This window comes from Petromyzon marinus, chromosome 5 (genome assembly GCF_048934315.1).
Source record: "Petromyzon marinus isolate PM22_M1 ecotype Great Lakes invasive population chromosome 5, UKy_Petmar_22M1.pri1.0, whole genome shotgun sequence".
NCBI lineage: Eukaryota > Metazoa > Chordata > Hyperoartia > Petromyzontiformes > Petromyzontidae > Petromyzon > Petromyzon marinus.
In genome coordinates, this window is record NC_133671.1 from 16,385,861 (window position 1) to 16,530,039 (window position 144,179).

The 144,179-nt window shown below is 41.8% G+C and overlaps 1 protein-coding gene and 1 long non-coding RNA gene across 3 annotated transcripts; one reads left to right on the forward strand and one right to left on the reverse strand.

Annotated features, from left to right (window-relative positions):
* Positions 1-19,538: 19,538 nt before the first annotated feature.
* LOC142917816 (uncharacterized) lies at positions 19,539-31,558 on the reverse strand. Its single transcript, XR_012937225.1, has 4 exons — positions 31,450-31,558; positions 23,232-23,298; positions 22,345-22,425; positions 19,539-19,674 (listed from the first exon to the last, which is right to left on the reverse strand). It is a non-coding gene; the product is annotated as an uncharacterized LOC142917816 (long non-coding RNA).
* LOC116939133 (transmembrane protein 132E-like) lies at positions 31,555-93,813 on the forward strand. Of its 2 annotated transcripts, XM_032947156.2 has the most exons (9): positions 31,555-31,965; positions 36,392-37,310; positions 52,742-52,891; positions 53,418-53,604; positions 65,888-66,031; positions 76,654-76,850; positions 82,694-82,946; positions 85,184-85,375; positions 87,234-93,813. In XM_032947156.2, the coding sequence occupies exons 1-9, from the start codon at positions 31,893-31,895 to the stop codon at positions 88,251-88,253; spliced, it is 3,135 nt and encodes a 1,044-aa protein (XP_032803047.1). In that variant the 5' UTR covers positions 31,555-31,892; the 3' UTR covers positions 88,254-93,813. The 2 variants fall into 2 exon arrangements, with proteins under 2 accessions (XP_032803047.1, XP_032803049.1); XM_032947158.2 differs by lacking the exon at positions 36,392-37,310 and having other exon boundaries at positions 31,872-31,965.
* Positions 93,814-144,179: the final 50,366 nt, after the last annotated feature.

The window sequence follows — 144,179 nt, forward strand, 5'->3', positions numbered from 1 at the left end:
AAAACTTGTTAATACATTTTCACTTTGCTTGTATTCATGTTTAACTCAAATTTGCAGCCTTTTGTGTTAAGTTCTTCATTTATTTCCTGGGGTTAATTTCCATTTGTGGTAATAATAGCCATGCCATTGGCAAAGCTGAGACGATTAATCCAGTGGGACAAGCTGTTGCATCGAGTAGCAGAACCTGTTTTATATTACACTTTTACACAGAAATGAAAAATGTCGAAAATATTACTATGCCCTAACTATTTTTCTATGTGAAAAAAGGAAGATTAAACTGATTTGAAGAATGGCAGATCCATTCGCCTCATCACGTGATGATAAATTGGTCGCAAAGATCACAGCAAACTAAATAATAGACAATTTATAGCCCAATCAAATACATGAGCAAAGCTGTATTTAGAAAAGATTGCTCTTCCATTGACAAAATGCTATCAATCATATTTTTCAAATTACATCAATATCACACACTACTATGTATGGCTTCATCGACTATTAAAAAAGGCATTTGATTCAGTACAAACTTTTTCAGTCATCCAAGCTCTGACAAACCAAGGCTTCAATAAAATAAAATAAAAATTATCAAAACCATTGTAAAGGTTAGCTGCACAGCTACACTGATATTTCAACAAGAGAATAAAATTTAAATCAGAGAAGGAGGTATGCGCTCCACAAGACTTTGTCAGTGACTTAAGAAGATATTTTGCAAACATTTGAAAGAAGTAATATTGGCATGCACATACATGGATATAATCTTAACCCTACAAAGGGTGCTCTTCGCATACAAATTAAATAAATGTTTTTTATTCTGAGAGCTGCAATCGCCTCCATTAGCTGATACACCAAATGTCATGTGTTGAGTTTTTTCCACAGTGTAGTCAGTCACAGCATGCCAAATATCTTCATATTTACCGAAGCTGAAATTTCATTGAACTGGCATTCACAACTCAAGGAAAAGTGCAACATTTTCTAAGTACATTACGAAACATATGAGACATCTACGTATGTACAGTATGTTTATGAATGTATGTTTATTTTATAAAATATTTTATCAGACGCAATGTTTTATGACAGTAACATGAATTATCATTTCCTCACCCCAAAAGTAATGCGCAGGTGAAATGATTGTTACTCTGGACTTGGAATTCCAGAGGTGTCAACGTTATTGAACTCCCAGTGAGGCATTTTAAACAATGGACAAGTTTATTAAATCCCCCTGCATCCATCCACCCAGCAAAATAATTAGAATTGGTTCACCAGTTAGTTCATCATCACGTTGCATGTGGTATGGTCAAGTCTGGGTACTCTTCCTAAACGTCTGTACAGAGTGATAGAGTAAGACCAAAATATCCCACTCGAGGGGATCTCCGGAGCTACCTCGAGTGGGGGGGCCTTTCCGCAAGCAATAACATGAGCAAGCTCTTGAAGGGACGTACCACTAACTTTGTACTTTTACAACAACAACAAAAATATTTTTTTGGTGTTAGTAAATAACTTGTGCTGTACACCATGCTGCATGTTCGGCTCAGTTTAAAGTGCTTCCGTGTTTATTTTTGGCACAACCTCGTGCAATATTGTAAAGCCAACATAAATCAAAGCAATCATGAGCGGTGCAGTATCTTTTGTTGGAACTGATTTATGGGTCGGAGTGAGGATGATTAATTGTTCTGTCCATACTGATAACAGCTGCATTTTGTTTTTGCTCCATCCATTATGAAACACTTTGTGACTTCTAGGACAGGGAATAACTTATGTATTAAAACGAGCTAAAAAATAGAGGCATGCTTTCCATAATCACTGCGTTGAATATATTTTTACGTGTAAAACCTCCCCCAAAGTTGAAAGTAAAAATATTTTCTGAATCGGAAATGTATGCTACACCGCATAGATGTTTGCAGTTGTGCTGTCAAGCGGTCCGATGAGTTTGTAGCTTGTACCGTGTGCTGTTGCGCACAATGTCTGACGTTTCGCTCCATGTGCTGTGGGCAGCATCCTCTTCTAGGTACTTAATTCAGGGACACTTCAGGAAGTTAAATTCCTAAAGAAGTTCCCAGTATGTTGAGTGAAACATTGGACATCATGCCGAGCAATACGCAGTACAACCATACAATGCATCGGAGAGCTATTGAAATGTATATATTTGTTATAAATATAATCATAAACTATTAATTATTATATCGATTAAAATAACAAATGGGATACGTCATCAAATATATGTTAACTCCCAATAAAGTGAAGACAGTATTTGTGCAAATTGTTGATGACAAAAATATGTAGCTGTCCGTGCTTAACGTTTATAGGGGGGAGTGATGGTGCTAACATCCATGCTTTGTTGTTCAAAGTAATTTCAAAGTTTAGTCTTAAAAGGGTTAAGTAAGGCACTTCACATGATAATGATTAATTCACAATCAATCAGCCTCCTTCGCATTTAAGGGCATTTAGTTTTTACCGGCAACACTAACACAATGGGCCGGAAGAAGTCAAGTCAACAGTTATGGCTGTGTCGGGTGGTGGAGGGTTACGACACATTTATACTTACGCGATCTAACCCAAAAACCTTTATTATTAATAATATTGGTCGCGAAAACCTACGTGTTAAATTGTCAATACTGAACAGTCATATAGCAATGTAGACCAGATATTACGTTTCACCATCCTCACTCACCCTGGTCTCCATAATTATCTCCCTGTTTGTCAGTAGATGCTTCATTTTCAAGAATTGTATTTTTCAATAGCTATCCTGATCTCTATGTCTCCATCACATCATGCGTCGCTGGACACTTTACTTCCAGGATATATGAGCACAGTCACTTACACCACATTTTGTCCGTGCATTTTGATTATATATTTCTGGGTAAGCTTTGCCCTGCTTACAGCTATCGTTTTTTATTGTTACGTATCAAGCCTATCTTCTCACTATTGCTTGACAATATTCAACAGTCTATGCAATTTATCTTCGGATTGTGTGAGCGGCAAATCTGATATAGTTGCACCTGCTTCAGACTGGATTACTGTAATGGCCACTTCCCCATGCATTCCAAACATTGCAGGAGAAAGAATGCACCCTTGTATGACCCCTCGACCAACACTGACCCACTCAATAGGCCGACAAACGAAAATCTATCTACATACGGAGACAGAAAAGAGTAACACAATGCTCTGCAGAAATATAATTAGTTTGTATGCAAGATTATTTTTAGAATTGTACAGGACCACGTAGTTTAGATTGGAGTGCTCATGCTTATAACATCCGGAAACCTCAAAACAGTTATGTGACCAGTCTGACTGTTGATTAGACTTAGAAGGTTTAAATCAGTCCAGAGTTTGCTTGCTTAGATCAAATACTGCCGAATAATATCAGTCTGGAAATTCCATAGGCTGATTGACTAAAACATACCTTTAATTATGTATGGAAGGAGACATTTGGTTTTGACAACTGTTTTAGATAGGGATTTTATATTGTACCATTAGAAGTATTATTGGAGTTATCCTGTCACTGGTAAATTTGGGAATTCAATTATGAAAATAATAATATAACTGAAATGTAAATACTCTTTGGTTCTTTCGGTAAAGTCATGTAGATAGAAAATTAATAGATCACGACGTTTCGATCGCAAAACAAGCAACCATCATCAGGTGAAACCAACACAGCAGGAGAACTACTGACATAGGAGCTGCTGCAACAAGAGGTTATATAGGCTTTTGGTGGGCCCAACCCAAGGGTATGTGGGCAGAGCTAGAGAAGGAATTTGTATGTAAATGTAAATGTAAGGATGGCAAGTTACTATTCCTCGATGTTTTGATCGAGAAGAGACCTGATGGCTTGTTGGGATATTCCGTCTACAAGAAAGCCACCCACACAGATGCCTATTTAAAGCCTGACTCCCACCACCATCCAGACCAGAATAATTCCCTCATCAAAACACTACACCTTAGGGCCCATTGCATCTCCAACCAGCACCACCTAGCCAGTGAGTTGGAGCACGTACACCAAGCCCTCAGGATGAATGGATATTCTGACCGTACAATCCGCAAAGCTGTCAACCATCTGAGGACCCAAGCAGAACCATCACCTTGCCATACATAGCAGGGGTTACCAAAAATATTTCCAAAATCTTAAACAAACACAAGATCCAGGTTTGTTTCAACACAGTAGTTAAAATCCATGATTTGATCCCATTTGTAAAGGATGTGATTCCTGACATGCAATTCCCTGGTGTCTACAAACTAAGTTGTGGATGCGGCAGCAATTACAGTACATTGGGGAAACGAAACGACATGTCTCGGACCATGTTCGCGAACACAAGGCATATCTGAAACAAGGTAGGGCCAATACCTCTGCCATTGCTGATCATTCTTTTAATGCCGTGGGCTCACACGAAAAATATTTTTCCAAGACAAAGGTACTCTGCAAACCCACCGGCTATCATCAGAGATTTGTTCATGAAGCCATCCAGATATATAAACACAGACACAACTTCAACTGAGAAGATGGATACAAACTGAGCAATCATTGGAAGGACGTTATTAACCAAGTAAAGTCGTAACTGACTGTGATGTTTCCATCCTACCTGCCCATTTCAGCTGTTATTTCCAACTCTCTGAGTACATCACCAGGTTAAATGAATCGATTCGCGGTGACCCGGGTCACCATCGTGACCCAGGGATGCCAAAACCGCCAAAACCTCCATAACTCCGAAACCAGAAGGCCTATGAAGACGGGAGATGTCACCGAGCCCGATACGCACGCCAAATATGGAAATAAAAAACACGCAAAACACCCATAAAAAAGGGGGGCTGCTGGGGATTTGTGCGTGGCAACAGCTGTTTATTGCTTGTTTTGAAAGTACATCAGGCTACTGGTCTGGTCATTCCCCAGCACGTTCTGCTTCTTACGGGGGCGGCCACCCTTGTCTTTGGGAGCGAGACCACTTGGAGGCAATGGCGCACCAGGCGCTGTCTTGGTACGGCCGGCGGTCATGGTCGTGCTGGCGGGATCAACATCGTCGTGATCATCGCTCCCAGCGTCGCCCTCCGGCAGGAAAGGGTAGTACCAGCGATGCTCCCAGAAAAAAACCTTAAACTATGCCCGGCCCACCAATATTTTGCAGTGACCCGGGCTACCGCCAATCGATTCAAATGTCCTTACATTAACGGTCTCACTAACACAGCTACCCTTGCCCCTTTCCCTCGATGTGGCAGGAGCTCTCGTTTTCTTAGCAGACTAAAACTGGCTGTGATGTTTCTGTGTATGTCTCTGTGTTTGTGTCTCTCTGTTTGTCTCTCTATGTGTATGTATATATCTCTCTCTGTATGTGTCTCTATGTGTGTATCTCTCTGTGTCTCTCTGCATGTGTGTGTCTCTCTCTGTGTGGGGGTTGTCTCCCTATGTGTGTCTCTCTCTCTCCGTGTGTCTCTCTGTGTTGTGTCTCTGTGTGTGTCTCTCTCTCTGTGTGTCTCTCTGGGGGTATGTCTGTGTGTGTGTGTCTCAATGTGCTTGTGTCTCTCTATGTGTGTCTCTCTGTGTGTGTCTCTCTGTCTGTGGTTGTCTCTGTGTGTGTCTCTCAATGTGTTTGTCTCTCTCTCTGTGGTTGTCTGTGTGTGTGTGCCTCTCTCTCTCTCTCTGTGTGTGTCTCTCTGTGTGTAGGTGTCTCTCTCTCTGTGTGGGGGTTGTTTCTCTGTGTGTGTCTCTCTCTCTCTCTCTGTGTTTCTGTGTTGTGTCTCTGTGTATCTCCGTATGTGTGTCTCTTTCTGTCTGGGTCTCTCTCTACGTGTCTCTCTCTTTCTCTGTGTGTCTCTGTGTGTGTCTCACTATGTGTGTGTGTCTCTTTATGTGTCTCTCTATGGTTGTCTCTCTGTGTGTGTCTCTGTGTGTGTCTTTGTGCGTCTCTCTTTATGTGGATGTCCCTCTGTGTGTGTCTCTCTCTCTGTGTGTCTCTCTCTCCATGTGTATCTCTTGCTCTTGCGGGTTTTTTGTTCCTATTGCCCGGCTCTCTGATATTGACATGCTAATCTTCTCATTGGCACAACCCCCGGTTGCTGGAGCCGTCTCACATTGACATGCTAATCTCTTACATTTACATTTACCTATAAATTCCTTCTCTAGCTCCGCCCACTTACCCTTGGGTTGGGCCCACCAAAAGCCTATACAGTATAACCTTTTGTTGCAGCAGCTCTTTCTCCTACGTCAACAGTTCTCCTGCTGTGTTTGTTTTACCTGATGACAGTTGCTTGTATTGCGATCGAAACGTCGTGATCTATTAATTTTCTATCTACGTGACTTTACCGAAAGAACCAAAGAGTGGATTCCTGCAGTCACGAAAGCTTCAAATCAAGATTTAAATGTAATATTAAATTTTACCTAAAATCGGGTTCACAGTAAATATATAGGTATATTAGAGACGTTTAATAAATGCTATTCTACTCAATAGACAGATAAGTCAATACGTAAATATGAAAAAGCTATTTCACATGTAAGAGCTGCAAATTTTTTACGTATATTCCTTTCAAATGTACGTACATTCTTTTCAAATTACAAAAGTAAATATACTTCGCTCAGACAATTGGGGCACATTTTTTTTGTCTTGATTAATATGCTTCGAGAGATTTGTAAATATCAATGTAGCACTCACATTTACATGTAAAGCTTTGAAATCTATAATGTTGACTTTAAAAGTGTGTGCCAATATTACCATGATTATTACTACCTTTCTTTGTATAAATTGTCCTTAAACCAATGGCATCCCATGCTATTGCCATAAGGTTAACAAAATCAATGACAAAACAGCATTGCTTACAAGGTCAAGGCATCCACTCACAAGAGTGACACACGATGGCAGGACATAATGGATTAGGCTTTGATTGTCTTCAAGGAGAATCCAGGCTTTCTTCACTCAAGGCGTACATGCACGACAGCTCATCACGGACAAGGGGACACGTTGATCCACTTTCTGCTGATATTTATAGAGTATACTTAAGCAGTGGTATTGCCGCAGAGTGTAATTGGTCACAAAACCTTGATCAATACCGTGCCTTGTTTAGACACAAAACTGGTAACTCCAGTTCGAGATGTAACCTTGCGATTAAAGGGCAAAGGACGCGGGTATTCATGGTAAAATGGCCACGATTAATGTAATTATGGTCAGGATATGTGAAGTAGCATCAAACTCTGAATTGATATTGATCAGACGCCACAATGTGCAGACAAAGAACGAGTTTCAAATACCCAAAAGTGTCCTGCCAATGAAATAAAAAATCTGTGGCCTTGAAGGTGGTCCTAGCAATACAGCTGGAGAAAAGAAGAGGATGCACGATCAATCCAATAAATAACCGTTGTTGTGGAATGGTGGGGCAGTGGTTAGAGCCCCCGGCGATATATAAACCCCAGTAAACCTGAGTTCTATTCCAGGCCACGGTTAACATTGGTGGTGAATGATATCTGAACCGGTCCTTGGGGCCCCCTTAACCCACCCCCTGCACTGAGCAGCGTGGTAAAATATGGTCAATCAGCTCTCTGACTGACACAGCATGGGGAGTAGATTGACAGAAGGGGTCAAACTTATAATGATTTCAATCCAATAATTATGGAATCAATGGCTTTTGACATTGTTTATGAAAAAAAAAACATTACTGTATGTCACCACTGATGATTGCATGTCAGTGTGCAGCAGTTGCCATTTGTTTTTTGGTGATCTAGTAAAAAAGAGTTTTGGTAGGTGGGGGGGTGGAATCCATATAATGAAAGTCAAATGATAATGAAATTGTTTGGTCATTGGATTGAATGTCAAAGCCACTGCATTTGGGTCAAGAAAGGAACACCTGAGATTATGTAATTATTTGGTAATGCTGTACTGCATTGGCAGTGATGTACAAGCGCAAATAATAAACTCAACACGGTCATCAATAGCAGCGCTTTAAAATTAAAAATATATAATCGGAGATGCTTTGGAAAATAGCCCATGTGCTACGACAAACAGAAATTGCCTGAAACGTCCCATATTATGTGTATGTGTTTTTTTCTTCAAAGCAGCGTTATTGATGAATGTGTTGAGTTTTTCTTGCTAAATCAGTATATAAGTTGTGCAATTATTAGCAAGAAGCCTTGTGCTTAAATTTTACTGGGGTCACAGCCTGATATGAATTCCTTTACAATTATCATTACTAGCCTATAGCCCGTCCAAGGACGAGTGCATTGCAGTAAATCTGAAACTTGCAAGCGAAAAGCAGACCGCGACGTGATACTCATTGCATCCATTTGTACAATTTGTAAGGCCGCGGTGACACAGACTTATTTAATTTAAAGGTTATAATCCCTTGTTCATCATGACGTCCTTTTTACTTTGATGTCTCAACAGCGTCCCGGAGATCACGTGATGTGAGGGTTCTGCTTTTGTAGTGAGGGTTGTGAGTTGACGCTGAGGAGGGGGGAGGAGGTGCCTCGCCCTCCCCCCATGTGGAGTGACGTCACCAACTCATGATGATTAATGAGGGGGTGTCCATTTGGAGGACGTCACCTGTTCATGATTATTAATGAGACGGGGGTGCTCCATGTGAAGTGACATCACCCATTCATGATTATTAATGACGGGGGTCCATGTGGAGGACCCCACCTGTTCATGATTATAAATGAGGGGGGCTGGTTGATGTGGAGTGACGTCACGCGCACTACACACATACATTCTTGGCTCATTATATTAGTGATTATATCCAGCCCATTTGTATACGCCAACGTGAAGAAAGAGCTATTTAAATTTAATATTTGTAATATAAAATAAGTATAAATTGTTGAATCCTGCAACAGGTCTGTTTATTTCTGTGTTGCAGATAGCACTGCGTCAGTCATGGGGGGGGGGGGGATTATTTGACCATACTTCACTAATTTGGTACTTTAGCATTTTGGTGAGTGTCGGTTGGTAAGTGGTGGAGGCTGGAGGCCTGGACTGGTTCAGGTCTTAACTGTGGATGGGAATCTAACTTTGGACCACAGGCTTTGGTTAGATCTGAGCGATAAGATAGAGGTGATGAGAATGGTATCACCATATCTGTTATTTTGTCCAGGAAAGCCCCACTGATAGAATCTCACCGGAAACAAAACGATAAAATACAGGGGCGGGCCCGAAGCAGGGTGGAGAACTTTTGGACTGCTGAAACTTGATAATGAAAAGTAAACATAGCAATGTGGCCTCCAGAAGCAAGTGTTTAATCAGTGAATGCTACCTGTTATGGACAAATGATTCACAAACATAGACATTAGCAAAATATAGAATTAAAAAGTTAAATTGTGCCAAGAAGCACAGAGGCATTCTTGACATTACATTGTCAGAAAGATTCATACAGATGTTGCGCCGTAATAAGGTGCTGTGGGCAGCTGACCTGCCACCATGCTTATGGGCCGACAGGGGTGGGGGCTGAGGGGGACCCCCCCCCACCACTTCCTAAGACACCTTAAGATAAGAGCCTCCCCCCCCCCCCCCGTGACCAGAGGTTGACACCCCTGGGGGTTGAGGGAGACCCCCCCACCACTTCCTAAGATCCCTTAATATTAGACCTTCCAGAAGGTTCTAGGGGAGCGGTCATTAGGGGAGGGGTGACCCCGACCTGGGATAAAAGGGCAGCCCTCGGGACAATCGAGGCAGTATCCACCAACTCAAGCTTGAAGACATCTAAAGATCTGGAGACTGGACCAAGCGACCCGGGGACCCTCAACCGTGGCTCTCGTGCAACACGGGTTGTAACGGAGCCGAGGTCGCTCAGACCCCCTGGGACCCTCGCCGCGCTCTTGCTAAGCCGGGGTTGAAGCGGTCCAGGGCGAGTCCCGGACCCTGGGTGGGTCGGTCGGTCCAGCCTTCCGCCGTCGCAAGGGACCGGGGTGTGCGTAGCCCGGAGTGGGTAGGGTACGCGAGGCGGGATGCTGTCTCTCCCTTAAACTATCAAGTGGAAGGGGTCGTACCTCTCCGTGTTAACAGAGTAGTGTTTAGCAAGGTATAAACAATTGTTATAATAAACGTGTTGTCTCCAGCCGACGTCTCCGTGTGGTTAGGTATAGGACACAACACATATGTAGTGTAACAGCGCTGGCTGGTGGACAGCAGCGGCAGCTGTGGCGGACAGACAGTACACACGCCGGTGAGCGTGACCACGGGTATGTTGGCAGAGTGGAGGAACTAGGGTAAGGGTCACAGAGGACCCCATCTGGAGGCCCCTGGAGCATGCTAGCGGGTTCGAGAAGGAAGGCGCGGTCGGGGTGGAGCCAGGCCCCGCTGGTAGCATAAAAGGAGCCGACAGCGGGGGCTCAAGGCTGCCGGTTCTGGGAGTGGACTTGTCTCGTCGTTGCTGTCGCCTCGTCACCATCGTCGCTGCCGTCTCCGCTAGATGTTACGCTGCTGGAAGTTGTTGGCTATCTCAGTCAGCGCCGTCAGTGTTTGATGGGTAGGGTTGTGTACAGGCTCGGCTAAGTAACTGCGGAGAGTGTGTGGACGAGACCGTGGAAGTTGTTAATAAAGAAGGTGCCTTCTAGAAACTATGTCTCTGAATCGTTGACACTACACATCGATTGTATGTATGTATGTAGAACTTCTTTTGCACTAAAACATAGCCAACCACGTGCACTGGAGGTATGGGGGCACAAAAAACTAAACACAAAAAGCAGTTCTGAGTGTCAAGACCAAAAAAATAAAAGGGGATATTGCTCAAAGGTCCTCACAGATAGGTTTTTGAACAAACTTTCAGTTTTTGCCATGTCCTTTCAATGTTAAATTGAATTGGTGCAGGTTAGTTCTTTACATCATTCCATATTCACTAATGGTATGCACTACTGTACCTCTGATTAGCACGGTTGGCTGCATATGGTGCGAAAGAAGTTCAACATACATACATAGAACTCAGAAGTGCAGAACTACGTACACTACTTACACGATGGTCATGACAATATTTGGGGCTCATGTTCTTGTATTCATGTTTGGGAAACTATTTGGTGGAATTTCTGCAAAATGTCAAATGTTCTACTAACACCAGGCTTCTTTGTTTTCCTAATGGGTACGTTTTGTTTACATACAAGGGAAACCAGGAATGTGTATCCAACTGGCAATGCGTCAGATGAAATGAGAAATATCATTACTTCATTGAAACTAAAAAAAATGATGTTATTTAAATTAATCAATGATCAAATCTGGCAGGGATTTACTGCAGTTGTATTGGGAAAACTACTTTGTAGATAGGGAATTGATGAAGATTTTTTTAAATAATCAAATAAATTCCAGGCCATTATAACCTATGGAGCCTTAACCAAATAACCTGATATGTGTCCAATCTTGTGAGATCTGGAAAGCTTAGCAGGGCTGAGCCTGAAAAGTGCATGGATGGGTGACCACCATGCATTAAACAGGTGTTGCAGGCTGCTGCAGGGCTACATCGTCAGCAGAGAGCAGTGTGGACAAAAATAAACTATTGTCCTGTAACCTCTATGCTCAAACATCTATGCTCTCCACCTTTATCAACCCGCACAGACCCAACGTTGATGGATTACAGTCAAAATAAGTTTCATGACCCCCACCCGGCTGTAGAGAAACCCTCGTTCAGCAAGGGATTGATGGACAAAAGCGCTGTAACATGTACGTGGACTGTGCAAGACTGACCAATTTAAATACATCACGGTCCATATAAGCGTGTTAGAGAAGCGTACCGGCAGTCAGGACATTTAATAGAAGGGATTTAACGAGGATTTAATTTTTTGGGGGGAAGGGGACAATATGCTCACATTGGGCAGCAGGAATGCGGGAGAGGCAGGAGGAGGATTAACAGAGTGAGGGGAACAAAAGCAAAGAGAAATGTTAGCAGGAGCCAGAGAGATGAGTGTTTAAAAAAGATTACCAGTAGGATGAGGATTAATCACAGAGCGTGCTGATTTGTAATGTAGAAGAGGGGGCACATATTGAGAACGAAGAGAAAATCCGCACTGGCTTGGCTGAGCTGAATGGAAAATGTGCTTTGTGAATGAGAGAAGGCGATAACGTGTGTGCGTGCGCAGAAATAAGAGGCCCTGCACAGATTCCATCTTGTGTATGGGTGCACATATAAGTTGGAGATGTAAGTCAGCAGCCTTTATCATTAAAACAATATTATTTGTGTATCTTTGTTATACTCTTTGGTTCTTTGGGTAAAGTCACTTTTTCACTTTCTTTAAAGCACATAACTCAAAATTCCAGTCGAGGTTTCACCCCAACAATTTTTAAAATTTTACCAGGTAAGGCCCACTCAGCTATATAGCTTTTTTCAGAAGCGACCTGGTCACAAATGATAGCTCAATGAAGTGGCTTATCACGTGGACATTTGAAGCAATTGGCGGGACCCCGGGGTCCCATCACTGCCCCAGGGTGGAAAAAACCACGTAGCGACACGAGTCTTGCCTTACCGACAACAAAACTAGTGTCAATCGATTGGCCTCGTCGAGAGCTACTCGGGGCACTTAGTTTCGTAAAAAGTTGAAAAATTACATAAACACATTCAATTCACTGCGGGGGTGGGCTCGCCTTGGCAAAGAAGCCGAGGATCGACGGCTGACCGGAGGGCGTTGTCACCGCGCGCGACTGCGGCCGACACCCGGGCTTGCGTTTGGCCGGTGGGGTGGCGCCCATCGTGTTGATCGCCGCCTGCTGGCGCTTGTTGGCGCGAGTCTGAGCGGGCGGCGCGTTGCTCTCGGGATCACGAGTGGGCGGACTGAAAAATAATAATTATTGACCTGATTTTTGCGGGACCCCGGGGTCCTGCCAAATGATTCATTTATAGTAGCCAAATACTCTAAACACATTATTCTAAATGTGGAGGGAGAACGTGCAAACTCCAAATATACAGGCGCCAGGGTCGGGATCTAACCCACGACCTTCTGTATACCAGGCGAGGTATTTCACATCTCACCACTACTTTATCAGAAGTCAGCAGTAATTGTCGATTTGAGAAACTAGCACCCACCATGGGAACGTGGACAATCCGTCACTGACTTAGGGTTGCCAATGACAATGATCGCTAATTGAAAGGGATACATTTTGACTTTGATTCTTGTACAAAAAAGGAATAATCTCAATCCCAAACATTCCCCCATCACTTTGTTAATCCACTTCTAGATGAAGCCCTCCCAATGCCAAGTCGGTCATTGGAGATTGTTCGATCATACTCCATCATGCTAGTGAGCGTGGGTTGGTTCAGATGTCACTCACCACTAATATTCGGCCAGGACTGGAAATTAAACTTGGGAAGCAGGTTCATAGCGCAAGAATTCCATCCCAAATCAAATCAATGAACATTTCTTCAACACACGAAACAATATAATAACCGAGTGCTATACCTGAGCTATGGCGTGGATGTTTGGAGTTTTGAAAGCTATCACAAGCTTCAGTGTTGAAAGGTTTTAATGAAATTCGGCACTCGTGAATTATCGTACTCATTGATTTGCTTCCAAGTTTTAATTAATCTGCTTTAAATTTGGAATAGTTGAGGTAATTGTGATTAGATTGTGAAATATGTTTGGCTGACTTATACGCTATTAATTCGCATTTTATGTGCATAGCCGTATTCTTTTCCTGTTACATGTTACGTGTAATAAAACAATATTTATAGTGCTGATTTGTTGCCTCATATTCTGTTGAGATGCTTATATGTAGAGGACAAGTCGTGTTATTGATATAGTCTATATTATCAACTTTAATACAACAACATTCGCCTCTGACCATAGATAATAGTAGAGCTAAACGTTCTGAGGGAAAGTTACAACAGATATCTTAACATATTTTATCATTTCGATTTAAAGCTTTCGTGACTACAGGGATTCATCTTCTTGGTTCCCACCACCATCCATCCCAGAAGAACTCCCTCATCAAGACTCTATACCATAGAGCCCAATGCATTTCCGACCAGGAACACATTGCCAGTGAACTCAAGCATGTACACCAAGCTCTCAAGGCTAATGGTTACTCCGACTACACAATCCGCAAAGCCATCACCCCAGTCATGAAGAAGGATCCTCTTGAGGAGCCATTCAAAACCATCACCTTACCCTACATTGCGGGGGACACAAAAAAGATCTCCAAAATCCTGAACAAACACAAGATCCAGGTCCGATTCAACACAGTATATAAAATCCGTGATCTGGTTCCGTCTGTAAAAGATGTGGTTCCAGACATACAGTACCCGGGTGTTTACAAACTAAGTTGCCTCTGTGGTAGCAGCTACATTGGAGAAATCAAACTACATATGTCAGACCGCATCCATGAACATAAAGCAGACTTGAAACACGGTAGGACTAACTCCTCATCCGTGGCAGATCACTGTTATAATTCAGTGGGCTCACATGACATTGACTTCTCCAAGACGGAGGTTCTCTGCAAGCCATCCGGCTACCATGAGAGATTCGTTCATGAGGCCATCCACATATACAAACACAGAGACAATTTCAACCGAGAAGATGGATTCTGGCTTAGTAACCATTGGAAAGATGTTATAAACCATTTCGGTTCTTAATTGATTGTATTTTACGGTGACCTTCAGACCGCAGTCCATTAGCTGGCACCTTCTCTTAATACCTTTCAATGTCGGTCAATGGTATGGTTTATAGCATGTGGTATAATAGTATAACATTGCAATGTTTAACATAATTCATAAGGCAATATATAGTATCGTAATTGTATAGTGAATATACAGCAGTGTGGTATATAGTAAGGTTGATAGCATAAGACAGTGTAATGTTACAAGTCTAATACTTTATAGTCTAAGGTATAGGGTAGTGTATAGTAACGCATTGTATAATTCAAAGGTGGAATTTTGTCTATGGATATATTATACCATGTAGTTTAGATTGGAAGCTATAATATTGTACTGTACAGTAGTCCAGTTTATAGCAGAGTTACAACGCAACACAGGACAGAGCAGCGCACCTTGGCTGCTCTTTTACCTTCCTTTTCTGTCTGCCCAGCCGCCACCCTCCTCCGATCCGGTGGTGGTGCTGGGCGACATGCTAATTCATATGTTAATTCCGCCCACACAGCTTAAAAGATGCGATCCATGCTTAGCAATGTTCACTCAAGCGCTGTCTTCTGGACAGTCCTGTTCATTCACCTGAAGAAGGCTACTTGTGTTGTGGCCGAAACGTCGTGAGAATCTTATTTTATTATGTTTAATTATTATTTTATTTCCATTCTACGTGACTTTACCGAAAGAACCAAGAAGATATGTTATCTTGTTTAGTAAAATATTTGTTTAGTAACATATATCTGAAAATGAGCAACCAATATTAAAGTAATACATATCTGCAGTTTCATCAGTGGCAAGGCAAGTAGACATTTGAACTACTTATCCATGTTTATCTTTTCAAGAACAAATATCAAGTGGCAAGCCACACACATATTTTGCTATGCCTGCTGAAATATTACTTTACATTTTTAAAGGTTTAGTAAAATTACGATTAAAAAATATAAATGTAATGGCATAGGATGGCATATTTTTTTTATCTTTCTTGCTTTAATTATATGTAACAAATCGGGGTCAATAACATTTCAATATTGCTCAAAATTAGCAGCGAATATTGCTTTTGGTATGTCATGTATTTGTTACATATTAGTACCCTGTTTAATATTCTTGTCGTGTTGCCTCAAAATATTTAACAAAAAAATAAATATTGTATTTTATCATTACATTTTCCAAAGGAGTTTTTTTTCAGTGTAGCATTAATATATATTTAATTACAAGCATCACTAAAACAATTCAGGATTTAGTATTCATGAAATTTCAGAGTGCAGTCACGCTTTTATCTGAGTATATTTAAGAAGTCACTCACTTTCCAGACTTAAGCATAATTATATTTTAACATGTTTTAGTAAGGAACACAAATAGCCCATTTATTTAAAAAATGTCATGCTTTTGCAATGTTCTTGTGGATTTTGATTAATCACAAATTAATAATTGTCATTTAATATATTTTGCTTATCTAACTGTACATACCAATTATAATAACATAGTGAGGCAGCTTTTTTATATGAATTAACTGGGTTTCGAAGAATGTGCTGAACAATTTTGAGAAAAAATTGGTACAGGGTTGTAATCCAAAAGCATATATAATTTACAGCCCTTTGTCCAATCCACGACTGGAACAAAGCCTCCCCAATCAATGGCAGTCGTAGGCTACACTTGACCACACTGGTCAGTGTGGGATGCTACATTACGGGCCCAGAAACAGTTTGCGAATCGCTTACCACTGGTGTTATCCATGGCCAGCAATATATCTCGGTTTTGCTGGGTTCATAGCATAGCGCGTGAACCATGCCTACGCCGGTCTACCCCAGACTTCTCAAATACCATTGCCTAACAGGCATTGGGCTATGCCGCACAGAGCAGACCAGAAAGCCGGTCTAAGTTGTTTATGCCACTGTTCCTGCAGAAATGCACAGACAGCTGAGATGAGCTTGCCCCCGCAGTTAGGCAGTATGAGTGTACAAAAAACTCAACACGTTAGTAGTCAATAGCGCGTTATGTGCTATGAAGAAGAGCCATTTACCAAAACGTTGCCTATTATAAATGTTACCATTGAAGGCGACAGTGTTATTGGCAAAGGTATTGGGTTTTTTTTTATTTGTGCTTGTGTGCCGTAGCAACGCAGTATCACAAAATTATGCATTTAATATGGCCAATATGTTTTGTTTATATGTTTAACACAAACATTTTCTGTGCAATGGTGTTCATAATCATCATCAGCCATAATCAATTCACTGCTGGTGAAGGCATCCCCATCCATCACCATTTCTCATGGTGATGGCTTGGGGTGCCACGGTGGCGATATGTTAACTATCTCGCCAGGTATGCAGGAGGTCGTGGGTTCGACCCGGCCCTGTCACCTGTATGTTTGGAGTTGGCGTGTTCTCCTTGTGGTCGCGTGGATTTTTCTCTGGGTCCTCCGATTTAGAAACATGTGTTTCGAGTATTTGGCTGCTATAAATGTCCACACGATAAGCCACTTCGTTGAGCTATCATGTGTGGCCAGACCTTACCTGGTAAGATAAAAAAATGTTTAGTTTTAATTTAGTTTCATGATCCTGCAATGTTATCATCCACATAAATACCTGCACACGAGCTGATTTAATTGCTCCATCTGCTCAGTCGATGCCCTTTCTAAAAAGTTGTATTTCTTGTCTCTGTATTTTTGATCTGAAAATATGTTTCTCCATGTCCTGTCTCACATGTGACAGTTCAGCAGGCAACTCCACAAAGCAAAGTCACACTATCACAACCTCATAAAATCATCCTAAGGAAGAGGTGTGATATATGTAATCTTACTTGGCCATACATCCTCACAGACACAATTTCAACGAGAGGATGGTTATGAACTCAGCAATCATTGGAAAGATGTCATCAGCCACTTTGGGTCATGACTTCATTTGTGTTTTCTTGTCAACCTCCACCATCAGCAGTGTGGGTGTGTGGAGCGAGGTGTAATGATTGCCTGGAGGCCCTTTTGGTGGAGACCCACTGCCGGCTTAGTTTTCTCCGACATTAACATTAGCTGCCCCGCCCATGCTGCTGACACACTTGGGCTACGCTCATCTCTAAACCTTTATAAACAGTTTGCCTTTAGAGGCTAACCCCCTTTACCTGATGACGACCGCTGGTGTTGCGATCGAAACGTCGTGGTTTTTGTTTTTATTTTATTTTTATTCACTTTATTTTCTTATCAATTTTCTATCTATGTGACTTTACTGAAAGAACCAAAGAATATGAATTCCTGCAGTCACGAAAGTTTTAAATCAAAATTTACATCCTCAAAGGTTAACAGGTAAATCTTGACTTAAAGCTTTCGTGACTGCAGGAATTTATATTCCATAACTACGACCTTGCAATCGAAACGTCGTAGTTATTTTCTTTGAACCTATCTACGTGACTTTACTGAAAGACCCAAGAATATGTTAACAGGTAACACAAGGAATGACAGCTCTCCTGGCCTTCGCATATAGGAAAATTATTGATAAAGAGAATTGTGATTCAATAAAAAAATGCTGTGCATGAGCTCCCAAGCTTAAAATTTGTATTTAATAACACATTTTGTTGAAAGAGAACTGACTTTCAGAAAGAATCCGAGAAACAAATACCCTAAAGCTTCATGCGCTGTGTGGAAACAGTTAACGCCTCATGTCATAAATTCACGTCATGGTTGCTAAGAGCATTAGTTAGTTGAATGGAAACATTATCAAAAGAGAGAATATGGATGTGTGATGCATTAAACCATAATCAAATGCAAGTAGTTAATTAATCCTGTTATAATATGATTTATTGTTGGGATGCCACAGGGACAATATTATTAACAATTGAAATTGCAAAGCAGTATATATTACACTCTAACAATCGTAGAATGTGGTCTTAAAATAATCCCACGGCTCACTATATGAGCCGAGCACCGCTACTAAAGAAGATAATGCATGGTTTCAATTGCATGCAAATGAACGTTGTGTCGTGCATGCTTCTCGTTTTAAATTTAAGAAATTTTAATTAAATATTGAAATTAACACTCCTATAAAAGCACCTGGTGGTTATACAGCGGGTTTTTTTTTTTTTCTAAAAGTAATATTTCAGGATAAGTGCTCATGAGGGAAGGTGCATGGCCTAGTTTGTTATGTACCCTGTCACTTCTTTATTAAAATAAAGCAAACCACTATTAATTTCCCAGTCATGGAGTCAAATAATTAGTAATACTTAATTGGAGCTTCCATGTCTTGCTAATTTATGTTCAGCACTTCAATTCCCATCGCAGGCAGTGAAAGGGTCTGCATGCAATCTCCTTTCCCCCAATAGTTAACCCTTCCTGCTCTACTCTTTGGTTCTTTCGGTAAAGTCACGTAGTTGGAAATACTTTACCACTTACCACTACGAGCTGCGGTGTAGAGTACGTTAACCGCAATTGCAGTTCGGATTTATATATAGCGTCTGAATACGACCACATCTCAATATGCTGTGAAGAAATGGTGGGTATATAATGTGTGGAGAGAGAGCAAGAGGCAGTCAGGCATGTGCAAAATAAAAAAAACGAAGAACTTAAATGGGAACAGTTGGAGTGCACAACATTGAAAGCCGGGCAAGGGAGTTCCAGGCTGTGGGGAATTTAGAGCCTGCTGGACAGCTCGATACACCGACATTCGAAGTGCACAACACATATAGCTGGGCAAGAGAGATCCAGATTGTGGGGAATTCATAGCCTGCTGGACAGCTTGATGTCTGTTGCTTCACTCTTACATTTTGCGATGCTGTTAGTGCTGATTGTTGCTGGCCACTGGACGTTTTGAGCCGTTGGGTCTTTGCTCAGCACAATCTTTTGATTTATCTACTGACTTGGTGGTTTTTGTTTTTGTTCTATATACATATACTATATATAAACAGGGATGGCAAAACAGAGCACGGAACTACAAAAAAATAATTTTCTGGAATGTCTAAAATTTGTGTAATTGAATATGACATGGAAAGGCAAAATAAATTAGGCTGTAACAAAATAGAGACGAGAAAACTGGAAATTGTTTCAAAGCGTTCCAAAGACATGTTATTGTGGCAATTGGGAACATTCCAAATATAATAATAAAAATGTACACGTCTTAATTTTAAATTTTTGCATCACCAAGGCACTTTTCTTCAATCATCATTTTGAAGATTCTACAAAAACAAGATGAAACAAGAAAGAAGGTTGTAATTCCCCCAAAATCTTATTATGCTCAGCACACCGTACTTGACATGTTTGGTTGATAATAATAAAAGTAGATTCAAAATAAGGAAACATTAAAAATATATACGATAGATGCAGAATCTTAAAATGTGTGGAGGAATTGTATGCAGTTCCCTATAACAAAAGTGTACAAATTCCCAGAAATCGAAATGCTTTTTTTACATGACAGAGAGGCAGTTCTAGATGTCAAGAGCCCTTTGCAGCATTAAAACATGGGAAACTGCTGGACTAGTCTAACTATAGATGTCATCAAAGCCGTGGGAACAATTAATGGAACAAAACTATTAGGCTTATTCCCTAAATCTTGATTTGAAGCTTTCGTGACTGCAGGGATCCATACTCTATGGTTCTTTCAGTAAAGTCACGTAGGTATAAAATAAAATAAATCACGTTTCGGGCGCAACACAAGCGTCCATCATCAGGTGGGAAAGCAACACAAGCGTTCCCCGCCTGCTTGCCCTTCACCACATATACAGTGAGGGAAAAAAGTATTTGATCCCCTGCTGATTTTGTACGTTTGCCCACTGACAAAGAAATGATCAGTCTATAATTTTAATGGTAGGTTTATTTGAACAGTGAGAGACAGAATAACAACAACAAAATTCAGAAAAACGCATGTCAAAAATGTTATAAATTGATTGGCATTTTTATGAGGGAAATCATATTTTGACCCCCTCTCAATCAGAGAGATTTCTGGCTCCCAGGTGTCTTTTATACAGGTAACGAGCTGAGGTTAGGAGCACACTCTTAAAGGGAGTGCTCCTAATATCAGCTTGCTACCTGTATAAAAGACACCTGTCCACAGAAGCAATCAATCAATCAGATTCCAAACTCTCCACCATGGCCAAGACCAAAGACCTCTCCAAGGATGTCAAGACCATTGCCAAGCAGCTTGGTGAGAAGGTGACAACAGTTGGTGCGATTATTCGCAAATGGAAGAAACACAAAAGAACTGTCAATCTCCCTCGGCCTGGGGCTCCATGCAAGATCTCACCTCGTGGAGTTGCAATGATCATGACAACGGTGAGGTATCAGCCCAGAACTACACGGGAGGATCTTGTCAATGATCTCAAGGCAGCTGGGACCATAGTCACCAAGAAAACAATTGGTAACACACTACGCCGTGAAGGACTGAAATCATTTGCCAATGAACATCTGAATGATTCAGAGGACAACTGGGTGAAAGTTTTGTAGTAGATGAGACCAAAATGGAGCTCTTTGGCATCAACTCAACTCGCCGTGTTTGGAGGAGGAGGAATGCTGCCTATGACCCCAAGAACACCATCCCCACCGTCAAACATGGAGGTGGAAACATGCTTTGGAGGTGTTTTTCTGCTAAGGGGACAGGACAACTTCACCGCATCAAAGGGACGATGGACGGGGCCATGTACCGTCAAATCTTGGGTGATAACCTCCTTCCCTCAGCCAGGGCATTGAAAATGGGTCGTGAATGGGTATTCCAGCATGACAATGACCCAAAACACACGGCCAAGGCAACAAAGGAGTGGCTCAAGAAGAAGCACATTAAGGTCCTGGAGTGGTCTAGCCAGTCTCCAGACCTTAATCCCATAGAAAATCTGTGGAGGGAGCTGAAGGTTCGAGTTGCCAAACGTCAGCCTCGAAACCTTAATGTCTTGGAGAAGATCTGCAAAGAGGAGTGGGACAAAATCCCTCCTGAGATGTGTGCAAACCTGGTGGCCAACTACAAGAAACGTCTGACCTCTGTGATTGCCAACAAGGGTTTTGCCACCAAGTACTAAGTCATGTTTTGCAGAGGGGGTCAATACTTATTTCCCTCATTAAAATGCAAATCAATTTATAATATTTTTTACATGCGTTTTTCTGGATTTTTTTGTTGTTATTCTGTCTCTCACTGTTCAAATAAACCTACCATTAAAATTATAGACTGATCATTTCTTTGTCAGTGGGCAAACGTACAAAATCAGCAGGGGATCAAATACTTTTTTTCCCTCACTGTATAAGGTCTTGTTGTAACAGCTCTCTCGCTGTGTTTCTTCCCGGTTCAGCAGTTCCACTGCTGGATTATTTTTTCTGCCTGAGGACGACCGCTTGTGTTGCGATCGAAAGGTCGTGATATATATTTTTATTTTATTTTTCTACCTACGTGGCTTTACCGAAAGAAGCAAAGAGTAAGCCTCAGTCCACACGGCGGAATGAGTGGGACGACACAATCGCAACATTGTCGTAACCATTCTGCAATTCAGTTTTTGTACCTTGCAAAATTAGTAGTAAACTAACAACCTAAGGGTATATCTCAGCTCAAAGTCTGCATCGAAGCTTTCAGATAGAGCAGTGTGAGTCGGCATTTATAGCCGAGTTAGCTTCTGAAGCAGTCTCGCCCAGAGCTTTGCAGGAGCAAAAAACAATGACTACACTTTTTACGATCAATGTATGCACGGAGCCTGCCTGATGGCAAGAGAATGAGTTGTTCTGTGTTCTGTGTTGAAACTTAAATCGGATTTCTCGACTTGACCCCTCAGAATCTTAAATTGTTTATTTATCCTTCAATCTATCCTGGTTCCAAAACCATGCATTTATGGTAATTTACTTCCTCAATGAATACACATTCAGAAGCTTACCTGATGGTGAACCTGCTCGACATGAAGTTGCCACATATACGTGGAAACAGCCGATGTTCCAGACCTGATGGTCACCCTCCCCTTCCACAAGGAATAACAAATGTGAGGTTATATGGGTGGGAACTCAAAGACATTGGAGTCGCATATACTGTAGTTATAATAAAACAAAGATGTCCCGTCCTAATGGTCACTCACTTCTACAATTAACCAGCAGGAGGTCATGTGGGCATGGAACTCACAGTTGTGTTCCATAATAATCAAAAAGACAACCATCACAATATTAATATATGGAAATTGCACGCATACAACATCAAGAAGAGAGAATCTGCAGGTAGGTGTAATGTCGTTTTGCATAATTCAAAACATAAACTACTTTGATAGGGAATACCAGTCAACCTCAGTGTTCTTAAACAGGTGTCTGAGACTGAATGAAAGCTTGTGTTTACGTATGGGTCAGAGAGATGTGCTTTAACAATGCAGGGTGCATAGGATCGCATGGTATTTGGATATACAGTAGCTACTTAAAGGTGAGGCTTAGAAAGTTAGGGCCATTGTGAGTGGCGTTTGACAAGACCATGCTTTTCCCACCTGATGATGGACGCTTGTGTTGCGCCCGAAACGTCGTGATTTATTTTATTTTATACCTACGTGACTTAACCGAAAGAACCGAAGACTAAGGAAGCATTTTATGTAAGCAGGGAGGAGGTTGTGATGTGCGCATCACGTGTGACGGATGGCAAATGGCAAGTTTCTGAGAAATTAATCGTGGTGGTTTGCCTCTAGTCATTGATGGGGGGGGGGGGGGGGGCAGACTTGAAGACAGACAGTTTGTTACTGTACAGGCAAACCTTGTAGGGCAGGTGAGGATTTTGTAATGTGTGTGGTACCTTGCAGAAGGCAAGTAGTCGTGGCAGATGTGCGTCTCGATCAACAGTAGTGGCTGTCCACTTCGACCTTGAGATAAGGAACATGCGCAAAGTGCAAATGCACATTTGATGAATGCGAGCAGCACAACAACAACACCCTCCCATGACGTGAAATTAAGGTCCCTTATGTCACTCTAAAGAGGGCATTCGGCACTTTATCTTTTGCAGCATGGTTCTGTGATGATTGCACATTTCTTCAGAACCATTCAAACTCTGTGGAACTTTTGTTGTTGTTACACAATAACAAAAAAACTCAACACCTTCGCCAACACGATTGTCTTGAAAATAATATGCATACAAGAGGCGTTCTGGACAATAGCCCTTCTTCACAGCACATACAGGTGCCAGAGACGTAAATTAGACCCCAATTTTTAAGACAGTGTTGTTGATAAATATGTTGAGAATTGTAGTTTTAATCTGTGCATGTGCACCATTGCCAACTGAGAAGCAGCATCAACAATTTGTTTTTATTACAAAGAAAACGAAACGCGCACCTGCACGAGTAGGTTCGTGCGTCTTTGTGTGCCAAACTTATTGAGTCGTTGATTGATCATCTCTCTCTCTCTCTCTCTGTGTGGGTGGTGATTATGTCACGAGGCAACGATGCTTCAGCAAAATTACCCTCACTTTACACCTAACTTTGCCTTAGTGGGTGATTGTGGAGCAGATGTCTGTGCCACCTTTTTTCCAGCAAAGATATCATTATAAAGACTACCCTTGGTTACCAGAACATTGGCTGCGGGGAAAGCTGTTGACAGTGGAATGTTCATCAAGGCCCCATTTAACCCAACAAAGTCAACAGAAGTAACCATCCACGTAAGGTGGAACGCCTTCGTTAGGTAAGCGTTGCATTCAACTATCTACATTATAAACATAGCTTTCATTTAAAATACCCCCCCCCCCGACCCCCCCTCCAAAAAAAAAAACCTGCCATGCATTCACAGGCACATCAGCTCAAGGGGGAATATACATTTACTATTATCTGAAAAAAATGTCGAAGCCTTCACAGACATATTATGAACAGAGAAGTGTTTGGTTTAATGGTTTTCCCAATGTTGTCCATAAACTTCGTTAAGCTTTGTATAAGCATAACACATACCGTGAAATGATATCGCATCAGTAAGTTCTTTTTTTTATTCCCCCACTTTTTTCCCTTAGTAAACAATGGTAGCTGTACTTCTCAGAGCACCTTCAAATAAAATAAAAACATTAAAAGCCACTTTTCCATCAATTTACATTACACTTTTGCCCAGGGTCTATACCATGTAATATTTAAATCCCCAACGTGCATCACCATAATATTCATATTCAAGCCTCAAGGAGGAATAAAACCAAATACCTGTAAGAAATCCTCCCCAACATTTTAAAAGCATTTTGCATAAATCAGCTGCTTCAGACTTTTGGACACGTAAAGCAATATATCTATCGATAACGTGCATTGAATATGGTAATAATTGTGATTCTGCGGAGGCGTCATAGCAAGCCCTTTTATTTATTTATTTTACACGCTTTTTATTAACTGTCTGTTGTTGTATCCTCAAATCCTCTAACTTCCCAATGTGGTATCGACTGCAATGACAATACTATATTCTATCATTAAAAAAACATTTTAAAACATGATTTTTTATATGTTATGTTTTGGCTTGGCTATAATTGTCCACGGTCAACTGACGTTGGCTGTAATGGCCCACGGCCCCTATCGTTATGGCAAGCTTCGGGGCCACTTCCTGGAGTCGTGGAGTTCTTCCATTGCTAATACGGTACATTTCATTAAAGCGTGTTTTTAAAAAAAAGTTTTTTTTAATATTACTTATTCAATTAAGAAGTCGCCACAAACATTCGATCACTCGGCGCAGCAGACGAAACGATGGGGCACGTTTCTGAATCCCTCCCCCCAACCCCCTCCCCCACCCACCCACCCCACCACCTCTGTGCATCATCATCACGATCCATGGGCAGATAGCCCGTAGGTGTCCACTGCACATTTCTTTATTAGTTTCCACTTTGCTCTGTCTTGTGCCAATATGCTCAAGCAGTGCCACATCTTTCTGGCACCAACCTCGTGATGTCGTCGTCTTGCCATTACTCCGTGAGGTCTCGCTCTCTTTCCGGTTCAACACTTTCAATTTCCCTGTTGTTGTCGTCCATCCCACACGTGTGTCAAAATTGTGGCAGTTTCCTTCCCATCACTGCCTGGCATCATCAGGTCTGCTTCTATATGCAACCTCTGTTCACCCAGCAAGACGTCTGGTCAGCGTGTAAAAGTAGGCCAAATACACTCGAGAGAAGTTCTCTAAAGCTCCCTCCGGTGGACGCCCTTCCGCCAGCCGTGGCGTAAGCAAGCGGTTGCAGGGCTGCATCTTTACATATACAGGTAGTCCACTACTTACGATGGAGATGCGTTACGACGACCCCATCTTAAGTCAAAAATATCGTAAGTCGGACCGTCGTAACTCGGGGACTATCTGTACATATGGCTATATTAGGAATGTATTACCAATTTTTTCACGAGGATGTTTGCATGTTGGAAGAAACTAATGCATCTTCTTTGGTTCTTTCGGTAAAGTCACGTAGAATGAGAATAAAATAATAAATTGATAAAATTATTTGATACAAATTATTTTATCAATTTATTATTTTAATAAATTGATAAAATTATTTGATAAAAACTATTTTATCAATTTATTATTTTATTCTCATTCACTCCAGCGCTGTCCTCCAGACAGTCTCGTCCCTTCACCTGATGAAGGCCGCTTGTGTTGTGGCCGAAACGTCGTGAGAATATTATTGTGTTATTTTATTTTATCAATTTATTATTTTATTCTCATTCTACGTGACTTTACCGAAATAACCAAAGAAGATGAATCCTTGCAGTCACGAAAGCTTTAAATCGAAACTAATGCATATGAATAAAACAATTGCATATGAGAGTGTAATACTGTCTGTTTTAAGGGTATCTCATGTAGAAGATGATGATGATGATGGAGATGATGATTTATCTGCTACATTGTAGGTGTAGGGGTGTCAGGGGAAGGATCCCACCAATAGGAGGGTTAGTGGGACGGTGACGAGAGAAGGGTGGAGGAGTAAGCGAGGAGATATAAGGGGAGAACGGTGTGGTGAAGAAGGGAAGCTTTGCGGGAATGAGATTGAGAAGGCTGGGGACAGGTGTGGATGGGAGAAAAGGATTAAAAGACGAACCCCCTGCAACCTGGCGTCGTCTCTCCTTTATGTGCCACGACGCCTTTTTGGGTGAAGGATACTGTGCAAATTTTAAACTGCATAAAAGCAAATTGAACTTGTATATTACAGTTATACCGTGCGAAAATAAAAAAACGGAATGCATTCACACTTCTAATGACAAAACCACCTTGGTGCGGCAATATACACATACAATGTAGAGAGACATAAGAACTGCTTATACGTACAGTATTGTATGTATGTAATTGAGCAGCTGATGTTTCACAGGTTTAATGGCACTTTAAACACCATATCTACTTAATTGAAACTACTGAGGTGGTAATAGTGGTGCTAATGCTGCAATGGTTGTCACACCGCACGATGAACCAGCGCAACCTGAGTTTGATTCCTGGCTACGGCTAAGCATCAGTCATGAGTGGTATGTAAACTGGTGCTGGGCACCCCACCTTGACTTACCTGCGCAGACTAGCATGGTGAAGTATGGTCAAACAAACCCGATAGCTGGAATGGCGTGGAGAAGTTTTCATCTAGTAGTAGATTGACAAAGGGCTGTAAATCGATTAAAAAAGGTAATTAACTCGGAATGCATTATTTTATTTTCTGTTATTGTACGTTTATGTAATGTGTATTACATGATGAACCTGGTAATTAGTCATTGTTTATGTATGTGTATTTAGGAGGGTTCTGCATTGCATTTTTGTATTAAGATGTTTCCGCCTATTTACACGAGTTTATACATTTGAGAGGAAACATGATCAGAACAATTGACACTGTGGCAATGGAATTCAAACAAACGCACACATATGTGTATGTACAGGGTGGCCACAAAATCACATTGCATGAAAAACAACAATGTACCTCTCTATTAGAACAGTTCCGCGTGTTTCCTTCCATTCTCAGCACACAGCTGGATTCGTGCCAAAGTTCTCCTTGACAGATTCTTCCAAGTGGATGGCCGTATACAGTACTTGTAAAGGCAGTTCCGGAGAAGCTTTTTTTACTTCCTCAATAGTCGTCAATCGTAAGGGTAAGAGTGAAATATTGTCATTGATAATTTCCCCAAGGGAATAATAATCTACAAATGTGATCATTCCGGACAGCTGTTTTGAGTTCCTCAATATTTGTCAATCGTAAGGGGTAAGGGTGAAATATTTCCTTGGGGAATTTTCAATGATCACGTTGTTGTCAGGTCTGGGCTCCGGGCAGCCACATCATATCCAATTCTTTCCCAATTAATCGTCCACTGAATCCCTGATTCAAATATTCCTGAAATATTCCTGCCATTGCGAAGGCATAATGCGCCGGAGAACATTAATATTCCAAGCAAAGGGACTTCGTGGCCACCCTGTACACTATGTCCTTATCATAGTTAAATGTCACAGGAATAAGCTGTCAGATCTTGCCTTCAATCAATCTGCCACAAGGTACTGCATATGGACAATGATAACCTCTGATCAGCACGGTTGGTTACGTACGGTGCGAAAGAAGTTCAACATATATATAGTACATAACCAAGGAACTTCAAAATGAATACGGCATCAGGAAAGAGCAATGATAAATACAACTACATTCTGTGCCGCCGAATAGAAGTAAACATGTATTAGTCCATCAAATATGATCAAGCATCATATGTTTAAGCAGACATTATGAACCGTTTTGAACCTTCTGAAGCTCGTTACCAGGGCCAGACTAAATATGTTATTGGCAAGAGCACTCCGTATAAAACATAGAACCCTGATCAATACAAAGAGTAATGTAGTACACAAAGTCATTATGTGTTGCTGTGTAGCGTTATGGGTAAAAACAAATATAAACAGAATCCCATTCTGTCTCCACATGTTAAAAAGAAAGTACTTCATCACATTCCCAGGGTAGTATTTCAATATCTCATTATCAAAACTTATTGACACGTAAATGTATATGCTTTCCAAAGCTAGAAACTGGTGAGCTCATATTGCAGGGTTTGCCTTTGAGCCAAACAGCTGCACCAATGTTTTATGTATGCATTTTGATTTATGCTTATAATATTTCCTCTCCAAAACCATTCAATGCCCAGAACATCTTTTCGCAAATGGCAACAAATAATAAAATACATATTTTTATTGTGCCTTCAAGAACGTCTCATACCAGTCTAATTATGTTTGTTTATTATTCTAATTTTCATCAGGAAATTTCACATTAAAACATATTCCTTCTTGTAATCCTTTGGGCTTTTGCTGAAAATTGGGATTTAGCAAGATTAATACCCAGTACATGCCTAGAAAATTAATTCTGCAGAGAATATATTGGCCAACAGCATTGACTCAAGGTTGCTCTTTGCATGGTGTGTGTGCTATTCCTGTGCATGCATGGGAGTAACATGGAAAAGATAGCAGCATTGTTTGGCTTTCTAGAAAAAATATATATAAATAAACAGACACGACATGCAGAGTTTGCCTGCTTAAACAAATCCTGCTGTAAAACATTGGCCTTAAATGATCAGGGGCTGATGCACTAACCATTTATTTTGACATGGAGAGATGGCCTTTTGTTTGATGATGTTTTTTGTCACAATGAGCGAGCACAAAGGTGCAAAATTATGTTGTTGTTGCAATGTTTTTCTATTTTCCAACGGCATATGCGAAACAGGCCTGACTGCTGTATAAACGTATAAACTCAAAACTGGTCCAGAGTTTGCCTTCTCTAATGTTTTATGCTGTAGATCCCTGTTAACCGTGATCCTTAATGATATCCCAGAATAAATATTACATTTTTATCACGTCTAAAGACTAGCATTCATTGTACAGCATTATGGTTTCCATGGCAATTACACGAAAGTACGTGGAGCCTGCACACAGAGAAAAGGTCCTCATAAGTGTTATCATCACTGCCATCTCTGTGTGAAGGCAATTTGGAGATAAAGGAGTTGATTACTCCCAAAAATGTACCATTATTCTATTTCATTGAGTGCACTTGATTGGAGAAAGTGCGCGGTTTCCTTTAACGGAACAAATACTCATTTCAAACGGACATACATTTGCAGAGGTCTATACAGAAATAACAAAAGCCAAGCAATTCAAAACCAAGAAAGCATAAGTTGGCCCTATTCACTTTGTCCTGATGGTGTCCCAAACAGAGCTTAGAAGGAGTCGAATGCTGCGTTTGCAGTACGAAGTTTGATGCAGCGCGATAACACATTTCACTGTGGCAATGAGAGCGTCGCCATAAAACCTCTTCCGTGGAACAGCTCTTATTTGTGTTGATTACTTTGAGTGTAAAATTAATATGCATGGATGTGTGGCATCAGTAATGTGAAACGTAATACAAGTAATGCAATTTTTAAAAATGAAACCATTTAATAACGGTGACCACTATCACATGTCTAAATTATTTAACCTTAAAAACACATCGGCGGAGACAGCGCATTTAGTGCAGTACAGCACACCTATCCTTGGGTTTGTCATGAATGCAAAAGTGTTTGTAATTAGCTGTTTTCCAATAGTAGATCATAATTTAAAATTTCCATGACTGTTTAAAGGACATTCATGAAAATGATTCACATTTACTCAAGACCTTTGTGTATGGTTTCGGACATACATACATCCATACAAACCAAGATCCCCCGTATAGCCTAAAAAGACTGTTGGGGCAGGTGCTGTTAGCGAGCACCTATAAATGCCGGCACAGCAAAGCAAGGGGGTGAGTGGCCAGCACCATGCCCGGCCGCCTTTGCCTCCCTAGTGGTAATGTTTAAACACCACACCAGGTACTCATTTGAGGGTGAGTCGACCGAGGGGAGGCCCAGGACCGGTTCAGATAATCGTCACTGATGTTGGCCATGAGCGGGAATCGAACTCAGATGGCCAGGTTCGTAGTGCAGCGCGCTAACCGCGACTACACTACCGATCTACAGACACATAAACCTCATGAATTCTTACAAATTCAACTACTCACATTTTGTTTCATTGTGCAATTTATAATATGTTATCTACGTAGAAATATAAATGTATTTTAAATACCAGCTAGTCACGTTCCACGTCATATTTGCAAATTACAAATTGGTATTCCAATATAAAGGATAATAGATTTTGCATTGTTACAAAGTAACCGTTATTGACAAAAGGGAGCATCTTAGAGGAATATACACCATTTGCTTGTAATTCCAAGTAATGTAGTAATATTAAATTGCAGCCCTCTTTAAATCCACTGCTAGATGAAGGGCCCCTCACACTGGATCATTCATGGGGGTTATTTGACTATATTTCACCAGAGGACGATTTTTGGCGCCTTTTGGCGTCCTCTGGTCTAACACCGTTTGAGACTAGGCTCGCAAGAAAGCTATCTCTGGTGTGGACCAATCAGTTTCAAAGATAATGCATATATTATCTGAGTATGTTTTTTTTGTTTGCAGTAGTGTGGTTAATGCAGACATGATTCCTTGTAAAAGGTTTTAGTTTGTTGTTTTAACATCTTAACACCTGTTTTGTTGCCAGAAAAAAGGTGAAAACCCTATTCTCACAGTACACGCTATTCATTTGTCATTGTGTATCCTTTACATTGCGACTATGGATGATAGGCATATTTATTTTTGCCATTACCTCCATCTACAAAGCCAATATAATCCGTAAACCAGGATTGTATCGCTTTCGAAGTGGATTCCGTCACTTCGTGTGTCGCCTACAATTGTATTATTAACATGCTTAATCTTGCGTGTATATTTTATACGACTAAGCAATGTCAAGAGCACTGCTATCAGAGGAGCGACCATTCACTGCAGAGCATTCCCTCCGACCGAGCATTTCGGACTGCCGAGCGTACTATCCTGCCATTGAATGCTGCTGGTGCCCCGTAAACTGTTAACCGAACGCTAGAGAGCAGCCTACAAAAATGCACTGCACGATTTCCCCCGCGCGCCAGCCCCCCCCCCCCCCCTTATTCCTTAAGCATTTTTAGGTCGTGCATATTCAGGCAGACACGCGCGTCCTGTTCTCGGGCTGACCGTCAAGAGCGCCGAGTGACCCAGACGGCAAAGCATTTTTTTTGTTGCTCGCCGAGTTACTCGGACCGTGCGTGTCGCGCCGTTGCGTCTCGTCGTGCCGGTTTGATTGCGTCCCGTGCGACTAGTTTTAGAAGACACGCTCCAGTGAACGGTCATTGCCTTTCTGCGCGAGAGAGAGAGAGAGAAACGAACGAACGAGCGAGCGCGCTCCGAGAAGAGCTTTCGCTGTTTTCCCGCGACTGTTAGTCTGTAGTGGGGTTTTTTTTTTGGGAAGGGGGGGGGATTATCTTTTTTTTCTTCTGGGGAAGCTATCCAAGCTGCTGCATCTTCACCGGGTGCAATAAAACAAAAAGGGTGGGCTTTATTTATTAACTTTGGACATTTCTACACTGGGGGGTGGGTGGGTGGGTGGCCTGGGGGGGATTAGCGCAGCTACCTTAAAGATGAGAAGTGTACGCGTGTGGTCGTCTCTTTTTTGTTGCAGTCACCTACTGCTCTGGGTGCTCCTTTGCAATGGTAAGTAGCTCTGATCTCCGTTTAGTATTTCACGTACGTTGTTATCGTTTTTTGGTTTGATTAATTGCCACGGAAAGTATGTATGTTATATACGGTTTTTTTTAGTTTTTTCCCCAAAGTTCGATCTCATCTAATGTTGCAATGACAAATTTAATGAAATGTTACAATGGCAACATTGGACACGGCATGCCCAATTAGATCAAGAGAGACGCATGAAGCAGGGGGTTCAATATTTGACACCAATATTAACCGTGAACATCAGGCTCGTGGGTTGTCTCCAGCAATGATAGTTACATAAATAAATACGCCTGGAATCACCTCGCCTCCCTGCGTTCCTTTCACTGCAATGCAATGATGAATACGTAACGAGAGCAATCCTCAAGTAGGACTGACCAGAGCAAAGGGTAAAAGTCAATCGAAGGTAAGCGTCCTATTATTATTTTTTCTCCATTCGTCCATTAAACCTATTTTTAGCGAAACAAGCGTTCGCCCCATAAAGAAAGAATAGGACGTATTGCGTTATGTTGAGTATAAATCATCGGTCTTGTTTTTAAAGTGTGTATCGATTTTATTATAGCGTACACTATTTGTCACTTGACACATGGCGAACGTAATTGTTTCACGCGGTTGTTTTTACTAATGTATTATTTCACGTTTTAGAGCTCAATGGTTAAATACATTTAGGGGACTGATGTATTAATAAGACCTCTTCAAATGGGATTATAATGGCATGTAATTTGCATTATTAAACTGTCGGTGTGCGCTAAATGTGTGTTAAAGTAGGGCTTGAATCAATTATCATGAAAGCACTATTGGCAGACATAAACAGTGTAAAGCCCTGTGGTACATGTCTAATGCAGGACAACGATAGGATATGGTAGTATGTCATGAAACTTTTTGATGATCACTTACTAAATTGACATACTGTCATTCGCTAGTGCAAAACAGGTTATCGTGGTGGTTTAATTAACGGTAACCGTGAAATATCAAGGGCTCCACCTAGTTAGTAGTCAACACAGAGGTTTGATCTTTTCACGTGTCTGCAAAGAGGAGTGTCACGCTAAGGCCATTTCGCTTTTCCATATTGAAAAGTAAATTATACCAATTTAAAATGTAGTTATTTTGACAGCAGTAAAAATTATCAATACATTTAGGGATTTTTTTCCCCGGTGCCAACTTGAAGAAAAATCGTAAAAAAAAAAATGCTTTAAATCGCCTTTACCCGTCACTGTCCTTCAATGTTGCGGCAGTCCGCAGAGTATCACGTGAAAAAGAGTTTCATGGAATGTTATTGTGAGATATTCATCGTAAGTTGAGACTTGTCAAAACGTGAGTTTTAATCATCAACTTTTATTCCAACCACGACTGTGTAATGTACAGCCCTGTTCAATTCACTGCTGGATGAAGGCCTCCCATATATCATGTTGGTTATGAAGATTGTTTAATCCTACTTCGCGCAACACTCAGGTGCGCTTCTGTGACCGTCTGGAATGCTCTTCCTTCCAAAATTAGGAAGCCGCTGGAGCTATGCACTTTTAAATCTCGATTGAAACCCCATTGCTTTAGCACTGCGTTTTGATTTCCACGTATTGCCCTTCCCCCTCACCTCTGCTGTAACACGGTTGGTTACGTATAGTGCAAAAGAAGTTCAACGCACATACTACACACTGTCCCTCGCCCGTGTGCGATTGAGAGGGGTCGGGGGGACACAGAACCGGTTCAGATGTGTACAGTATGTATGTATGAGGATATCACTCGCCACTGATGTTAGCTGTGGCTGGGAATTAAAGTCGGGCAGCTGGGTTCAGAGCACAATGTATAACCACTGCACTATTTCTCCTCTCGATTGAATAATATTTTCATATTTTTGTTATGTATGTTTTACATATGCATTAGACTCATTTGCAAGTATGGACGTTATTTACTTCATATTGTATGATTACGTAAACACTTTTATAGTTCGAAAACGTAATATTTTATTTGTTAATTGCGTCAAAATGTACAGGCGTATATTGTACACACGTGGATTTGTTTGTCCACGCATATGCTTGGAAACAGTGGTGGTGGTGAGTACTCTGTGCTACAATTCTGCCAAGCCACGTTCGATTTCTGGACGTGCACATCGTTGACAATTGGTATCCGAATCCTACCAGAACAATCTTCGAGGCTGATTGATCTGTGGATACGCACCTGGTATGATGTAAGACTATGGGTAAATGTGACCAGGAATTGTGCTGTCCACAACATCCCTTTAATGGGTGCTGGCTATCGGCACTTTCTCTCTGTGATAACTGCCGATTCCAATGTTTGTCATTTAACGCGACAGTGGATGTGTATGAATTTTACACTGCATTTATGTAAACTATCTTTTTTTTCCAAGTTCGCACATTAGCTGGTGAGTCGATCCCAGGAGGAAATTTGTAAATGAAAATCTCAATTGGGAGTCATGTCAGTGCTTAATCTCTCTGGGGCAAATGTAATGAGAACGACTTCATTGATAGTATAGTCACACCCACTCCCCAAATATGACATGTGGAATTTTCCTAATCTGTTTTCAGCTGTGACCACCAACCGATGTTTGTTAGTGAGACGCTGCTTTTACCTTTTTTTTACTTGGTTCATATTATTAACAAACTATCCACTGCTGCCAATGTGATGTGGGACACGCATCGAATGCATCGGTTGTAACACTATCTCATTTTTAGAGATGGTCAATGCCTCATTAACTTGTATATAGGACCAGGCCATTATGTGTCGATACCGTGACTAAGAGTGAGCATGTAAGAGTACGCCAAATGCCCCCTTCGAAGGGCCTCTCGCGAGCTCCCTTCAGTGGAGAGCCTTCTGCCAGCGGTGGCAATGAGCTGCATCTTTACCTTTTTAAATCTTGACGATATGTTTAAAATTACTTACAATAATATCTCTCCAAAATGCATTTTGGAGGCTTGATGTATCGATATTGAGCCTTTTGTTAGGTATCTTGCGTTATAATCATGTAAGACAATATTTAGGATGAGCGCGATGATGATGTTAATGATATAATAATCTTTAATTATATGTATATTTTTTGTCAAAATATTTGTAATTGGCCTAACATAGCTTTCTGAAGAAAAAAATATATAAAACGTTGGCTGCCGCCATCAGCTTCACTTGTTAGAAAAAGAGAGGAGCCCAGTTGTGTTTGCCCAAACAGATGCCTAATTACAAATAAATTGAGTTCAAATCAAATGGTCTAGTGATGCGTGTAATTGTGGCGAGAAACTTTCCGAAGTCGGCCTTCCATTTCACTGGCAGTTGAGCGCCTTCTATCCAAGTCGCATTAAAAAATTCAAAAAAAATTGAACACCACCCCAGCTAAAGGTCCAGTTTCTGTTCAACAAAATGAAGCCACGTAGTTTTTTTCTCTCTCTCAGTTTAAACAGGGTCCAATATAAATGTGCCAGAGATACAGTCCTTCCCTTTAAGTTGGATCTGCAAAGTGGTTATCAAAGGAACACTGTGCAAACATGAGCAGTCATTATCTACTCCACCCCCCATACCCCTATGGCAAGTGCTTTATACAATTAACTATTGCTGTGATTATCAATGAATCAAGCTAGAAAGGTGATTGATTCTCTAAAAGGAGATAACTTTAAGAAATAGAGTTTTAATTAAAGCGATCTAGGTGATATTTACAAGTCGGCTCGCGTCTTCAAACGCGCATTAAGCCCTCCGCTTTATTAACAGTGATTATGATCAATCATTGTGACTATTTCACGCAGCTGAATGAACGTGTGCTCAATGTAATTTCCATGCATAAATAAGTGGGTATAGTGTGCTTTATGTACACTTAATCTTCAATGTGAGTTATTACTTATCTGTGCTGCGCATTGGCGTTATTACAGAAGTCATTGAGCAAAGTGAGCCTTGAGCCACGCATGTGTTATTTTTACATTTCAAAGCATTCCTTTTTAAAAATAATTTTGTGAAATGCTTAATTTCTCACTCATGCTCATTGCTGCATCTGGAATAGCCAACTAATATGACAGAGTGGACGTTTAATTTTACACAACCGTGACATAATCAAAACACACTTATAATATGTAATTACCTCGAAATTGTTACGTATAATAGTTTGTTTTTATGAAAGTCAAACAATATAGGAATACAGTAGAAATAGTAATAGTACGGAAATATAGTGCAGCGTTTCATATATTTTTCAAACGTACTCGTGAGCTGAAGTGAGTGCATGACACATCTGTTGCCAATTTCTTCTTCATATTTGGAACACTGCTGCTCAGTCCCTGGATTGACAGGAATAACAAGAGTTCGTTTTGTATGCAAGTTGATCAAATTGCCTTTTCAGCGTATATACATATCTGCGCGATTATCTGAAGCGTGTAAGATCGTTTAACGTTGTAATAAAAAATGCCTTGTATCATTTCAGGTCCTTTGGAAAAATGTGCTGCTGGAAATAACAATGAACATTCATTTACAGAATACCCGCTAAACTACAAATTGATAGGTTTGGAGTCTGCATTCTTAGTCAAGGACTTGAGGGGACACGATACAGCGTTCAATTTCAGCCAAAAGTCTTTGACCCAACCGTTTCTACTTCTTGGCACGACGAATGCCAATTGTGGAGTAGGTGTCAGCCATGGTCCACTTTCGTCCTGGCAAAGTCTGCACGAAGACAACATCGGAGCCGGCGGCCCCACTTCGCTGCTGTCAGAAATCCCGAATGCAAAGTGGAGGGTGGAGGCCTTCGTAGCCGAAAAGGACAAATTGTCCGACGCACCAAATGTCCAAGTTTTGTTTTACGTTACTGGGATTGATTGGAATGACAAGGACGCGACAGCCAAACTGCCCTGTGTTAGACTTTACGCGGTGTATGGCACTCAAGAGGTGAGAGCGTCGTGTCATCTCCAGGGTGAACTCGGAATGTGCTTGGCTGAGATAGAGCTGCCTTCAAATTGGTTTAACCTGACGGATCAAGCAAATAGCAATACCGATGATGAAGATTTAATTACGCGGCCCTTGGTTAATTCTCCGATGTTTCCTTTCGGCTCTTCCCTTGTTAATTTGTATTACACCCTTCATCCGGCCATAAAGCAATACACCTGCACTACTGAAAATAATTATGATGAAGGATCAAGAACAGCAAATGGTGAATGGAAAAATAGTCATCGTAATTGGATAACCACCATTAAGCTGTATTCTTCGTCGTCGCTCAGAGCAAGGCTTGAAGTGAGGCTTGATTCGAATCTACTTATTTATTTGCCAACCAAAGCCATCACACACGGACAACACATCAACATTCCACTGCTCCTCATGAGAAATTCTACAGTGAAGGACTTTGTTCTCAGGTACGATTTTTTTAAAAATTAACACTCATTAACTGTAATTTCGATTTAAAGCTTTCGTGACTGCAGGGATTCATATTCATGGTTCTTTCGGTAAATTCACGTATTTTATTATTTCCCTTCTACGTGACTTTACCGAAAGAACCAAGAATATATAATCTGTATTGTTAAGCGTGTTTTTAAATGCACATATGAAAGAAGGTGCGTGTTTGTTATCTTGTAATAGAAATAAATTCAACGTTATTCCCCCCCCCCCCGCCCTTTTGGCACTGCAAGCTGCAGGTAAAAGCACTTTTGTTGAAGCAGGTGCCTGACCTAGCCATCATCATTCACAATAACAATTACGAATCACATTACGGAGAATATTTTCACGTAGTGATGTATCTTTCAAGTGCATTCAAACGCTCTGAATGCAAATAATGGCTTTAGAACATTTACCATGAAATGTAAAGTATGTAGCTCCGTGAATATTTTAAAGGGCATTTGAAGTCATGATTGGAATGTTGTCTTAATTGTTGAGAATGACAGCACCATACGTATTTACCTGAGAGAATTATTGTAAAATATATACTGTATATGCCATTGTGTGCATGTGTATGCCTAACTGTATAGGTAAAGGTGCAGCCCTGCAATTTCTTGTTGGGCAGAAGGGCGTCCGTTAGAGGAAGATCTAGAGTGCCTCTAGAGGATAGTTTAACTTACTCTTCCACACTGGCGATATGGTTTGGAAGAGGTGGAAGTATTGACATTTTACCCCACAATACTCGACTGACCAATCAACTGCCTCAACTCTCTGTGTTTTGAAATTTGAGTACTGCCATTTTCTTGGCCACTCATAGCAATGATTGGAAATTCACTGTGAATCAATCTGCTTTTAAGTTGGGCCTTGGTATCTGCTCAATTTTTCTAAAATAGTCATGTACGTGTCTGCTTCCCACCATGCAGGACTTCCGACGATGCATACTTGTGCGTATGTGTAAGTTAATTAATACGCACGATGGCTAATTCTAGTCGGTTGATGCTGTGGCAAAATGCCTGATATGCAACCATATCAGGCCCATCATCTCCCTGGGGATAATGCAATTATTAACACTGTGTGAGAAGTTTTGTTGCGAGGAGACCGATCTCTGTAATATGAAGATAAAACGTTCACTACTGCTTTGGGCTGCCAACGGAGATGGCTACTCCCCAAGCCTCTCTTCAGCAGTGGAGGCTATGATGATGATGGGTGCCTTGGTGGAGAGATGTTAACTCCCTCCCCTGGTATACAGGAGGTCGTAGGTTCGATCCCGACCCTTAAGCCTGCTGTATATTTGGAGTTCGCATGTTCTCCCCGTGGTCGTGGGGAGTTTTCTCCTCTGGTTTTTCCCTCCAGATTTAGAAACATGCGTTTAGAGTATTTGTCTGCAGTACATTTCCAAGTGGTAAGCCACTTTGTTGAGCTATCAGTTGTGGCCAGGTCACTTCTGAAAAATAGCTATATACTCTTTGGTGTTTTCGGTAAAGTCACGTATAAATAAGAAATAATAAAATAACATAATAGCATACAACGTTTCGGTTGCAGCACAAGCAGCCATCATCAGGTACAGAAGAGCTAAATTTACGAGAGTGGGGAAACACATAACCTCAGATGTATATACAGACACCCAAGTAGGGGGAACTAACACAGATACAACAGGGGACACAGAGAGAGAAGCATACCAGACAAACAGGGTTTAGCAACATTTTTGGAAACCATATAAAGCAACACAGACGGTCGGTCAAAACACAAATAACGCATAGTCCGGTTGATCACGCTATTTCAAAGATTGCTAAATTGCAAGTTAAGTATGAAACTCAAAATACAGACCGCACACACACACACAGACATCCAAGTAGAGCGAACCAGCACAGAGACAAGCACACAGTGAAGTCGCCTTAAATAGGCAGAGAAGGTAAGGCTGAGAGACAATGGGACAAAATTAGCATGAGGCATGCATGGAGCAAAGTGGGGCGCGGCAGCACATACTCGGAAGCAACAAGGCCTGTGTCCCCTGTTGTATCTGTGTTAGTTCCCCCTACTTGGGTGTCTGTATATACATCTGAGGTTATGTGTTTCCCCTCTCTCGTAAATTTAGCTCTTCTGTACCTGATGATGGCTGCTTGTGTTGCAATCGAAACGTCGTACGCTATTATGTTATTTTATTATTTCTTATTTATACGTGACTTTACCGAAAAAAAACAAAGAGTAATTCCTGCAGTCACGAAAGCTTCAAATCAAGTCTGAACCACCTCTTCGGGGAGGTATGAGGTCTCTGTCTTTGTGTTGTCTCTGCTTGTGTATCTGCCTTTGTGTCTTGGCTTGGATTTGTGTCTCTGTGCTGTCTCTGCCTGTGTGTGGGCCTTGTTGCTTCTGAGTGGGTGCTCCCGCGCCCCACTTTGCTCCATGCATGCCTCATGCTAATTTTGTCCCATTGTCTCTCAGCCTTACCTTCTCTGCCTATTTAAGGCAACTTCACTGTGTGCTTGTCTCTGTGCTGGTTCGCTCTACTTGGATGTCTGTGTGTGTGTGTGCGGTCTGTATTTTGAGTTTCATACTTAACTTGCAATTTAGCAATCTTTGAAATAGCGTGATCAACCGGACTATGCGTTAATTGTGTTTTGACCGACCGTCTGTGTTGCTTTATATGGTTTCTAAAAATGTTGCTAAACCCTGTTTATCTGGTATGCTTCTCTCTCTGTGTCCCCTGTTGTATGTGTTAGTTCCCCCTACTTGGGTGTCTGTATATACATCTGAGGTTATGTGTTTCCCCTCTCTCGTAAATTTAGCTCTTCTGTACCTGATGATGGCTGCTTGTGTTGCAACCGAAACGTCGTACGCTATTATGTTATTTTATTATTTCTTATTTGTACGTGACTTTACCGAAAAAAACAAAGAGTAATTCCTGCAGTCACGAAAGCTTCAAATCAAGTCCAATAGCTATATAGCTCAGCAGACTTTACCTAGTAAAATAATAACTAGTAATAGATTCGCAAAGCCTCAGTCACACTTGAGAAGCAATATAACCATGAACAATTGACTAATAACCAAGATGGAAATCCAAGATGGGCAAACTCAGCTATGAGATATAATGCAATGCTCAGGACTGCACATGCTATGACATATGGCTCAGTTCAGAAACATGACGATGATGATAATTAACTACAAAATTAAACACAAACTGAAAAAAGCACGGCAGAGATGCATTCTTCAAATTATACCGTTGAGGCAGAAAGAGGAAGACATGTACGAACGAACATAATTGAACCTTATGGCGGGACCCCGGGATCCCGAATAAACGGAAGCCAAAATCGTAATTAATAAATGTAGTTTTGGCGACTCCGTCCCACCAAGCACATAAACGCCTCGACCCACCTGGCGCGGATCATTGTTGTCGTGTCGTCCAAGCGCAGCGAGGACGAATGAGCAGAAGAGCTGAACAAGCGAATGCACTCCATGCTCCGGTATGGGCAGGATCATAATCTTAACCAAAGCTGCTAAAACTGCCTAGGCGACTTAAGTCCTTTATTTGTCATAACGGTATGCATTATACAGTGAAACTGCTCTCTTATCTTCATTATTATTTGTGACCTACCAATGTCTGGAGCCAGTCCTATTACCTGCAGAGTGCAGATATTTAAAAGATGAGATGCGTTGCACCGTTAATTCCTCCTGTTTGATAATTAATACTTCTCTTATCCGTACGCATCTGTGCAGCTAGGTTTATTTTGCGGTTAAACCATATTCCCCACATACCGCTCGTATCAATGTGGATAAGAGAAGCGGCGACCCACTACTCTGTAGAGTAACATTGGTATAAACGCGTGTTACAATATGAACAGCGCATTGAAAACGCGTACTATATTATGTACTGTTTACAAAGTGTGTTTACGAATCCACACTGAGAAACACGATGATTAACAGAGGGGTGTAAATATTTTATTCGATAGTGTATTTAAATAGAGGTACTGCAGGTAAGTAGTTTTCAGTTTTAAAGGCATAGTTTAACAAGACAACACTTTCCACCATCCTTCAACCCCATTCGCGAAAAAGAGCAAAGTTTGTGTTTACATTATAAAATAATGTTTATGCGAGAGCCGGAGGCTCCCGCCGTAAGGTTCTTATGCAGGTTAAAGGCATAATTCAAACTGTAAAAGAATAAGTGAGCGAGGGCAGGACGCATCGCTCAGAAGGTTGGTGGCTGATGGTCAAGAATGAGGATGGGGTGGTAGTCGTGAAATCAGCTCGTTGCGCAGGTGCTGGATGATGTATCGCAAACCAGAATCATGAGGGCTACAGTCGGCTTAGGGAGCCCTTCATCCAGCAGTGGATAGATTATTGCTGCTGAGCATGACAATAGATTATTTAATGTTTTGCTGCTCGACATATAAGCCACTTCATTGGGCTATCATTTGTGGCCAAGTAGTTTCTGAAAAAGAAGCTAATAGCTCAGTGGGCTTTATCTGGTCAGATAAAACAAATAGTTGCGTATATTCTTTCAGTGATTTGTTTACGTTTCCTATACTTTGCACTCCTCTTGTGTTTTTGTATAGTTGTTGTCACGTTCTTACCCCGTCCTTCAACTGGACATCTGTGAAAAAGAGCTTCATAGCTCATCGGATTCCTCGAGTATAAAAACAGGTTCTGATTCTGAATAATAAGGCATAGTAATGAATATATAGAATACAGTTTCAGTTTATTTAATTTGGTATAGCCCTGTGAGCCATTCGGCTCTTGAATCGGGTGCAACCACAACAATCAAAAAAACAAAAACACGAACAAGAAAAACATCTTAAAGTGACTATGTGTGACTGTGCAAACAGAAAATCCATGAAAAAACACAGCAAAATATTCCTGAAAAAAAGCACCGTACACCAACGCTGTGTGCAAAAAATCCCAGTGGGATGCAAGTCAAACAACAACAACAACCACAAGAAAACTTAGATTAAGGCCATCAGTCTAACTCCGTACTACAACAAAACAAACATGTCCAAACCAAAAAACTTTTCGAAATCACCAAAAAATAAAGCCATTATTGCAACGTAACAGTGATCACAGGGACTGTGACGGAATTTTTACAATAAACTACATAAATTACATGTAACACCAAATCTTAGAGCCATAGTTGGCTGCATGAGTTACTCCATAACAACAGAAGCATCAGTCGGAGTATGACATTTTTCAATGCACCTTTAAGATCAGCACGCTAAGTCAAAATACAGATAATACTTTGCAGAGTCATCCGGAGAGACACATTTTATTTTATGCCAATGAATAGGTGGCAGCTAGGGGTGTACAACTCCTCTAGAGCAGTTTTGAGAGAAGATCTCATTGGTAGCGATTCAAGTTGCAGTTTATTGGCAATAGCATTCCAGACCCTGGGGGCATCAATCGCAAAGGCCCTTCCTGCAGTTTTTGTACGGCAATAGGGAATGTGAAGCTGGTAAATGAGCGAAGACCTGAGGTCAAATTTGTTATTTGAAACAGAGAGGAGATCCAGCAGGTAGTCTGCGGATTTTTTTGTAAGTACATCGTGAATAAATAAGATCTGGTGCACAAGCCGTCGAACATTAAGAGATGTTAAGTTTGACCCAATGTAGAGATTACAGTGGTGAGTCCTATATGGGCAGTTCAATGTAAATCTTAAGGCCGGGTGATAGATGGAATCAAGCTTCTTCAGTACAGTACTTGGGGCTGATTTATACAGGATGTCACAGTAGTCAAGTAGAGGCAGTATGGTAGATTTTATCAATTCCAAACGGAACATTGGGGGGAAGCAGTGCTTGTGTCGATACAGAAAAACAATTTTTATTCTTGTCTTTTTACCAATATAATCAATATGATCTTCAAAATTCAGTTTTCAATACAAATTCACCCTCCAAAACAAATGCCATTGATACAGTGGACAACCTTTGATTGACTTATTTACTTTTCAGCTGTCAGTGCTAAAGTTATTTGGCAGAAGTAAAAGTTAGTGAGAAACACCAGAGAAATTACTGCTCAAGTAAAGCCCAGGATATGCATAAACAATGTTCGTAAACATCTTTATTAAATGTGCACATTGCACAATGGTAAACATTACTTAGCACATACTGTGTATGTGTTTATTGTGTTTATTTTACTTAATGAAAAGTGTTATATGATTAAGAATATTAATTTAAAAATACTTATTGTAAATACGTCCATAGGATCCCGAGAAAAAGTAAAGCATGTAAATATATAATAAATTTTAAATTACATTGCCATGTAACACTTCCAATGATGCATTACTAAATTCACACTGTCAGCATGATGCATGGACTTTTTAAATTGTGCGCATCATTATTTTTCAAGTAAGCCATATCTTTCAGCTACACATAGCTTTGATGGGGTTTTTTTTGTAATTTGCATTTTGTTCAATCTTCAAACCAAACCTGGTGTGTTCCAGAGATTATAATGTGCTTTTTAAAAATTCACAACTTGAAACATTACTGCATTTCATGACCAGGATTTTAAAGCAACAGAACCATAATCTAATTGTGCAATTTGTTACACCTGCCGCCTATGCGATGCTATTTGATGCATGGGTTTTTTTAAAGGCCTCCCTGAAAGTTAACTGGCACAGTAATTTTAACATTTAATACTTTAACATGCAACGTTGGCTCTGTGACTTAACCAGTGATTACTAAACATCAGGGGCACATACAGGGGCTCCACGTCATTTAGGGATGCATTATCAGGATTACCTACGAACACATGTTGGAGGTATCCTATTATAAAAGTTAAAGGTACAGCCCTGTAATTGCTTGCTAATGCCACTGCTGGCAGAAGTGCCTATATTAGAGAACCCCTCTAGAGGGTAATTTAACCGACTCTTCATTATACCCCATCACACACGACATGCTGATCGGCTGTGTTATACCCATTTATAGTCCTGGGTGGACAGAGGCAGGACGATTTATGAAATGTGTTCAATGTTTCAACTGTCGCACTGAAATATAAAATCGGTGACGTCTGCTGATTTCCCTCCCCTGTATTTAATTCTCCCAGCACCATCCCAACTTTTTCTTATTATATCGGACCCAAAACTTGATGGGGCCGCCACACCGTGGCAAACAGGAGCCTGAGAAAACACTAAGATCTTGTGGAGAAAAGATGAAGAAATTGATGAAAATATTATTAAAATAGGGGCCTAATTTATTTTCTAACACACCAAAAGCCTGCTGATTTATACGTTGCCAGAAAATAAGATTAAGTTTTCGTTATTTTTTGATGAGGTGAAAATGGCCAAATCAGCAGGTAATTTGAACAAACTTGGCCATTGTTGTATGCACAATTCACAGTGGAAACCACCGCTCTACCAAAAAAATAATTGGGATCTAAGTGTTTTGTCTTCCTGAGGAATTTAAGGGACATGCTTGGGCAAACGACAGATTGTGCTCTTGTGAATCATTTATGACGTTACTACCGTGGCATCTACGAGTTACTTTACCTTCATTATTATTAAATAAATACAAATGTTGCAACACAAAATAAATAGAAATATTATGTGATTTTCTACACGTAAACATTTTTTGTTTCATTAACACAGCAGTGGCAATTAATTTTGGCTGGCGTAAAGGTCACGGCCAAAGTGACTTATAATGCAGCAACTCTCCGCTGAATTATAAGTTTCCTCTGAAATGCAAGCTACAAATAACTGATTTTGCAACGTGCCCAAGCGCATTTAAATGGCCCAGTTTATCCTCCTGCACAGATAACCTGGCAACGATCTGGCTACATCATTTATGTAGAATTTAAATTGTTTACACAGATAACTTAAATAAGAAAATATGAATTCAGCATGTGTCGTGTGCAGGTGCTGGGTGGGTTATTACATCCACAGGTTCATGGGAGATGACAGTGGCTTGGGGGAGGCTTTCATTCGGCAGTAGGTGCCACGGTGGCAAGATGTTAACTCCCTCACCTGGTATGCAGGAGTTCGTGGGTTCGATCCTGACCCTAATGCACTGTGGTCGCATGGATCTTTCTTCCACATTTAGAAACGTGCGTTTGGAGTATTTCGCTGCTATACATTTTCCACGTGATATGCCACTTCGTTGAGCTATCATTTGTGGCCAGGTCACTTCTGAAAAGAACAATATAGCTCAGTGGGCCTTACCTGGTAAAATATATTTATATATAAATAGTTTAATTTATAGGATCGACCATGTATGATGATGATGATGATTATCATCATCGTGATTACTTCATTAACAATTTCACCAATTTAGAGATGACAATCTGCCTTGTGACATTACCCTGTAAGCGGAATTAGAAATATGGGTTGACCCAATCTTTCCTGGGTGAACAAGTGTCATTGTAAACAAATAAGTACAAATACGATGTAGTTCAAAAAGGTCCAAGTGTATTTCCACATTCAAACAAGCATTGGATGACATTGCATTGATAGTCCCAATGCCATTTTTTTAATTACGGCTACCCGTCTATCAGGTATATATGCATTGCGATTTTACGGCTGTATCAAATTGATAGTCATTAATAACGTGGGAATTTAAGGCACATTTTAGAAAAGCATAGCTGTGCTTGCCATACAATGGTAATTGTGATTTGCAACCTTGGCTTCACGTGACCCTATTTTGCTCATACATTGGGTAAAGGAAATAATGTTTTCAAGCAGTATTCTGTCTCTTAAAGCTCCTTTTAGCATTGCTTGGTTTTACAAAATGAATGCAATTAATAGCTATAACCCAGATCACAGATCAGTGTCTAATTCAGTCCATTAACAATGGAAAATGTATTAACTTGTTGAAGTTGTCATGAATGTACTACAAAGCTACTTTTAGAAGATGATATGATCACCTAACAATTTAGTTTAACACGTGGGCTTTCGCGACCAATGTCATCCGTAATACAGGTATTTTTGGAGGGTTATATCGCGTAAATATGAATGTGTCGTTATACCCACCACCACCCAACACAGCGAATTAGTAAACTTTGTTACGTAAACATAGCATGCACTCAGATAAATGTACATTAAGGTCATGCTAAACCCATTATAGCATGAGAATGTGACCCCACATTCTGTGGGGTAAAACCCACATTCTCATTCACCTACTGACCCTGTGGGGTTTTTTTATTCGTGAAAGGTCACCAGAAGTAAAGCTTGGCATAGCAATTTGCATTTACATTGGATCACCTAATTTATTAATTTACAAGTAAGTGCCTTTATCATGCACTCCAAAATGTTCAGCTATTACTACTTTAAAAATAGCCACTTGAGTGTATGATAAACATTGCATGTGTCATTCTCAATTAATATGGCCAATACATTTGTTGCAGGGTCCATTGTTTTTCTTTGCAGAATGGAACAATGATTTTATCCTGGGACAAAGTAAACAGCAGAATTTAGCATAAAGCTACTTCATTCTATCTCCCGGCGTGACGAAGAAATGGGCTTCTTTGTTTCTTAACCCCCCCCCCCCCCCCCCGCAAGCTCTGCCCAGTCAGCAGTATAAGTGGGTACAGCACAGTGAGTCAATCGGCAGGTCCGGGTAAAGTATGGGTACTCTTCTTCCAAGATGTCTTGCCAGCGTGGAAGAGTGGGCCAAATGCCCTCTGGAGGAGCTTCTCCAGAGCTCCCTCGAGTGGAGGCCCTTCCACTGGCAGTGGTGTGAGCGAGCTATTCCAAGGGTGCACACTTCTACAATTTAAGTTAGACATTGGTTCCAGATGGTATGGACTGCCGTAATCATTTCATGCCTTTGTTTGTTAATCTTGTTTTCTGAGAAACTTGTTTGCATAAAAAATATATGATCATCATGGAAATAACAGCGAATGGCCCTCAAAATCAGTCAGAATGCAAAGTAAAATACAAACGCATGTTTTAAGTTGTAATCGCCAACCACTACTGCTGTTTTAGTTTTGTTTGTGTGGCGGGCACAAAACCCCAGTAAATAACATCATGTATTTGCCGAGGAAAACTGCTTAAGATAGATCACGACTAAAATAATGAAATAAATAAAAGCAGTGCTCTTGGAAGAAAAAAAATCTAATTCTGTCACGAGGAGCAAATGCCACCGTGAAAATAGAAGCTAAGAGAAATAATTGCACGTAAAGGAATGCTAATCAAAGTGAGGGGGGTTGATAGAATCAGGACGTATGTGAGAACGAGATGGGATGCACACATCCAGGACTGTGGGCAGCAGCCAGCATCATCGTCGTGGAGAGACATTTCTCTCTCGCAACGCATCTGATAAATCATTACTTTTATGGTTTCATTTTCTGCCATTGCCACGTGACGATCCCAATTGATGCCAATTTCATATTAAGAAAAATATAATGTGCTTTGTGTCAATGAACCAACAAACCATATTGACATACAGTGTACATTGCTGCAGAGGGAAAAGATCAAAAGTTGCTAATGCCTATGCCAAGGTCGCGTGAATGGTAGCAATTGGGGATGATACAGCCATATAATCCCACCCGATTAAAAGAATGCGCATGTCACAGTGAAAGCAGGCATAGTTGGAGGTAGAGCACAGTATTATGCCAGTGGCCTGATTTTATGTTTGCCCAAAGGCAACCATAGTTTCCAGTTGACATTGCAGCCCGCTTTCATATCAGGAATGCAATATAATCTGACTATCGTGAGAAAGCATGTTTGGCATTTCTGTTACGAAAAGTGTTTAATCTCGACAGCAAGCCATTTAGATTGTGTTTTCATTTCCCTTTAATGTCCAGTGAGTTCCACAGGACATGGCAAAAACGTGACTGATATAAATATTTCATTGTTGGACATTCCTTCTGCACCTTGTTACCCAATTATAAAATATACATCAATTGTCCTTGAGTGAAGAGCTAATATGTAATATATGCAAAACCATCTTAATGTAAAATGTGTTTTGTTTAAAATATGCAGAGCAGTGAGCTTTCTATCTAAATGACAAATGTGCTGTCCAGCTAGCCGCTCCTGACCTGCAGATAACGGTTATAAATGTGGATAAATCTGTGTACAATGCAAAAGGTGAATTTGGGTGCATTCCTACTTTGAAGAAAATAAAAATCAATGCGTATTTTCTAACTGCCCTGCTTCCTTTTTAAATACAGTATTGGCTTGGTCACGTATGTTAGATGTAAGCTATTTATAAATACATATTCTTGGTTCTTTCGGTAAAGTCACGTAGAATGGAAATAAAAGAATAAAAAGAAAACATTGTTTTATTTCCATTCTACGTGACTTTACCGAAAGAACCAAGAAGATGAATCCCTGCAGTCACGAAAGCTTTACATCGAAATTTAAAAATACATAGTTGTGCTTTGCTAAAACTAAATGGCATTTCCCAATAAATTTGCAAAGCATGTTCTGAAAGAGTATTCATTAAAACATAACTAAGAAACGGCAACAACGCCGTAGATAGCGTGAATATTTGACTTGTTATATGGAACTTTTATTCTCAACACGGACCTCTGAGAGAATATATTTGAAAACATTGTTACACAGTATTACCATCTACATTCGCATTTCTATTCCTATGGGGCCACCATTAAACACTCCCTTCCATCTCCTGTGCCATTAAGGATGGTTTGTGCGCTTGAGTGCATTTCCCTCCACAAGCATATTTCGCTAAGGATGTTTGTCTTCAATCAACAGTTACAAATGGCATAAATTAAACTCCCATCGTGTTTGTGATGCACCGTGCTGTACATAGCTTATGTTATATATATGTGTGTGCGTGTTTTAAAACTCTTAAAATATAATTGGACAGCCTCTGTGCATGATTGACTTCCAAGTGTGGCTGTTCATGTCTGCAAACCAGCGCTGCTAAGGGTAGGTTGTTGTGACACTCATCCGGCCATATTATAGTTCCTTCATGGCTGCTTTTGCCTTTCAGTGTACTGTGGTTGTGTGGCAATATAGAGGACTTTTAAGGCAGACGTGAATGTCCACGAATGATAAACTAACTTACCAGAGTCTGGTGGTTTTAATGTTAATTCTTGAACATGTTCGGCCCACGTGTTAATCCACTCCTGGATGTGGGCCTCCCTATGCTTCTCTATGTCGTGCAGGCAGAGAGGGGTTATTTGACCATACTTCACCATACCCGTCAAATTGGGTTGATAAAAGTGCGAGGAGTTCAGAGCAACAATTTATTTTGTTGGTTGCTATATTAACAAGAATGCCATATTTTTTGTGAAGCCATCAATAAGGATTTTTTTTTATGTGTAGTGAGTCCAACTGAGTCGCAGACGTTGTTCCCTTTAGAGGCAACACATTTATTTTAACACCGTAACACAAATGGGTAACTGCCCCTTTACCAGATACAGCTTAGGGTGGGGACCACCCAGCTAACTACCCTATACAGAGGAGTTACTGCTACGAAGGGTCGGGCCCTCACTCGGGTCTCCGACCACGTGGTTGCCTCGTAGGACGAAGAGCTTCCGCTTGAGACGTAGAGCTTCCCGCTTGTAGGTGTTGAGCTTCCAGCTTGTAGAATGCGGCGACCCCGGTCCCTCTCAGGGACCCACCTTATATCCCCCTACAGTCGGGGCCTCTCAGCCCTCGGCCCCGCCCGCCTTCTCGAGCATTCTCGTTCCCTCTCGATCCTTCTCAAGAGCTCTCCCCGGACACGTGATCACCCACTAGCCCCCCCCCCACCTGGGGCCCCCTGTGTGGACACTCCGGATCACGTGTCTATGGGGTCAACCACAGTGCCATGGCCCGGGGCAACCCTGCCGCTGGGCTGACACTCACACGCTGTGCGTGGTGCCCGTACGATCCCAGTGCTCGCCAAGCCCCGCTAGGGCTGGTGTTGAACACAGCCACCCACACGGTGCTGTCCACGCTAGGGCTGGTGTTGAACACAGCCACCCACACGGTGCTGTCCACGATGTCGGAACATCGAACGGCACGACCCTTCCGGGCCGGCACCATACAGTGACATCCCCAATGTCACTACATCTGCACAAGGCATTGTACACAAATGTCATTGATTAACACGTATAGGTACAGATATATGCATTTTCCCAATTGGAAATGCAATATTGTGCTGGACTTTAATGTGTTAAAAAGTTAGTTTCTCTATTAATACGCCATGCATAAAATTAACATTGTATTCATGAACATTATTGTGTTTGGGGAATTGCTCTTCCCTAACTCCGAGTCATAATAATAACAAGAATAATAATAACAAGAATAATAATGTACCACTAAGCCTCATTCACAATAGAATGTATATGAGTTTGAATTCACATATCTACATTGATATGTGTGTTTTAAATCGATTACTTCTTTTAGTTGATGGAGAACTTCTGCTGCCTTTCTATAAAGTAATATCATAAATGGCAGGAAAAGTTTTGATATTTTATTGAAACGAAAAAATACAATTATAGTTTCTTTGAAACGTAAGCACATGGTAATATTTTGGAGTGCGCGAAGTAGCCCAGTTTATTTATATCATGTGCATGTATTTATTGCGTTTCATTTCATGCTGTGTGTATTGACAGTAGGAGTTGTAAAATTACCATGCAGTGCAATTCACAGCATCAAAAGATATCTTCGATCTCAAACGGGGTTTTTTATGCTAAGACGAATCAATCAAGACTTTGCGTTTTTCTACAATACTGTGGATGAGCCAGTCAAGCCAGCTCTTCAGCTGCTAATCTGCATTGTTGTGTTTTTGTTTAACATATGGTGCCATTCAGCCAATGACTAAATCAACCGGCATGTGTCCAGTCTTATCAGGTTTTGAATCTGGCAATGAAGAGCTTGAATTGGTGACCACCATGCTCAAGAGGTGCCACAGGCTGCCGTGAGGACTATGCTGTCAGCAGATAGTAGCTCAGCATAATTCACAATTACAATTGTATTTTGCTCCCGTGTCTATTCACCAACCCACACTGTCCAGCGTGGTGAAGTATGGTCATATAACCCCCCATGACTTTTGAGAAAGTCTTCATCAAGCATGAAAAAAGGGGCTATACAAACGCGTGCTGTTATAATGATCCACAGGGTTGAGTTGTACGCATTGTCATGGCAAAGTTAATATTCTCAGTGTATATGATTTTACAAAAACATCGTTGGACATTGCAAATGTTTACTCATGCAGTAGGCACAGACATATGTGTGCATTCTATGATACATACATTCGTATTGCACACACAGACAAAGCACAGTGAGGATTGGTGAAGGTCGTGAGCAGAGTGCAGGACATTCACAATACATTTAAAAGTATGCACATATGGTGGTTATTTCCTTATTAAGAAACAAATAACTAACATTTGCAAACAATTGTAAAACTAATTATAAGATGTATATGTAGAATATTGTATATATTCCACTGGGGGATAAACGGTAATGGTAATTGACAGTTGTTTGTCATGGATTGTGGTGCTTTCATTCAGCCCTTTCTCCAGGGCTCGGCATACCGAGTAAATGTCAATACTACACATTTGGACACCGTTGTTTACATTCGCCATTTCACTGTCATGTCATTTGTGCTGTCAAATTACATTAACTGGCCTCATTTTATGCCAATTTCCATTTCGCCAAAAGTCAATAGGATCTGTATTTATCTTTTTTTATAATTCTGTGTTATAAAAAAAAATTGCAATAAGAGTTGTAGTTTTTTTGTGTGTTCAGTCTTAATAGGAAAGTTACAATGAGCATTGTACGAGTATATGTTAGCTCACATCAACAATTCTACATATAAACAAAACGTTCAAATATAAAAACAAAGCGGCAATGCACAATTGAATAAATAATCGCTGAATACTGTGCATTTCACAATGTGAATATCAGTCCATTCTCCTTCACGGTTATTGCAGAAATGTTTTAAATGTATCATTTATTCTGGCATGTCAGCCCTGAAAAGGTGACATCAATCTGCAGTAAATGAAATGGAATTTGTGCAAAAACAATATTTCCTTCGGAATAGGAAAACGTTAAACGTGGTCCATGGAATACATTACTGGATTTATGCTCTGCAATGTGCAAACAAACATGAGTTGTAAAATATTGGCACCCAGCTGCTCAGCATTACATCCGATTGAAGGTGTATGGCGATTAAAACTTCAATCTTCGTATCATACACACTTTTAAAGGCCTGTGTTATTGTGTACGTTACATCAATCGTTGTATGCGTGAGTCCACGTAAAATAGTGAACAACACACATGGCTAAAGGGGGTAAACATTGGAGAAAATGCGACACCCTTTTATCGTGTTCAAAGCAGAAACACTCATGAAGTACAGTAGAATGGCTTCGCTGAAAGAAATAAAGAAAGAGTAGAATTTCAAAACCATATGTCTATCCGATACATTGCTCAGAGCCAATGCGAAACCATGCTACACGTTGATTAAAATGTGAGAGACAGATTTTTATTGCTTCAAATGTGGCAGATTAAAAAAACGAAGAGTACTTGTTGTATCCCTTGCAGAGTGAAAGGGAAGAAAGGGATGACCCTGCAAGCGGTTGAATCGAGCAACCCCGGTGTCTGGGATGCAGCTATGGACGACGATGGGGGAAACAAACACACGACGATCAGGATTCAGTTCCACAAGAGAGGGAGCCCGACGGACACCAACAGGTACATTTCCAACGTTTCACATTTGTACGCCACCGTGGGGTTTTTTTTTCGCGTGAGATTTAACGGGTTTCAGAAAAAGACAGCATTTGGGTGTGATTGATATTGATTTGTTTGCAATGCACAGTGACACTGTGGATGCGGTGGGGGTGGGTGAAAGTGGTTCAAAGCACACTGGCATGAAACCATCCAATTGTCAATGACTTCCATGAATTTAATACTGCTGTGTTACTTTGAATTTACTGGAAGTTTTAATCCGCAAAATATACATGCTGCTCTGTGTACTGTGCCATAAATATTTGTGGGAGGGGGAGAAGGGGAATTCGAGTAATTTTTGTGAGAATATTTCTATACGGATTACAAATCTTAATTGTCAGCTGAAATTACATAATCTCAAAGCCACTCGCTGTTGGGTTAAGCCAAATCGGCAAACAAATGGTACAGATGTGATATTTGAATGCCGGGTAAATTTCAACTCGGGAGCATTTGTGTAATGTTTGACCTATCTTCATTTCCTATGTTTGTGCAGCACGGGAGCAGAGGAGATTGCACAGCTGATGTTTGAGATCAGCAGTGTGAGCAGCCTCTCCGCCACACGCCGAATCCTCTGGCAGGTGGACTACGTTGGCAAGTCCGTGACAACGGGACAAGTCTATGTCACAACTGAGCTCACGGTGACTCAGAGAGACATTTCTGCTATCTTGCCTATTGCAGAGGTAAAGTATGGCCTGGTTTATTGCATATGTACAAAATAAACAGCATTACGCGAAGTGCAACAACATGGTATAGGCCTTGGCATGATGTACACATGTCCATGGAACACCTAAAGTTGCCCCAATTTACAGCCATCAGAATGTAAAAATGTACCAAATGTGTCTATGGTCATTTTAAACGTGCGAGAGTAATATCGACTTCACATCTAATGCCTGCCTAATTGTGTCACATGTGCTATGTACATCTTTTCTTATGTATTCTGTAAAATGCTGAACTTTTAAGTGAAATACAAAGATGTGTGCTCTGAATGGAGGGACATTGTTTCAGTTTTCACTTTCATTTATTTTGGTATAGCCCTGTGAGCCATTCGGCTCTTGAATCGGGTGCAACCGCAACAAACAAAAAACAAAAATATGAACAAGAAAACATCTGAAAGTGACGAACATCTTAAAGTAACATCTTAAAATTGTAATGTGAGCATGATGACATGGAATATCAACAAGATAAGGGGCTGCGCAGCATCAGTGAAACATATTCACCTTTTACACTGGTTTATCATTCACGAAAACTAGATATTGTAGCACTGACCTCTATCTCTGTATAGCAACACTGCCCCCGTTATTTGTTACGATGAGACCAGCGCGCATCAGGACCTGGGGACTATATCTACTGCTCGTTTTATATATATATGGGCCTGTCCCTTCATTGAAATATAAAACCATTATCTCGTCATCTGCTTTAAAATAATTGCTTCAAAAGTAAGCTGGTGTATAACCAAATAGGATCTTTATCAACACTAAGGGATATTTTTTTGTTTTACAGAGAAGATATGCAACAACATGAGCGTTAGTTTTTCTTATTGCGTTGCTTCAAGTACTGTAATTGCCTTTTTTTGGAAAAATGGTTCTGGAATTCAGTAATGTATTACAGCTCGTAAAAAATGTTTTGTACGGGGTTAGATCGCGTAAATATAAATGTGTCGTTAACCCACTACCACCGGACATGGCTTGTTTCTAAACAAAATGTGCAAATTAGTTACTACTTTGTGTGTTGGAGAGTAAACCCACAACATTTACAATTTGAGTGCGGCGTTTCGCTGGTGATTACAATCAGCCTCATAAAGAGAGTCATTTGCCTGATGATGCTGGATGTAATTGCCAGCGAAACGTCATACTCAAATTGCGTATGTTGTGCATTTACTCTCCAACACACCCGGTGGGCTGAAGTAGTGACTAATTGGCGCGTTTCGTTTACGTGACAACCCTTACTGGCTGTGTCGGGTGGTGGAGGGTTACAACACATTTATACTTACGCGATCTAAGCCAAAATCCCATTATTATTAATAATATTGGTCGCGAAAGCCGACGTGTTACACAGTAAGGTGATGTCATCATCGTGATCCTATCGGGTGCGAAGATCAGAGGTGTGTCAATGGTCACTAAAGCCTCCGCGTTAAAATGTATTACAGGTTTATCTCATCTGTGGTAGAACCCTTACCATTGATTACTTGTAAAGTACCACTCGAGAGATACACACGATACACCCGTTTACGGATATATGAACTAACGGCTTCACAGTCTGAAGAAAAAAAGGCACCAAAAAAACAAGTTGCGTATGAGTCTATTCCAAAGATTGGTGACCTTCACCAGTGCTAATACACAACAGCAGATACAAATGTTACTCTTTAAGTTACATTTATGAATTGGCGAAAGAAGCAGCAGGGGTTACACAAATCTCTAAGCCCAGTGACATGAGTTTTATTTGTCAGCCAAGGCTAATATTGGTGGTGAGTCATATCCAAACCAGTACTGGGCCGCCTTCGCCAACAGCACTGACGTGCGTGGTTAAGTATTGTCAATCAAATCCCATGACTCACACGGCATGGGGATGCCTTTATTCAGCATTAGAGTGACAAAGGCCTGTAAATGATTGCTGTTCTGGTTAAGTATTCAACAAATTAAATGTATCTTAATTTATCGTGCCAAAAATATTAGCTGCGTTAAATTATTACTGTATGCAGTAATGTACTTTGTTAGGTTTCTGCAGTATCAACTGTGAAATATGTAGCATCATTTAACGGACAATCGGCCGGATAAACAGGCAGATACAGAAATAGAATTTCAGAACATAATTCCGTTCGTAAATTGCCAAAGGGATAATCATTATGGCTTGCGGGACTACATTGATCTTCTCAGGAGTGTATCAAATGAAAATGATGGATAATGTCAGTAACTAATTAAAAATGATGTGGTTCACATTCCATGGTAACCTTTAATAGAGCCATTTTAAACGTTCCTTTGCCAGGCAGCAACTCATGATTGAAGCAAGTGCCAGAAGATGATTAATAGGCAACTGCTCCAGTGTCTTGACCTACTCGCTCCCTTGCCTCCTTTAAGTGCTATTCTAGTGGTGGTCACAAACTGACGCTTTTCAATAGACCACGTTCAATTGTCTCTTCAAATTCCCTAACGGGGTTAAATTTGATAAATTAACATTCTATCCTTAGACTATTCAATTCACGTGTAACTATTGTTATGGGAAGAGTTGTGTTTTCATTCATAGCCTCACTTTTTGCAGCATGTGCGCAGATATTTTCGTCCAATAAATTGGGACTGCGTTGAAGATAGAGTGAAATAAGTAGTAATAATAATATAATAACATTTATTCTACAAAGCACCTTTCATATCGAAATATCGCAAAGCACTTTACATGAGAAAACAAACTACACTCACAAGTATAGATAAAATCCATATATAAACACTACTCTCTGCCAACTTTATATATGTAATCTTGTCCTGTTGCATTCATTTAAGATCTGTATCTCAGAAGTTTGGATATTATTATTCTTTGGGCCTTTCGGTAAAGTTACGTAGATAGAGAAAATATAATAAAAAATACTAAAAATATCACGACGTTTCGATCGCAACACAAGCGGCCGTCATCAGGAGAAGTGGGGTTAGCTTCTAAAGACAACTGCATATAAAGCTGTTGTGTAGTGCACGACGACTCGGAGGCAGATATTCTGGTAAGGGCTTACGCCGGTTTATTAAACACACAGGGTAACACTACACACCAGAGATAGGTGTCCCAATACTTGGTCCTTCACTCGAACCTCAGGCTCTATTGGACCCTAGTTCGGCTATCTCTAGGGCTCTCTCACTCGGGTCGGGACGGGGGCTCAACCAACACCGCCCGACCGAGGAGAGCACCACTCAGTACGCAAACCTAGCCGGCTTTTGCAGACTTTTATGAGCCCTACCCCTGGCTGTCTCTTCGGCTCCCCTTCAGCCGCTCACCATCCCCGGTTCCCCCAAAAACCCTGATTTCGTCACAGGGTCCCCCTTAAGTATCCCCCGTGACATGACGTCATCGCGCCTCACCACGCGTCTGACGTCACGTCGCCAACTACTCCTCTACATTACTCCCCCCCTCGTAAAATAAAAATTCAGCCATCCCGGCTGTCAATTAAACGAAAGCAGAGCCCCATCGAACCTGGTGTGCAAGATATCGACCAACAACAATAACAACAATGTAAAAGCGAGTGTGAAGGTGTAGCCGTCTGCGGAGGAACCAAAGGCGAACGTTAAGGCAGAACGACAAATTAGGGAGGCCGTCATCTCGCGGAGCAATGCGCCGATTACGACGGTGACGGCCGGAACCCGATGAGAACGGGCCCAGAGGGTCGGTCAGCGGAACCGAACGCCCATTGAGCGCGTGTGAGCCACTGGTCCGCTCCCACGTGCGGCGTCGGTCGTCGAGGCAGGCGGTGCATCAGGCCCGACGCCGGGGCTCTCACAGGAAGAGGCGGCGGCACCGGAGCTACCCGGGGAGGTTCTGTGGGCACACATACAGAGTGTTTATCTTGCGCATCATCCTGGCCCGGGCGGCCCGGCGCGTCGGACGCATCAATCACCGGCCGCTCCAGAAGTGGGGATGAATCAACAGAGCTATGTGGCATATATCTTTTCAGCCTAGACGGGTGTACGATCCAGTGCCGGTGACCGAAGCGAATGCGAACACATTGCAGGCGTCGGACCTCCACGACCTCAACAGGGCCCTGCCAAGGGCGATGCAATTTAGGGAAAGTCCCAACAGGCACTTGGGGACAATGAAGCCATGCTTTCTGCCCCTTTTCCCACGGAAGCCCGGAACCTTGGTGCCTCGGAAAGCGCTCATTGGCCGCTTGTTGGCTGGTCGAATTGTCAACAGCTGCTTGCCGTGCCTCACGTACCCTTTCGAGCGCGACTTTCATAGGGGAAGGCACTGTGGATCCCTTTTTAGAGGAACCCAAGTCCATTTGGACCTGAATCGGGGGTTCCGGTTCTCTGCCATACATTAAATAAAAGGGCGAGAACCCCGTCGAGGCGTGAGGGGCCAGCCTGTACGAGGCCAGGACCCCCGGAACGAACAGGTCCCAGTCCGACTGGGACGTGCTCACATGGTGGCACAACATAGACGTGAGGGTGCGGTTCAACCTTTAGACCATCCCTTCGGACTGAGGGTGATAGGGTGAGGTGCGAATTTTCCTGGTGCCAAGGAGGAGGTCACAGACCTCTTTGAGCAGTCGAGAAGAGAAATTACGTCCCTGGTCAGTTAATAGTTGTTCCGGAGAACCCTTGTCAAGAACATACCCTGTACAAATGCCTCGGTGATGGACGAGGTCGATTGGTCCACCAAAGGCCACGCCATAGGCCAACGTGTGAGGTACTCAACACCCACCAAGAGGTACTTGTGGCCCCGTTGGGATGTTGGGAAGGGCCCCAAAATGTCAAGTGCCACGAGAAACCCGGATAGACTGCAGCGGCGCCGGATCACGGCCAACCGGGGCCTTCCACCGTGCACAATCGTGGCAACCCTTCAATAACAGTGCCATTTCACTCTCCACACCTGGCCAGTAGTAATGCTGTTTAAGGGTCAGCAAAGTCTTATGGTAACCAAGGTGCACGAGTTTCTCGTGAATGGCTCGGGTTAATTTTCGTCGCAGGGCAGTGGGCACGACCAGACAATATCGCTCCAGTTCCGTATCCCAACGCATAAGGAGGCCGTCGTGCACAGCAACAACTGGGGCGGCCGAAGGAGCTGAACTCCGGGCGTTTAGCCCAAAATCTTGACCCTTCATGGACAGTGTATGCTGCGGCTTCGCTATCGTCGAAAAATCGAGCAAAAAGTGGCAATAATACGAGGCAAAGCCATCGAAGCTGCGCACCTCAGTGACAAATGTGGCAGTCGGCCACGTCCGAACACAAGCTGTCTTTTCCGGATCCGTGGCGACACCTGGCGCACTAACAATTTGGCCCAAATATTTTACCAATGGTTGCAACAAATTACACTTTTGTTGTTTAAATTCCAAGCCCGCAGCACATACTTTGACGAATATTGACTCAAGACGATGCAAGTGTTCGTCAAATGTACGGCTGAACACAATGACATCGTCCAAGTAAATTAAACAATATTCCCATTGCAGACCCGCTAAAACCATCTCCATGAGGTGCTGGAAGGTGGCCGGGGCCGAATATAGGCCCATAGGAAGCCGATTAAATTGGAACAACCCCTGAGGTGTGCGGAACGCTGTCTTGGGTCTAGAAGCCTCGTCCAGTGGCAATTTCTAGAATCCTGAGAGCAAGTCTAAGGTTGAAAAGAACCGTGCCCTCGAGAGGGTGTCGAGGGAACCATCCATGCGGGGCAAGGGATATGCATCAGCCACCAAAATCTTGTTCAATTTCTGGAAATCGACGCAGAAATGGAGACTCCCATCCCGTTTATTGACTAGCACAATGGTGGCGCCCCAAGGGCTAGTAGATGGGGAGATAATGTCCACCGCCAACATCTCGTCAACGTCCAAGTGGACATGATCTTTTTCTTTAGGGCTGAAACTATGCGAATTTAACTGAATATGGGGCGAATTTCCCATGTCTATGTGATGTTCCAATAGGGTCGTACGTCCAACATCGAATTTACTCTGGCTGAACACATCGGTGAACCGTTCAATGAGCGCACGGAGCCACTAGCACTCCTCGGGGGACAAGAGGGCGTTCTCCCGACACAGCATATCGATCCAGGATGCATCAGTCCACCCATCCTGCATCACGCCCACCACAACTCTGCCAGCCGGCTTGGCATCATCGGGTGGAGGAGCTGGGGTAGCGTGCGCCAAAACGGCCTAATCGTCACCTGTGAGGGACCCGAATTTAGTATCTTTAAAAAGGGGTCCTGGTCCTCTGACACGGCGAGAAGTAATTTGAGGGAGACAACAGGATGCCCGTCTCCGGCAAAATGCAAATCCAGGAATCTGCGCAACCCTAACCCCGCTAGATGAGTGAGGTGAGGGGAGTGGCCGAGTGATCGATGCATCGCGACTTGCCTGGGGCCTGGATGATGACGCCGACGTGGAGCCGGAGGACTATAAGGGCCTGCTGAAGGCCCCGGGGGCATTACGGCAGACCAACACGATGTGGCCCTGCTGACCACAGTGGAAGCAGGAAGTGGATACTGACCCCTGCGAGCGAGGAGCCCTCGCCTGCCGCTGCTGCACCGGCCGGCAGCCCTCGGCACCTCTCCCACGTCGGTCGCCCGCAATGAAGGCGGCGAGGCCATCCTCCTCCTGTGGCGTGGCAGACCCCGTGGGCATCGGGACCCCCATGCATGCCGCCACACCGGGCGACTTGCAGGGTGAGGTGCGCCTGGATGTTCTGTGCCACTCTCAACGATGAGATGTCGGCCTCCTCGGCGAATGCCAAAGCAATTCTCAGCTTCCGCACCGGGGAGAGCAACTGCTCCAGGGCCAGCGAGTCCAGCGTTGCCCCATACATATTGGGGAAGGCTGCCCAAGCCAGCGCCAGCAGGGAGCTGCGGAAGGCGAGCGGTGTCTCGCCCTCCTCCCGCCTCCGCAGTGAAAACTTAAGGCGCACGCTGGAAGGCGGCTCGAAAATGGCAGCCATCTGGGCGTACGCAGCTGGAAGCGTCGCCCTATCCGCCGTTGGGATGGATTTAAAAGCCGCTAAGGCTCTGGCATCTAGTTGCTGTGGGGAGCACTCGAAGAGCCTCATCCATGGGCCACCCAACTGAACAGTACGCCGCGTCGAATTGGTCCTGGAACGCCATCCAATCCCCGCCCGTCACGGTGAATGGCCGAACAGGAGGCAAGCGACGTAACTTTATCCCCTCCGAAGTCAGTGTGTGCGAGGGCGCTCCCACCGGCACGTACGGAGGCGTCGCAGCAGGAGCCGGAGCGATGCCGGGTTGCCAAGTTGCGTCGATAATGGCGGCCGGTTGCGGAGTGGCAGATAAAATGGTGCCCGGTTGCGTTATCGCTGACAAAATGGCGCCCGTATGCGGTGTCGCGGAAAAAAATGGCGCCTAAATTCTGTGGCACACTCGCCGTGAAGGAGTCTCGGCGATCTTGCATTGACATGCTAATTTCTGTCAGGCAGCCCTGTGATTGGTGGAAAGCCCACCACTGCCACGGTCGCTGCCCACCACTTGCATTGGCATTGGCTGCTGACGTTTGGGCTACGCCTATTTCAAACCTTTTAAGCAGTTGTCTTTAGAAGCTAACCCCACTTTTTCTGATGATGACCGCTTGTGTTGCGATCGAAACGTCGTGATTTTTTAATTATATTTTCTCTATCTACGTTACTTAACCGAAAGACCCAAAGAATATGAATTCCTGCAGTCACGAAAGCTTTAAGTCAATATTTGGATATTATTGTTTAGATTACTTCAAGCTGTTCACAGTCTTCGCTTTTTTACACATTTATACATCGTATTTCTGTAAAACCGTGGAGAAAAGTTTAGCCATGTAAGAAAGAAAACATTTCAAATGTCAAATTGGCATGTTTTATAAGCAATGTGTATTACATAGTAGTGACTCAATAACTCACATTATGTCAAGTTGTTCGTTTAAAAAAATGTTTGTCTAAATGAGTCTCCATCTGTAAATAAAAGGCTATATACGTAGACTCTTTGAGAGTCAATTTGCTATACATTGTTTAATTTCCAAACAATGATTATATATACGTGTAACAAAAATATTATGGGGAGTAAGTGTTCTTTTATAATTGCTTTTGCCTCAAAAGTACAGAAAATGGCTATTATTCCCCACAAACTTTGCTTTTGTGACGGGACACAAAAGTAAAGTTAATAATCCACTCCATTAATAACACTGTGTAACATTTTTTTCTTTTTTGTTCCTGGGTAGTAAGTGTTATTTCCGAATTGCTTACGCCTCAAAAGTACAGAAAATGGCTATTATTCCCCACAAACTTTTGTGACCAGGTCAGTTATATTTTGAAATGTACCTATTTTCAATGAGAAAATTTGTGCATTTGTGTCATTCCTTCACATAAAGTCCTGGTCACAAAAGCAAAGTTTATGAGGATTAATAGCCATTTTCTATACTTTTGAGGCATAAGCAATTAGAAAATAACATTTACTACCCAGGAACAAAAAGGTGGCACGTATGTATTACTTTATGGACTCTTCGCATGCACCATGGATGGAATTAAAAATGACTTTAGCACTATTCTTTTGAAGTTATTAAAGTTGTTATATGAATAAAACATAGTTTTCAAACTAAAATGACAATTTATTTTTCTATAATCATCAGTATAAAAATGTCTTTCATTGGTCTTATGTAAATGAGCTTTAAAATTTGCTGCATGTATTTACGAAGTGTTATCTTAGGTGCCAATTATAAAGTTGAAAATGGTGTTGTGAAAAAACTATAAAACCAAGTATGTGTGTTCCTTCTTTCTCTTGCACCCAATTATATTGCAATTGTGCTATAGACTTTATGTCATGCCATGAAAACAAATCAATTGTCGACCCCCAAGCAGTATATTTGCAAGCAGTGTGTCTTGCTATGTCTTAAAACAAGCCTGGAAAATTATGTCACGGAACTATTTGTGAAGTCCTTTAAATTTTGCTATAATCCATACCAGCTGGTGCACTTTTCCATTTCTCTGCAAAGAGTGTTTGTCAGATGGAACCCAAACTAAGAGTAGTCATCCTCAGAATGAGAATACTCTGTATGGAATGTAATGTGATGTTTTTTGTACAGTCAATGGTGACTGGGCTGAAACGATCAACCTGAGAATCCGGTTTAATTCACGAACCATTGCCTGGATTCAAACTCTGAATCTCAGCTTCACAGGCTATGTGTTTTGACATGGCATTATCTCCCTGAAGCCATCCAACCACCTCCAGCCAAAAATGTTCCCTGAAACGTTTCCTCTCCACTCGTCTTGTATGTGGCGCACATTTAAAGATGAAAATTTCATGCACGGTTGTGCTTAAATAAACATTACTAGCTCAATTCACAATGTCCTCTTCATATTTATATTTACATCTATATATAAGGGGCATTTGTGAATGTGTGTCTGTTCAAAACGTTTAGCATACTTCCTGACATGCAACAAACTTGAAATGTGGCATGTGCGTACTTTCCAGACTGTACACCATGCAAAAAATTCATTTATTTTGCACGGCAAGTGAGCTGTGACGTCACATCTGTCATGTCACCCGCATGCGTAAGCGTAACGCAGTGTGCCTGCTGATGTCACGCATCCCCCCCCCCCAACCCTCCGCGAGTAAAGTGCCATACAAATGTGTTGCAGGCCTAAGGCGTTCTTCGCGCAGCATTGCTTTATTATTTCAGTCGTTTACTGCCGTACGCACCCTATGGACGTGCGCGCGTGTGTGGGGGGGGAGTGGTAGTATAGTGGGTAGCGCGCTGCGCTACCCACTACACTACTGAGTTCGATTCCCGCTCACGGCCACCACCGGTGACGATTATTTGAACCGGTCCTGGGCCTCCCCTAGGTCGACTCAGCCTCAAACGAGTAACTCGTGTGGTGTGTGAACATCGCCACTGGGAGGACAAAGGCAGCCGGACATGGTGTATCCAAGTCCCGGGCGAAGCCAGGTAGTAAATACAGCTAGTCTATATACAGTATATATAAAAGGTAAATTTGTGAATATGTTTCAAGTTTTCAAGTTTCATTTATTAGGTATAGCCCTGTGAGCCATGCGGCTCTTAAGTCGGGTGCAACCGCAACAAACAAAATTTGAACACAGAACATCTTAAAGCGACAACGCGTAACAGAAACATTCTGGAATAAACCAGCAAATATTCCACGCAAAAAAACTTATTAAAACGCTGTGTGCAAAAAATCAATGTGGTGCAAGCCAACAACAACAATCACAAGACAATTTATATTAACCATATGTTTTCGAATCACCAAAATAAAGCTGTAAAAACAATGTAACAACAATAATCATAGGAACTGTGAATTTAAATTTAACAATAAACGATATACATAACACGTACGACAAAAAAACTGCAGCCATAGCTGGCAGCACGACACTCCCAGTGTATGATGTGTGAGTCAGTCAGCAGCAGAGTGAGTGCATGATGTGCGGGTCAGCGTATGATGAGTGACTGTTCGAAATTTTTAGCATACTTCCCGACATGCAACAAAATTGAAATTTGTTATGTGGGGAGACTCCAGACTGTACAATAATGGATATATTTTGCACGGCAAGTGAGCGGTGACGTCACATGTGATGTCACCCGCATGCGGCAGCGTCACGCAGTGTGCCTGCTGACGTCACGCATCCCCCCCCCCACCCTTCGCGTAGGCCGTGTATTAATCCAAGACAAGAATCCAAGTCTCGGGTGAAGCCGCGTAGTAAAGCTAGTCTGCAATAAAGATGTCACAACCCCATTGCAACAGGGGGAGACCCAAGACCAGATGGTGGGATACTGTTAGGGCAGATCTTAGGGGTCGTTTTTCTGTAGCGCAGCAGCTGCGGTATCTGGCAGAGGGTATAAAGTGTTGGCGAGGTGTGGTGATGTAAGCAGTGGCTTTGGCATTAAGAATAATAATTAGCATGTACAAAGTGCCATTTTCAAAAAAAGTTGTTTTCAGTTTTTTTTTTATAACCACTGCTACCACCCTGCTTCTTAGTTTACTAACAACTGCGATTAAAACCAAATAACCACTGTGGAACGATCATTTGCATCAATACCAATATTAAATCGATTTCCATTTGGAAGAAAAATCATGCATATGCATGGTTTACGCAAAGCTTGCCAACATGTGTGTGTCCTGAGGAGTACTTCGTGATAATGTCACGCTTCGACCTGCAAAACGAGGTGATGTCACAAGTAATTACGTCATTGTGAGGGGGAGGGGAGGTGCCTTCACGTCGTGACGTCGCAAGATGATGTCACATGGAACAGCATCTATATTCTTTGGTTCTTTCGGTAAAGTCAAGCAGAAAAAAATATAATAATAAATAAAGTGAATAATAAATAAATACACTTATTATTTTGACTTAATTTTTTTCTATCTACGTGACTTTACCGAAAGAACCAAAGAATATGAATTCCTGCAGTTCAAGAAAGTTTTAAGTCAATATGTAACAGCATAATTCGTGGGGGAGGAGAGGCACGTGCTTCCTTTGAGCACTTATTTTAAACAAACAAAAAATCGCAATTATCTTTTTATCTCCATGTTTGGAGAAACTCTTTGATTAATTTCGCCAGTTTCTACAGCATAAGTCCTTATTAGTGAAGCAACCTCAAAATTAAGTTCAGTTAACAATAAATCATCTTTACAATGGAAATTGTGTCCTCCCCGTCACCTCCTCCGTTTCAGACTGAGACGCACTTTAAACGTTTGTTTGAAAGTATTTTCTTTTTTAAAGGTACTGTCATTTATATTGGAACCTACAATAGCTTCACTTTATAAGGCACACCGTACATACCGAGTGAATTTAAAACAAAGAAGATAATTTAACAGGAATTTAAATATTAATTTTAAGTCTTCCTAAAAAAAATGTTGCCAGAATTTTTCTTCATAATTGGCACTTGTTCATCGGGTATAAAATGGGATCATTGTTTTGCTTTTTTCCATGTAGAAAGTAATATAGGTTACTCCATAGTTATTTTCATAATGCACTGCTATTTAATATACTAAAGCATGCTGAAAACAGTTGAAACGGTTTTCTTTTGTGCGTTTAATGAACAAATACATTTGGAATCTATTACACATGTCGAGCATTTAGGGTAGTGTGGGCAATGAATAAAAAAAAAGCAGCGCAAGTTACGTGTGTTATGTGGGCGGGATAATAAATTGCTGTAAACCGAGCGTCTTAAAAAGGAAATGTAAAAAAAAAGTAATATTGGTTGAGTGACATTGCAATGCCTTCAGCCGGGTGCCATGGTGTTATCATTAAAACATGTCCCTTTGCTCTATTTCTATTTTTTCCCATCCGTCGCAGTCCCCTGAGCTGGTGAATACTGCACTCCTGACAGGTCTCCCGGTCACGATCCCTTTAAGAGTTGTTGCCGTTGAAGCCAATGGACACGTGTCTGACGTTTCCCAGCGAGCTCGCTGCCACTCAAGTGACGTTGACGTCATTAAGGTGCGTGCCCCCCCCCCAAGGTGATTGCAAAAGAAAACAAATAAAACGTGGCAGCTGTCGTGGATTCCGGAGTTGGCTGCGCTGCCGCGTTAGAGTGCGTTTCCCGTGGAATTAAAATTGAAAATATTTCAGCATTGCGTTCGCGCCTTGTTGATGTTATTCCGTAAATGTTTGTTTTCACCGTAATTTGTCGAGCACGCACATTTAATTCGCCGTTGGAGCTGTGACAGTAGCTTCAAAATAAAGCTGAAATGTGTTTTATTTATGTATGTTCAACTTTATTTGAAGCTTTCGTCACTGCATTAATTACTCTTTAGTTCTTTCGGTAAAGTCACATAGAAAGAAAATAAATTAAATAACAGAATACGACGTTTCGATTGCAACACAAGCAGTCGTCATCAGGTAGAACTAAATTTGTGTTATCTCTCTCTGCTTGTGTGTCTGTCTGTGTGTCTCCGTGTCTGTGTTTTGTCTCTCTCTCTCAAATTTAGTCCTACCTGATGATGACTGCGTGTTATGCAATCGAAACGTCGTATTCTATTATTAAATGTATTTTATTTCTACGTGACTTTACCGAAATAACCAAAAAGTATGTTCAACTTATTTTACATTATACGTAGCCAACCGTGCTAATCACAATACATTTTCTAAATTAAAACCGAGTGCAAGAATAGTTGACATATTCTGTGTTTATTGACACGTATTTTGCTCTGGTAGCTGTGTATGTTCAGAACCTAAATGTACTGTGTTTGTGCTGATTGTACGGACGATTTTTCATCAGGTACTTTTCTTCATGTTCATTTCTTGTTTTGGTAATTTTTCAGAACGCCGTTCAAATATAAACACTCATTTTTCACGCAGGCACGAGCAATCAGTAATATTGCCCAACACGTAATGAATTTAGTATTAAAGTGCAGCTGTGAAGGTGACTGATTAAAACAAGCAATGCCTACCTATATATAGGTACACTGCCAAGCATTCTGTTGCCCAGTTTAGCATAAGTTAAAATATATCTTGTATCGGTGATATGCGCACAAAACATTCCTATGTTTTTTAATTGTCAGTATTTGTTTTAGATTAGTATCATAATAATTTTATTTTGCTTTACTTCAAGGGAGTTTTACCACCCTTCTCCATCTGTTTAAGTCTATTGTAAAAAAAATTAATCAAAGAATGTTACGATCATCACTATCTATCCTACATATTACATCAATGGCATTTATAGTGCATTTGCGCAGTGGTCAGCGTACTGCACTACGAAGCTGGTGATCCGAGCCGAGGTAAATCCATGGCCACGGTTAACATGGGGTGCAAAGTGATATTAGCACGGAGTTCTGAGCACCACCTTCATCAGAAAACCCTACACTGACCAGCGTGATGACATATAGCCAAACAACCCCTATGACTAACATTGCATGGAGAGGCCTTTTTCCCAGGAGTGTGCATTCACGCGCTCCAAATAATACATGAAATGAATATAGAATGTTTTTTTTGTTAATTGCAACTACATTTTAAAAACCCAAGTAAGCTCATGATTTATATGACTCGAATTATTGATAAACACTTAACGTGTCTCCATTACCATATAGAACATTCTGCTTTGTCTTTAGACACTGGCTGTTATGAATTATAAGTTTAGACTGACTGACATACCAGTTTACCGAGCGTGTGTAATATATAACAAAACATTTTTTTTCCAGGAGTAAAACAAATGACAACCTTTCAGCCAACCGACCTCCACTGTAAATATCCGTGCTACAAAGACTGTACCGATGAGTACTAAAATCCCAAAGTGGAAATCCATTGCAAGGCTGTTGCAGTCTATAATTAAGCATGCAAATCAAATACAGACATGTCACTCATTATTAAAGAATTATAATTTGCAGTTTGAGCTATGCCCATCAAACTAAATACACACACATACTTGGTAGCGTAAATTATTTATTGTATGAGCTTCATCCCTCTCAGCCTTCACCATGGTATTAGCGGAACACATCGGATTTCAGTGTCCCCAGATGTTTATCACCAACTCAGCTGTGGTTGTTTAGAACGCTGCTGTTATCTGCTTTTGAAGATCCCTCAAGGTTTTAGGAATTCATATTCTTGGTTCTTTCGGTAAAGTCACGTAGAAGGGAAACAATAAAATAATAAAAATATAAAACAATACAATTATCGCGGCGTTTCGACTGCAACATAAGCAATCATCATCAGGTGTGAAAACCACAACACGATTTTTTTCTTGCTGTTGTTTTCACACCTGATGATGATTGCTTGTGTTGCAGTCGAAACGCCGTGATAATTTTATTGTTTTATATTTTTATTATTTTATTTTTTCCCTTCTACGTGACTTTACCGAAAGAACCAAGAATATGAATACCTGCAGTCACGAAAGCTTTAAATCAAAGTTTTAGGAATTGTTTTTTCTTTTTGCTAAATACTTACATTTTTCGTAAAACCAACTGTTCCACCACGCGGTTCAAACCGTTGGTTGATTGCAGCCATATAAGAACTGTTAGACGTCTGCGTACACCATGTATATGGTTGTTATTACCGGCAGAACGGCGTACTCGAATTGTAAATGCTGTGATGTGCTGAACTAGTAACGAATTGGCATGTTTTGTTTGCGTGACATACTTTACTAATTGGCTGTGTCGTGTGGTGGCGGGTTTAACGACACGTTAATGTTTATATTCCAGGCTCGATTTAACACAGTACGTAAAATTTGTGATCTGATCCCATCTGTGAAGGATAGGATCCCTGATATGCAATACCCTGGCGTCTACAAACTAAGCTGTGTCTGCGGCAGTAGTTACATTGGGGAAACTAAGCGACATGTTCGTGAGCATAAGGCAGATTTGAAACACGGTAGGACCAACACGTCGGCCATTGTTTTAATGCGGTTAGCTCACACGAAATAGATTTATCTTAGACGAAGGTACTTTGTAAGTCCACTGGCTATCAACAATGATTCGTTCATGAAGCCATCCATATATACAGACACAGACACAATTTCAACCGAGAGGATGGGTACAAACACAGCTATCATTGGAAAGACGTCATCAACCAGTTTAAGTCATAACTGGCTGTGATGTTCCCATCCTGCCACCTTCCGATGTTACTTTTTTTCCCCGTGGCTTTGGCTCTCCGATTTCACATTAACAGGTTGAATTTCTCGTGCCAACGTGGCCACCTCTGGACGCCGACCTCTACGTCGCGGTGGCTCTGCGATCTCACATTAACATATGCTAATCTCGCACATTAACATCACTAGCCCCGCCCACCTCGTTTATGACCCTCGAACTACACCCAATAAAACAGTCTGCATTCAGCAGCTTTCCTCCTCTTTCCTCCTGATGACGATTGCTTGTGTTGTGATTGAAACGTCGTAGTTTTTTGTTTATTTTATATTTATTATTTGTATTAATTTGTACCTATCTACGTGACTTTACTGAAAGACCCAAAGAATATGAATTGCTGCAGTCACGCAAGCTTTAAGTCAACACTTTATGTTTACGCGATCTAACCAAAACAAGCCTCTGTTATGGACATGTAGTGAGGTATTCGTACATACAAAGATATATGATTAATTACGGTACATGTAAATTATACATTCACAAAATACCACGGCTGGTGGCACTAAAGCACAAACAATGTGTTTATATTACATCACTGTCAAATACTTCCTGCTCACATACAAACTTTTTAAAATGTCAAAAAGAGACATGTTTTCTTCATAAGTGTTTTTCAGTCAGTACTCGGTATTCTAGTTCTGACTTAATGCAATGACCCCAGTTCATGACCTACATACATTCAGAAAAATAAACCATCCAGTGCATGGGCTACAACAAACAAGAATGCTAAGTGTGTTGTTTCAAACCCACGAAGAGCCATATAGTAATGCTGCTGGAGAAACCTCACAGCCCAACAAGACGCAGTATATGTTTGAGGTATACATTAGGATGCATGGTTCATATGTGCACCGATGGTAAATAAGCAAAGATAGTAACAAAATTAAACACATGTAAGGTCCTATTTTCGCCTGTGATTGGATTTTGTTTTTATTTTTAGCTGGTCAACACGGGTTGGTGAAGAGTTTCCCAGAAAACGGTTCAGATCATCACTCGCCACCAATGTTAACCACGGCTGGAAATTAAACTCGGGTCACCAGGTTTACAGCACCATGCTTTACCTACTGCACCATCACTCAACGCCCCTATTTTTACTCCAATGCACCCTATCTATTTTTTAATCTATTTTCATTCAATTAACATCTGTTTCGAAAACACATTTCTCAGTTCTCGAATGTTTTTTTGTAATGATAGTATTGTTAATTAATCTATCCTACCTGATGGCGATTTTCTCATATCACGGGCACGGGTGTATCGTGAAAGTGGATACAAGAATTGGGCATTCATAGCACATCCCAAGAAATGCAAATAATTTTGTGTCACGCATGAAATAGCGCTTGGAGCAATAGGAATTCATGAGAAGGCTCTTCTTACCGCCTTGCAGTTGAATACAGCACCAGAAAGTCAACAGAGATATTTTTTTTCAGCATTTATTGAAATCTACCACTGCACTGCCTTTAATCCAATAAAATGAAATGCTGAAACTGTGGCGGCTTGACTCCATGGTGCATTTAACCCAACTCCTATGAGGAAATGCTTTGACATTGAAAGAAACTTTATTGTTTTAAGCGATTGTATTTTTTTTGTTAAAATGATAACATTTTTAAAAGTCTTTTCCACCAATTTTATTCCAATTAAACAATCGCCATCACACCATGAGATGAAATATAAATTCAGGTTTCTCACAAGGCGGTAGTAGATCACACTGCGTTATAGAACGGCCTGCAGAAGGTATTATCATGTAAATGCTTTTGAGATCCATGCAAACCGATCCAATTTACCCACATTGTGGGTGCTGCACATACACACACACACCCGATTAACAAATGTTCGCACAGCATTCAAACGAACAATTATAATTCTCAGCGCTGACATATTTGCCAATTTGAGCGACAAATAAAATTCTGTGAAAATCGGTGCAATAATTTACTTGGCAGCCTGAGACCACCGACTCACTGGACTTGAGAAATTAATCGGATTGTGGGTGGCTAGCCGGATGAGAGCTGGCGCTCACAGGGAGTAACCATCAGCATACAAACCCAGATCTCACACCTATGGGTGGACTTTGATTCAAACCCAGGTTTTCTCAGTGGTGCCATCTCAGTGCCCTTGACGTGTGAGCAACCCGGCCTCCTCAAAAAAATGCACATTTTTTTCTAATTACATTGCTCTTATTATGGCGTGATTAAATAAATTACTGTAATTTAAAAGTGTTGAATGCTTGCATTGTATGCCAAAGTTGCAGTCCAAGGTTTGTGCGACTATGATAATGAAACTATCATACGACTCGGTGTGGCTTTCCTCGATTATTAATTAATTATAGTAGATATGTGTGTGTTCACGGTAGTCACTCATACAAGCAGGCTCAAAAACCTGCTTAGCTTTTGATATCCACTGGTCAGATCTGACGATCATGTGCATTGAGGGATATTTGGTCAAAGGCTCGTTGCCATATATATTCTTATAATATTTCATTTTCAAAAGCGTCAATAAAACAAAGATAGGATCCTGTGCTTGTTTTTGAATTTTTCTATCACTCCATATATGAAGGAAACCGATGATAATATTTAGAAATATGCCACACATGTTGTTACGTCGACATTTCCAATTAAATAACACCTCAATTGTTTAGAAATAACTGTATCCAGTGACTGGTATGCACTGATATGTTGTATTCCTCCTCCATCATGGAGGCACTGTATAGCCATGCTATCAATCGATTTGTTAAATCTGATTAAATATTACAAAAAAAACAGATTTAACTCACAGCCAAACATGTATGCTTTTCAATATATTTGTTTAATGATATATGTTCCACCAGTGATATAATTTCGTCCACTAAAAATGCATTTCAAGATGCTGCACAGAAACCGTAAATATTTATTTTCATAGACAAAAAGAGGCATTCAGTCATCGGTAGAAAAAAACAAGAATGTCTTGAGCCCGGACTTATACAAGGTGCAGGGAGTTGATAGCATCGATGGCTGGGGGGAAGGAACTTCCAGACTTTAAGGGCAGCAGAAGAGTAGTGTGCGGGGGTTTTGTGACAGCAAGTCACGAAGATTGCTGGGCACACAGAATCCAAGAGAAGAGTGGTAGGCAGGGGTGAGTCTGGGATTAGTTTGGGTGGGCAAATCGAGGGATTGGACCACTGCAGTGGTGTGGTCACGTTTATAAGTGTAGGTGAGGAGCCTGGCAGCATCATTTTGGGTTCTGAAAATATGTATCCAAAAATGCAAATCAAACGTTAATATCCATCAGAATGACCGTGAAGAAAAGTCAGTGGGTTTGGGCAGCAGACCGCTTGGAATGTTGATAGCGAATGGAAGAGACCCAGCGGGCCCATGGTAAGTCGTGATGGATATGTGGGACCTTCATCCAGCAGTGGATAGAACATGATTGATGACAATACCTTATATATCCAATGCATATAATGCATAGTAATATGCAACGTAACGTAATACACTATGGTATTATTATTATATACTCAAGGCTTTTTCAAATAGTTGCACATGTGCGTGTACAATGATGTGGTAATTTATTTGACTGGCATGCTCATTTCACGTTAATTTCTTTAAAAGTATTGAGTCTTAAAACATTCCTGTGATTAATTTGACAGTATTCTCAATTCAAGGTTTTGAACTCTGCCAAAGTTTAATCATGAATGGCTTCAGTTAGATAAATGTTACATAAATGTGTCAGTGTTTAACAAAAGCTGTTAGGAACTCGTCATTTCGAGCATGAAGGCTCTAGTCTTTAACAAAGAGCAAATGTATCATGAGTGTCTATGGTACTTACACTATGTAAATGCGGTGCGTCCAAGATGTGAACTGTCCCTAACAGTCGGAGTATCTCAATGTGCAGGGTGATCCATTTACAGATACCACACTGATTCATAAATGACCCTCGGCTTATGCGTCATTCCATGTTGTAAGTATATCAGGCCGACTCTCTCGTACAAATTGTGCCAGGAGAGATTTGAAACAGACTTAACCATTGTTTCGAGATTGGTCGGAGACACGTAGACGCTTTGGGAGAAAATTACGTGTTCTGTATAATGTTCAGCCGATTGTTTTAGTGGCGTGTGTAGACAATTTACCTTGTATAACAGCACAATAACACAACACAATTCATGCATTTTTTAAATAAAGGTTTGATTGTGGTAATGCATGTCATAGGCATTTCCACCAAATTCTCTAGAAATACACCCAATCGTTTTTAAAAGCCAAGTGCTGTAAGTGGCGTTGCCAATGTTACAGATTGCCATATTGAATTTCTGCTTGTCAAAATTATAGCTTTCGACTTCCAAAATTGCAGTTTACCGAATATACTTTTCGTTACTCTGACAATATTTAGTTGAGAAATAATAGATTTTAGTCCAGTAATAACCTTTCCTACCCAATAATAAACAAGACATCACAGTTCATTAACTCGTATACAATGCTCAGCCAAGATATAGTGTGTGCATAACAAGCAAATAAATGTACAAAAAATGCATTCAAGCAAACACATATACAACACACACGCCGTACAAAAATGTGTTTACAGTTTAAATACAATGTGTTTTTCGAGTGGAACCGAATGTTGTTCGCACGACGTCCCTTACGTCTTGCTCAATGTGCTGCGAGTAACTCAGTGAACTGAATTTCCGAATTGATCATGAGGCTATCCACATATACAAGCACAGAGACAATTTCAACCGAGAAGATGGATTCTGGCTTAGCAATCATTGGAAGGATTTGATCAACCATTTCAGGTCTTAATTGATTGTTCACGCTTACGGTGGCTTTCAGACGGCATACATACATTTTTCGTCTCCCCCCTCCTCTTCTCAGAACATAGATGGACTCGTCCTTCTAAATAAACTGCCAAATCGCTGCGCGTGGCGCTGACGTTTTTTTATAAATAAATACACCGTTTAAAAATAAATTAATTAATGCAAACCGACACACCTGATGACGACCGTTTGTGTCATGGTCGAAACGTCGTGAGAATTTTTACTGTTTTATATATATTTTATTATTTTATTGTTTCCCTTCAACGTGACTTTACCGAAAGAGCTAAGAATATGATCCCAGAAGGTTGAGCAATGTCCGACATTTCACTCAACGCGCCTTGTCAGCGCCGACCAACAACACACGGTACAACCCGAAAACACATTGGAGCACTTCCCTCAAGAAGCTGCCAGCAGATGGAGCGAACCGTAGGACATTGTTCCCAACAGCACGCGGTACAACCCGAAAACACACCAGAGCGTTGTACAGCATCAGAACTGCAAAAAATGCCACGCAAGTAGTATACAGTGTAAATCTTCGCGAAATTATAATGAGCGTTTGGATTGTACGTGGGTGAAGTAGCCACAAATTGGTGCAAGGCACTCATCAATAAAGACTTGTGCATAATTTGTCGAGAGTGCTTCGCGCTTTATCACTTGGAAAATCCATCACCTCCAGTCACATTTTATCTCTTTGTTAATTAAACTTAAGAATTGTACTAAAAAAACATGGGTTTTTTTAGTGCAATTCTTCACTCTTTACACATAGCTATCTATAGTTGCTCAGGGATTCCAAAATGAATGGAACGCGTAAGCCCAATTATAGCACATATTGCCATGATGTTTTTTTTAATGTGCAGTATAAATGTGAAGGGAACTATAAAGGTTAAAGAAGATTGGTAAACTTTTTTTACCGTTTTTTTTTTAAATAAACAAACTAAAATATATTCTTGGTTCTTTCAGTAAAGTCACGTAGAATGGAAACAATAAAATAATATTATTATAAAATAATATTATTATTATAAAATAATATTCTTTTATTGATAAAGCGCGAAGCACTCTCGACAATAATATTATAAAATAATATAATTTTATTGTTTCCCTTCTATGAATCCCTGCAGTCACGAAAGCTTTAAATCAAAATTAAACTAAAATATATTATAATATTCGTCGCGACAGCCTACGTGTTAAACTGACTAACCTCTATGGGAAAGATACTTTTCGGCACACATGAAAATTGGAGAAACTCTGCATCAAGCGAATAAAGCGGATGTCTTCACTCTATTTAAGACCAAAACAGGAGGAGGATTTCTTCTCCACAACTCTGGCTGTCGCCCGATGATGCAGGTTGTAATTACCGGTGAAACGTCATACTCAAATTGTAGATGTTGTGGGTTTAATCTCCAACACACAACCAGTGTGCTGAACGAGTAACACATTGGGACGTTTTGTTTATGTGATAAACCTTTACTAATTGGCTATGTTGGGTGGTGGTGGCGGGTTTAACGACACATTTATATTTACGCGATTTAACTCTGAAATATAATATGCCACGTTCATTGTTTTATATTTTTATTATTTTATTGTTTACCTTCTACGTGACTTTACCGAAAGAACCAAGAATATAACATGCCACGTTAAGTGTATATTATTAACTGTGCATCTGGAAACCCATTTTTTCCCGCTCGCTTGCACTTACACTTGACAAGCAATGAGAATCATATCTCACACACGGTACACACAATCACACTCTCCTGCAAAGATGAAACAAACGTCAAAATGAAAGGTATGCATATTTCAGAGTAAAGGATGCCCCAGAAGTTAGTGATGTATTGATACACGTAGACCTTTGATGCGCACTGCGCGCGCGCATACACACACAGGTGTTGGTGACATTTCGTATTGGCATATTGTTAGGTCGATAAGATGCATATTGCACTTTTAAACGTCGATTGAACCTCCGATTAGCACGGTTGGCTACGTACGGTGCAAAAGAAGTTGAACATACATACAACATACATGTGTATCCATGGTTATCATAAAAACACATCACTCTATTAACATCATAATCAAACATAGTTTAAAAATACAAATGTAATGTTGTCTTTTGCCTTTCCACCAGATAATGAGATGATTAAAACATAATTATACGTGTCATGTTTGAGCCTGAATTTGTATTTCCTTTTTCCATTAACATTGCATTCACTTTCTACAAATATTCTTTTGTCGTTGGCATACGTGCATTTGATGCGTGTTATACTTTGATATTGTACTCTGCCGATGCATCTTGTCACTATAAACTACAATGTGCACAAATATCAATTACTATTCACTGTGAATTTTTACGACCAAATCAGCCGTAAATGTGCCCAATCTTTGAAAATCTCGGAAAGCCGGATAGTGCCTTAATGAGTGACCAACCATGCGCATCACAGGCGTTGCAAGCTGCCACTATGCTACGTTGTCAACAGAGGGCAGTGCAGCAAAATTATTAGTTGTACTGTACCATGCACCTATCTCTATGCTCCCCATCAGTCGATACAATTGCCTGCAATGTTTTAGTTTGTTTAGTTTGTTCGTGTACGCAGTAATGCTATCGCATCATTGCATACTGCCATCTGTCAAATGGGGTGAATGTGTCAACAACAAAGCACACTTTTTCGGAGGTTTGATGGCAAGCGTTTATTCGCGTGTACCTTTCCTCCCCTTTTTTTGTCCAGGTTTCCCCAGCCTGCCAGTACGCGTACGTGCAGGGAAACGAGAGCAGAGGCTCAGTGCGTGCTCGAATCCAAGTCAGTTACGAGCACCTGCGCTCCTCCGTCGATCTTGCAGTGTGGCTGCCCAGGCTCCCTTTGCGAATACAGCTCTCGGACACTGAGCTCAGCCTCATACGGGGCTGGAAGATACCTCTGTCCAGGTACTGCACCCTCCCCCCGCCCCGCCCCCCCCCCCCCCCCAACGTGCACGTTGCATTAAAATGTATATCCTCACTGAATTTTTAGATGGAGAGAAAAGAAAAAGCATGTCTTAATTGAGGAACAACGAGAATGGGTCATTTATTTCTGTTCATTCTTGGCTGGAGGTCACACGTACTGGCTGGAGGTTACACGTATTGGCTGGAGGTTACACGTATTGGCTGGAGGTTACACGTATTGCCTGGAGGTTACACGTATTGGCTGGAGGTTACACGTATTGGCTGGAGGTTACACGTATTGGCTGGCGGTTACACGTATTGGCTGGAGGTTACACGTATTGGCTGGAGGTTACACGTATTGGCTGGAGGTTACACGTATTGGCTGGCGGTTACACGTATTGGCTGGAGGTTACCCGTGTTGGCTGGAGGTTACACGTATTTGCTGGAGGTTACACGTATTGGCTGGAGGTTACACATATTGGCTGGAGGTTACCCGTGTTGGCTGGAGGTTACACGTATTGGCTGGAGGTTACACGTATTGGCTGGAGGTTACACGTATTGGCTGGAGGTTACACGTATTAAGACCGCGGTGCGTGGAAAAATGCAATGTTTCAACGCGCGATGTTCCCGCGTTCATGCGCCCACGTTTCTTTTCTCCCCACTTTCACCAACCCACACTGACCAGCGCGGTAATGTTACGGTTAAATAACACGCGTGACCCGCACCGCGTGGGGAGCGCCTTCGTCCGGGAGGGGATCGGCAAACATGCGTACATGTCTACGTACACGTCTGCGTACATGTACAGCTAACGTGGTTTGTATTGATCTCGCAACAATCCTGCCTCAACTGTGAATAACCCAACCAATTATAATAGATAGATCCATTGCAATTTATATATGACTACATTAACCCCGCCCCTCTGGCCTTCACACCTGATTGGCTCACAAGTGACGACGTCACATTTATACCCCCTCTACGTAAGACCGAAACAGGAGGAGGATTTCGATTTAAAGCTTTCGTGACTGCAATGATTCATCTTCTTTGGTTCTTTCGGTAAAGTCACGTAGAATGAGAATAAAATAATAAATTGATAAAATAAAATAACACAATAATATTCTCACGACGTTTCGGCCACAACACAAGCGGCCTTCATCAGGTGAAGGGAGCGAGACTGTCTGGTAGGACAGCGCTGGAGTGAGAGAGCCACGTTCAGATCACGGCTTTTAAGCTGTGTGAGAGGAACAAAGAGCCTTGACGAAGGAATTAGCATAAAATTTAGCATTGAAAAGGCTGAATGATTAGCTTGTGACTGGTCACAGAAATAGCTATGTTAAAAGTTAAAGCATACACATCCGCAGAGGCACCCATTGTTAAAAGGAATTAGCATAGAATTTAGCATTGAAATAGCTAAATTAAGGCATTCGCTTGTAACTGCTACAGAAATAGTTACGTTGAAGTCAGAGCATACACATTCACCGAGGCACTTAGTACAAATCAAAACAGGAGAATTTAGCATTGAAATAACTAGGCGAATTTAGCATTAAAATAACTGGGTGATTTGCTAGTGACTGGTCACAGAAATGACTACACATCTGAGCTATTCACAGTACTATATAGTGAACCAATAAAAACTAAAATATAAATTACCTTCATGTTATCAATAAACTCTATATTCTCCAATCAGCTAAGCTACCAACCATAAGTCGTTATATATCACAATGCTATATGGCGAAAAAATGGGTGGATTCTTACCCTCAAATTTCCGTACCACGGATAGCTACGGGCCCCGTTCAGACGGACGAGTTCGTCCATGGTCGGAACAGAGGAGGGGGAGAGAGACAGCTGCGAAACCCTAGTATACTCCATGTTGTAAACCATACCATTAACCGTGGTGTGAGAGGTATTAAGAGGCAATGCTGGCGAAAGAGCTGCGGTCTGAAGGTCATCGTAAAATTACAATTAATTAAGAACAGAAATGATTTAACACATCTTTCCAGTGGTTACTAAGCCTGAATCCATCTTCTCGGTTGAAATTGTCTCTGTGCTTGTATATGTGAATGGCCTCATGAACGAATCTCTCATGGTAGCCAGTTGGTTTGCAAAGAACCTCCGTCTTGGAGAAGTCAATGTCAGAATATAACAACAAAATTCAAGAACTACTCAACGATGGCAGCTATACAAAAATAAAAAGAGATCCCACCAACAGCCTGGTCACCAAAACGAACAAAATTATCTCTGATTCAACAGCATTAATTGATGAGAACAAACAGTTCTTGTTGAAACCCTCTGCTGCCAGACCACCAAGATTATATGGCCTTCCAAAGATACACAAAGAAGATACACCCCTTCGTCCCATCGTCTCTACTATCAGCTCCCCCACCTACAAACTGGCACGTTTTCTGGCTGATATACTGCGACCTTTCACTGGAAAAACCACCTCTGCGGTACTAAATTCTACTCACCTGGTATCGACAATCAAAGACATTTCCCTGTCCCCAAACGACCTGCTTGTCAGTTTTGATGTGGTGTCCTTGTTCACCAAAGTCCCGGTACCTGACACCATCGCTATCATTGAAGACCTGGTTCATCAAGGACTGCATACTGATGTACCCCCCCTGGTGAGACATTGCTTAACCAACACATACTTCACCTGGAATGGAACTTTCTACAAACAAACTGAGGGCACCCCAATGGGCTCCCCCCTATCTCCGGTTGTAGCCAACGTATTCATGGAAAAATTTGAAACTGACGCCATCCAGACTGCCACTCTACGCCCGACCTTATGGAAGAGGTACGTTGATGACACCTTTGTCATCTGGCCACATGGCCAGCCTGCTCTAGACCAATTCCGCGACCACATCAATTCCATACACCCAGCCATCAGATTTACCATGGAGGTCGAAAAAGATGGCAAACTACCCTTTCTGGATGTCTTAATTAAAAGGAGACATGATGGTTCAATGAGCCACTCTGTCTACAGGAAAGCTACCCACACAGATGCTTACTTGAAACCGGATTCCCACCACCATCCATCCCAGAAGAACTGCCTCATCAAGACTCTATACCATAGAGCCCAATGCATTTCCGACCAGGAACACATTACCAGTGAACTCAAGCACGTACACCAGGCTCTCAGGGCTAATGGCTACTCCGACTACACAATCCGCAAAGCCATCACTCCAGTCATGAAGAAGGATCCTCTTGTGGAGCCACTCAAAACCATCACCTTACCCTACATTGCAGGGGTCACTAAAAAGATCTCCAAAATCCTGAATAAACACAAGATCCAGGTCCGATTCAACACAGTACACAAAATCCGTGATTTAGTTCCATCTGTAAAAGATGCTCTTCCAGACATACAGTACCCGGGCGTTTACAAACTAAAGTGCCTCTGTGGTAGTAGCTGCATTGGAGAAACCAAAAGACATATCTCGGACCGCATCCGCGAACATAAAGCAGACTTGAAACACGGTAAGACGAACTCCTCTGCCGTGGCAGATCACTGTTACAATTCAGTGGGCTCACATGACATTGACTTCTCCAAGACGGAGGTTCTTTGCAAACCAACTGGCTATCATGAGAGATTCGTTCATGAGGCCATTCACATATACAAGCACAGAGACAATTTTAACCGAGAAGATGGATTCAGGCTTAGTAACCACTGGAAAGATGTGTTAAATCATTTCTGTTCTTAATTAATTGTAATTTTACGATGACCTTCAGACCGCAGCTCTTTCGCCAGCATTGCCTCTTAATACCTCTCACACCACGGTTAATGGTATGGTTTACAACATGGAGTATACTAGGGCTTCGCAGCTGTCTCTCTCCCCCTCCTCTGTTCCGACCATGGCCGAACTCGTCCGTCTGAACGGGGCCCGTAGCTATCCGTGGTACGGAAATTTGAGGGTAAGAATCCACCCATTTTTTCGCCATATAGCATTGTGATATATAACGACTTATGGTTGGTAGCTTAGCTGATTGGAGAATATAGAGTTTATTGATAACATGAAGGTAATTTATATTTTAGTTTTTATTGGTTCACTATATAGTACTGTGAATAGCTCAGATGTGTAGTCATTTCTGTGACCAGTCACTAGCAAATCACCCAGTTATTTCAATGCTAAATTCGCCTAGTTATTTCAATGCTAAATTCTCCTGTTTTGATTTGTACTAAGTGCCTCGGTGAATGTGTATGCTCTGACTTCAACGTAACTATTTCTGTAGCAGTTACAAGCGAATGCCTTAATTTAGCTATTTCAATGCTAAATTCTATGCTAATTCCTTTTAACAATGGGTGCCTCTGCGGATGTGTATGCTTTAACTTTTAACATAGCTATTTCTGTGACCAGTCGCAAGCTAATCATTCAGCCTTTTCAATGCTAAATTTTATGCTAATTCCTTCGTCAAGGCTCTTTGTTCCTCTCACACAGCTTAAAAGCCGTGATCTGAACGTGACTCTCTCACTCCAGCGCTGTCCTACCAGACAGTCTCGCTCCCTTCACCTGATGAAGGCCGCTTGTGTTGTGGCCGAAACGTCGTGAGAATATTATTGTGTTATTTTATTTTATCAATTTATTATTTTATTCTCATTCTACGTGACTTTACCGAAAGAACCAAAGAAGAAGGAGGAGGATTTCTCCACATTTCTGGCTATCGCCTGATGAGGCTGGTTGTAATATACCGGTGAAACGTCGCACTCGAATTGTACATATTGTGGATTTACTCTCCGACACAACCGATGTGCTGAACTAGTAGCTAATTGGCATGTTTTGGTGAAGTGACAAACCTTACGAATTGGCGGTGTAAAGTGGTGGTGGTTTTAACGACACATTTGTATTCACGCGATCTAACCCACAAACCTCTATTTTGGATATTGGTCGTGAAAGCCTACACGTTAAAAAACACAGCAGGCAGACTGCTGAGGCAGGAAGAAATATGCGATCTTACATTCACTTGCAAATTCCATCTCTAGCCCCGCCCACTTACCCTTGGGTTGTACCCATCTCAAACCTTTATAACCTTTGGCTGTAGTAGCTCTCTCACTTTATTTCTTCCTGCCTCAGCAGTCCGCCTGCTGTATTTTATCACCTGAAGACGATTGCTTGTGTTGTGACCGAAACGTCGTGATTGTTTTTATTTTTTTTCTATCTACGTCACTTTACCGAAAGACCCAAAGAGTATTAGTAGTACCGTTAAGTAAAAGTATGTAAAATGGTTTATAAATAACAAGGTAAACGAATGAACAGACGAAAAACTAAATTAGGCTCAGAATAAGCCCTTCAGGATAATACCCTTTGGTCAAAGTTAATTTGGTTATTTAATTTCAATATCTACTGCATAATTCGTATGTCCTATGTTAACATTTGGCTATAATTGTAAACATAGAAAATATGATTAAACTACCCCAAACATGCAATTAAAACTTGCATCTTTAAATGTAATTATATTACAATATAAATATAACGCAGTGCAACTAATGCTTCTCACATTTTGGGGAGCATTAAAAAACATTGTCATCACAAAGAAGAAGAATGCTTTCTCAGCACGTATCTGCGTATACTCAATGCTTGTCACACATTACATAGATGTAAAAATCACGATATTTATGTCCTGTTATATTTATCTGGACACATCACATACAGCCAGTGCCCGAGATACGAACGTTTGACTTACGAACACCAGCACTTAAGAAGGAACCTCCACAGAATGTTCTCATTTTTGAAACCATCCGACTTGTGAACGTTCAGTCGTACTTAAGAGCCGAACCGCGGGACTCCTCCGCGGGATGTAATGAGTCCAAGCAATCCCGCTTGAAAAGAGGTGTCAGTGATATTTTCTTTCAACAGACGTTTAAAGGGTGGCACTCAAGGACAGTCGTGCACCCAACAGCGCCAGCACGCCTCTGTGCGGGTGTTGACGCGGTTCTACACAGAGAGTGCCGATGGCACGGATCATGTGTCCACGTTGCCTGGAGCCGATTGGCTGGCCGACGTAACCCACTTGGTGCGTAACAACCTGTGGGTGCTCGACGGACGAGTGGCCGAGCTGCGCGAAGGCACGGTGCTGAAGGGCCTCGAACCCGGCTCAACCATTATTCAGGTGAGCGCATTTGACGTTGCGGGTATTTAATTTTTTACCTGGACGCAGCCGTGGTGTAACGGTTAGCACACTGGACTTATAATGCAGAGGTCGCCTGTTTTATTTGCCGGAGCGGCCGTTGAAATATTCATGCAAGTTTCTGAAATCTCCTCCGTCCCGGTCCACCCGGAGGTGTAAATGGGCACACCACAGTCAGTCGATCAGGAGGTCGCGGTTGTTGGAGTCAAATGTGGATACTCCCGCCTCTTCCTAAATGTTCAGCCAGCGTGGAAGAGTAGGCCAAATACCCTCTCGAGAGGCCCTCCAGAGCTTCCTCTCTTGGAGGCCCCTCCACTAGCATTGGCATGAGGCAAGTAAATCACAAATGAAATGAAAAAGAGCGAACCACAAAAAATCATCAATTTATTGGATTGTGACTACTGATTCAATTGCTGGGAGGTAAATCATTACTCATCTAAATTATACTGTAGTTTTGTTTTTTGATCATCTAAATGTCATTGTCTATATATAAAACTAGCAAATACTATTATGTATGTTAACGTTCAAGCTTCATAACCAATCACATTAACTGCAGATGCAGGTGAACATTGCAAAATAAGATCATCCTTCCTCCGTTAAAGAAGCAAAAAAACTGGTATTGAAAAGTAAATCACATTTAATTTTTGTTTTATCACCGTCCTATGTGGAATAGATTATATTGGATGGATAATGTATTTTTGTTACACAAATGGCTCCATTCCCACAACAGTCGAGATTTTGAGGCCAACTGCAATGGCTATAAACAACATGATGCCTGTGCGATGACAACACGGTGCACTTATATGTATCTGGCAGCTCTCTTTATTCTCCAATCAAGCACCATGCCAAGTAACGTGTGGGAATATTAAACTAAATGCCAGACAGTAGAGCCTCTCAGAGCCTGTTTTAGATGAGAGTGAAAGTGTTCATGGAGACCCATACTTAGGAATTAACCCCGAGGTGCCTTTTGCATCACCATCAATTTCCTTAGACTGACATGCACCTTGACATTTAGTCAGAAAACTGTTCCTACACTTAAACCAGAAGGCAGCAACCCCTTTTGTTCCATGGGAGTTCAGAAATAAAAAAAGGCCACTGCTGCAACTGCTGTGCCGGGAGATCAACCATGGCGACCTATGAATCGCAAGTGTGGTGCGCTGACCTTTTAAACCACGACAGCAAAGAGTTGCATCTGAGTTCTGAGAAAATACATAGAAGAAGAGGGAACTTTGACTTTTGAGGCAGGCAGTGTGCTGCAGGTTTGCATCATGTATATATTGTGCGTGCAATGTAAAGTTTAAACGGAAATTAAAAACATCAATCTTACTGCATATACCAACGTGTTTACACGACAATGGCTCTGCAAGCTTTGCGAACATGAATAGAATAGATGCAGGTTGTTTGCCTGGAGAAAATGTATAGATTGCAAATTGATTTTTTTTTTACATTTGCTTTGCCGGGAGTGATTCATTAGTTGCTGTAATGACCTAAGCTTATGCAATAACCACGTTTTCTTTGCAAAATCTGTTCAATTAGTTGACGTCACTACCAGCTTAACGTGATCATGCAATAGAACGTGCATTTGCTAATGTGCTGTCTAAATTAACCTGCATTTGAAGAGAGCTGTACATAATTAATAGAAAGAAGCAGTCATCGGCAAAGGGAACTAGAAAGGCCTCGAGTGTGGACTTGAATTGTAACAAGGGAATCCCTCTTTGCATGGCTGAGTTTGGAGGGATGGGAGACCGTAACCCTCTCGAGGCTGCTACCGAGGAAAGGGAGGTTTTTGCGATGGGACGGATGGTTCCTTGGGTGTTGGGGGTTGGGGTGGTGTCTTGCGTGGGTTTGTTCAGGATGTGAGGGAGGGCAGCTGTGTCGAGAGCTAAATTAATGATACCAGATGAGATGGAGGCATTGACGAAGCTGCTAAAGAAAGGGGGCCAGGGTGGGTTGGCGGTGTTGTTCGGCATGATGTCCGAGATTTCGTTTCCACGTTCTGCTTGACTGATTATTCAGAAACTAAAGCTCCTGGCACATGGAGAAAAAAACAATCAGGCATAATGCCAAACAACAACAACATGCTGTACAACCCGAAAACACATCGGAGAGCTCTGCATTACAAACCGCGCAAAATCGCATTCCGCAGATTTATTATTATTATTACCGATTGATTCCCCCTCCCCCTCCCACCTTCCAATTCGTGTTTTCTGTTGTGCCAGGTTCTGTCACCTGTGTCCGGCGGCGTGCTGGGGGAGCGCGCGGTGACGGTGAGCGAGGAGAAGGTCTCCGTGAGCGGGCTGCACGTGACGCTGCTCTCGGGCCTCTCCCTGTCGCTGCGAGCCAGCAGCAGCGAGCCGGGCGTCGTCGTCGCCAGCACCACCGCGCAGCACGGCCTGCACTCGCTCAAGCAGGTGATTGGCTTTGGGTGTCCGGGCCCAAAGGAAGCGAGGGGGCCCTGTGATTGCTTGCTCACAGCATTGCTGACGAAAGCACCTCTGCTCGAGGAAGCCCTCGAGTGTCCCTACGCGGGATATTATGTCCTACTCTTCCACGCTAGCTCAAAGGAAGCTTTCCTTATCCTACCGTTTTTTTTTATTAACTAAGGTGGAAAGGGATTGTACGTGTGTGTGTGTGTGTTGAACTTCTTTCGCACCGTACGTAGCCAACCGTGCGAAGGTTAAGGCTACCCCCAGGTACGCGGGCCGTGCGTGCAGCCCACATTACTTCCCCTTTTGAATGCTTTCCAACAAAGGTGGGAAGGTATTCTATGCATGTGTGTTGAACTTCTTTCGCAACGTACGGAACCAACCATGCTAATCGGAGGTGTGGGAATTCATTGGATTTCTCCGTCTGTCTGTCTCTCTGTCTGTATGTCCGTCTATCCATCTACAACACGGGGTCACGACGATTCTCGTAAAAGATTATCTGACCTGAACGGAACCGCCGTGTAAAGCCAGCGTCGCTATTAGGGACTTAACGTCGAGGAAATTGACCACGTTGATCAAGGGGTTGCCAAAAAGTCAATTTGCTCTCTTGGCAAATTCTTTCACCCTAAAAGCTTCCCCATCTGCCTGCATACCGCAAATTGTATTCTTCCAAAAACAAACACTAATCGTGCACCACGATTTTTCTTCTAACTTTACTACAAGGAATGTATGTACATGTTATTTGTAAACTGACATACGTACAGTAGCTATAAAGTTGTCCTGCTGTCTTGAAAAAATTATATCACAATCTTGGCTCTTTTAAAGCGAGTCTGCAGAACATGTGTAATGATGGCGGTGCCTTCCAGACAGGCAAAGCATGGTTGTTATGTTTATTGTTGAAGATATATCTCGACAGATATAATCAACTGTTGATTTAAAGCTTTCGTGACTGCAGGGATTAATATTCTTGGTTCTTTCGGTAAAGCCACGTCGAAGTTTTCACACCTGATGATGATTGCTTGTGTTGCAGTCGAAACGTCGTGAGAATTTTATTGTTTTATATTTTTTATTATTTTATTGTTTCCCTTCTACGTGACTTTACCGAAATAACCAAAGAAGACGTTACCATTAGTATTCGTGGTGATGTTCGTGTGGACCCTGTATTTTTTCTAGTCGCGTAGTATTAATGACCATTGATGCACTGTGTGAATATTGGCACATTGATGGTTCAGCACAGCCAGCACCCAAGAGGCTGCCACAATAGGCATGGCTCGCCGACAATTGATGGACAAGTTCAACGTAACGAGTGCGCGAATTCTGGTGCACGAGCCAAAGGTGGTGGCAATTTGAGCTTCATGTTTGTCATCTAGGAGAGCAGTAGCACAGTAGTTACCACACTGGTGCAATTCGCTGCTGAAATCAGCGCCATTCCATATCAGAACTAATCCCGGCCTTCCCTCCACCCTATTCACCAACGTGCACTGACCAGCACGGTGAAGTATGATTAAACAGCCTCCATGACTGATGCAGCGTGGGAAGGCCTTTATTCAGCAGTGGACTGACAAAATCTTATAAATAATTGTGTTATTTACTATTGTATACCGTATAATATGCATACACAAAACTAATTAATTTTAGTTATGGACTAACAAAATAAAGGCCAGGCATGCAGGGCCATTATTCGCGAATGATGTGCAAAGTTATTTATTATGTTTTTGAAACTGGTAATTGAGTTTTTAACATTTATACTTGCCTTATACAAGTATAATATGTGCTTTGGATTTCTGAAAAATTGGTGCTTTCCCCACTCGTAAAAACACAAAATTATTCCGTTTTCTTGTAGAAAGCATCTCTGCTCATCTGGGTAGAATTTGAAGACAACACAATGGTGCCACTGAGCCTCTTCAGCACAAAGGACTATAATCTTACCATCAACAACGTGGACAGACGAGCAGCATCTATCAATGCGGAAAATCTGTCTTGGGAACCAATTTTCCAAGCCAAATGGGATGGAAATGAAAAACTGATTCAAGTGGTGCTGCAAAATCCACAGCCCTGTTGGGATGACGATGCTGAACCCGCTATGTTCTCAACGTCCGTCGAAGTCCTTGTGAAATTTGGTCAAAAGAGAGAAGAGGGGGAGGAAGGAGGTGCGAGTAAAACTCCAGACGCCGGCAAAAATCAATACGTTAAGAACGTCAGCCAAATCAGCACATCCTCTACAGCGATTGGAGCGAAGACTCAAACGGAGATTGTGAAAGCGGCCAGGAACAGCTCGCGACACACGGTAGGTCCCAAGGGACATGGAGGGAAGGAGAGCGTCAGTGATGGAGGTGCTATCGGCCCGGCACAACACGGCAGCAGTGGCTCATCTGAGAGAAAGCCGAGAGGTCTCTCCGATATCCAGATTGGAATGTACACCTTGCTGACAGTATTCTGCATCGCCATCCTGATGTTTCTGATCAACTGCTTAATATACGCGGTGAAGTACAGGCGCAGGCGTGTCCACCTGGGGAGTCAAGAGGTCGCTCACAGCCACGAATGGATCTGCCTCAGGGACAGTCAGGAATCGGCCGTCAGTACTCTAAACAAGGACACTAACTCACAGCTCGCCAAGCAGAAGCATAAATACGTGGGAGGTCCACAGGTGTACCTCCAGGCCAGCGAGAAGGTGTCTACTGAGGCGTACGTGACGCAGGGGGAATGCAGGAGCGGGATTCCTCGTACATCTCCTCTTCGGAAGAATTCCATATTTACAACAATCTGGGTGACGAGCAACAGCAGTAAGGCACAGGCGGCTGCTAGCCCTTCTCGTTCTGCCAGAGATGAGATCGCATTATCATATTCCCGTGACGTTTGTTGATAGTAACAAAAATATATATATAGGATACAACCGAAAAAAATATACATGACGTGGCATGAGAGAACTTTGGATATTTTGGTGATGTATCATAATCGGCTTGTAAAATAGTAAAATAATGGGCAACATTGGCCAGCTGTTGTAGTATGTGTATAAGATTACAATTTGCAAAAGTAACATTGTCATTTGTGATAATCTTCTCTAATCTCTACAAATGATATCAAGGATAACTACGTACAAATCTCGGCACACAGTTAAACATGCACATTTATCCATAAAGGTGTGTAATGTACATCGTTATTTGCACGAATTTAAGCTTTAATGATCCATTTTTTAAAGTAAATGCTGTTTTCACTGATGTTGATTTTACTTTAGCATACTGAAATAAATGGTTGCCTGTTACATTCCTTTACACCGACGCATCGTTGCCATTAATAGGTGTGGACATACCATCCGAGACTGTTTAAGGTGATGTTTTTAAACAACACATTAACATAACTTTAATCATCTAAATCAACCTTCCTTCACGGCTCCCAGAGCATTCGCATTCAGTGCGGCCAGTTCGCTTAATGGAATGATTTATGGCTCTCTCTTTAATTGGTATTTGTCTATCAAAGGGATTGGGAGGGGCTGTTAATGAATCCCCTCGTAGACTGAGTATACAATTTTATTTTCTACCACGTTGTCGAGGGAATAGATGAGATTGAAAACTTAAATAGGGTGTTTAACTGTAAATGTTTCTAAGGAGCCTTGGGCAGGGCCACCAGAGAACGCGAGGGCGTAGAAGGAGCGAGTGCTGTGAGCAGGTAATAACGAAGATTACAGTGTACCTCAAACGTGATGTAGCCGTTGCAATTACGGAAGGAACCAGGAGAGCAAGGCAATTTAATGGTACCGACATCCAGTCAGCACCGCATTCGTAAATCACCATCATAAGCAGCCATTTTCTATCCACTGCTGAAGGAAGCCCCCCCCCCTCATACTTTTGCTTTCCCCTCGCGGTTCTACGATGCCCAACAATCCATCTCGCTCCCATCTCCATGGTGGTTCTCTCCCCTGGGTGCATTCCCTCGCTATTTGGCTGTCCTTCTGTCACCAGCGTCATCCATCGGCCCTCATCGTCCCTTCTTGTCACGCGTCTTGCTCCTTAATCTCGAATAACTGTCCAGAGCAGTCATTATGTTGTCTCTGAATTTGATTTTGTTCACTGATCGATGTGTCCCTCTTTCTCTCTCTCTCTCGGTGTAATTCGTAGCATGGATATCTCGATTCTTCTTTATGTCACTTCTTGAGAATTTGTTTAATGTTATTTTTCGGTGTTCCGTGCTTCTGATACGTTTGTAATAGCTGGCAATGTGCTAATTTAAAGTCTTCTTGGTATGTGGCATTTCATTTTCAGGTTCAGCTTTTATCAAGATCTTCATCCTGCACATATTCACCTCTTTTTTAAGAACTTGATTCTCATCTGCGTTAATTATTTGCCCGAGTTATACACCCACACTTTACTGTTTCAAGTTGCAAACTTGTTGTACATGATGTACAACATGGCACCTTTAGGAGAACATCAAAATTGCATGGTAATTCGCGAAACTGCTTTTTAAATGTATTCAGAACACAGTTTACTCCCACATCTGTCTTTAGTTTCCAAAAGATTGACTTCATTTCCAGAGAACAGATATCCTTGGGTAAATGTGTTCTTCTATCAAAGATAATTAAGCAAAAATAAGGTGAGTGTAAACTTGTGCAATTAAACGCCTGCATATAAAATATTTTGCATCAAGGGGCAGCGCAATATTAATTGGTTTTACCAACTATAATCGCCAACACAAACAACTCGCCAAGAACGGCCATGATCAATCCACTACTGGGCGTAAGGGCCTCTCCTAAACCATCACAAACCTCTCACTGGCAACTGTGATGAGTACAGGGACTCCTCTGCTTACGAACGAGTTAGGTTCCAGATGTCTGTTCATGAGTCGATTTGTTTGTAAGTCCAACTTTCCTCCTGTCGATTCCAAAAATGTTGTACGGCATGTACACTAAACACGGGGAATGAGTTTTAAAGTTGTATCATCTTCTGTAGATGTAGATGCCACTGGCTCTTGATGCTCTGCAGATGTAGATGCCACTGGTTCGTCACGTTCTGCAGGTGTAGATGCCACTGGTTCTTCACGTTCTACAGATGTAGATGCCACTGGTTCTTCACGTTCTGCAGATGTAGATGCCACTGGTTATTCATGTTCTGCAGATGTAGATGCCACTGGTTCTTCACGTTCTGCAGATGTAGATGCCACTGGTTCTTCGTGTTCTGCAGATGTAGATGTTACTGGTTCTTCGTGTTCTGCAGATGTAGATGCCACTGGTTCTTAACGTTCTGCAGATGTAGATGGCATTGGTTCTTCACGTTATGCAGATGTAGATGCCACTGGTTCGTCATGTTCTGCAGATGTAGATGCCACTGTTTCTTAATGTTCTGCAGATGTAGATGCCACTGGTTCTTCACGTTCTGCAGATGTAGATACCACTGGTTCGTCATGTTCTGCAGATGTAGATGCCACTGGTTCTTTACATTCTTCAGATGTAGATAACACTAGTTCTTCACGTTCTGCAGATGTAGATTCCACTGGTTCATCATGTTCTGCAGATGTAGATGCCACTGGTTCTTAATGTTCTGCAGATGTAGCTGTCACTGGTTCTTCACGTTCTGCAGATTTGGATGTCACTGGTTCTACACGTTCTGCAGATGTAGATGCCACTGGTTCTTCACGTTCTGCAGATGTAGATGCCACTGGTTCTTCACGTTCTGCAAACGTAGATGTCACTGGTTCTTCACGTTCTGCAGATGTAAATGCCACTGGTTCTTCACGTTCTGCAGATGTAGATGCCACTGGTTCTTCACGTTCTGCAGATGTAGATGCCACTGGTTCTTCACGTTCCGCAGATGTAGATGCCACTGGTTCTTCACGTTCTGCAGATGTAGATGCCACTGGTTCATAACGTTCTGCAGATGTAGACGACACTGGTTCTTCACGTTCTGCAGATGTAGATGCCACTGGTTCTTAATGTTCTGCAGATGTAGATGGCACTGGTTCTTAACGTTCTGCAGATGTAGACGACACTGGTTCTTCACGTTCTGCAGATGTAGATGCCACTGGATCGTCATGTTCTGCAGATGTAGATGCCACTGGTTCTTAATGTTCTGCAGATGTAGATGCCACTGGTTCTTCACGTTCTGCAGATGTCACTGGTTCTTCGCGTTCTGCAGATGTAGATGCCACTGGTTCACGTTCTGCAGATTTAGATACCACTGGTTCTTCACGTTCTGCAGATGTAGATGCCATTGGTTCTTAACGTTCTGCAGATGTAGATGTCACTGGTTCTTCACGTTCTTCAGATGTAGATGCCACTGGTTCTTCACGTTCTGCAGATGTAGATGCCACTGGTTCTTCACGTTCTGCAGATGTAGATGCTACTGGTTCTTCGTGTTCTGCAAATGTAGATGTCACTGGTTCTTCACGTTCTGCAGATGTAGATGCGACTGGTTCTTCACTTTCTGCAGATGTAGATGCCACTGGGTATTCATGTTCTGCAGATATAGATGCCACTGGTTTTTCACGTTCTGCAGATGTAGATGCCACTGGTTCTTCACGTTCTGCAAATGGAGATGCTACTGGTTCTCCGTGTTCTGCAGATGTAGATGACACTGGTTCTTCACGTTCTGCAGATGTAGATCCCACTGGTTCTTCATGTTCTACAGATGTAGATGCCACTGGTTCTTCATGTCCTGCAGATGTAGATGCTACTGGTTCTTCATGTTCTGCAGATGTAGATGCTACTTGTTGTACATATTTTGCAAATGTAGATGCCAATGGTTCTTCATGTCCTGCAGATGTAGATGCTTCTGGTTCTTCGTGTTCTGCAGATGTAGATGCCACTGGTTCTTCACGTTCTGTTCGATGTAGATGCTCATTCCCTTTGGTGCTCGTCTTTCCTCTATTCTCTTAAAAAAACTCACCAAGAGATATCTGCACAGTGCTCGCTTCTTCTCTTCATAAATCAACTTGTAACAGGCAATAGCATCGTGAATAGCTGCAACTCGGCACGCGGACAGCTTTTTCTGAGATCTTGCATGGAGCCCCAGGCCGAGGGAGATTGACAGTTCTTTTCTGTTTCTTCCATTTGCGAATAATCGCACCAACTGTTGTCACCTTCTCTCTAAGCTGCTTGGCAATAGTCTTGTAGCCCATTCCAGCCTAGTGTAAGTCTACAATCTTGTCTCTGACATCCTTGCAGAGATATTTGGTCTTGGCCATGGTGGAGAGTTTGGAATCTGATTGATTGATTGCTTCTGTGGACAGGTGTCTTTTATACAGGTAACAAGCTGAGATTAGGAGCACTCCCTTTAAGAGTGTGCTCCTAATCTCAGCTCGTTACCTGTATAAAAGACACCTGGGAGCCAGAAATCTTTCTGATTGAGACGGGGTCAAATTATTATTTCCCTCATTAAAATGCAAATCAATTTATTACATTTTTGACATGCGCTTTTCCGGATTTTTGTTGTTGTTATTCTGTCTCTCACTGTTCAAATAAACCTACCATTAAAATTATAGACTGATCATTTCTTTGTTAGTGGGCAAATGCACAAAATCAGCAGGGGATCAAATACTTTTTTCCCTCACTGTACATACTTCATACATATATATGATACCCACGTGTTCCTCTTTCTGTCTCTCAATGTGATTCCGAGCATGCATCTCTCCGCGCTTCTTTGCGAAAAATTTTTAACTGTTGTATTCTCTAAGTCAATGTCCTTGTTTCTGATCCACATGTCATAGTTAAAAGCTCTCTTCTTTCTGAACAGTTGTCTTCTGCCCAAATAGAAGTGGAGCCTAAAATGTACAGCTCATAGCTCCCATATTAAGCTTTCATTGCTTGCTAGCTTAATCAGTAGACATCAATTTATATTTAATTCCATAGTATTTTGGTCAAAAAATGCTCAGGTCATTTGTTCTCGTGTGAAATCCAGATTAATCTTCTCTGCCAATGCGATTATATTATCATTGTCCACACATTTGGTCCCAATTGGAAACACATCTTTTCCTCTTACCAATGTGTAATTTGCTGCGTCCTTCAAAAAATATTTAGCGGATATAATACAAAAGGAAAGTTTTGAACGTCGTCTACTTATGTATAACGTGTAACAGTAATATTTGTATATTAAAAGTTCCATGCTGTCCCGCGCATTGGTACGTTATTGCAAATTGTGCCAGTTCAGTTTGTTCCCTTCTCATTTCTGTGGTCCTATTAAGTTAATATGGCAGCTTGAGCCTTTTGTTTTTTTACAAAAAAAATTGAAAGCTGCTAAAATAAAAACTCTGGCTTACGTATGTTATCGTCAACAATAAAGTGTGACTCTAAGGTTCTTTGTTGCATTAGATTTTGTAAAAAACTTTTTAATCATATTCAAATAAAAAATGTAAGAACTATTTTTGTATTGCTGCAGAGAGAGAGAGAAAATGAACTTCACCGCATTGTTATTAAATAAAAAGTTTGGTTGCCTAAATGATATATGAATTTCGATTTAAAGCTTTTGTGACTGCAGGGATTCATCTTCTTGGTTCTTTCGGTAAGTTGTAACGCAACACAGGACAGAGCAGCGCATCGTGGCTGTTTCTCTCTCTCTCCCCCCTCCTCCGTTCCGAGCATAGATGGACTCGTCCGTCTGAACAAAGCTCGTCGCTTTCCGTGGTGCTAACGTTGAGAAAAAATAAAAAAGAAACCGCCACTTTTTTCGACATAGAATTGTAATGTTAGTAGCTCAGCTGATTGGAGAGTATATTGAGTTCATTGATTATATTGATGTACTTTATATTTAGTTCTTTCACATCGGTTTATTGTATGATAGTTGGGCAGTTGCAGTTCTTTAGCGTCAATATACTAAATGCCTCTGTTGATATGTAAACTCTGACTTTAACATAGCTACTTCCATGACCAGTTACATGCTAATCCTTCACACTAACATCATGCTAATCTCCCAGTTACATGCTAGTTTCTGACTTTAACATCCTGCTAATCTCTCACATTAACACGGCTACTTCAATGCTAAATTCTTCTGTTGATATGTAAACTCCTTTGTCAAGGCGCTCTGCTCCTCCCACCCAGCTTAAAATACGCTGCCAAGCTTAGCAGTGTTCATTGGAGCGCTGTCTTTCCGACAGTTCTGTTTCTTCACCTGAGGAAGGCTACTTGTGTTGTGGCCGAAAGTCATGAGAATTGTATTTTATTGTTTTATTTTTATTATTTTATTATTTCCCTTCTACGTGACTTTACCGAAAGAACCAAGAAGATAAATGAATTCCATAGTAGAGGTTTTTTGGGGGGGTTAGATCGCGTCAATATATAAATGTTGTGTCGTTAGAACCCGCCACCACCCGACACAGCCAACTAGTAAGGGTTGTCACGTAAACAAAACGTGGCCAATTCGTCACTAGTACAGCACACCGGTGTGTTGGAGAGCCAAGCCACAACATAAATGAAATGCTGGTTTTAAAAAAATGGCCAAAAATATGTAAAATGTTGCATTTTATTTTGTGGGGAGGGAAGGGAATTGGGAATGAGGGGGAGATGGAAGGAGGGGGTGAGGGAGAGAGGGGGAGATGGAGGGGGAGAGGGAGGCGGCGAGACATTGGCACTCAAAGTCGTTTCAATAAAAAAAAGCCATTCTGGATATTCTCGTAAGTAATAGTGAACATCACTCAATGGTGCAGTGCTTGTTCCACAGCAGGAGGCATCGCCTGAGCCGAGCACCACAAATGCACGGAGAGTGTGTGTCACGCTGCTATAAGTATTTGCAATACCAAACAAAACGCTGCGACCCCAAGGAGAGCGTGCTCTGCACGGCACCTTTGATGTGCACAGCCTGAGCAACACTTCACCGGCAAACTTTGACGCGTTATAATTGCGTGACCGGAGCGGCAATTGGTCTCACGTTAGCGCATCCTCCAGGATTTATACGATGCCGTTGTAGAGTAATGAAGAGCCCACGACTTGTGCCTTTAGTGTCAATAAAGTTACACAGATATGCTCGGAATGCACACACGGCTACGAGATCATGTATGTATGCTGAACTTATTTCGTACCGTACATAGCCAACCGTGCTAATCGGAAGTTAAGATGCACCCAAACATGTGTTTCTGTTCAGAATACGGTATGAGAGTGGGAGGAGGGGAGGGAATATTTGTTATAATATATTTAGGGTGAACACATGGATCAAAAAGTATGGAGAGGTCAATGCTTGGTATTACGCTACGAGACAGATAAACGAACTCGTGTATCAGAGAACATATGCAAGCGATTACAACTTATTGACCGTCACTAGAAGGGATCATGACCACCATCGAGGAAAACAATGCAGGGGCGATTAGCACGGTTGGCTAAGTGCGATACGAAAGATGCTCAACATACATGCACACATACAACATGGCCAACGGGAAGTCTACTAAGGAGATGGAGGGATGTGATCAGCTTGTGTGCAGATGAAGCTAAGTGGACTGTCGTACATTTTGGCGGTGATTGATAGGGATGGCTTGGAGAGGCTTTCACCCAGGTGTGGATAGATGACGACTGGTGATTATTATGAAACAATTTTGCGCAATTTTCATATTCGGGAATTGTGTATTACACTGTATTTGGCAGCCTGAAGTTTAAGTTAAATTCCCAGAAATGTTTAATATCAGTAGCAAATGATACCTGGGCAACTCCACCACTACCCAACTCCAGCATCCACCAAGCGGGCTAGCATGGTGAAGCATGGTCAACAACCCCCATAATCTAAAGGCATGTGAAGATATTGATCCAGCAGTGGCCTGATAAATGTTTTTAAAATTGTTATTATATCTGGCAAACTACAATGAGGCAAAATTAAACATGAAGAGTGAACAGAACCAATGGAGATTTAAAGACATCAGCATGCTTGTCTTCAAAACGAATTATAGTAGGTGGAGGGTTACACTATTCTGGCAAATTGCTCGATGATGCTGGATGTAATTACCAGCGAAACGTCGTACTAAAAAATTGTTGTGGATTCACTCTTCAACACACCGGTGGGCTAAAGTAGGGAACTATTTGTCTTTTGTCAACGTGACACATTTTTTACTGATTGGCCATGTCGGGTGGTGGACGGTTGCGACACATTTATAAATAACGCGATCTAACCCAAAAACCTTTATTATGAATAATTATAGCATACTGAAAAAATATGGAAAGTGTGAAAATAAAGTTACAGAAATTTGATACTTAGAATTATTTGTTCACATTTGTATAAAATACAGCATGTAATCAGCCTGCATGTGATCAATAAAGGGGAAACAATGTTTAACGTGCCTCCAGATACAAATCTGTTCTATAAATGTTCAAGCCTACATTCAGAATATATCGCGGGTTTTTCAAAATGAGATACCGTTTTTAAAATAAGACACCAAGATTATATTGGCGTGAGATTGTTTTTTAATTAGCATTTCACGTAAGACTCCGACGGCAGGCAATACGTTTGTAAGTCAGGAACATGGTTAAGGTCACACGGTGGTGACATTGAAGTTGAATAATAAAAATTGTTACAGCTCCATGAATTTGTGATTGTTACAGTGATTCATTGAGTTTGGGACAATGGCTCCAAAACCCATTGGCGATAGGGAAGTGGGGGGAGGGGTTTGTTGGGGGGCGGGGGTAGTGGGAGGGGGCAGAAATCGGGAGCTTCCAAAAAGGCTTTGACCTAGAGGTTTGAACCTTCCACACTACAAAGCAATTTGACTCACCGCGATGTCGCCTTAATATCGCCATGGCATCGTAATAGTTAATACGAATTGGTGTGTCGACACATGCAATCACGTGTGAGAAAAGACTCTACGGACAGGTTATTATGGAAGGAGATGAAAGCAGAGCGACTGCAGAACAGCCACAGACTTAAATATATACACGTGTACGTATGGAAAATGCAAGAGTGGTGCGTGATAACATTTCCGTGGCAGAATTACAATTAAGAATGAGTTACGTGTCACAGTGATTATTCCCCAGACACTAATCGCTGTTAAAAATTATGTAATGATGATGATGATGATAAGGATTAAGGTAAATTTTAAATGTGCTATTTGTGGAATTAGTTGTGTAATGACATTTATTAATTCAAATAATTGATGTCCCCTTTTATCAATCCACTGTTGTATGAAGGCCTCACCATGCAGTGTCAGTCATGGGGGTTGCTTTGCCAGTCCTTCACTCTGTTGGTCAGTGTGGCGGTGGTGGTGGTGATGATGAAGGAAGGGCCCAGAATTGGTTCAAATGTCACTCGCTGCTGATGTTAGCCATGGCGAGGAAGCCAACCCTGGTGGCCAGCCGGGGTCATAGCACAGTGAGTTCACCAATGTCTCACTGTTTTGCCCCAGTTACAATATTTGTAATGCTATTAATTTCTATAATGGTGGCCAAAGAATGAGGTTAAAACAGGTTGAATTCATAAAAAGATTACACTATTCAAATGTGTGCTTAAACAAATGATGATTCATAATTTAATCTGCATTGCATGAGATCCTCGGGGAATGCAATTTTAATTAATGGATTATTTATTATTTTTGCAAATATATACGGTGGTTAGACGACGCATTTGCAATGTATACTCTATTTGGATGATTCTCTATTTGTTGCTGTAAACTTTACTATAAAATATTCATGCCATCTTAATTTTATACCGAAACGTTAACATTTGTACCACTTATGACAATTCACCCAGGGAATGCCAGATCAGCAGCTGTAATTGTAAATGAAGGCAACACACAGAGGGGATTAACAAAAAAATGATTGGCTACAAGGTAACCTCCCAGACAAATTGGTAAAATAACACCCTTCACAAATTACAGATTAATTAATTAACACTATATGATTATGCAAATTATATTTTTCCTCGCGTGTTTTCGGGTTGTACCGTGTGTGGTATGGCGTGATAGCCGACGTTTTAGCTCCCTGCCACTGAAGAAGCTTCTGGCGTGTGGAGTAAAATATCAAACATCACGCTGAACAGCATGCAGTACAAGAGCAAAACACATCAAAGTGCTCCACAAAGCAAACCTGCACATTAGCATAACACCAAGCTACGTATTAAAATACATAAAACACGTAAACGTCCAGCAAGTTGATGCAAAGTAAATAAATAAATAATAAGCAACAAAACGTCTGCGACACTTTTACATGAAAAATACATGAAGGGAAGTGTTCTGTCTACATCAAGGTCTTTTTTTTTGTTCAAACGTTGGGTAGAAATGATGTGGAGATTGCAGCTCATTTGCCGTGTTCGAAATAAGGACTACCAGACTGGTTTGTGCCATCCGCCCGCTGCAGGTACGAAACACTTCCTCTTCTACTCTACACCTTGCTCGACTTTTGACAATTACCTGACATTGTCTACTATACAAAGCTTTCATAACCTTGCTCATTTCAAGAAACATCTTGGCCATAGGCGGAGTTTTTGACTTCTATATTTTGGGGGGGGCGGGGGAGGAGGGGTTCGCTTTGCCCCTCACATTAGGAATCGCGGGTGGATATAATTTATTTATTTGTCATCTTAATTCTAAACTACTGAAAATAAATTAATAAAGGTGCCCAGTTTGGGGGGGAAGCAATGCCCCCCCTTGCCCCCCCCCCACCCCGAACTTCAACCATGATCGTGGCTGTGATTTATTACACGGTCATGACTACTGTTTGTTACTGGACACGGCGTTTTGGGTCTTTGGGCTTCTGCTCAGCAACTTTGATTTAAAATAAAATAATGTGACGTCATTCTCCATTGGAGGCAAACACATTGAACAGATCCGCAGATTTTATCAGGAAAACAAACTGTGTTCTGTGCGTACTGTCATTGTTTGAAGAACTGTGACAATTTAGGTTATTGGTACCTGAATATTAATATCGATTGTGCATTTTCTCCTTTAAAAGTGGATGCTGTTATCAGGCATACATAAAAATGTATATATTAAATTGAACAGAAAGTAGTCATTTTATTTTCTGCGCATTTTGAAGAGATCAGCCTAACGCCACACATACTTTTGTTAAGTGTTTAAATGCTTAACATTGTGTGGCTAAAACGATGTGTACCACAATGTTAGATATGTGTGTGTGTGGTGAACATATATATAATGGGTAGTGCTAGCATCGTGGTTAGTGCACTACATTACAAACCCGGCAACCCGAGTTCAATTCCCACTCACGAACAAACAACAATGATGAATATATGAGCCAGTACCGGGCATCCCCTAGGTCAACTCAGCCTTGAAATGAGCACCTGCTGCAGTGTGTAAACATCAGCATTGGGAGACAAAGGCGGCCGTGCTACCGGCCACCCACCCCCGCGTGTGCCGCTCCGGCCTTAATAGGTGCTTGCTAACAGCAATTACCCCAACAGTCCGTTAATTGACTGCAATGGGTGTATTTGTATGCTTTTATAACAGTGAAAAAATGTCGCCCGTCGGCTTAATTTCCACAGTGGTTACTGGCTGCTATGGATCAGAAGGTCACAGCCCACATTTATCTGGTCGAGCACTAATTGGGTCGAGGCTCAAAAGAAAACCGTCCCTTGGTGTGGACCAATCAGTTTCTGTTTGCATTTTGACTGCCGGTATTGTGGTTAATGCAGACATGAATCCTCGTAAAAAGGTTTCAGTTTTGTTGCCAGAAAAAAAAGGGGAAAAACCCTATTATTATATTAGGAAATTGGTCTTTTGTAAACGTCTCTAAAATATATTTGTATATGTAAAATGTCATGAAGCAGCGTGTGGAGATTTTGAGACTTGATCTGTAAATTAACGATGAGCTGAAGTATTTTTTTTTAAATGACATTTGCCTGCCTCTTTAGTTAAATTAGTTTGCATGTTGAGAAGCAGACACACGTCGTTAATGAGACTTGGCTATGGCTAAACATACGCGGCAAGTGCCCTATTAGTCAACCGCAATAAGAGCATGTGATTGATATTTAAATAGCCAAACATCATATCATCAATCATATCATCACGTAATTTGTACGCTCATTATTGTGTTTTTTTTTATTATCGTTTTACTGATGATAATGTGACATTTGTTTTACCATTGATAGTCGTTATATCACCATTTTCAATTTACAAACAATTTTCAAGTTTATAGTGTTGGGGAGTTTTTTTATGAGCCGCGGCTATATTCATGATCATTCATGGACACATACCAGTTTCATAATAAATACATACAAATGCAATACATTTTTTTTTTAAACACGACTTTAATAGAAACGTGTGTAATGTGTTTAACATGTAGGCTTATTATGAATATATCATATAATTTAAAGCTTTAAATTGAAATATAATGTATTGTTGACGATTGTGTTAGGATTTGTTTTTAATGTTAACTCTGCTTATGCACCACCGCCAACACAGCATCAGCAGCTGTATCGTCAAATAATTAGTTTCATTTGATAACAGCAAATGAGCAATCACATTCTGGACGTTTATGACACTGTGTAACAAAAAAAATTGCTCCTGGGTATTAAGTGTTATTTCTTAATTGCGTATGCCTCAAAAGTACAGAACATGGCTAGGACAGTGATATTTCTTAATTTACCTATTTTCAATGAGAAAACGTGGTGTGCATTTGTGTCATTCCTTCACGTAAAGTCCTTGTCACAAAAGCAAATTTTGTGAGGAATAATAGCCATTTTCTATACTTTTTAGGCATAAGCAATTAGAAAATAACACTTACTAGCCAGGGACAGAAATTGTGTGACATAATTACATAGTGCTATTGCTTCGTGGCTGATTAACTATCTAGTGTTCTTGGTTCTTTCGGTAAAGTCACGTAGAAGGGAAACAATAAAATAAAAAAATATGAATCCCTGCAGTCACGAAAGCTTTAAATCAAAATTTAACTACATAGTGTTTTGTATTGCTAAATTTCATTCAAGTTTTAAATGGGGTTTGTTATGTGCTGTGTTCACACAAAGCAACTACGCTGTCTTCGTAATTTCCAATCGTGGGCAAGGCTGAATCTCTTACAATGTGTTTTTTAGAGATAAGTCAAAAGTCAATCGCCCAAACAATCATAATCCATCGCATTCCAATACGAACATCACATTTTGCTTCTTCATTTATAACTTTAAAACAATGTACCTCGTTTCATTTTAAAACCATCCAAAGGAGATTCATAATTGCAGAGTATGCAATAACATGTACATTTTTAATTCACATTGATGAATTGTAAAATTAATAAACGATATTCCCATGCCATTATATTCATCTGGAATTGTCTGGTGTTGAATAGGACACACGATTGTTTTAAGATTAAAGCCTCGTTTGGAGGTTTTAGTACTCCATGTGTAACTTAGTATTATTATTATTTCGTTATGACATTATGTTTAATGCAAAAAGTTAAAGTGGTGCATATTTTTTTAAAAAAGTTATTCTTTTATATATTTTTAATTGCATTAATTCTGGTGGTTTTGGGTCAATGCTTATATAATCTCTGTTCATTAACTACACAATGTGGAAAAAAGTACTGTGAAAACAACAAGAAATCATATATAACCACTAGCGGGAAGCACCCGACATTGGCCAGGCGAAAAATACAGGCACACACATCGACTTACACACACAAACATCGACTCACACACACACATAGACTCACACACACAACGCCCTACACACACACACATAGACTCACACACACAACGCCCTACACACACAGACATATGGACTGACACACACAGACATCGACTTTAGATACACACACATGGAGTTACACACAAATCGACATACACACATAGACGACTCACACACACATACATAGACTCACACACACAACGCCCTACACACACACACATATGGACTCACACAAACACACATCGACGTACACACACATCGACTAACACACATAGACACACAAACACACATCGACTCACACAGGGACATAGAGCCACACACATCGACTTACACAGACATCGACTCACACACATATACATAGACTGAGATTGACGGAGATTGACAGTTCTTTTGTGTTTCTTCCATTTGCGAATAATCGCACCAACTGTTGTCACCTTCTCACCAAGCTGCTTGGCAATGGTCTTGTAGCCCATTCCAGCCTTGTATAGGTCTACAATCTTGTCCCTGACATCCTTTGAGAGCTCTTTGGTCTTGGCCATGGTGGAGAGTTTGGAATCTGATTGATTACTTCTGTGGACAGGTGTCTTTTATACAGGTAACAAGCTGAGATTAGGAGCACTCCCTTTATGAGTGTGCTCCTAATCTCAGCTCATTACCTGTATAAAAGACACCTGGGAGCCAGAAATCTCTCTGATTGAGAGGGGGTCAAATACTTATTTCCCTCATTAAAATGCAAATCAATTTATAACATTTTTGACATGCCTTTTACCGGATTTTTTTGTTGTTATTCTGTCTCTCACTGTTCAAATAAACCTACCATTGAAATTATAGACTGATCATTTCTCTGTCAGTGGGCAAACGTACAAAATCATCATGGGATCAAATACTTTTTTCCCTCACTGTACACATGGACTCACACACAAACATAGACTGACACACACAACGCCCTACACACACACACATATGGACTCACACAGACATCGACTTTAGATACACACACATGGAGTTACACACACATGGACTCACACACACACAGACTTACACACACACACACATCGAATCACACACACATATGGACTTACACACACACACATACATCGACTCACACACATCGATTTAGACGTACACACAATTTGTTATTTCTTTTCACTTACACACACACTAACATCGACTCACACACATCGACTGACACACACTAACATCGACTCACACACAGACACATCGACTCACACACAGACACATCGACTCACACACATCGACGCAGACACGCATATCGACTCACATGCACACATGGACTTCGATACACACATAAATATAACAAAAAAAATTCTAAATAAATTTTAAAATATTAGTTGTCTACACACAGAGACCACGCACACACATTGACTAACACACACACATTGACTAACACACACACAAATATGGTCTCACACGCACACATGGACTTAGACACACATTATTATAAAAAAAAATTAGTAACCTATTTGTTAAATATTGGTTGTGTACAAACACACACCACGCACACACATAATATAATATTACTATCTACGGACTCTAAAGTAGTAAATGCACACATTGGGGTGGGGGGGATATGAAACTTCGAAAAATTTACCTAATTGTTTATTTACATTATGAAGGCGAAAGATAAATCCCCCCCCTCCACCGATGACGCGTGTGCGTTGCCAGAGGCAACCCCCGGTCAGCCGAGTGGCGTAATAAATAAATATAAATCTCACTAAATCGCTAATTTTACTAATTAAAAGTTGACGAATGTAAAAAAAGGATTAGCGCTTGCTCACCGCGGGGCTTACGGCGTGGTACCTGGCTATAATTTTTTTGACGTAAACCCCACCGTTTGAGAGCCAAATCCATCGCAAGCGTGTGCACACACACAGACAGACACAAATTTACATTTATAGGTAAGACTAGCGGGAAGTACCCGGCGTTGCCCGGGCGAAAAAGACACACACACACACACCGACTTACACACACACAGACATCGACCCACACTCACATCAACCGACACGCACACACATATGGACTCAAACACACACATCGACTTACACAGCAATCCCTGATGATGCCACAGCAAGAGCAATTTTCTCCCTCTGGCGAACCTCAGCGAGGAGCAGGTTGAGATAAGAGGTCTTCCCAGTACCGCCAGGTGCATCAAGGAAAAAAAATCACTCAATTTTACGTCTCAATGTCTTCCAAGATTTTTCGTGTAGAGCTTCTCTTTGTGCATCCATCAGCTTTGGTTCATTTTTCTAAATATATTTAAGACGCTCTAAGCCATCATAGGATATTTAACGTACAGTAGGATCTCTTGAGCAAGGACATGCAGGTTGTCCCTGTAGGGTGGTGGTAGTCCCATAGACGTGAGGTCTTTTCCACCAATGGAGCGCAGTTTGTCCTCAAGGAGGATGAGGGCCTGGTTGAAGATGACATCAGAAAAGTTGATGTCGAGGTTTGGATTTTCTCGTTGAGCTCTGTGGATGATGTCCTCGCTCATGCCCTATTTGTATTTTTGCCAGAGTCCCATGGGGTTAAATGGGCTGCAAACTTGAAGATGTATGCAGAAGAGCAATCTCAGTTGGGAAGGGGACTGACTAATAGAAGCTTCTGTCATAGCTTTATCAAGATGCTGATCACCCTCAAGAATTCCACAAAGATTGCAAGCTTCCCTGTATGTTTGACAGACAACTCCTTCCACTGTTTTGAAGTGTTGGAAAGATTTGGGCCCTTTGACAACACGGAGAAGCATTCGGAGAAAGTAGCACTCCTGATTGTTCGGATGAACTGTGTAGACTCGTCGTAAGGCATCAGATTCACCATGAGCAGCACGTCGCTTCCATGTTTTTTAGCACTCCCATGTAGAGTAGGAGGGAACTTCATGGCAGAGCAGGTTGGCAGCAAATGGGTCACTTTGGCACAAAACAAAGAACGCCAGCAGGGTGGTATCTTGTGGAGCCAGGGCCTGTTGCTGGGCATTTCATTCGGTGAAGTAGATGCGTTGACCATTTTCGAGATGAACTGCCAAATGGATGACTGTGGGGGAACGCTCATGGATGGGGAAGCCAAGAATTATCCAAATGACCTCATTGCTGCTGATGTATTGTCCTTGGACAACATGTTTAACTTCATCCACACTTTGCCCCTCTGTTTTGTAAGGCAAAGACAGCCATGTCAGAGCCTTTGTTAATGTATTGGCAAACATATTTGATGGCTTTCACATAATTGCAGAATTCCACATTAAAGTGTGCCTCAAAGATCTTGCACAGAAAAGAGCAGTAGGGAGCGACCCACCGGTTGTCAACCTTAATTTGAGAGTTAGTAGCAGGTCTGAGCGTTGTTTCAAATCCACCATGCTCAGTATTTCTTCAACGATATAGAGGATAGCCATCATGGCCCGACTGACTGTCTTTCAATAAGTTTAGTGGATACTTATTGGTACACCTGCGGTCTTGCATACATGTCGAATTTGGATTGAACTGCCCACATGGGCCATGGACCATTTGATTGCAGACCATATAAAAAAGGGCAGGGTCTTGATGGGCAGGGTCTGATAAATGTGTCAATGTCACTTGCATGACATTTTTCCTTCATCCATACCAAAATGTGAGCATGAGGAAGACGACATTTTTGGCACTCAATGGTGTGCAAGTTACTGCTTGCCTTTCCAACGACGCCGCCTTCGTTAGTCGTAATAAGCATCATGTCTTAAACTTTGAGTTTATAGACCCTTCTTAAGATGTCATGTGTGTCTGTTGGCTTTTGATTTCGATAAAGCTCAAGCTGGATGTCCTTCCATTTCGGATTGCAAGTGAAGGTGGTAAAGAGATTGGGCCTGCCATATTTGCTGATGTACGTCATGGCATCATGAGTCTTCTCATGCATGTATCTTGGTCCAGCTGTGAAGGATGAAGGCAAAAAAACGAATCTGCCTACATTCTGAGCATTTGCATCTCCGTCGGCATTGATAGCATCCCAGAGATGAGCGTACTGTTCAACACACAGGTTTTTTTATTCAGTTGAATGTAAAGAAGGCGCTCACTCTCAACTTTGTCATAATCATCGACAATATACTGGTGAAAGAGGTTGGCGCACTGTAATATGTGGTTTCCTCCTCTGTCCATGATCATGAAGGAATAGAAGTCATTAGAGGAGACAGTTTTGTGAGGATGTCTTTATCCTGTAGCTTTGATAATTATAATTTGAGGAATCTGGACGTGGTAGCCATCTTGGCCTTGCCACAGTAAAATAAGGCGAAAGATAAATCCCCCCCCCTCTCCACCGATGACGCGTGTGCATTGTCAGGGGCAACCACCGGTCAGCCGAGTGGCGTTTTAAATAAATAGATAATCGGAAACTGCACTAAATCGGCAAAATAAAGTACTTTAAAGTTGACGAATCTGAAAAACGAATAGCGATTGCTCACCGCAAGGCTTACGGCGTGGTACCTGTCTTTTTTAATGTAAACCCCACCGTTTGAGAGCCAAATCCCTCGCAAGCGTGTGCACACACACACAGACAAAGAACGCCTTTTATAGGTAAGAAGAATACCTTGTCAGTAAATACGAGGGTGCTGTAGTTGTTTTTTTCTTATACAATTGTAGTGCCGTGGAATGAGTCACTGGAGCGCGTGCCGCTGGGTGATTGGTAGACAACAGAATTAGAGGGTAACAGCTCGTTCTACGAGTTGTACCCGTGGACAAGGCACAGAGCCATCTGGGGGATCCAGAGGGGTGCGGGGCCAAGGGCGGAGCCTGGCCACGCTGTTCAGGATATAAGGCGAGCTCCGACTCACAGTCGCGGTGGCTGCTGCGATCCGGAGTGGAACGCGTCATGCCGTTGCCGGTGCGATCTTCGCCCTCTTCCAGGCTGTGGGTCTGGCAACATGTTGGCTGTGCCAACCCAGTATGTGGTCATCCCCTTTCGGCTGTGAAGGCCAGAATAAAAGAGAGAGAGTACCTCCTAATGCCTGTGAATTAGCACACTGCACAATCATCTGGGTCGGATCGTATCAAAAATACAATTCTAAATAAATTGGATCCCATCCACATTTTGCTCAGAATTGAGCATGGTGTGAGAGTCTGTTACATAATTTGTAACGCATGCAAAGTATGTGCAAGTGCTACATTTGAGCCAACTAACTAAAAAACGCGAAAGAAGAAAAAAATACGTGACACGTTGGAAACTAAACAAAATTATTATATCCCGAATTGACTACATTTATTGAATCGCTCCATATTAAGTAATTTTGACATGCCCAAAATGTAATTTAAACGTTGATATGTAAGCATTAGTTTTCAACAATTTGTGTGATTAAATACTAATCTTCCAACTTGCTGACTTTTTTTGCAAGGATTTTCACCTTTTTTGTGCTTAAAATCAATTACTGTATTATCTGTAACATAAAGAAATCCGACGAAATGCGACGCAATATTTTGCCTTACAATCCGGCAAATCAGAGATTAATTTTGGAATGGTGAAATTTTGTATTATCAGCCGATTATTCGCGACACCCAAGGGTTTAATTTCAGCCAGAGATGGCCAAGGGGCGAACTAAAGAAAAATATTTCTGGCATCCCCCCCACCCCTGCTGTCTCGTGGTAGGTGGGGTGGGGGGGTCTGGTGTTTGCAAAAATATAAATTGTTATTTGCATCTTTACTTGTCATGCTGTTCTTTCACTGTGATCTCAAATCGGAGACTGCTCAATTGTGTCTCTATCCTAGGGCAAAGTATGTCACCTCTTGCAAATGCTTACAGGCAGGATATTGATTTATTTAAGTTTTTCTCTCGAAATTCCTTGATTCTTATTTCCTGCTAATATTCTAACGCAAGGGTTGACAACCAAAATAACAAGGAGAGACATTTTTTTCGAATTTGGTAAAAACAACTCAATATTTTACGAGCTGCAACGCGTGTGAATACGGGATGGTCCTTAATGAATAACGTCACTAGCCCGTCCTTAAAGAGTCGCATGCGGCTCAGGAGCCGCAGATTGCCAACCTCTGCCCATGGTAAACTGGACTTCCATGGTAAACTGGATTTCCATAGTAAACTGGACTCCCATGGTAAACTGAACTTACATGATAAACTGAACTCCCATGGTAAACTGAACTTCCATGGTAAACTGGACTTCCATGATAAACTGAACTCCCATAGTAAACCGGACTTCCATGGTAAACTGGACTCCCATGGTCAGGGGTCGGTAACCAAAATAACAAGAGAAGTCGCAATGCATTCCATAAAGAGCCGCATGCTGCTCTGGAGCCGCAGGTTGCTGACCCCTGGTCTAATGGAATCATGAGCATAGAACGTTGATATGCACTGGTGAATGCGCTTTCATAAAAACAGAACTCCATTGAGTAAGAACTTCGACACAAGAGCGAGTGGTGCGAACACATGGGCATCACGAACCAACTGGAAAATCAAATTGAATGTTTGGTTAGAGAAGAAAGTCACGCATTAGACTCTCTGGCAAAATATGTCCGTGCAGTGTTGTGTAAAAGGGACCAGTAATATATTCCATGAAAAAACTTAGAAATATCTGGCAAAAAATCAGTGCATACACGCTTGCTTAGCCTGACCCAGGCATGTCTGCTATCTAATAAGTTATACGAAGGAGTTGTCATTTTGTCTTGTTAAGGTGCTTTAGTTCAGCTTGTTGAGTGTGGAGCATTCTGACCATATTGTAATAGCGAAAAAAACCTGTGCATGGAATCTACAGCACAAAAATGTGTTCTGAATAGTATGACTTCTCTGCTCGAGTTTCCTGTTATGCAAGTCATTACTATGTACCTTGCTTCTGATTGATGAAAAATAAAAGCTATTATAAAGAGTGTTTTAAAAAAAAAATGAACCGATTTAAAATCGCTATATGTCTGCAAGCACGAACCGCCCATAAATGAAACTCTTACCACTTGAGAGGACGGGGCATAGAGTTTCAAGTGATTACCGCTCGATGCCTCTCCCAGCGCACAAACAGCCCCTAGCCTCAGTCATTCGCAAGACGGTGACCCCACCGCAACACAAGGGGCGTTTTGCGTTCTGGAGTTCAGCAAGACTGAATCCGTAATTGCGGTACAACGTGCATTTCAACGGCGTTTTGGCATTGATCCGCCAATGTCAAAGAGCATTCATCGTTGGTACCGACAATTTGAGGAAGCGGGCTGCTGTTTATGTAAGGGGAAGAGCACAGGGCCACCACGCACCTCAAGAGGAAAAACGTGAGAAGAGAGGCGTTTGAGACGAATTCAACTATCGTCTCGATAGTGGAGGGTGCATAGAGCATTTATAAAACGGTTAGTGAAACTTGATAACTTATTAAACCGTTTGTAACTTTTTGTGTAATTGTAACATGTTGCCATCGTGAGATATACTGCTTTGAAATTGGGTCCATCTTTTTAAACCACACTGTATATACAGCGTGCTTTAAAAAAATGTTAACACTTGCATGGGACTATCGTTTTTAATGGAAAAAAAAAACGGATAATACACTGTAACGTGATAACAAATGTATGTTAATAGCTTCAAAAAGTAAAAGAGTCTCCACCTGTTCGCCATAATTGTCGACACATGCCTGGAATCTTCTCCAGCTGGTCTCCAGAGCCCGGAGGCACATTTCTTGTAGTATTGTTCCAAATTCTCAGAAATCTTTAAAAAAATGTTGAAGCACCCTGTACGTAATATCCTCTAAATTGATTATCAAGAGCTCCCTATAGTCGAAGTCCTTCCGCCAATAATGGCGTGAGCAAGCAATTGCAGGACTGCACCTTTGCGTTTAATATATAGGAAAGGGGGTTCATTGCCATCGCTATGTAACAATTTTTGTTCCTGGGTAGTAAGGATTTTTTCCGAATTGCTTATGACTAAAAAGTATAGAAAATGGCAATTATGAGGAAGAGACAGGTACTTGTTACCATTATGGAGCAGCACGGCTTTGAGACTCCTAGATGAGCTGTCAATGAAGAGGCGCCACTCATTCTGGTTACAGGCGATTCCGATTGCCTCGAACAGACTGGTCACATTGTGGCAGAAGCAGAGCCCATCTTGACAGGTGAAGAAGCTGCAAAAAGGTTGGTGACGCTTCCTCTGATCTGCGACTTGCACACTTTCATCCAACAAGTTCCACTGCTTGAGCCTAGACGTCAAAAACTTGGCATTGAACTTACTGAGACCAAGATCTCTGATCAAGTCGTTGAGGTTTTTTTGGTTGGGGTAGTATGGGTTTTTCTCCTCAGCTTCACCTCTGAAATTGTCATCTGGATCTACAACGTCTTCCTCGCTCTCCAACTTGCTCTCTTCTAAAGACGGCTGCTCTCTCTCCGGAGGAGTGAGTACGGGGAGCTCATGGCAGTGTGGCACTGCGGCGATGGATGAAGAAAGGTCCGGATACATGATAGCAGGTGCATTCTTGCCAGTCCGACGTTTGTAAGGGTCCACCATGCAGAAGTAGCAGTTGCTTGAGTGGTCAGTGGGTTTCCACAAAATTATTGGGATAGCGAACTTCATGGCTCTCTTTTTCCCTCTGTACCAGCCTACACAAATATATTTATTTCACCCATGACTAATGTGTAAGAGATTCTCGCAACATTTTTTCATATATGATATATTTTTTAAATAACATTTTAAATTGTAAAACATTTTAAAATTAAAAACTTTTACAATTTTAACAATTTTTCTAACATAAAATTCCGAGCAACAATTGTCCATCTTACCTTCCAGGGTGTTTTTTGCATTGCTCGCAGGTGAAATGAGGTGCCCAGGGTTTGTCTTGATCCCCGACAGGCATGCCGAAATATGCCTTGTAGGCCTCACACATCTTAGCAGATGCTTCCACAGAGTACTGTTTCGCTCTTGTCTTGATAAATTGGCCGCAGACATAGCAAAATGCGTCTGTCGGATGCTTGCAGCCTCTTAATGCCATCTCAGAAAAATGCAGATATGTATCTACTTAGGCAGCTGAAACTAAACTGAGTTGGTGGACTTAAGGCAATTCGGAAATAACACTTACTACCCAGGAACAAAAAATACATACAAATGTGTTACACAGTTTTATATATCCAATCAACAGGTCCGTTGCAATTATGCTTTTTCTAAGAGGGCATTAATTGATTCCATGCATTCGGTGGTGGTGCTGTGCTCGCTATCAAGGTCCCACCCATGCCGTCATATTTACATGGTATTTAATATGGACTAAAGTAATTCACAATGTATTGACAGTGGACACACACCTGACAAAACATCATTAGGCGATGATGCTGTCACTTCTCCAGGTAGTCTCCAGCATGATCGATGCACTTCTCTGTTTGCGACTACAACTTTAGAGCGAGTGTCATAGTGCAGCTGCAGCTTTGCACATGGTAACCAACGTCACACTCTCAGTCGCGTCACAGATTTGCATCCTCATCAGCCCACTTTTGTCTCTAAATTCGTATATCCTAGTCACAAAATGTTCGTACAACAATCATTCTATTCGCTAGGAGAGAAATACGTTCAGGGCTAAGTGCCAATGTCGATGTCTGCTAGCCAGGGAGAGGCCTTCAGGAGAGAGTTCGTTCGTGTAGTTTTGCGACTCCTCCATTGAAGAAGGAATGCAGACTATCGAGTGGTTTACGATACAATCCACAGTTTGGAATGCATGGCCACAACAGCACCACTGTGGCCTGTCTTTAATTTTGCATTGATCATAGTTAACATTAATGGATGTATGTCGCAGCCTTTCCTATACACAGGGGGTGATAGCCGGAATAGAATGCACGATAGACAAAGCCAAATCATATAATTACTTACTTACTTTGTTTAGCATTTGTTTAAAGTTTGTTAACATCATAACTTGACATTATACCAGTGACATCACAATCTATAACTTCCAAGGTGCCGCTGATGACACTAACCCATGACAAACCATGCAACATTTTCAAATGGAACGTCATCGATTATTACACAATTATTACACACTTGATGCAATACAACTCTTGCTGCCGCCTGATGATGCTAGTTGTAATTACTGGCGAAACGTCGTACTCGGATTCTAAATGCTGTGGGTTTACTCTTCCAAAACACCAGTGCACTGTTCCAAAGATCACTGTTACATTGCTTTTATGGCTTTATTTTGGTGATTTCGAAAAGTTGTTTTGGTTTGGCCATGTTTTTGTTGTAGCACGGAGTTAGAATGATTGCTTTAATCTAAGTTGTCTTGTGGTTGTTTGACTTGCATCCCACTGGGATTTTTGCACACAGCGTTGGTGTACAGTGCTTTTTCTGGAAGATTTTTGCTGTTTTTTCCCTGGATTTTCTGTTTGCGCAGTCACTTTAAGATGTTTTCTTGTTCATGTTTTTCTGTTTTTTATTTGTTGCGGTTGCACCCGATTCAAGAGCCGAATGGCTCAAAGGGCTATATCAAATAAATGAAACTGAAACTGAAAAACTGAAATTGACATGTTCTGTTTACGTGACAAATCTTACTAATTGGCTGTCAGGTGGTGGAGGGTTTAACGAGACATTTACACGATCTAATCCAAAAAGAACCTCTATTAGGGAATATATAAACAGCGATCCAATAATTCCCTACTGCATTACATCTAGCGGGACCCTCCTGAAAGAAAGTCATGAGACTCGTTGAGGCTTTACTTGGGTAAGCCAGAGTAATAATAACAATTATATTATAACCACAATTACTGACAGTTCTTTTATGGACTGAGGCCCACCAGGGTTAAACGTTGAGCATTCCAGAAGACTCGATCAACATCAGATGTGATCTTCAATCCAAAGGTTAGCACTCGTGATTTTCCAAGAATTCCCTATTTGTTGTTTCTGCTTTTCTCTTAATGCTTTGATGTTGACCATTCCTTTATGTCATCCATCCACTTTCTTTTGTATCGTCTACCTTTTGCTTTTGCAGCACATATTATTCATTTGATTCTATTCAGGATATCTTCCCCACTGCAACCTCTCAGCACTTGTCCTGCCAGTGCCATTTTATGAAATGTCACGATTCAAGGTCACAATTAAATTCAAGAATGCCTTATATATTTATATATAAACATTGTGGTGAATGTAGTGGCCACTGGTGGCTGTTGGGGTCATGTTAACTCATTATATTAAAACAAACAAATCTATAAAACAAAGTAACCCATTATTAAACACAAAATATTTAATATATGCATTATGAACATAATAAATTGATGAATCGATGCATCATTAATACCTCTACACTTAAGTCATTTGCCTCACACAATAATGGCCAGTCTGCAATGAGAGTCCCCAACTATAACTTGTCAATTGGCCCCAAATCAATTCCTTCAATCTTTGCACAATGTAGTTATCGCTGCAATTCTTGGCCCGCTGCACCTATCGGCAATATCTCCTTCACTCTCCTTGAATCTCTTGACCCAATTCCTGCCATTACTTCTACACCTGTGGGTGTCCCTGCCCCTGCCCAGTAGTGGCTGGGTCGCTTGACACACACAGAGAGAAGGAATATTGCAAGCGGTGTAAGATTGTAAGATTATAAGTGGTGGCTGGTGGCTTGACACACAGAGAGAGGAGGAAGACTGCAAGGGTGCATTGATGTTGCGTGCATTCTGAAGGAGGGTGGGGGGGGGGCGAGAGGAACATGCAGCTGGGAAATTCTGTATAGCAAGTAATTTTTATTGTGCAAAATTGTAACAATTTTCCTTGCACGGTGGCTGGTTATTAAATGTTTTATTTGAAGATTTCTTCACAAGCATTTCTTAACCCAGCACAGATATTGTAAAAATGGAAAAACATAAGTTGCTTTGACCTTTAAAACACAGTGAGATAATAGTAATTGCAAAAAAGCCATCTCAGTACAGACAAAAAGGAATGCTATTTTCCGATTGATACTACTTTTTTTTAAGACAATTCTGTAAATCAACAATGTGGAGTAATGAAATGAATGATTTGGCGATTTCTTGACTGCAGGAATTACTCTTTGTAATGAAATACACTCATACACTCAAACAACTCTGGTATCAATAACGTTCTTTTCAAAGTATCACATATTATATGACATTAATACAACAATTCCCACATATAAGCAAAGACCAAACAAAATATATCCAATTATAACAATATGAACAAAATATCCAAGTTATAAGCATTGTATGAATCACCTTGCTCAATTGAAGACCGGACACAGGTGGAATGCTTCATTATTCTGGCGGAAAGTCACGGTAGTCAAATTGTCAATGTTGTGGATTTACTCTCCAACACACCGGTGGGCTGAAGTAGTCACTAATTAGCGCGTTGTTTACGTGACAACCCTTAATGGCTGTGTCGGGTGGTGGAGGATTACAACACATTTATACTTACGCGATCTAACCCAGAAACCTTTATTATGAAAAATATTGGTCGCAAAAGCCTACGTGTTCAACTGACGTTATATTCATCTTCATTTTGATATTAACTTTAAGAACGGATGACAGTTTACCATCAAAAGCAGGGAATTGAGCATATGGAAACGGCATACTTAGTCCACTGCCGGATGTGGGTCGTGGGTGTTTTGTGACAATAATTCACCACGCTGATCAGTGTCAGACAGTGAAGGGTGGAGCCAAAGACTGGTGCAAAAGGTCACCACTGATATTGGCCCTGGATGGGAAATCGAATCCAAATTTCCCACAGTATTAAACTTTTTTTTATGACGGAATGCTAAAAAGACAACACTTACCACAAACTCGTTTATTTACAACTGCTTTTTGTGTTTAGTTTGTTCTTCCCCCGCACCTTCAATAAGTACCGTTGACTTTGTACGGTGCGAAAGAAGTTCAACATACATACGGAACTCAACAGGAAAATAACATATTCTTGGTTCTTTCGGTAAAGTCACGTAGAAGGGAAACAATAAAATAATAAAAATATAAAACAATAAAATTCTCACGACGTTTCGACTCCAACACAAGCAATCATCATAAGGTGTGAAAACCACAGCAAGAAAATTTGAAAAAAGTGGCTTTTTTTAACGTTAGCACCACGGAGAGCGATTTGGCAGTTATTATTTTTAATTTGTATTATTTTATTGTTTCCCTTCTACGTGACTTTACCAAAAGAACCAATAATATGAATCCCTGCAGTTACGAAAGCTTTAAATCAAAATTTAACCGCCTCTACGGGGAGGGTTTCCACATAGCTTTGAGATCCTTCAACAAACTCCCAGGATAAGAAGGCTCAGCTGATTGAGTCTCTCACCTTTCTGAAGAGATGCCGCGACTCTGGGGTAATACCAATCGCATTTACACTGACCTCTGCTGCGGTAACTTTTCTAATGCGAAACGAATTCTTTCCAGAACTAGCTTAGCTCTTATCTCAGAGAAAATCATACTTATACGCACCGAACTAGATCAGTTAGACAAGACACTCTACGTAGTGCTAACGTTAAAAAACTCCACTTTTTTCAAATTTTCTTGCTGTGGTTTTCACACCTGATGATGATTGCTTGTGTTGCAGTCGAAACGTCGTGAGAATTTTATTGTTTTATATTTTTATTATTTTATTGTTTCCCTTCTACGTGACTTACCGAAAAAATCAAGAATATGAATCCCTGCAGTCACGAAAGCTTTAAAGGAAAAGAACAGTTTAAAGCAAAAATGTTGCAGCTGTTGATTTTAAAAGTTTTCTCATCTCACTCGTAGATAAAGGCTCCCTTATCTCTCTCTCGCCGTATAGCGAAATGGGAAATCGCACGGTGGTAGCAGCTGGATTTTTTTACTCAGGTCCTCCACGATTCTCTTCCAGATAGGTACAATGGGCAACTTTTTTGCATCGTGTTCCTGGAAAGGCTCTTTAGCCTTTTTTGAGATGGAAGAAGAAGCGTCTGTTCACGCACGCCATCACCGCTCCGATAGTTGTCACTGAACGCGCGCGCGTGTCCAAGCTGCTACGCAGCTCTGCCAAGTCTTTTTGCACTCACTCGAAGTAACTGTGGCCAACCTGAAACGCTGCCAACTGTCGCCGTTGCCAACTCGCTTTCCGAACAGAAAACTTGCACCTTTGCTTTCGTATGTTCCGTGTGTAAATATTCAATGTATTTTTTTACTTGTGTTGTGCATTAGAACTACTCGAAGACAAGGAATACTATAAGGGCTGTAGTAATTTATTGAACCACTATCACACTCGACACTCTAAGCTTACACCAGTGGTAGGTGCTCTCTTTCTCGGTCCTTACCCCAGACACTGAACACCATTTGGGTCCTGCCCTCGGCTGTCCTTTGGGGCTCTCTCACTCGTCTGCCAGAGCGGGGGTTCAGCCAACACCGCTCCGCGATGAGGAGAGATTCCCTGTAGCCGATCCTTACCCCGGCTCCCCACAACGACCACTCCTCCGTCACGGAGTCCCCCTTAAGAACCTCTCGGGCGGCTCCTCGCCCCAGCTCGGACCCGCCTTTGTTCCCGAAGGTACCTCTTACATCACCCGTGACATGATGTCATCCTTGATTATCAACCCGCTCGCACCTCCTTCTGTTCGCCCCCTCATGGTTGCTTACAATACTCCTCTACACTTGTGAGGGAAACTTAACGCTGCATCTGAGGAACGTGCTCCTCGTGATTGCAAATGTCATGGGATTCCACGGCTCTAGGAAACCCGTCTCCTCCGGGCTTTACAAATCGATGAGTAATCTGAAGCAATAAATTGTTCAAAATAGAACGAAAATGCACCGCGTGGTACTGCTGCTGCTGTCCGTGGTGCTGCTGTCCGTGGTGCTGCTGTCCATGGTGCTGCTGTCCGTGATGCTGCTGTCCGTGGTGCTGCTGTCCGTGGTACTGCACTTCGTGGTGCTGCTGTCCGTGGAACTTCTCTTCGTGGTGCTGCTGTCCGTGGTGCTGTTGTCCATGGTGCTGCTGTCCATGGTGCTGCTGTCCGTGATGCTGCTGTCCGTGGTGCTGCTGTCCGTGGTGCTGCTGTCCGTGAAACTTCTCTTCGTGGTGCTGCTGTCCGTGATGCTGCTGTCCGTGGAACTTCTCTCCGTGGTGCTGCTGTCCGTGATGCTGCTGTCCGTGGAACTTCTGTCCGTGGTGCTGCTGTCCATGGTGCTGCTGTCCATGGTGCTGCTGTCCGTGGTACTGCACTCCGTGGTGCTGCTGTCTGGGGTACTATTGTCCGTGGTAATGCTGTCTGTGGTACTGCTATCCAAGGTGCTGCTGTCCGTGGTATTGCTGCTGCTGTCCATCTCAGTGCGCAGCCTCCTGTCTCTCTCCCTTTCCCATGTGTGTTGTCAGCTGGGTCTTTCGTCAAGTTGGCTGCTTTATTCACAGACTTTACTTTAAAAAAAAATTCTGGAAAAACGAAGCGCGTATTCTCCCAAGTTTGTCTTTTGCTGAACACACAAAATGCATCGGCTCCACGTATTCGTTGTCACATTGTGCGGTAGTAATACTCCGATTTACGTCTCTTCGCAAATACGTCGTCACTTTATTATTAATACCACTACGTGATTTGCGTTGCCTCAACCCATGCTTACGTCGCCGACAGCATCCATCCGTCCTTTCGTATATCCGTCTCCTCTCAGCCTTTACCTCCACCCACCCTACAAATCGCTTTGGTTTTCGTCGTTTCAATATTCGTCATCCCACATTTCAGGAACGCATCCCCGACACAATATCTGACATTTCACTCCACATGCTGGGAGCCTCTTCGGGAAATGAAGAGCTGAAGAAGCTCCCAGCACCATGGAGCGAAACATCTTATGTAATCTTTTCGTTTAAACAACACGCGGTACAAACCGAAAGCACATCAGAGAGCTGTGCAACATCGCTGCAAAAAAGCCGACAACAGTGGTACACAATCATACTGGGTTTTTTTTGCTGAACAATATCAAACGCTGCCATCTGTACTGGGGGGAAAAATGGTTGAATGCGCAAAGCAGCGACGTGAAGTTGGACATCTTTGAGAGTGTGAATGAACCCACAAGGCAGCTCCGGTGGTATCTTCGTCCCTGCTCACTGAGGCGACAGAGCGTAGGGACGTGTGGAAGGATTATCGGTGATCGCGCCACAAGCATGGGCATGTTTTTTTTGGCATTCGAGCGACAACATGTTTCCTCCAACAAAGCTACTATTTTGCTGGATTTTGCGTTGGCAATAAAATACCCCCCCCCGCCCCCCCCCCCCACAAAAAAATGTGCTATGTATTTTACACCATGACTTCAAAGACGAGGTTGAGATACCGCACGTAGCGGCGTATAAAATGTAGCGGTGGGAGCCACTTGTCTTACTTTGGCTTGTAGTCCATTTAATTCCGATTCCTTCACAGTCGCTACCGTCACAGGTATGTACGACCGGTTTCTCCTCGTAATAAAACTCTGCCACGGCTGCGCTGAAAACGTTGAAAACAGACCGAACTTCTCATTCCGTTGGCCACATAAACGAATCAAGAACTTACTCTTGCTGCATTTCTTATGTGTTCACATATGGCACAATTATACAAAGCTGGGGGAATGGAGGCAATGTAAGTTGTTTCATGTATCTGTCATGCCATAAAAGGAGCACTATTCACGTCTTATTTTTTTAATATCCCTCAAGCAAGGATGTAATGCAAGAAAGAAATTTTTTTTACGAATTGTTTTTTGACGTAGCAGTAAATATGGCAGATAGGCTGAATGTGAGTGGCAAGCAATTCATCACGGCGAGCAATTACCTCTTCTTGTGAGCCTCCGGTAGTAGTTCCCCTTGTTCAAAGGATTCACTGTCTTGTCGTGCTCTCTGAATGCTAATTCCTGTCAACCTAGATCAGTTGTTGCATCTCCCAACGCATTTTAGGACAGCCCTGTCCACTCCTCGCAGTTTTCATTGTTTTCATACTATGATTTGTGCACCTTCATCGAGAACACTTTCGATGCAAATTCGCCCCAAGTAGTTTCAATTTCACATGGGGCATTGATGATTCTTCTGTATGCCAACCGGCCGAGACACAAAAACCGGTTGGACTGGGCACTTTGCTGTCGTGGGTGGTAAATCGTGTTTCTTCAAAGGCTGAAATAAAGTGCCTGGGATAGAATCAAACATTGCTCGTGTCATGATAGTCACAAGTCATATATGACTACACTTTGAATGGTTTTCAAAAAAAAAACATCAAACCAAGGATGGAAAATCCAGTCTTGAGAGTGTCCGTGTTTTTCATTGCACAACCCGCATATTAATTTTCTTTTCATGATGAACTATTTCCTCAGGAACACGTCCTGTGTCTCGGTTAATGTTGACAATTCAGATTTGTGTGATTAATGTAGTTTTTGGCGCATTGCAAATTATACTTAAGAATTTACAAATGGAAATTCAAATGACAGTAATGAGCTGCATTACTCCCAAACTTTAAGCCATGTGTTCTCTCTTGATTAATATCAAACCATATCCTGTTTGATTTGTACTAGGTGCCTCTGTGGATGTGTAAGCTTTGGCTTTAACATGGCTATTTCTGTGACCAGTCACAAGCTAATCACTCAGCTATTTCAATGCTAAATTCTCCTGTTTTATATGTAAACCCCTTTGTCAAGGTACCTCACTTCTCTAAACCAGCTTAAAAAGACGCTACGAATCTTAACAACGTTCATTGAAGCGCTGTCGTCCCGACGGGTCTGTTCCTTTCACCTGAAGAAGGCCGCTTGTGTTGTGGCCGAAACGTCGTGAGAATTTTATTGTGTTATTTTATTTTATTAATTTATTATTTTATTCTCATTCTACGTGACTTTACCGAAAGAACCAAAGAAAATCAGAAACTTGTTTTCATTTTATATGGTTAAAACAATCATTTTTTTCTTGTCCACGATTTTCAGCTACCTCAAATAAGCCATTGATATTACATATAATTTTCGGTAAAGTGTGTGTTTTTCATCAAATGCCAGTTTTTCTGCAATTGGTTGCAGAGTCAAGGTCTCTTATGGCACGCCAACCAACAGTACCCCACGTGACACGACCACTGCTCTACAAAGCCACCTTACACAGCCTTTTCTATTCACAAATAGATCCTGTGGAAAATGTCCATGCCAAGCTCTATATGTAATCATTAGCATCCAGCCAGGTGGCTCAGCGGGAGAGAGAGCGCATAATCATCGGAAGGTTGTGAGCTGAAATCGTGGTCGGGAGTTAACTCAGTCCATCAAACCTCCAGGGTCAATAAATGTGTACAGTACTACTTTGTAGGTAAGTCAACAATGGTTTTCCTATGGATATACTCTCCCCCTATCATAGGAATGAGGAATTTTAACCACTCAGGGCTGCAAACAGGAGATCGGCAATAAGTAATTTAGACTTTTTAATTAACAATATCAGATTCCCATCTACTATCTTGTTTTTAATGTCTGAGATTTCTAATGCGTTGCTATTGCTCACTCTGAAGAATGCCCTCACTATTTACAGCCATGTCTTTCTTGGTGAGCCCCTATGTGTCTGCCCTTTTGGCATTAGTTCAACAACTCAAGATCATGTAATGAACTCTGGCCAGTGCCATTGATGCCACCATAATTAATCGTCGCTTCCTTTCTTCCACTAGAATCCCATAGCTGTTGTAAAGTCCACACGTGACCTTAAAGGCTTCCTCTAACAGTCTGTCACCATACTGCCTGGTACAGTATTAGGTTGCTAATCTCATCGCTGGGTCGTCAAAATTATACTTACCTGGCCTCCTCCATCGTGCACACGTGTCCACCCATCGCAATTTATAAACACATCAAACAACATAACCATATGCATCATCAATACTGTTTATAACAAACATGTACAGCCCATAATATATAAACAGATACATATACAGCCTATCTTGTATACTTATATTTTTGTTATAAGGCAGTGTTAATGACTAAATGTGGCGAGAATGTTTGTGTTTGTAGCCATTTTCAATATTTTTTGTGAGAATTACTACTATAATAGCCCAGAAATGTGTGTAACGCGCGTGACGTCACTCCACATGCCGCACCCCCCCCCCCCCCCGTCATTAATAAATAAAAAATCATCAGCGGGTGGATTTTTACACTCACGCGGAAGAAGGTCGAGCGGAAAGATTTTTTTTCGCAAAGTCGCTTCAAATATGATGTTTCTTTACAGAAAGTCAAAAATAAATATACGCATCACAGTACTAAATCCGTACGTGACGTCACTGCAAAAGAGACCCCTCCTCATTAATAATCATGAGCGGGTGGATTTTTACACTCCCGCAGGTCGATCGGAAATTTAAAAAAATTCGCTTTATATTTGACGTTTCTTTATTGAAATGTAATCAAAGCAATATTTCTACGCAGCAACAAAGTGTATTTGGTGTCTTTATTTATTTCTTCAGCACTTGAAACAAAAGCTACGTAAATTTTTTGCTTCTAAATTATCATAAAAGTAGCCGATAACAGTTAATCTGAAATATTCAATCAAAAATAATGACCCGCTCATGATTATTAATGAGGGGTTGGTGCCGCGGTCCACATAAATGACGTCATAAAGCCATGATTATACGCCGTGAAGGACTGAAATCCTGCAGCGCCCGCAAGGTCCCCCTGCTCAAGAAAGCACACATACATGCCCGTCTGAAGTTTGCCAATGAACATCTGAATGATTCAGAGGACAACTTAGTGAAAGTGTTGTGGTCAGATGAGACCAAAATGGAGCTCTTTGGCATCAACTCAACTCGCCGTGTTTGGAGGAGGAATGCTGCCTATGACCCCAAGAACACCATCCCCACCGTCAAACATGGAGGTGGAAACATTATGCTTTGGGGGTGTTTTTTTCTGCTAAGGGGACAGGACAACTTCACCGCATCAAAGGGACGATGGACGGGGCCATGTACCGTCAAATCTTGGGTGAGAACCTCCTTCCCTCAGCCAGGGCATTGAAAATGGGTCGTGGATGGGTATTCCAGCATGACAATGACCCAAAACACACGGCCAAGGCAACAAAGGAGTGGCTCAAGAAGAAGCACATTAAGGTCCTGGAGTGGCCTAGCCAGTCTCCAGACCTTAATCCCATAGAAAATCTGTGGAGGGAGCTGAAGGTTCGAGTTGCCAAACGTCAGCCTCGAAACCTCAATGACTTGGAGAAGATCTGCAAAGAGGAGTGGGACAAAATCCCTCCTGAGATGTGTGCAAACCTGGTGGCCAACTACAAGAAACGTCTGACCTCTGTGATTGCCAACAAGGGTTTTGCCACCAAGTATTAAGTCATGTTTTGCAGAGGGGTCAAATACTTATTTCCCTCATTAAAATGAAAATCACTTTATAATGTTTTTAACATGAGTTTTTCTGGATTTTTTTGTTGTTATTCTGTCTCTCACTGTTCAAATAAACCTACCATTAAAATTATAGACTAATCATTTCTTTGTCAGTGGGCAAATGTACAAAATCAGCAGGGGATCAAATATTTTTTTCCCTCACTGTAACTCGTAATTTTTTTTTTAATTCATGAAAAAGTAAATATATTACTCTATCGCTGTCTGTAAATGATGTACGAGTTATATCCCCTATTGATATTCCACACAAAACCCACGTTTGTCACAATGCCAGAGGAGCCATGAACTAAACCAATACCAACACAACCGCCATTCACCACGAAGTGATGGTGACGTCACCACGGCGCCTGTGCTAAAGCCAGGTGCACTTTTAGGCCACGTGAAGTGCCGAGAGCTCGCCGACAGGTCTCGGGACAGACCCAGGTGCCATGGGTTAGCTGACTGCGATGACTGGTAGATGCACCAGCTGTACCCTCTACTGTGCGAACTTGCTGCATTTAAACCGCACGGCGCTCCGCTCGTTGTGAGCGTCGCTCTTCTACCCTCCGTTGTTGCTGGAGGGTGATTGCCTCCAATTGCACAAGAAGATCGTAACATTACTCATTCTGTTTAGTGTTAAACATTTGTTAAAAGTTTTTTTTTCTAACAATCACTTTGGTGGCCCCTTCCTTTGAATTGCTGCCCTCCCCACCATTTAAACAAGGTCACGCTATGAGGTTGCATAACAAACTGATGTTTCTCTTTGTTTTTTTCGGTAAAGTCACGTATAAATAAGAAATAATAAAATAACATAATAGCGTACGACGTTTCGGTTGCAACACAAGCAGCCATCATCAGGTACAGAAGAGCTAAATTTACGAGAGAGGGGAAACACATAACCTCAGATGTATGTACAGACACCCAAGTAGGGGGAACTAACACAGATACAACAGGGGACACAGAGAGAGAAGCATACCAGACAAACAGGGTTTAGCAAAATTTGGAAGCCATATAAAGCAACACAGACGGTCGGTCAAAACACAATTAACGCATAGTCCGGTTGATCACGCTATTTCAAAGATTGCTAAATTGCAAGTTAAGTATGAAACTCAAAATACAGACCGCACACACACACACAGACATCCAAGTAGGGCGAACCAGCACAGAGACAAGCACACAGTGAAGTCGCCTTAAATAGGCAGAGAAGGTAAGGCTGAGAGACAATGGGACAAATTAGCATGAGGTATGCATGGAGCAAAGTGGGGCACGGCAGCACCCACTCGGAAACACCAAGGCCCACACACAGGCAGAGATAGCACAGAGACACAAATCCAAGCCAAGACACAAAGGCAGATACACAAGCAGAGACAACACAAAGACACAGACCTCATACCTCCCCGTAGAGGTGGTTCAGACCTGATTTGAAGCTTTCGTGACTGCAGGAATTATTCTTTGTTTTTTTCGGTAAAGTCACGTATGCTTATAGGAATAGGTTTTACCCTTTTAACTGGCACAGAAACTGACACCTTTATTCAAGGCATCATGTTTGCAAAAACCACAACACAAGCAGTCAGAATGCAAACAAAAAAGACAACTCTGATAATATGCACTGTCCTTGAATTTGATTGGTCCACACCCAAGACAGCTTTTCTTAGAGCCTAGTCTCCATTGGTGTTGGACCAGAAGACGCCAAAAGGCGTACAACTCAAAAACAGCGCACCATCAGAGTATTGAGGGCTCGGGGTGAGCATTTACATTATGAGACCTCCTTTGCCAGAAACAAGATATAGGAATAGGTTTTACCCTTTTAACTGGCACAGAAACTGACACCTTTATTCAAGGCATCATGTTTGCAAAAACCACAACACAAGCAGTCAGAATGCAAACAAAAAAGACAACTCTGATAATATGCACTGTCCTTGAATTTGATTGGTCCACACCCGAGACAGCTTTTCTTAGAGCCTAGTCTCCATTGGTGTTGGACCAGAAGACGCCAAAAGGCGTACAACTCAAAAACAGCGCACCATCAGAGTATTGAGGGCTCGGCGTGAGCATTTACATTATGAGACCTCCTTTGCCAGAAACAAGATATAGGAATAGGTTTTACCCTTTTAACTGGCACAGAAACTGACACCTTTATTCAAGGCATCATGTTTGCAAAAACCACAACACAAGCAGTCAGAATGCAAACAAAAAAGACAACTCTGATAATATGCACTGTCCTTGAATTTGATTGGTCCACACCCGAGACAGCTTTTCTTAGAGCCTAGTCTCCATTGGTGTTGGACCAGAAGACGCCAAAAGGCGTACAACTCAAAAACAGCGCACCATCAGAGTAATGAGGGCTCGGGGTGAGCATTTATATTATGAGACCTCCTTTGCCAGAAACAAGATATAGGAATAGGTTTTACCCTTTTAACTGGCACAGAAACTGACACCTTTATTCAAGGCATCATGTTTGCAAAAACCACAACACAAGCAGTCAGAATGCAAACAAAAAAGACAACTCTGATAATATGCACTGTCCTTGAATTTGATTGGTCCACACCCGAGACAGCTTTTCTTAGAGCCTAGTCTCCATTGGTGTTGGACCAGAAGACGCCAAAAGGCGTACAACTCAAAAACAGCGCACCATCAGAGTATTGAGGGCTCGGGGTGAGCATTTACATTATGAGACCTCCTTTGCCAGAAACAAGATATAGTAATAGGTTTTACCCTTTTAACTGGCACAGAAACTGACACCTTTATTCAAGGCATCATGTTTGTTTCTGGCAAAGGAGGTCTCATAATGTAAATGCTCACCCCGAGCCCTCAATACTCTGATGGTGCGCTGTTTTTGAGTTGTACGCCTTTTGGCGTCTTCTGGTCCAACACCAATGGAGACTAGGCTCTAAGAAAAGCTGTCTCGGGTGTGGACCAATCAAATTCAAGGACAGTGCATATTATCAGAGTTGTCTTTTTTGTTTGCATTCTGACTGCTTGTGTTGTGGTTTTTGCAAACATGATGCCTTGAATAAAGGTGTCAGTTTCTGTGCCAGTTAAAAGGGTAAAACCTATTCCTATATCTTGTTTCTGGCAAAGGAGGTCTCATAATGTAAATGCTCACCCCGAGCCCTCAATACTCTGATGGTGCGCTGTTTTTGAGTTGTATGCCTTTTGGCGTCTTCTGGTCCAACACCAATGGAGACTAGGCTCTAAGAAAAGCTGTCTCGGGTGTGGACCAATCAAATTCAAGGACAGTGCATATTATCAGAGTTGTCTTTTTTGTTTGCATTCTGACTGCTTGTGTTGTGGTTTTTGCAAACATGATGCCTTGAATAAAGGTGTCAGTTTCTGTGCCAGTTAAAAGGGTAAAACCTATTCCTATATCTTGTTTCTGGCAAAGGAGGTCTCATAATGTAAATGCTCACGTATGCTTATTTGTTGTTCTGGTGGCACTTTGAATGTATTAACAATAGAAACAATTAATTAAGTGATGCTAAACAAAAGACACTTCACGATTATGAGCCTCTCATTCAATAACTCGTTGCTTTTTTATCCCAAGGCACTGTGTTCACTGTGACCATGTGTAGTGACATCGCGGGATGTCAACGTGCAGTACCGACCAACGACATTGCGGACACCACAATGGTGTGGGTGTAGTACCGGCCCTAGAGGGGCTCGGGGAGCGCTGATTGATGGTGCTAGATGGCACCACGCTTTGCGTGCAGTGCCAACCCTACTGGACAGGGTGTGGGAGTGCCAGCTGTAGGAATGAGGTTACTCGAGGCCATGGCACTCTGGTTGACCCGGGAGGACACGTGACCAGTTAAGTCTACAAAGGGGCCCCCAGAGGGGGCTAGGGGTGGTCACGTGACTGGGACCCAGATTATTCCCGAGGATTCTGGAAGGTGTTCGTGGCCAAGGGCGGAGCCAGCAATGCCGCAGAGAATATAAGCTGGGTCACGAGAGGGACCGGGGTTGTTGTTCATCCTGGAAGAAACCCTTCGTCTGCGTTCTTCGTTCAATGAGTCTCCAATACGTGGACCTGGACCCAAGCTGTTGGTCCCGGTCCATAGTAGCAGTTACGTTGTAACTAGTGTAGTTAGCCTGGTGGTCACCACCATAGGTTGTTATTCTGTTAAGGGGAAGTTACCCCGTGTGTTGGAGTTTAATAAATGTGTTGCCTCAAAGTCTACGGCTGCGACTCGGTTAAACCCATTACACATGTAATAAAAAAATGCTAAGTGAGCTGCCAAATTTTAATCTATACACTTTATGATAACCTGTATTTGGTGCCAGTAATTGACTTATGGCATTCATACAACAGTCACTTCACCTGTTGAATTCTCATTAACATTCTCATATTACATTAATGAATCATATAAAATATAGTACGTAACATAATAATGTATTAATCAGATTCAATAAATTCAACACATTCATAAAACACTGACTTCCAACAGACAAGGTAGTTTCCCAATCCATTGAGCACATTACACCACACATCTCCTGTCTACAGCCCTAAGCAAGCAGTGGAGACTCCACAACCCTCTGGCTAGAATTTTCTAGAGATAAATCATTAATATTGGCTAGAAGAAAAACCAGGCACACTTTTCCCATGTGCCCTGTCCATCGTTGATCATTGAAAGCGTGCCATCATTGTATACCATGCCCACCACATTTCCATCTCTGCTCTCAACTTACATTGACCATCCCAGAAAGACCCCATACTCACTCTTTGCCCAATTTCATGCCTTAAAAAAATGGCATACTTTTTCCAACACACTAGACATGTACTGACGGCAGAAACACTTTTTCCACTCCTGGCGATCACCCTTTCAGTCTGATTTACTCTTCGTTTGCATCCTACATTACCTTCACATGTCTACAGAGTAATGAGGTTATTACTATGACTTTACTAACCCACACGGTTGTCTAAGTTTAATACTTTTTTTTACTTTCAACTTGTCCATTATTAGTAGTCGATTGTTCCTCCAGGTGTCGCTATTCATCGTCCCTAGCCAGGCCTCCTGGAACAGCATGGTCCACATCATCGAACGCGATGATCCGAGGGCAGCACCAGGTCGAGCGTAGGCATCTGCTGGGATTAACCCATGTATGGTCAGGTTCAGTGCTGGATTAAGCTAATGAGGGGCCTGTAGCATATGTTATAAAAGGGGCCCTAAATAAAAAAAAAATTAAAACACAAATTTTTTCACTTGCATAGTAATTGTATTTTTCTATTTGCGATACAGCCAGATAATATGACAAATCGCTAACCTTAAACACCCAGTCGTTCATAAAAGTTCAAGGCGGTATAGTACTATAATAAAAGAGCAAGTGCAGAATCACTAAACCGGAATTGATAGCTTCAAAGCATTTAGCGCGGGGCCCTTGAAAGTGCGGCCCCGTAGCATATGCTAGTTTTGCGACTAGGATAATCCAGCACTGGTCAGGTTTTGTTCCAAACATATTTTCGAGAATCGACCACGGGGCAAGGTGAGTCGGAACGTCTAATTGAGGACGCGTGAATAGGGATGGATGAATCATCCATTGGTCCATCCCTATTCGGTTTAGTCCTAATCGTGCGACATTCCTGTAACCTTCGGTATGTCTAGCCGCTGCTGTCGCTCAGCCCTTGCGAATTGTAGCCGAATGGAATGCATCACAACAAGTGGAATGATTAGCTATTTGCACCATTTTTCGTCTTTTTTCGCATGCCGTTTTTGGGGATTGCAACAGGTAAAACAGTTATGTCGAGATCTGATAGCCAGTGAACTGCTTCAGGAGTGGCCGCGTGGATTTGGTTCAGATCGCCCATCGAATTATCCGATTGGGCAGTCGTTCATGAGGCGTTGCACGGTCCGAGATGTCGCACCGTAGCCACACACTGGCCTCTCGTTAATGTGTTCACACCAGTGGCAGGGATCGTGACAAAACACTGGTTCTTTCAACATAGCACCATGTTAATAAAAAAAAAACTTGCCACAGATACTGAATTGCCTTTTTTACGCATATATATATCAAACATTATATCAATTCAGAATAAAAGGTTTTTTGGGGTTAGATTGCGTAAGTATAAATGTGTTGTAACCCTCCACCACCCGACACAGCCAGTAAGGTTTGTCACGTAAACAGAACGCGCCAGTTAGTTACTACTTCAGCCCACCGGTGTGTTGGAGAGTAAATCTACAACATTTACAATTTGAGTAGTACAACGTTTCGCTGGTAATGACATCCAGCATCATCGGGCGATTCGCCAGAACAGTGAAGCAATCCACCTGCTTCCGGTTTTCAATAGAGCAAGATGACGTCATCACTGTGAACCAAATCAGGTGCGGAGAGCAGAGGGGGGGGGGCGCTCTATTGTAATTATATAACAATGGATTGTTAATCACAGTTCATTAGCACGTGTTGGCTTTACAATTCATACAATTGTAAGGTATGTTACTTAATAATACGCTTCCAGGACGCACTAAGCCTGCAGCTGTCAGAGCAGTTCAAATTATTTGTATTTCTCTCAATTTCAATAGATTCTCGAATTAGCCTTGGTCAGCAATAATTCGTTTTACACGAGACTACAATAGCTGCAAACATGCAAATAAACATGGGAGAGATGCACGCTTCGAATCACGTGGAGAGACGAGAAGAGGAAATGAATTTGACTTGGGCAGGACACGTCGCAAGAAGGGATGAAGGCTGGTGGTCAAGCCTAACAATGCAACATCATGGAGCAACAGCCAAAGGATGGAACACCTGAGAGGCCATCCGCCATGGAGACGGAGTGATTAAATCAGCTTATGTGGAGGAACGAGACGGATTTTTTTTTACATTAGCGGACCGTGAGAGATGTGGGCGGATTGCTTGTGGATGCCTTCATCCAGAAGCGGATAATTCATGGCTGGCGATGATAGTAAATGTTTACTTATAACACAGTATTAACTCACGATCGAAGAGAGAGAGAGCGACTCAGAGGTAGTGATGATGAATATATAACACATGTATTTCAAAGTTCTAATGAACATAAATAACTATTATATTTACTGAACAGCAATGGTAAAATGTGTTTTCATTGTATCCTCATGCAAGACAATTTACAGTCTACAACTACGATGTTGTCTGTTTTTTCGTCAAAACCTATATTATAACGAGTCTTTTGCCCGTCCAAGGACGTGCAAGTGAAAAGCAGACCGCGACGTGATATTCATTGCATCAACTCGTTTCTAAGGCCGCAGTGACGCAGACTTATTCAATTTAAAAGTTATAATCCCTTGTTCATCGTGACGTCCTTTTTACTTCTATGTCTCAACAGCGTTACGGAGATCACGTGATGACGTGAGGGTTCTGCCTTTGTAGTGAGGGTTGTGAGTTGACGCCGAGGAGGGGGGGGGAGGCGCCTCGCCCCCCCCCCCCATGTGGAGTGACGTCATCCACTAATTAATATTAATGGTAGGGGTGTCCATTTGGAATAGGTCACCTCTTCATGATTATTAATGTGGGGGGCTGTTCGATGTGGAATGACGTCACCTGCTCATGATTATTAATGAGGGGGGGTGCTATATGTGGAGTGACGTCACCAACTCATGATTGTTAATGAGGGTGGGTCAATGTGGAGGACGTCACCTGTTCATGAGTATTAATGAGGGGGGCTGGCCGACGTGGAGTGACGTCATGCGCGGGACACAGCCATTCTTGGCTCATTATAGTAGGTAATGTGTATGCTTGCTCATCCAGGAAAGCCTCACTGAGTCTCATTAATCTTTTTCAAGAGGGCCCTGCCAAATGTTTGCAATAAGGGGGTGATTATTTGCTTCATATATTCAAATTGAGTAATTTGTGGATAAAAACATGTTTTGGCAAATTTGGACCACGATGCTGGCACACAATGGCGTACCCTTGCGAATGACGTAATGGGATTTTTTTACTTCCACTCCGAAACAGGTGGCGTGCACTGTATTTTATGGTTAATGCACCCCGAGTATTAATCAGGGCAGCCACTGGAATCGAACCGTGAACCTCCTGTAAGAGGGGAAAACATCACTAATTAGCATGCTCACGAGATGTAGAATTCGCTGATTGCCGTGAGGCACAGGGGTTCTACAACGGAGAAAAAGTAATGACGTGATTGCATGTACTGAGTAAAAATTGGCAATGGTTGCATGTGGTGAAGAAGAAAAAACACATAAAGAGCCTTGACAACCACATTAAATATATTAGATAAGTGAACCCGCACCAGTTAAGTTACCAAGCTAAAAGCGAAACATGTGCTCCCTGTAACAGCAGCCTGCACTGATTAGCATAGTTGGAGTATAATTAAGCGAACCCCATGACCATCATGCATAAACCACAGCTGCCAGTCCCCGAACAGCTCTGGGTCCATCAGCTATGGCATTGGCTTGAATGGCAAAAGAGCAGCAGGTAGTCGGAATCGCTGGGTATGCATTCTTGATTTTACCGTTGCTGCGTACAACATGCAGGCTATGCCGGGCGAATCATACATTGCTGACCCCGATGAGTGATTTCGGAGAAATATATTGGCTATAATTGGGCTCCGTTATGTAAGGGGAAATAAGTAGAGGACTCCATCATTAAAATTGTGCATCCTTTCCTTCCATGCGTCGATACTACAGTAAGAATGGAGGAGTTAGATTCTCTCTGTTTCTCTCTGGTCATAATTAACTTAGTTTTAGTATCCAAGGGGACTTTATGCCTCTTGAATAATGAAATTTCAGGTTAAAAATCTATTATTTTGTACAAATATATGTTTTAACGTCTCAAAATAAACAAATTGATGAACCGTATATCAGCCCTATAAATAATTAGGTAATTGTATTTTTTTTAAAGTACAGAAATAACGTTTACCATATGATTTAAAATTAAAGATGCTCCGGAAAGTAAAATTGCATTGAAAACTTGTGTGCAGTGTCCTTAAAGTTATAGAAATCTGGTCCATTAGACAATAACACCCCTATCGGATTATACAAAGAACCCGCAACATTTGCTTTAAAATGCAGGCGTTGAAAGCGTGGCAAATTAAATCTGATTGTAATGTTCAAGAAGGACAAGATTAAACCCTAACAATGGAACAGAAAACAGCATTAAATTATTTTAGTTTTATTTAGAAATTTAACTAAATTCAACTCGAGATTTCAAAACAACACCGAAGAGAAGATTTAAGGAAAAAAACCCGTGACATACCTTGTTAGGGATAGCCGTAATGAGATATGAATCCTAAGGTGTCAACGATCAGCAAGTACTACCAGAACGGCTACATGATTAATTCCTCAATACAGAAGCCAAACACTTCAAGCCGCTTGTGGTCGGTATTTGTGTCTACAATGTAATTTAGAGTCGGAACCTTAGTCACGTAGAGTTTGTGTTTTATGCTTTCCTTGGGCGATGAACACCACTCAATCCGTGGAATCTATATATAAGCGAAATTTGTGGGTATGTGTGTCTGTTCGAAATGTTTCACATACTTCCCAACATGCTACAAACTTGAAATGTTGCATGTGGGTAGCTCCCACACTGTACACAATGTAAAAAGTATAAAAATATACTTTTGTATTTTGGGGGGTGGGTGGGGGGGGGGGCAATGACCATGAAGTGTGTGGCGTCAACCCGCAGCACTCTCCAACGCTGAGCTCTGACGTCATGACATTTTCGCAGCTGATGCTCTCTGCAATGTATAAGTGAACGCGACTATTTTCAGCTCGCCACATCATTCCCTTCCCGAGTTGCCAAAGAACCAGTCGTTGATTGAATAAACTTAAAACTAGGGCTAAACTACTAATTTCAGTGCGAAGAACGGGTACAACTGCTAGTATGATATATACCGAGGACAATTATTGAAAGTGGACGTGACCCAGACTGAAATATAAATTAAGCAAGCATGCATCAGCATTGCGTGCTTTTGATAGGTGAACTTGAGAATGAAAATAAGCATACTGCATTTCTTTAAAAAAATATATATGTAGTATACTGCTTGCTACGACCTAATCATCAAAAACCTGGGCATTTAAATCATGGAACAAATGGCAACAAATACACGCTGCAGGCATATAAAGATGCATGCTCAGAATTACACTGTGACAAAAACAGAAGAATGCGGATTTGAGAATGCTACAAATCAGAGGCTACATTGATGGTTAGGAAAAGTAAAAAGATCTTGGGCAGAACACGTCGTTAGAAGGGATGATTGGCAATCAACAACAATTTCGGTGGAATGGCAGCCAAAGGAGATAATCAACCAGATTGGATGGCCACTATAAATATGGCGCAATCAGGTCAGTTCATGAGCAGGAGCACAGAGCACGCTGTGATGTCACAGCTATAAGAGCACCCTGTGATGTCAGAGCTATCAGAGCACGCTGTGATGTCACAGCTTTCAGTGCACGCTGTGACGTTGCAGCACTCGGAGCACGCTGTGATGTCACAGCTGTCAGAGCACCCTGTGATGTCTAAGCTATCAGAGCACCCTGTGATGTCACAGATATTAGAGCACGCTGGGACGTCACAGCTATCAGAGCACGCTGGGATGTCACAGCTACCAGAGCACGCTGTGATGTCACAGCTATCAGAGCATCCTTTGATGTCACAGTGCACAGAGCTGTAATGTCATAGTGCACAGAACTGTGATATTACAGTGCACAGAGCTGTGATGTCACAATGCACAGGGCTGTGATGTCACAGTGCACAGAGCACAGAGCTGTCATGTCACAGTGCACAGAGCATGCTGAGATTCATCCCTGAAGCGTGGCCCTGTTTAAAGCGTGGCCTAGCGTGCAATCTGCTGTAGCTCTCGCCCCTTGTGTACACAACGGGACGAGTGCGACACCCATCACTTAATTGCTAAATATTCTATACAAAAATGTTGACTTGACCGTAAGAATTTAACAGAAGGGTTTAGCCTTCAGCCGCCCAGTGCTAGGAGACTGGGTTGTAGCAGCAGAGGACTTTGAAGGTTAGCAATGACAATGGGACGACCTCATCCAGCAGTGGATAAACGATGAGTAATGATGATCGTCGTTTTAATGACTTTAAGATTTATTCCCCCACGTCATTAAGATATTCACAATCCACGCAGCATCTGACATATGGCTTTTTAAAGTGAAAATCACATCTCAAATTATACATATTACAATGTGCTGCTGGCAATGTGCTGTAGTTAAATATATCACCCATACACGTGACTTTCCCTGTTATTTCTGCTTTAGTGTGAATGGACCATAATGTAAGGAACTATACGCTGTTTTGTTTAAGGAAGGGCAAATTGCATGACATAATTATTTTGGTAATGTCTATGAATGTTTCACATTCATTGCAATAGCTTAAAGAGTAATGAGACTCCGTGTGTGCGTGCTTTTGCAATTTGGGGTAATGTTTGAGAAAGATCCTGAAATTGATTGAGCCATTGTGTCTGAGTTAATTGCGTGATGGATCAAATCCTAGCCGCTACTAATACATTTTGGCGGTATTTCTAAACACCATGTCTCCTTAAAAAGAATTGTCTTAACGAAAAACGTTTTACAAGCGTAAATCCATTTAATAAGCAGTGACAAAAATTGTTCATATATTTCTAAAGCATTATGAAGGTCATACTTGACATTGCTTTTTTTCTTTGAATGCAAAAGTACAATTTGTTTGCATTTCCATAAAGTAGAGTTGTGTCGTCCAATGGCCAAATCACGCAGAATTGGCCCCAAATCTTACCAGATCTCAGAAGCTAAGCATAGTTCATCGCCAGATAGTGTCTGGCTGGGGGACGACCCATCCCAACACGAAACTGGTTGTTATCCGCTAATGCTGGGCTTCAGTGTCAGCAACAATAATTGTTGTACTGTACTATACGCCAACATCTACGCTCCTGCCCCTCACCAGCCCGCACTCACAAGCAGATGAAGTATGGTTCATTATCCCCCACAACCTTCACAGCATTGGGAGGTCCACATAAATGATAGTATTTAGAGTAAATGCTAAAAATACCCAATGCATTCGTATTACATTCTGGCAATAATGTCTCTCGAACAGCACTAATTGCCAAGACAATGAGATGTCCCATACACAGTGATATGGATGTTGAGTTTGATTGGCAGGTAGAGGGTTGATTTAGGATTTGCTCGACATGTTAAGTATTGTTTGAATTGAGGCTTATAACACAAGGGACCTTTAAACTGTGTTGCCAGCAGGTGGCTTCGTAAATTTTAAGGGGATTTTTTTTAATCAATTTAGCAGATATTAAGTAAATTTCAATTAATTCGTTTGTGTACAATACCTTAATATAGATTTTTTTTCTTTAAATTATGTTTCTTTTATGAAGAGATTTACAGCCCTAAAATTGATGACGTTGTTGCTTGACGATGGTGGTGGGATTCTGTTGGTTATACAAGATCAAAGGTTTCGTTTTTAATTAGTTTTCTAAAAGAGGTGCATATGTTTGAAGTACATGCAGCTTTTCATTTTAAAAGCAATTTAGTTATCCTTTGATACAAGTTTATTTTTCGCATGTTACTTTTTATTATCAAAGTATAGCATGAGTTATATATTTCTGCATATTGCATAAGTGCGCCTCTTTAATGGATACAGATATTTCATATGCCGGTGTAACATGAATAGGGTTTTTATATGTTGATCTCGTCCTCTTTTTTGTATTGTTGTTGTCATGTATTACATTACATGAAATAATGTATGTTTTTTTTTACCAATTATATATTTTTATTCGTCTTTTTATTTTTAAAAGGACACGTCTGCTGGAAGTATATTTTTTGTTAACCTTGAGCAAAACGTAATCCGTGCATTGCGCATCTCCATACAATAGGACAGCCGTTGTGGGGTGGGTGGGTGGTGGGAGTGGTGGGTTTGTTGTTATTTCTTTCCAGAAAATTCCACCTTGATATTTGCTTGAATTTCAAATTTCGAAAGTATTTTTTTTTTCTTGTAAACAGTGCTATGTCACCCTACTGCATCGGCGATTCTACTGCGGAAAGAGACTGTGCACAGAAACCCGGACACCATCGTGCCCAACAACACACGCACGGTACGACACGAAAACACATCGGAAAGCTGTAAAGCAAAACACTGCGAAAACCAACGCTGCGATAATAAATAAAAATTAGGACTTTATAGCTCTCCGCTTTATTTGTCAACAGTGTGTTTTTTTTCCCCCTACGCAATTAAAATAATTTGTTGCCTTAAACTCTTGACACAAAATCATAACCAAAGTTATGGAAAATACCATACATCGATGTTAATATAATAGATTCTTGGTGCTTCGTAGAGTGTAAAGGGGAAAAAATGTGCCAAGTTATTTTTTTATGTAAAAGAAATATGACCCGTATTAAATTTCATATGGGTCATATTCATACGCTCATCTCTTCCAATATTTATAAAGTGAGTGCACAAACATGAAGCTATCTGTCTAATATTACAATTGATCTGTACAAACATCATATCAATTTGACCTGGAGTGCTGAATAACTTTACTCATCTTGCTTTTTTATTTAATTGTCACTCAAATCACATTTTCTTCTATATCATGATCAACTTATATTGCTCAGAACCAAATGCTATATACCGTGAGTTATTAACAAGTGTTCCATTTGAATTGCTTCGTTCGTCTGAACACTGCTTTGAGGATTTCCCTCACCCTCTTTGATAAAGTGCTACGGGAAGGCACTTTATTTATTTATAAATAACATTGCAGCATTGCTACAGAACGTTCCTCTTGCCATGGCCAAACTGTGCCTTGAGATTTGGTAGAAATTAACATCGATTTGTGTCTTTGACCCATTTCTGCAATTCCCCAGTGTGTCCCTTACGATATAGTACGGTAACATACATATATACAAACGTACAATATGGAACGTCTAAAAGCAGCTGCGTCTCAGTGATACAAAAGGTACTATCACAAAGATATTTTTTTGTATATAACAACAACCGCTATTCGCCACTAAGTGGTGGTGACGTCACCACGACGCTTGTGCCAGGCCATGTGCACCTTGAGGCCACGTGAAGTGTCGAACGCCCACTGGCAGGAGATCACGGGGCAGACCTAGCAGGTGCCACGGGTCGACTGACTGGGATGACTGAGATGAGTGGCTGAGGCACCACCTGTGCCCCCTACTGTGCCAACCTGCTGTGCTTTAGCCACCCGGCGCTCCGCTCGTTGTTGTGAGCATCGCTCCTCCGCCCTCCGTTGTTGTTGGAGGGCGACTGCCTCCAACTGCCCAGCAGCGTCCTTCACGAGCCTCCTCCACAGAGGCCGATCTTGACACCGCTGGTACCAGTCATCGGCAAGTCCACTCAGCTCCACGTCCTCCTGTACCACATCACTCCATCTCTTCTCTAGTCCGTGCCGCGCCCGTTTAGCCCCCTCGATCCGGCCGAGCAAAAGCTGATTAGGCATGCGGTGGCCGGGCATGCGGGCTATATGACCCACCTGGCAACGTGCAGTGACGGTGCAGGGGAGATAGACGGTGAGTGAAGGGAAGTTGGTGATGAGATGGTTCGAAGTCAAGGCTGTCGCGTGATGGGATGGGAGTGTGCTGCGCACAGTGAAAATAGTGCGAGGTGAGAGGGGGCAAGGAGTGTGGGGAATGGGAGGAGAGCGAGAGGCGCGAGGGGAAGCGTGAGGAGCAGTGAATAGCGATTAGGCAAACTGTCGTGGGAGGTGGACGGGAGTTCAGAATCAGAATATTTATTTAAGCTGGAGGAATCCGGTAAGCTCGGAAGCTCTTTTTGTTGTCCACAGATGTCCAGTAGGGGCACTTCGGAATGTTAAAGCAATAATATATACAAACACGATCGTGGTATAAAGTATTGGAAAGGTAAACAAATCACTTGTAATATACATTTCCAAATAAAACTGGACAATGTTTATCCTACCAGGTAGAGCCCATTGAGCGATGAGCCTCTTTTTTCGAAAGCGTCCTGGCCACAAATGATAGCTCAACGAAATGGATTATCACGTGGAATTTTCTACCAGCAAAACATGTGCCTATGTGTGTGTCTCTCTCTGTGATATGTTTCTCTGCTTACAGTGAGGGAAAAAAGCATTTGATCCCCTGCTGATTTTGTACGTTTGCTCACTGACAAAGAAATGATCAGTCTATAATTTTAATGGGAGGTTTATTTGAACAGTGAGAGACAGAATAACAACAACAAATCCAGAAAAGCGCATGTCAAAAATGTTATAAATTGATTTGCTTTTTAATGAGGGAAATAAGTATTTGACCCCTCTGCAAAACATGACTTAGTACTTGGTGGCAAAACCGTTGTTGGCAATCACAGAGATCAGACGTTTCTTGTAGTTGGCCACCAGGTTTGCACACATCTCAGGAGGAATTTTGTCCCACTTCTCTTTGCAGATCTTCTCCAATTCATTAAGGTTTCGAGGCTGACGTTTGGCAACTCGAACCTTCAGCTCCCTCCACAGATTTTCTATGGGATTAAGGTCTGGAGACTGGCTAGGCCACTCCAGGACCTTAATGTGCTTCTTCTTGAGCCACTCCTTTGTTGCCTTGGCCGTGTGTTTTGGGTCATTCTCATGCTGGAATACCCATCCACGACCCATTTTCAATGCCCTGGCTGAGGGAAGGAGGTTCTCACCCAAGATTTGACGGTACATGGCCCGTCCACCGTCCCTTTGATGCGGTGAAGTTGTCCTGACCCCTTAGCAGAAAAACACCCCCAAAGCATAACGTTTCCACCTCCATGTTTGATGGTGGGGATGGTGTTCTTGGGGTCATAGGCAGCATTCCTCCTCCTCCAAACACGGCGAGTTGAGTTGATGCCAAAGAGCTCCATTTTGGTCTCATCTGACCACAACACTTTCACCCAGTTGTCCTCTGAATCATTCAGATGTTGATTGGCAAACTTCAGACGGGCATGTATATGTGCTTTCTTGAGCAGGGGGACCTTGCGGGCGCTGCAGGATTTCAGTCCTTCACGGCGTAGTGTGTTACCAATTGTTTTCTTGGTGACAATGGTCCCAGCTGCCTTGAGATCATTGACAAGATCCTCCCGTGTAGTTCTGGGCTGATTCCTCACCGTTCTCATGATCATTGCAACTCCACGAAGTGAGATATTGCATGGAGCCCCAGGCCGAGGGAGATTGACAGTTCTTTTGTGTTTCTTCCATTTGCGAATAATCGCACCAACTGTTGTCACCTTCTTACCAAGCTGCTTGGCAATGGTCTTGTAGCCCATTCCAGCCTTGTGTAGGTCTACAATCTTGTCCCTGACATCCTTGGAGAGTTTGGAATCTGATTGATTGATTGCTTCTGTGGACAGGTGCCTTTTATACAGGTAACAAGCTGAGATTAGGAGCACTCCCTTTAAGAGTGTGCTCCTAATCTCAGCTCGTTACCTGTATAAAAGACACCTGGGAGCCAGAAATCTTTCTGATTGAGAGGGGGTCAAAAACGTATTTCCCTCATTAAAATGCAAATCAATTTATAACATTTTTGACATGCGTTTTTCTGGATTTTTTTGTTGCTATTCTGTCTCTCACTGTTCAAATAAAACTACCATTAAAATTATAGACTGATCATTTCTTTGTCAGTGGGCAAACGTACAAAATCACAGGGGATCAAATACTTTTTTCCCTCACTCTATGTGTCTGTCTATATGTCTCCGTGTCTGTGTTTTGTCTCGCTCTCAAATTTAGCAATCTTTGGAAGAACATAATCAACCAGGTAGGGTGTTGACTGTTATGTTAGCCGACTCTCTGTGTTGTATTGCATTATATTTCTAAGTTTACTAGGTTTGTTTTCTTTTTCATTTGTACCTGATGATGATTGCTTGTGTTGCAATCGAAGCGTTGCATGCCACTATCTAATTTATTTTCTTTTTACGTGACTTCACCCAAATAACCAAAGAGTAATTCCTGCAGTCACGAAAGCTCCAAATCAAGTTTGAATCGAAATAATATCGTGCCATGTGGAAGGTGGATAAGGCTTACATTTGCAAGCTGCCTCCTCGCTCAGATGCATGGCTACTAAGTTAATTGGTCAACAGGCAAGGGAAATTGCCATATTTTACAGCTTAAAAGAGTCTTCACGTTATACCCATGGGCATCTTAAATATTAATTATAAACGGAAGATGTTGTTTCTGTGTTCGCACAATGCCTGACGCCACACGAAGGATTCACGTAAAATTATTAATTTGGTTTAAGCAAGATTGATGCCAAACCAACATTATATTTGCGAGCGCATCCCCCTTACAATGCCATTTGACTTCAACGCAAATTGCACAATCGCAATGGATTTTAGATGATGTTGAACTTTGAGATGTCAGTGATGCCTGATTTCCGATAAGGTCTATTCATGCTTTGGTCATATTTCACCTCAATGTTTTTCTTTTACTGCGCCATTCTTATATAACATCTTTACAGTACTGTAATGACCCACCATTGAACATTATTTTTCCCCAAGCTTGATCTTGTAAACCATACGGTCAACACTTCTGCGTTGCTCTTCACCAAACGACATCGTTGTTTTCATGAATCTTTGTGAAACCTATGTTTACCATTCAATCAGGAAAATTATTGCAAATGTTTTAGCCATTCTTAACATAAGTTTGGACAACAACTATAAATTAATGAGGGCGAATTCGAGTGGCAACACTTGAATATCTAGTGCAGTAGTAATACCCCGATTTATGTCTACCCCACCACCTGATTTATGTCGCCTCAACTCACACTTACGTCGCCAAAACCCACACTTACATCACCTCAACTCACACTTACATCACCTCAACTCACACTTACGTCACCTCAACCCACACTTACGTCACCTCAACCCACACTTACGTCACCTCAACTCACACTTACGTCACCTCAACTCACACTTACGTCACCTCAACTCACACTTACGTCGCCTCAACTCACACTTACGTCGCCTCAACTCACACTTACGTCACCTCAACCCACACTTACGTCGCCTCAACTCACACTTACGTCACCTCAACTCACACTTACGTCACCTCAACTCACACTTACGTCGCCTCAACTCACACTTACGTCGCCTCAACTCACACTTACGTTACCTTAACCCACACTTACGTCGCCTCAACTCACACTTACGTCGCCTCAACCCACACTTACGTCGCCTCAACCCACACTTACGTCACCTCAACCCACACTTACGTCGCCTCAACTCACACTTACGTCACCTCAACTCACACTTACGTCGCCTCAACTCACACTTACGTTACCTCAACCCACACTAACGTCACCTCAACCCACACTCACGTCGCCTCAACCCACACTTACGTCGCCTCAACCCACACTTGCGTCGCCTCAACTCACACTTACATTGCCTCAACCCACACTTACGTCACCTCAACCCACACTTACGTCACCTCAACTCACACTTACATCACCTCAACCCACACTTACGTCACCTCAACTCACACTAACGTCACCTCAACCCACACTTACGTCACCTCAACCCACACTTACGTCACCTCAACTCACACTTACGTTACCTTAACCCACACTTACGTCGCCTCAACTCACACTTACGTCGCCTCAACCCACACTTACGTCGCCTCAACTCACACTTACATCGCCTCAACTCACACTTACGTCGCCTCAACCCACACTTACGTCGCCTCAACCCACACTTACGTCACCTCAACTCACACTAACGTCACCTCAACTCACACTTACGTCGCCTCAACCCACACTCACGTCGCCTCAACCCACACTCACGTCGCCTCAACTCACACTTACGTCACCTCAACCCACACTCACGTCGCCTCAACTCACACTTACGTCACCTCAACCCACACTTACGTCGCCTCAACCCACAAATATTGTAGTTGCTATAGCAATGGTCACTTTTTTTTCCACTGTGAACTAACCTTGAAACCATGACAAAAATATGTTTCTAACACCATTGTGGAAGCAATTTCAAATTGTAAGAGTTTACATACATTTACACCAAATGTAGTGGGTTCTCATTTAGGCGCACACGACTTCTTGGGAGGCAACACTCATTTATTAATGAACACAACAGTTAACTCTTACATTACGCATAGGGTGGTGACCACCGACCTACTCTAGCTAACACACACTTCTCTAACTCCCAGATACTCCATCGTGACCCAGCCAGGTGGGCTACTGGCAGCTCCGCTGACTGGAGGATTGACTCAAGTCAGCGGAACTTCTTGATACGGGCAGCCTCGAACCTGGAGGCTGCTGCTATGGGCCTCGGCGTGCCCGGGCCCCACCCCGGCCACGCCTCGTGAGTCCAGAACCGGCCCTGACGTCATTCCCACCTCCAGCCGGGATGACGTCATGTGTGTGTGTGTGTGTGTAGATCCATACTCTTTGGTTCTATTGGGTAAAGTTACGTAGGTGAAAATAAAATAACAAAAAATCACGACGTTTCGGCCACAACACAGCGCTGTCCTCCAGACAGTCTCGTCCCTTCACCTGATGAAGGCCGCTTGTGTTGTGGCCAAAACGTCGTGATTTTTTGTTATTTTATTTTCACCTACGTGACTTTACCCAATAGAACCAAAGAGTATGGATCCTAGCAGTCACGAAAGCTTTAAATCTAGAATCTATTGGGTAAAGTCACGTAGGTAAAAAAATAAAATAACAAAAATCACGACGTTTCGGCCACAACACAAGCAGCCTTCATCAAGTGAAGGGACGAGATTGTCTGGAGGACAGCGCTGGAGTGAAAAAAGCCACGCTCAGATCACGACCTTTAAGCTGTGTGAGAAGAAACAAAGCGCCTTGACAAAGGAATTAGCCTATAATTTAGCATTGAAATGACTCATTGAAATACCTAAGTTAAAGTATACACATCCGCAGAGGCACCCCTTGACAAAGGAATTAGCATAGAATTTAGCATTGAAATAGCTGAGTGATTAGCTTGTAACTGGTCACAGAAATAGCTATGTTAAAGTCAGAGCATATACATTCACCGAGGCACCTAGTACAAATCAAACAGGAGAATTTAGCGAAACACAACCACGCTCAGACCGCGGACCTTTAAACTCTGTGCGAGCAAACAAGGTGTCCTGACAAAGAAATTAGCATAAAAATTAGCTTTAAATCTAGAATTGTGTGTGTAGACCCCAATCATTAATCTAGGCATACGGCTATGAGTGATGCTATATCTCAAAATGTAGTTTTTTTAAGCTACAGACAATGCATGCAATACTGTGTGTATGTGTAATAGATGTTTGCATGCGGTGCATTACCATAGTTACTTGAGTGTTATCTTACATAATGGAAATAAACCAAATGCAGTTGCTGACATCCCTGTTTTCTACTGCACCATATGCAACATATGGCTCTAGACATCTCGACAATGAAAATATCGTTACTGAAAGAAATATGAGTCGTGAACTGTGAAAGTGCAAAACGGTGTTTACTTTGCCATCATTGTTGTTTTGCAAGTTGCAATATACCCTCACACGTGAACAAATCATTCACTCAGAAGAATAGAACAAAATGCGACTTCGTTAATTAAAATGTTAAATATTTCCGTTTCCTTTCAATGCGATGAAAAACGAATTGTTATTGTATTATTACCCTATTGTATTTTGCGTATACAGTATGTTTAACCGAATGAGCAGTATCATGTAATACAATTTAATTGTATTACATGATACGTCGTTTACTTGTTAATTATGAAACATAGCAAAAATATATTTTCTGAGGAACTAAAAGTAAACGCAGCTTAATAGCAACGTCTTTTTATATATTTGTAATGCGCTTTTCATCCATAAATCCCAAAGCGTAACATGTATGGAAAGCAGAAAGTAAAGAGAATCTGGGATAAACAGCCAAAACTAGGGAGTATAGGCCAATTTAAAGAGTTGAGTTTGCAAGACAGACTTGAACATAGCTAACAACTCTGATTGTCTTATTACCAAAGGCAACGCGTCCCAGAGCCTGGAAACTGCACTGGCAAAATCTAGATCACCCCAAGGAAATGAGCCTTGACCTCGGAATACTTAGAAGAAGGCGATCCAAATATATCATGGACCTCTTTGGAGTATAAAAATGGATCAGTTCCTGCAAATATTGTGGGGGCTAACCCATTAAGAGCCTTGTAGGTCAGCAGCAGCAGCAGGATTTTATAGTTCACTCTATACTTCACAGCGTAAAGATAAGAGAGCAGATGTGATGTGCTTGCGAAACGGTGTGCCCGTAAGCACTCCAGCAGCTGCATTCTGAACAATCCGGAGTATGAAATGTCACGTTTTTTCATCACGTGACAACTTTATTTACAGGCTGTTTCGAGTGGAGGACGGTTTACGGCACACAGTTTGCTTATGCAATCTGACCCAAATACCATTTGCGAATCAGTTGGTTTACAGACTAAAATTGTATATCACCATTTGACTGAACGAATCTCATCAGATGCTGGTGGTTATCAGCCAAATTAGGCAAATTGCTGTACGTTGGTAGTACGAAACTGTACCTGTGAAATATGTAATTTGCAAGTATCATATATGTGATAGCAACATTGTATTACTACTTCAGGAAATTGCATTTAAAATGGAGGGGGGGTGGGTGTTCATGAATGGTTTAAAGTCAAATAAATCTTTCGTGGTGATATTGGGGAAAATATTGCTTCCTTCCCAAGTTTTTTTTTTATTGCATTATTATTGTTAACCTTTTGCTTGTCGTTCCAAATTTAAAATAACAATTGTAATACGACGACATAAGACAAAATTACCGTGCAAATATGTGCAACGACAAAAAGACTATACCGGCAGTCATTTCCTGGAATCAATTGTTTCGGTGGATGGAAACACCTTGGGTTTATTATTATGAATAATGTAGTAGTGAAAGGATAGCGTTTAGCAAATAAATACAACATGCTTTTGCACACTGCCCTTTGGTGCTTGGATTCTCCATCTCATGGAAGACAAGCGAGAGAGAGACATCTGAAGGCTGGTCAAGCGAGTGGGGAGGAAGTACACACACTGACATTTTTACACCATCAGTCACTTTAGGGTCGTCTGTGGGTTTATAGGTTAACTGCATTTCTGCAGATTAATGTGTACAGTAAATGTTGTGGTTTTGCTCTCCAACACACCG

Bases quoted from the DNA above. Each gene is read 5' to 3' on its own strand.
- LOC116939133 (XM_032947156.2), top strand. From the start codon at position 31,893: ATGAGAAGTGTACGCGTGTGGTCGTCTCTTTTTTGTTGCAGTCACCTA. The intron at 53,605-65,887 runs GTAAAGTATGGC...CATCCGTCGCAG, and splicing joins CTATCTTGCCTATTGCAGAG to TCCCCTGAGCTGGTGAATAC. The intron at 82,947-85,183 runs GTGAGCGCATTT...CTGTTGTGCCAG, and splicing joins CCGGCTCAACCATTATTCAG to GTTCTGTCACCTGTGTCCGG.